Source organism: Phaseolus vulgaris, chromosome 3 (genome assembly GCF_000499845.2).
Source record: "Phaseolus vulgaris cultivar G19833 chromosome 3, P. vulgaris v2.0, whole genome shotgun sequence".
NCBI classification, from domain to species: Eukaryota; Viridiplantae; Streptophyta; class Magnoliopsida; order Fabales; family Fabaceae; genus Phaseolus; species Phaseolus vulgaris.
In genome coordinates, this window is record NC_023757.2 from 47,308,319 (window position 1) to 47,452,497 (window position 144,179).

General features: G+C 32.2%; 12 protein-coding genes across 13 annotated transcripts; 9 read left to right on the top strand and 3 right to left on the bottom strand.

Moving 5' to 3' along the window:
- The first annotated feature begins 5,188 nt into the window (after positions 1 to 5,188).
- Positions 5,189 to 7,685, top strand: LOC137808264 (pentatricopeptide repeat-containing protein ELI1, chloroplastic). Its single transcript, XM_068609293.1, has one exon. It carries the CDS (start codon positions 5,400 to 5,402, stop codon positions 7,275 to 7,277), a length of 1,878 nt encoding a protein of 625 aa, XP_068465394.1. The 5' UTR covers positions 5,189 to 5,399; the 3' UTR covers positions 7,278 to 7,685.
- A 392-nt stretch (positions 7,686 to 8,077) lies between these two features.
- LOC137808265 (WD40 repeat-containing protein HOS15-like) lies at positions 8,078 to 22,381 on the bottom strand. Its single transcript, XM_068609294.1, has 14 exons — positions 22,057 to 22,381; positions 19,725 to 19,870; positions 19,101 to 19,599; positions 18,522 to 18,616; positions 18,369 to 18,415; positions 16,680 to 16,830; positions 15,022 to 15,085; positions 14,095 to 14,253; positions 13,864 to 13,985; positions 10,226 to 10,300; positions 9,623 to 9,676; positions 9,428 to 9,501; positions 8,872 to 8,946; positions 8,078 to 8,477 (listed from the first exon to the last, which is right to left on the bottom strand). The coding sequence occupies exons 1-14, from the start codon at positions 22,115 to 22,117 to the stop codon at positions 8,258 to 8,260; spliced, it is 1,842 nt and encodes a 613-aa protein (XP_068465395.1). The 5' UTR covers positions 22,118 to 22,381; the 3' UTR covers positions 8,078 to 8,257.
- A 1,830-nt stretch (positions 22,382 to 24,211) lies between these two features.
- LOC137808257 (solanesyl diphosphate synthase 3, chloroplastic/mitochondrial) lies at positions 24,212 to 34,561 on the bottom strand. 2 transcript variants are annotated; one of them, XM_068609286.1, is made up of 12 exons: positions 34,014 to 34,561; positions 32,695 to 32,784; positions 30,950 to 31,030; positions 30,757 to 30,828; positions 29,818 to 29,952; positions 27,603 to 27,689; positions 27,397 to 27,468; positions 27,183 to 27,268; positions 26,815 to 26,947; positions 26,062 to 26,151; positions 25,126 to 25,224; positions 24,212 to 24,710 (listed from the first exon to the last, which is right to left on the bottom strand). In XM_068609286.1, the coding sequence occupies exons 1-12, from the start codon at positions 34,146 to 34,148 to the stop codon at positions 24,531 to 24,533; spliced, it is 1,260 nt and encodes a 419-aa protein (XP_068465387.1). In that variant the 5' UTR covers positions 34,149 to 34,561; the 3' UTR covers positions 24,212 to 24,530. The 2 variants fall into 2 exon arrangements, with proteins under 2 accessions (XP_068465387.1, XP_068465386.1); XM_068609285.1 differs by having other exon boundaries at positions 25,126 to 25,257; positions 34,014 to 34,447.
- Positions 34,562 to 39,237: 4,676 nt separating this feature from the next.
- Positions 39,238 to 41,559, top strand: LOC137808258 (GDSL esterase/lipase At4g01130-like). Its single transcript, XM_068609287.1, has 5 exons — positions 39,238 to 39,565; positions 40,144 to 40,353; positions 40,438 to 40,592; positions 40,683 to 40,953; positions 41,206 to 41,559. Exons 1-5 carry the CDS (start codon positions 39,328 to 39,330, stop codon positions 41,472 to 41,474), a joined length of 1,143 nt encoding a protein of 380 aa, XP_068465388.1. The 5' UTR covers positions 39,238 to 39,327; the 3' UTR covers positions 41,475 to 41,559.
- Positions 41,560 to 42,273: 714 nt separating this feature from the next.
- On the top strand, positions 42,274 to 45,186 carry LOC137808259 (probable receptor-like protein kinase At5g24010). The gene has a single exon (XM_068609288.1). It carries the CDS (start codon positions 42,498 to 42,500, stop codon positions 44,994 to 44,996), a length of 2,499 nt encoding a protein of 832 aa, XP_068465389.1. The 5' UTR covers positions 42,274 to 42,497; the 3' UTR covers positions 44,997 to 45,186.
- Positions 45,187 to 50,088: 4,902 nt separating this feature from the next.
- On the top strand, positions 50,089 to 53,099 carry LOC137808261 (probable receptor-like protein kinase At2g23200). The gene has a single exon (XM_068609289.1). The coding sequence runs from the start codon at positions 50,276 to 50,278 to the stop codon at positions 52,862 to 52,864; it is 2,589 nt and encodes an 862-aa protein (XP_068465390.1). The 5' UTR covers positions 50,089 to 50,275; the 3' UTR covers positions 52,865 to 53,099.
- Positions 53,100 to 56,216: 3,117 nt separating this feature from the next.
- On the top strand, positions 56,217 to 59,331 carry LOC137808262 (probable receptor-like protein kinase At2g23200). Its single transcript, XM_068609290.1, has one exon. It carries the CDS (start codon positions 56,447 to 56,449, stop codon positions 59,030 to 59,032), a length of 2,586 nt encoding a protein of 861 aa, XP_068465391.1. The 5' UTR covers positions 56,217 to 56,446; the 3' UTR covers positions 59,033 to 59,331.
- Positions 59,332 to 76,770: 17,439 nt separating this feature from the next.
- On the top strand, positions 76,771 to 78,500 carry LOC137805960 (UDP-glycosyltransferase 84B2-like). The gene has a single exon (XM_068605836.1). The coding sequence runs from the start codon at positions 76,842 to 76,844 to the stop codon at positions 78,273 to 78,275; it is 1,434 nt and encodes a 477-aa protein (XP_068461937.1). The 5' UTR covers positions 76,771 to 76,841; the 3' UTR covers positions 78,276 to 78,500.
- An 8,757-nt stretch (positions 78,501 to 87,257) lies between these two features.
- LOC137808263 (PAMP-induced secreted peptide 2-like) lies at positions 87,258 to 87,959 on the top strand. Its single transcript, XM_068609291.1, has one exon. It carries the CDS (start codon positions 87,356 to 87,358, stop codon positions 87,686 to 87,688), a length of 333 nt encoding a protein of 110 aa, XP_068465392.1. The 5' UTR covers positions 87,258 to 87,355; the 3' UTR covers positions 87,689 to 87,959.
- A 4,650-nt stretch (positions 87,960 to 92,609) lies between these two features.
- LOC137808266 (protein MRG1) lies at positions 92,610 to 106,641 on the top strand. The gene is made up of 11 exons (XM_068609295.1): positions 92,610 to 92,826; positions 93,417 to 93,470; positions 93,714 to 93,727; positions 94,114 to 94,259; positions 95,152 to 95,187; positions 95,537 to 95,577; positions 95,945 to 96,046; positions 104,804 to 104,883; positions 105,051 to 105,220; positions 105,835 to 105,919; positions 106,370 to 106,641. The coding sequence occupies exons 1-11, from the start codon at positions 92,689 to 92,691 to the stop codon at positions 106,458 to 106,460; spliced, it is 957 nt and encodes a 318-aa protein (XP_068465396.1). The 5' UTR covers positions 92,610 to 92,688; the 3' UTR covers positions 106,461 to 106,641.
- Positions 106,642 to 107,434: 793 nt separating this feature from the next.
- LOC137808267 (probable cadmium/zinc-transporting ATPase HMA1, chloroplastic) lies at positions 107,435 to 123,826 on the top strand. Its single transcript, XM_068609296.1, is given in 14 exon segments — positions 107,435 to 108,191; positions 108,284 to 108,434; positions 108,520 to 108,704; positions 109,437 to 109,583; positions 110,077 to 110,272; positions 111,051 to 111,163; positions 113,476 to 113,717; positions 117,236 to 117,341; positions 121,663 to 121,827; positions 122,070 to 122,286; positions 122,651 to 122,838; positions 122,919 to 123,005; positions 123,555 to 123,687; positions 123,690 to 123,826. Coding segments are annotated over 14 exon segments (2,493 nt in total). The 5' UTR covers positions 107,435 to 107,672; the 3' UTR covers positions 123,734 to 123,826.
- A 9,641-nt stretch (positions 123,827 to 133,467) lies between these two features.
- On the bottom strand, positions 133,468 to 134,763 carry LOC137808268 (transcription factor MYB73-like). Its single transcript, XM_068609297.1, has one exon. The coding sequence runs from the start codon at positions 134,637 to 134,639 to the stop codon at positions 133,770 to 133,772; it is 870 nt and encodes a 289-aa protein (XP_068465398.1). The 5' UTR covers positions 134,640 to 134,763; the 3' UTR covers positions 133,468 to 133,769.
- Between the last annotated feature and the right edge of the window lie 9,416 nt (positions 134,764 to 144,179).

Sequence of the window (144,179 nt, forward strand, 5' to 3'; positions counted from 1 at the left end):
ATAGACAGACTTTAGAGTTATGATATTGGGTGACTACATCCATGTTTGAAAGTGTTGTAGCAGAGGAACTAGAGGATGAGACAAATGAGTTGACTAACATGTCATTTTATATGTTCACTAAAAAGAGTCTTCAGTTTTATTCAACTTCTTTTTAGAGTTAGGTTGTAACTTCATATAAAACATTACAAAAAGAGGTAGAAAGCAAGTTAATAAATAACTTCTCTTTGCATCATGAACAAAGGTACAATACCCAAAAATCTCAATAAAATTTTATTTACAACAAAACAAGAGTAGAATGAGAACTTGTCTTGAAATATAGAGATATCGAGTGTGGGAGATGAAGAGATTTTAGGAGAAAAGTAGAAGCTCCTCATACTTTAGTCGCTCTAGAAATGGAGGGTAGAAAAGATTTGTATTGGGTCCTAAAAAATGATGACTTTAAGTGGTGTCTTGGTGTAGAGAAAGGAAGGAGATAAATTTTGTAAAAAGAGATGGAAGAAAAAATGAAATTTCAACTAAAAAATGAAATTTCAACTATACAAAGGGAGACCAAGGAGAGAGTGTGTTGTGCAACTCCCAAACCTCATTTGTACTTACAAATTGCCTTATCTTTCCAATTTGTTCCATATTTTTGTTCTCGCTCACCTTTTAAATGATTTGTTTTCAGTCTTGTTTCAAATATGCAATTTGGAGTTTTATTAACTAAGCGTAGCATAATGAAATCTTTTGCGAAAGATATTGAAGAAGATTTTCTCCAAATCAAGTAAAAAATGTAGAGGCTTATCTTTGTAAAAAAATTGAAGAATATCTTTGTAAAGGATATGATTGAATTTTGAAATTATTTCTTCATTTGAATGTTATCATCAAGACACAAATCTTTGCAAATAATTAGAAATAAGAAAAGTGAAAGAATATGCTTAAAATCCAAATTTTAGCTATTAATCTCAATGAAAGTCAAATTAATCCTGATACGAATGTATGAGAAAACATATATATTGTAGGATTGGACAAAATAATAGGAAGTAGTACTCGAATACTTGAGATTTAGATGCTTCGTATAGGTATCATGGTAGCTTGCTAGCTTATGATGAATTGTGGTTTTTTCTTTACCTTTCCTATGTATGTGGTTGTGTATCTTCCTACTAATGTTTTTGATGAAATACAATTAAGGTTGGATTATATAACATGGAGCAGCAGAACATTAAATCCGTTGGTAAGCTTTTTTTGCAACATATATATAAAGGTTTTCTCCACAAATGATACTTTCCTAACAATGCATTTGACAACATACAAAACAACAAGGATGTAAATATAGATTCTCTTTTAGAGACGGAGGGATTGTCACCGCTAACGGTAGAAATCCACAAAAGAGGATAAAACACGCTTTAATAATAATATTCAGTTCCTTATATATCTGATTTTTATGATGGGTTAATAGGATGCGTGTAGAGAATCTTTTCATATGAAATTTTTTCGTTGATGGTCATATACAACTATTTATGCTAAATTTTGTTACTTCAGTGATACTGAGAATGATAACTTTTTTAAGGAGGAGTGATTTTGTAAGTTGGATGATTTTGAGCCTAAAAAGATAGTATCTCTTTGGCTTAAATTTCTTTTTCTTTTTATTTAATATATTTTTTATTTGTTAATAAAAAAAATCTTAACTAAGTAAATTTTATTTAAAATAGGAAATCTATTTTCAATTCTAGTACAAGAAAATCAAACTAAATATAATTAAAAATATACTCATCAAATAATCAAATAGAGATGTGACATTTGTATGTTACTTTTAAATGATGAACTTTATCATTCATATTAATTATACCATCATTCATATTAATTATCTGATTAAGTGTGCATTACTTAACTTTTTATGAATAGAGCAATGATAATTTGACACCTCTTACTCTAAATTACACCTCTTCAAATGACAAAAATATCCTTTTACATTTCATAACTTCTATTATTTGAAAGGTGTAATTTGGAGCAATGCAAAAGTGGGTGTCAAAATAATATTTTTCTTATGAATATGATTATGTAAGGATATTGTTGTAATTTTAATACCAAAGAACTTTGTTACCACCCTTTAGTTTAATACCACAACTTTTTTTTTTCTTGTTATTGCTATTTTTCCTATTCCACCAAAGTATTGACTTTTGACCTTTTTCACCAAGTTCGATAGGCACAATATCGAAGAGACAGACTGTCACAAAACCAAGTTGAGGGTGGAGGGAACAGAGATGAGTCTTCTGGAAAAATATCAAATTTTAAAACTATTCCATCCTTTTCCCATTTTAATATATATGGAATGTAGGGTTTTCTTTCCCAGAACGGGTAAGACGTGGCAGCATATTGAAACAGTAGTGTATTCTGGTATCTAATAATGCAGGGACAACGTCCAAAGCTTCCAAAATCAAGAAAAACACAAGTGCCTCATAATTGGTGAGTTTGAAGGTAGACGTTGAAATCAGCCCTAACATCCATGCAATACCAGAACAAGAATAGATGGAAGGAAAGGTAACAGTACGCTGCATAATCTTTCCTCTTGTGGGGCATAATGCTGCTCAAAGTTGTAACACTGCACGTGATCAAAACTATAAAGCAAACGAATGTGCCTCACATGTGACAATAATAATATATATGCATCAATCTCGCACTAGCCCAGCAGGAGCTACTAGACCACTCTCCTCTCGCCATGCTCACCGCCCAAACCAAAGCATTGGCGCAGGAACTTGCTGAATAATATCTCAGTAATCATAAACAAAGATTTTGTTTTTTATCACACCTAATAAGGAGAGTGTATGTTATATGCATCTTGGGAGAAAGAGGGAAAAAAGAAAAAGATATATATGATTAGGAAAAGAAGAGTTTAAGATAGATAGACAAAAGTTAAGATTGAAAATAATAAACGACTAGTTCCAGGACTTTGCCTACTCAAATTTAACTACAGGAGTGTTCCTATTGTTCTTGACAGATAAATATGGAGAACCAAGGTTACCGTAGCATGAACTAACTTCCACATGCCATCCTTCTCTAATTGTAATGGAGTTCTCATTCCACTCCCTGTGTATCTCTGTGTTTCCCCATATCACATATCATTTTACTACCAAAATACATAGATTATGAATGAATGAATACAGAATCATATAAAGTAGTCTTGAGTTAAAATCCTAAATATGTAATTATGTTAAATATGATCATTCGTAATATAATTGTATAAGGTTTAAGAAGAATTGATTTTTTTTTTCTTTATTTGATTTTGTAGGGCTCTTTATTAGATTCTATAATTCCAAATTTAACTCAATCCAATATGACTTAATCTTTCACAGATTAGATTAAGATTTCTATTTGTTGAATTCAAAAACCAATTCAACCAAAAAAGTGTAAGTGATTATAACAATATTAAATTATTTAATTGTTTAGATATTAAATAATATAGTTTATCTTTAAAAAATATTATATATAAAAATTTATTTTGAAGTTATAAATTTGAGGGGAAAATTCAAAACTTATAACCCAGTTGTCCAAATCAATCTAACTCAATTAAGGTGAGTTAAGGTAGAATGAATCTAATTAAAAAATTGCGGAAATTCAACTAATACTATTCAAAATTCTTATATTGAATTGATTGATAGGTTTGTCGAATATGCTCATTCCCAATTTTCTCGTCTATCATAAGTCACGATGAAATATATAAAGATTAATGAGAAATCTCTCTTGTGTAAACCTTCATAAGTTGGGATTAAATATAGGAAAAAATATATAGTATAGTATTGATTTACTAGAAAAAGTTAAGATATGTATAAATAATTAAAAAAATATTGAGAGATGGAAATGTTATGGTTTCATTCCACCATGAGTAAAACTTAAAGCCAATATGACTTTTATTTTCTCTAAACAAATAACTTCGTTGAATTAAAAGGACATATTGCTTGAGCGGTAGAGATTTCACAGTACAATCCAATGATTATAGTGAACTATTTATCAGTTGAAAATATTGCATAGAGACCAACAAAAGATTTACTACAAAGAAAAATTTGAAATTATTTAATTATTTATATGCGGTGTCAATTTTTCACAAAGATTAAAATAAAAACCCTTATTTCATAGTTATTATTGCACAATAGCAACAACTTGTTATTAAACACCGCTGCCTCAATTTGGAAACGAGAGATTTCAAAATTATTTAACTTAAGTCTTTGAGACTTAAGTTAAATAATGTTGTTTCGGCAAGCCTATAACACACACACACGAGCAAGGCAAAGAAAATGGGGGTGCACAATAGAAGAAAAAGATGAAATGAGGGAGAAAGGGAAAAGAAAATTAGTTTACAAATATGTAAAATTGGTTTACATTCCACCACCTCCATAGGGGTGCGAGTTTAAAACATGGGTGCAGAATGCAACAACCATGCATATGCATGCGGGTTTCCAACTTCCATCACGGTGTTTCTTCTTACACCATATCAAAATTCATCCTACACCCATTAATTCTTAAGAAGACTTTTTTATCCTTTTTTTTAGTAACTCTTTTATGAAAACTTTCTAGAAAACATTTTTCATAAAAAAAAAAAATCAAAACAAACTTTCTGGAACGTATATGATACGTTCTAAAATGTATTTTCCAAAATTAAACAACTTCAGTATGTTTCAGAAAGAGCTCACCTATTTAATGGATGCACGAAACAGCTCTTCAATTAAATTCATATAGCCCAACTTTCTATCGGGCAAGGCAAGGAACCTGATGTTCGATTGAAATTTGGAATGCAAATCAAATTATACATGATTCTCAAAAGTCATGAGATGCTCCCATGTTTTCTTTGTGCTGTTTTCTTGTTCTTCTAACACTAAAACCCGCTAAAAATTTCAAAAAGTTGACTTTAAATATTATTGTCATTTTACATAAAAGATGAAGCTATGTTTAACATGCACAATTTATTTAATACTAGAAAAAAAATTAAAACTATTCTTTTAAAATACGATTTCAGTTAATTATAAAAAAAATAATAGTAAACTCAGTAACACTCTTTCTTTTATTTTTCAAACATGATCTATTTATTTTCTATAATTTTAAAAGAAATTCCCCATATCAATAATTTTGAGTAAGTGAGAGTTTGATTGAAAAGGTGAAATTCTACACCTTAAAGGTGGGTAGACTGCTTAAGTGTAAGAACGTTCCAAATTGAACAAACCTTTTAATTTATTAAATAATAAAATCCTTTTAGAAAAATATATTGGGATCCGAAAGTTCGATGTCATGAATAAATTTTGTGAAAGTCAATTTGGGAAAATTTTCCAAAATAATAAATTATCTAAATAATAATAGAATTTGGGCGAACAAGCAGTTAAAATGGGCACAGATGCAATGTGTGGGAGTGAAGTGGTGTATAAAGAAAGATGAGCCCAATCCAAGTGAGTGTATTCACGACGGCACCACCTTCGGCAACGTCAGCCTCTGGTCAGGTGGATAACCTCGCCCTCCTAATCGACAAATCTAAATCCATAAGCCACCTTCTCCAAATCCACGCTGCACTCCTCCGTCGCGGCCTCCACCACCACCCAATCCTCAACTTCAAGCTCCAACGCTCCTACACCTCCCTCGGCCTCCTCCACCATTCCGTCACCCTCTTCAACCTCACCCCAGCCCCTAACGTCTTCCTATGGACCTCCATCATCAACGCCCATGCCCACTCCGGTCTCTGCGACTGCGCCCTCTCTTACTACGCCCAAATGCTAGCCCACTACGTTCAACCCAACGCCTTCACCCTCTCTTCCCTCCTCAAAGGTTGCACCCTCGAACCCACCACAGTCGTTCACTCTCACGCCGTTAAGTTGGGTCTAAGTTCCGACCTTTACGTCTCCACGAGCCTCGTTGATGCCTACGCACGAGGCGGTGATGTTGTGTCCGCGCAGAAACTGTTTGACGCAATGCCTGAGAGGAGTTTGGTTTCTTTGACTGCCATGCTTACTTGCTACGCAAAACATGGGATGCTCCGAGAGGCGCGGTTGTTGTTTGAAGAGATGGGGGTGAAGGATGTGGTGTGTTGGAACGTGATGATTGATGGGTATGCTCAGCATGGGTGTCCGAATGAGGCTTTGGTGCTTTTTAGGGAAATGCTGGGTAAGAAGGTTAGGCCCAATGAGATAACTGTGTTGGCAGTTTTGTCGTCTTGTGGCCAGCTTGGTGCGTTGGAGTGTGGTAGGTGGGTGCATTCGTATGTTGAGAATAATGGTGTTGGGGTTGGGGTCAAGGTAAACTTACGTGTGGGCACTGCGTTGGTTGATATGTACTGCAAATGTGGGGGTTTGGATGATGCGCGCAAGGTGTTTGATGGGATGGAGGGAAAAGATGTGGTGGCGTGGAATTCGTTGATTATGGGGTATGGCATACATGGGTTTGGTGATGAGGCATTGCAGTTGTTTCATGAGATGCTTTGTGTTGGAGTGAGACCCTCAGATATTACTTTTGTTGCTGTTTTGACTGCATGTGCGCATGCTGGTTTGGTTGGCAAAGGATGGGAGGTTTTCGATTTGATGAGGGATAGGTATGAGATGGAACCAAAGGTTGAGCATTATGGGTGTATGGTTAATCTTCTTGGCCGTGCTGGGCGTGTGCGAGAAGCTTATGACCTTGTGAGAAGCATGGAGGTTGAGCCTGATCCTGTCCTGTGGGGGACTTTGCTTTGGGCTTGTAGAATCCATAACGATGTTTCTTTGGGAGAGGAGGTTGCGAAGTTTCTTGTGAGTAATGATTTGGCTACTTCAGGGACTTGTGTCCTTGTCTCTAACATGTATGCTGCTGCTCGTAACTGGGATGGTGTGGCTAAGGTCAGATCATTTATGAAAGGGAGTGGGGTTGAGAAGGAACCTGGTTGTAGTTCAATTGAAGTTGACAACAGGGTGCACGAGTTTCTTGCTGGTGATTTAAGACACCGGCGAAGCAAGGATATATATTCGATGCTCGAGGAAATGAATTGTTGGCTCAAGGCACGCGGTTATACCCCAAAAATAGATGTTGTATTGCATGATATAGGGGAGCAACAGAAAGAGCAATCGTTGGAAGTTCACAGTGAGAAGCTTGCCTTAGCATTTGGGCTTTTAAGTACCAGTCCAGGAACCACAATTAAGATTATAAAGAACCTTCGAGTGTGTTTGGATTGTCATGCCGTGATGAAGATGATGTCCAAGATCTCTGGCCGAAAAATAATAATGAGAGACCGGAATCGGTTCCACCACTTTGAGAACGGTTCGTGTTCATGTGGTGATTACTGGTGAACTTAATTTATTATATTTTTTTACATAAAGTTCCTTTCTTCTAAAAGAGAAGCACCAGATCTGCTGCTTTTGCTGACATTAGCTTTGGATGCAATAGCAGCTAACGTACTAAGAGATGCACAGGTTCTAAAATTCAAGATCGAATTCCTATTGTATATTAACATGTCACTTATAATCTATAAAATTATATATGTAATTGTTACTTAAATCCTTGCTATTCCTCACCATTCATAATTGTCAATAAACAACTGTCATCTAAAAAACATCAAGATACTAATCATTCCGAGTCAGCCTCAACTGTATAATGAGGTCTTAGTGGGATTGGGTTGTGTATTGGGTAACACGTTGCTCCTGGTTCAGTTCTTTACATCTCATTACTCAATAATTTAATCTATTCCTTTTCTGACCCTTGAACGTATTAGAGACGTCTTGTTATTACTTTATTACTTGACATCTAATGCTCTAGTTTATTATTACGTTCCCGTGTCATCTACAGTATCGATGAAATGGTGGTCTAGGACCCCAGAATAATTGTTTAGTGCTGCTACGCGTCCCACCAAAAATAAAGTTTATACTTCGTTGCGCCCGCGGGGAAATCTAATTCTCCTCCTTCCTTTTATCGAGCTGTTAAACACGATATTATTTACCAATAACTTTCCCTTCCGCATTTCCTTCATAAGTTACCTTAAAGGATCAAAGGGGCCTAAAATGCAAGAAAGGTAAGTAGACACAATACACAAGTCAACCGATACTTGTGCAGGATGTTCTAAATCTATACATTTTGCTTATTAAGAATACACTCCTACAAACTACATTTTACTTTAAGTTATAGCAAATTACAACAGGATCCACGAACAATGAGTTATACCTACAACTATGGTTAAAATGGGTAACCTACCCACCCACTCAAAATACACTTCCACCGATCTCATCTCAAGGGTGGAAAAGAAATAATTTAATTTACTAGTCCTTCATAGATATTACATTCTGAAATCCAAAACACAAACTGTATTATTGGCAAAACATGCAGCAATCTTATCCCCCTCCTTATTCCAACAGACCTCAAAAATGCCTCCATTGCCCGTGTATGTCTTGACAATCTTGCCTTCTTTCAATGACCATATGTGCATGGATCGGTCAAGAGACCCGCTAACTAAATACTCACCATTGGGACTAAAAGCAACAGAATATACGGGATGCCTGTAGAATCAAATAGACATATCAGGGAAACAAAACTCACGGCCTCGCTTATTGTGCGAGAATATTTGGAAGTGATTGTTCTATTAACGTTTATATTCTGGAAACAATTTTCGAAAATAGAATTTTGACGGGAAATTTATTGCTTAGTGTGGAATTGTTTTAAAAACAGTGTTCAAAACAAAAAGCGTTCAAAACAAAAAGGTGTTTATAAAGGTCTTGCATTGGTGAAACTTCAAATTGAAGGTTAGATTAAATGTTGATCAGCCTCCTCTCAGTCTACAACTTCGAAACTGAGAATGAAAAGAGGCTGATATTCACAGAATACCCTTACGTAAGAATAAACTAGAGCTCAGAAGACCCTCAAATAAATAAATTTCATCTATAAAAACGGTACCTGTGTCCATCCAAGCTGTAGATAAGTTTCCCGAGTTCTACATCCCACAGCTTTACAGTTGAGTCAAATGAAGCACTGCAAAAATGGAAGATGACTGCAATGTTTTTAAAATGAAAACTAAATTCCAAAAAGTATCCAACAAAAGAAAAAATAGCAAGCAGGCACCCATCATCATAATCAAACTGTCAAGAGGGGAATAATTTACAAAAAGTTTAAAAGAGTACTTTAACAAATTCTCTACAGCAGTCAAATATATAGAATGTAAACCTTGTTTAAGTTAAAGAATTTGAAATTTAGGGATGGTCAATCAAAGAGGCAAAACAGTATAACACTAAGTGAACACAATTATAATCAATTGGAATCAGCAACCTGCCAAAGGCAACATACAAGATAAAACATCATTACGGACTGAAGAAATGAAGTCCACATCCATCGACTAGGATTCAGGGATCCAGAAGCAGAGTAAAACAACATTCTAAGTTTGGAGAAATCATACACAGATGCATGTATGTAAATCACAACTGGAGAACCTAATTTCACCATGAAACTAACTTACCTGGCCAAAACAAGTTTATGATTAGGATTATTTGTACCAGGACCAGTGGGGCTCCATCGGATGGTATATATCTCCTACAAAGCAAATTATTTAGTTTTCCCCACAACATGCATAACACATCAAGAATTAAAATGGCAAATTACAATATGCAGACACAAACGGAAGACACAGGAAAACAGACAAAACTCAGGGTACCTTGGAATGCTCCTTTAAGTCATGAAGATATGTATCCTGCTTCATACTCCATATCTACAAAACAATCACAACACAACCAATCCAAACAAGAACATCAAACCAACATACTGTATTATCAAAGATGACTTCAAATTTCAGACAATAAGTAATTTTATAAAAATATCAAAACAATTGCCTGCAGTATCAGACAAAATAATATAATTAGTATGATAATAACATAGATCTAGGAGTGTAGATTTATGTTTAACTCAATCCTACAACATTGATTTGTGAAGTGAGAGTTATCTTCCACTTATATATATACTCTCTAGCTTTCTCTCTAGTCAATGTGAGACTTAGTTTTTTCCCAAAATACCCGCTTACACACACCATTGGACTTGCTGTTAGTTATATGGTAGGTGGTCCAATAACAAAAGTAGGATAGGTACTGATATCACCTTAGAATGTAAAATTGAGTTTAACTGAATCTCATAAAACCAGCAAGAGATGCCCTCTACTTTCATAAACTATTTCAGCCTTTTCTCTCATCAAAATGGGACATGAGTTTTCCCCAATATTAAATAATAAGATCACGAGGTTAGTTACTAAGTGGTCAACTATTACCTTTGCTGTGATGTCATCAGAACATGAGGCCAGCAATGAACCAGTCGGATCCCATTTGACACAATTAACTTCTCCCTGAAAATGCAGTAAGGTCATTAGCGGATGTAATGTAAAGAAATATCTCTAACTACTGGCTTTCCAAACACTCAACAGATAAAATTCAGATCTTTGATGATTTAATAACCTCAGTCAAAAAACTATGACGTAAAATGCAAACAAGTAAACCCTATAATCTGGTTAAGTGGATTTTACCTGATCAAGACCAAATTACAAAAAAAATACAAGTTGTTAAACTATATGGGAGAGAGAGAGAGAGAGCTGATTGTATGTTTCTGAGGAAACACATGTTTTTGTTTAAATTAAAAAAAGAAATCAAAATAATAAATAGAGATTTGACATCCTCTAATAATAAAGATATTATATGGGAATAAATCAAAACATTTTTAATATCATACATATACATATTACTACAATTGACAAATCTAATGATGTCTCAAGACTCCATTTTTCTCTTAAGAAATGACAGTGAGCCTTAAAAAGTTTGGTCCTCTCATGGAAGAGAGGATTAGAGGCAATGTGTAATAATGCCTTGTTGTCACATATAAGATGCATTCTGTAACTTTCTTCAATATTAAGCTTTTTGAAGAGTTGTTTTAGCCATATGAGGTCACAGTGACCAATGTCATTGCCATGTATTTGATATTCCTACAACATTATGTCTCTTTTTCACGATATTAAATTACCACCAACAAGAACATAGTACCCCAAAGTGGGGCGTGCTTTTGTATTTGATATTGCTACAACATTTTGTCTCTAACTTTTCCATATTAAATTACAACGAACAAGAACACAGTGCCCCAAAGTGCAGCATCTATTGGTTGGTGATCCTTCCTGGTCAATATCATAATACCTAACAATTTGAGTATTTTCCTTATCTTTATAAATGAGGTCTTTTCTTAGAGTCTTTTTAACATACATTAGGATTCACACTACTACATCCCAATGGTCTTGATAAGGAGAATTTGAAAATTGACTCATTACGCTCACCACAAAGTTAGGATGAGTCACATTGAGGTAATTTAGCTTACCAACTAACCATATAGTCAAAATTGAGAGTTAGATCGTGGAATCGTACGATTCCACAATTTTGAACCTTGTGCTTGTTTTAGTGCCTATGCATGATCAGAACAATGCAATATCAGTGGGATTGTAGCATAAAATCAAACTAACGATGCCACTGAGCTTTGTTTTAGGTCAACGATTCAAGTCAGCAGTTTTTGTTCATTTCAAGCCCAATAAAAGAATGATTTTCCCTCTTCTTCACATACAAAAAAATGGCTTCGTCTTCAACTCTACATGAGGTCTTCACCTTTTCCTATTCTGGTGTAGTGTGATGCTTGGTGCGATTTTGTTTCTTTATTTGTGTGTGGTTTTAGTTTGGTGCGACACCTAGTGTATTTCATTTTTGCTTTATCTACATGCATTTTGTTTCATTTCTTCACCCGCGTGTGGTTTCTTTTGCATCTCCTTGCTCGCCGAAAAGCAATTGTAGTCACAAGTCATGGTTAGTTTCCGCTTTCACAAAGTGATTGGTTTTGTTTGAATTATTTACGTTATTTTCAGAGGGATTGTGAGTGTATGTATGCACCATACTTTTGTAGAAAGTAAAAATCTACAATCTGTGTTAAGTTCCCACAATTTACGATTTTGTGAACCCTCCACGATCCTAACCACAATCTCAATTTAAACTACCTTGCAACTAACGTTTTGTATCTCCCTTTAGTAGAAAACGATTATCCTTTGTTGGGTAAAAGTTTGTCATCTGAATCCATTGGTGTTTCCACAGGCTTAGCAATTAACATCCATGATTCTTCTAGAATGTCTCTTAGATATGACCAATCCATCATTGGATTGTACAACTTCTATACTAAGGAAATGACTCAGGTATCCAAGATCTTTTGTAGCAAGATAATGTTTTTTGTACAATACCCTCTTGTTGTTTGTGATAACAATGTCATCCATATATACAATGAGATAGACAAATCCTTAGGGAGACTAACAATAAAATAAAGAATGATCAGCCTCACTTGTATCATTCTACAGTGTTGGATGACAATCCAAAAATGCCCAAACCATGCATGGTATGATGGCAATCCAAAAAGACCTACATAGACGACGTACCACATTATATGTCTCCCCTGAGCAACAAAACCAGAAGATTACCCCATGTAGACTTCTTCATCAAGATCACTATGTAAAAAGGCACTTTTTTATGTCAAGTTGAAACAGAGTCCAGTGGTGAATAGATGCAATGGAAAAGAGAAGTAAAATCGATGTCATTTGGTAACATGAAAGAAAGAGCCTATAATATAATCTTGGTCACCGACACCCAACAATTGATTTGTCTATTGGATGAGGAACCAACTTCCAACTACCACTACTTTGAAAGGCACACATCTCATCAATCATCACTTGTTCCCACTTTACGTGAGATAAAATTTTACTTGGAGACCTAGGAATGGGAACAAAAGATAACAAGGACAAACAAGTATAATGTATGGAGGAAATCCAATGATAACTTAGATTTTCATAATGGGGAGTAGTAAACGTCTCATAGGGATAGAAAATAGGTTTGAGTGAGCTGTAAATAGTGGAGTTAATAACATTACATAGTTAAGCATTGATCTTTATCCATTATTCAAATTCAGTAGGAATGGATTCAACCGTTGAAGTGAGATGGGATATGTAGCCCAACCCACTTAACCATAACTGGATTTTGGAAGTCCAAGTGGAATGGTTAGAGTTGTCCATCTTCTCAGTACTAACAATATGGTTAGAAAAGATTAGAGAATTTGTTTTGGATGTTGATGGGGTCTTCTAAGGCATTTTTTTAAAATATAACATAAGGAAAGGGAATAGTAGATCGGACTATCAAATGAACTTCAATAACCTTGTGTTTGGCAAAGAAAATGGTGGTCACCAAAACTTCGCCGAAGAACTAGTTGGAAGTAGAGCTAGAATAATGAATGCAAACTTGGGAGAAAGTTTTGACAAAAAGAAAAATCAACTTTTATGATTGGTTTCCATCTTGTATCATTTTAAATTGGTTTTGGAAGGGTAAAAAATACCTCTAATCCTTTAAAAACAGTTGGCCTAGTGGGATTAATACAATTTTGAAAAAGGCCCTGGATACCATGCTAAACTATAGGGAAGATCGAGACATTGAACCAAAATCGTGTTTATGAGACAATACAAATGTTTTATTCATATTGAGAAAAAGAAACCAATACAATAATAGGGGACATTTGATATCCTCTAATAATAAATATGATACGGAAATAAATAAAAGCATTTCTAATAATACATTTATAACTTAGATATTCTTGATTATATAGGATTTGCTCTTTATTTCTACAATTATAATAATGAAATAGTAGAGCAACTCAAAGTCAAGATTCATCTTGAAAGTAGCAGCACACAGTGATCAACTGAACTAATGTATTTAGTTAACTTTGTTGGATATATTTAACTAGCATAGAATGTATGGGATGAACCTTTCTTCCCAATAGGGTGTAAGTTAGCATTGAAAGATTTCCACTTATAACATAGTTCCACAAAATAAGAATTCATGTACAAACCTGATGTCCAGCAAAAGTCTTTATAGGGCGGGTTTCACCAATTTTGCAAACATATATCATATTGTCTGTGGAACTAGTGGCAAAAGACACATTGTTGCGCCAATCAACATCAAGTGTGGGACCTAAACAACATATCAATCCCAAAATTAAACAATCATTCATAAATATGGTAGAGAAAACTCTCACTAAGAGCTCTTTTTATTGAATTTTCCCTTCATTCCTCATTTGCACCTGAATGAAATTCAAATTGTTGTTTCCATTCCTCTGCTTTCACATCCCACACAATTGCAGTTTGATCACAACTTCCAGTGAGGAGATAATCGCCTTTCTTATTCCACTTAAGGGAGAATATTGGTCCCTTGTGTTTGCTTAATGTACTCTTCAGTTCACCTAGTCATAGATAGCACCAGAGTCAAAACACCTAAAGAAAATTCAAATACACCCAAAGTCCAATTAAATAAATGAAAAGTAGAAATCAATGTTTTTCCAAAGAGAATGAATGCAACTATAAAAATCAGACATTAATACCCATAGAGGATTCTCTAGAAAAGACACATTAAAAAATAAGTGCATATTCATGCATGCACAAACTACTAAGTATAAGATAAAAGTATAATATCCTTAGCACACAGATCAATCTGATTGACATTTATTAAAACAATTCTGTGAATGAATAAACATTACATACGATTCATGTTCATCCCTAATCATTTTGGATAGAGAAAATAACAATTGTGTCACAAGCAACTATATGATTAACTATTTACCAGATCAACAACCCACAATACTGGCATTACAACACTAGTGGTATTAGTTTAGAATAATCAATTTCCAGGTACTAACAAAGGGATAGAGTTCTGTGAGCTCTCAGCTTAGATTACTCTCTAATTGAATGTAATAAATAACGAGTTAATCACCAAAATAATGTAGACTTGTACCAAAAAACTAATAACTATAAATCCTCCGTCAAGCACAGGCTGCTGACTTGTACCAACTTACACCATGCAAATACTATTGAACTTCTTTTTTATCATGATTGTGGAATCAAATGCATACTTACAAAAATAAGACTCCATGGCAACTTCTAGTTCTTTTATCTCATCAATTAAAATTCCTTAAAGGCTAGTACAGAATCTAAGGATACAAAGAATGACCTACCATTAGTGGTCCAAATTCTTGCTTGCCCATCATATGAACCAGTTGCAAGAAGTGTCCCCTCCCCCTGTAAGACAGGGCCAGAGTGAACTCTCCATAAGATATAAATCATTACTAGCAAATATTACAGATAATAATCTTGAAAAAAATCTTTATATTCTCAAACAAAAAGATACATAAACATCAGTACTTTATGGAATATTTTAAAATTCTATCTATTGTCTTGATTTTTAACAAATATCTTCCCAATGTTCACATAACCTATACAAACCTGACAAGAATTATAATAACATATCCCCTATAAACCTTAATCAACTGACAAACCAAACCCATGATTGTCATGATTTTGGCAAACTTCCCCTGTTCAACGGACGTGAGTTACAAAACATAGAGGAGAAATTAAAGTAGTTAGCTCTTTCTACTGACGGGAAAGAAAATATATTGGAGAGCATACAAGTGATGGCAACACCCTTGAACTATTAGAGGTATTTTTTACCCTTCCAAAACCAATTTAAAATGATACAAGATGGAAACCAATCATACAAGTCAATAATTCCAAATTAGTTTGGTTAAAAAATCATCAAAACTGATTTTAAAATTGGATTCCCTTTAGAAATGTAAAATGTTGAGTTCAAAAAAGTTGGTATGCTATACTTGGTTCAATAAGTGGTCCCTACAACTTTAGCTTAACTAATGGCGACTCTTAGGTCTAGTTTTGAAGGATTCTTCATTTGTAAATAAATCTTATTTATGCTGTAATAAATTTTGCATAGCATCTTATAGCATATTACCCTTGCTATCACGGTTATCAAATTCAAGTTCTAACTCATGAAGATGTCCACTATCCTTTTTTTGTGTAACTCGCTTGTAGAATCCTTTGAGTGGGCTCGATAGGATCGTGGCCAAATTTGCAAGTTCAAGTGTTCTTTTTTTTTTAACTCTAAACAATGCCCCCTTTGTGTTCAAAAAATGGAAGAGAGGAGAAGACCTGTGATTAGGGTTCTATGTGGCACTCATCCATGTGCTATTTCTCTTTGCTTCGGTGATGGAGCTACTCTTCTCATAACCATCCCTTTATTTTTTGTCAGTTACTATGCCCATCTCAGTGTCAGTTACCGTAGTTGCACCCCTTCTTGGTTTATTGTTTGTTCTTCCTTAGCAAACAGCGACAATCTTATCCCCACAATATTGTGGTTTGTGAATTTCTTGAAGCTCTATCATCTTTTTATGATTTGAAGATATTTCTCTTTTTTTAGTTATTTAAATGTTAACTTGTATCTTGCATTAACTTATGTTTTAATTGGTGTTGTTTGAAGTTGATTAATAGTAATGAACTACTTGACTTGTTACCTTTTTATTAAGGTTTAATGTTTTGCATTATTGTGGAATTAATTCATTCATTATCTTATTACTTGATGTTTTAATAATTATTTTATATGAAGTAAACTCTAAGGAGTTTACAATTCAAGTCTATGGACTTTTCGCAAGTTCATGTAAACTCTCAAGTTTGATAACCTAGCTTGCTACATTTTGGGGAGGAGGGAAGGCTTCACAAGTTTACAACAGTGAACTAAAAAAACAGCTTTGGTATTTAAACATGTAAATAACAAAAATGAAAGTAGTTTTCTTAGATTTAAATCATAATATGCAACCGAACTCACATTCCAGTCAAGTGTAGTAACATCTTTACTTTTTTCATTTGTTTTACCCCTAACATGCTTCAACACCAACACGCTCAAAGGGCCATTATGTGAACCAGGCTTACATCTCCCTTCTGCTATTGTCCAAATACGAGCTGTTGAATCCCCAGATCTAAAAATTCAAGTGATCATGGTAAAGTGAAAGAATATCATTAATATCATAAAGCAAAACATTCAGACGAAAAATAACCTGTACTACTGCCTCCATCTATTGCAAAAAATTTGTTAGTTTCATAATGAATAAATTCCGAGATTCATATTACTTATATTAATCTTAATACCTGTCTGTTACAGTTTACCAAATTCTCAACCACAGACAATACATACCTTACATAACCCATATGCAAAAATTATGATTGAGAAAAGGACAGAAAATCCAGGCCTAGTTTTGTATCTATAACTTCAAAAAGAAGGGTTAAATGGCCAAAAGAACTACAGAAATAGAGATTCCATTGGCCTTTTATTTCAGTAATAGTTAAGCATGGGTACTGGATACCACTTAAAATAGTTGGAATGTAACTAATAATTGGATACCATTAAATAATTTAAACTGTTTGAATGTTCTTCAATGAAATTTATGAACAGAAATAATACCATTAATTATGTTCCCAAAAAATTGTTTGTATTATTTTCATATTTCCAAAATTTAAACAGATTTTTGAAGTCACTGTTAGTAATAATAACAAGAGGAAAACTTAGGTGGATGACGGTTTTAACAGTGTTAATTATGCATCTAACCAAATCACTTTTAAATGTAAAATTCACATGTTAAACCACCATGCACATTAGTTTTCCATCTATCCTTATAAACTAACAAGGACCTAAAAAAATTAAACTTTAAAGGGACAAAAATAATATAAAACTCTTTTGGGGATATATTTAATATATTTAAAATTTTACAAAGATGCAACACAATTTTAACTTTTTTTTATAAAGTTTATATAAAATTCTTAAAAAGGATAAAAAAATACACAAAACTATTCATTTAACAATAAAAAGTCATACATGTCTTAAACAAAACATAGAAATCAATGCTAACAAAAGTCAGATACAATTTTCCTAGATAGGAAATCACTAATAATCATCTTCTAAATGATAGTAGCCCTCCTTACTATTTTCACTAATATTACAGTTGCAGAATTCATTTTTTAATTGAAATCCCAAAAAAACTCCAATGTCTCCGTTCAAAGGGATTTTTGGAATCAAAAAGTAGTGCCAACCCATCCACTGTGTCTGCTATTCAGCCCACTATTGGGTGAGCTACCACAACTACACTAAACTGCTCTACTAAATAGGCCCCTCTACCAGCCAGGGGCTACTTTGACATGCTATTAAAATCTGATTCCATAAACCACCAGTTTTTTAAAACAGTTCATATTGATTTTACCTTCCATTTCATAAAAAAGATAAAATTTTCAATTTCAGAAATTGAAAACCAAAAACAATGTTTCCAAACAGATTTAATTAAAAAAATAATAACTCAATGCATTTAGTTTTCCTCAATCAAAAAGGAAATCAAAGAAAATTGGAAGCATTAGAAATGGAATCCAATATGCACCAACACAATAATATTATGCGCGTTATCCATCAGGTTATGCACATTTTTAATGGATATTTTTATAAAAAGAAATCATTTATTTAGATGCCTACCCTGATGCAAGAAGAGATCCTGTAGGACTCCATGCACAAGCGCACACCTAAGAACAGATTATGAGCAAGCAAGTTAACAGAGAGTTTAACAAAAATATCACTAAATGAAAAGAAAATTTAAGAAACAAAAGCAGCATTGAAGAAATACTTAACCTCTGATGTATGACCTTCCAAAATTGTCACACATGAACTAGGAATTTCACATAGCTGAGATGTTGATGTCGTAGAAATGTCCATTGGTTCTGGCCCTATTAAAGCAAACGAAAAATATGAAAGAATAATATTAATTGAAATAGACCCCGTCTGTTTTTTTGTGTACTACTGCAACATACAATGAAATACTCCTATTAACAGCATTTGGGGGCAAGGGACTCTAGTTGTGAAAACACTCGCAACTATGATAAGCAATTTCAAAGAAATGGAATTACTTATTTTAAAAGAATCATATTTCCAAGCAAACTACAATATCAGTTATTAGTAATTAAATCACTCCTCCTGCTTCATAACCTAACCATAATGTTCAAGCAAACAAATTACAAATTTTAGAAAGAGCAAGCAATGATAGAAACATGTAAAGATGAACAGAAAATAAGGGATAAAGCAAAATGAAATCATTTGGAAAAGGAATTTAGGACAGAGTTCAATAAGAAAAAGCAGACAAGTACTAAACATGCAGAAAAAACATATTCTACAAAAGACAATGTAAGCAATTTCCACTGAACAGCACATTACCTCCAACTGCTCCATTCTCTTCATGCTTTACAGGGATCCTATCTTCATGATCTATGACCATGTCTTTAACATTCTGATCTCCATGCTGTTGTTCTCGTTCTTTATCAGTTTCTACCTTCTCCCTATCCTTTTCAAGTTCTTTCTCTCTTTCACGTCTTTCCTTTTCAACTTCTTTCTCCCTTTCACGCCTTTCCTTTTCAACTTCTTTCTCCCTTTCACGTCTCTCCTTTTCAACTTCTTTCTCCCTTTCACGTCTATCTCTTTCAACTTCTTTCTCCCTTTCACGTTTATCTCTTTCAACTTCCTTCTCCCTTTCACGTCTTTCCTTTTCTCTTGCCCGTACACGTTCTCCTTCATGCTCCTTTTCAATTTCTTTCTTTCTTTCCTTCTGTAGTTTTTTCCTTCTTTCACTTATTATTTGCCTAAGTTCATGCACATCTTTTGTGATAATATCCAAAGGTTGTAAGAATGAAAAATCTTCTTCCAGGTCTGCATCACACTGGCAGGCTTAAAAGAAACATTGATCAACATGATACCTAGGGTATAAAAGCTTAAAAGGTCTACTCAAATGGATAATTGCTATGTTGATATAAATCAAGAATACAAAAAGTAGAAAATGCTAACATTACTCAAGTTGGCTTCCATCTCAAAGTACTGTAGACCCTTCTGAACAAATGTAACAAGAGCACCTTGTGGCACCAAATTTCCATCAATGGAGCATTTGTTTATACCAGCTTCATAACCAAAAGTAAAAGCAGCATGCGTGAAACCTGCAGTAGTGATGCCGCACAAGTAACCAGTAAACCAATTCAGTTGCAAGCTATATGGCAATTTCATATATATGGAAAGAATGACTTTTTATTGTCCAGTAAACAAATTATGCTATACACTCAAACATCATCCAGTTTTCCTAATTCTTATGAATGCACAACATACTGTTATCACTACAAAATAAATTCAGACTGATGTTTTGAAAGCCAAACTCTCCCGAAAGCTTTTACTAGGTATAGGTAACAACAACAATCAAGTCTTTTCCCATTAGAAGAGGGTGTCTACATGGACCAAACCAAGCAATGTCATAGCATTCTGTCATAAATCATATCTATAAAAAAAAACTATTGACCCCAAAGTTATTCTGAATGATTTCGCTGATATCTTCCTTTTGTCCCCTTTACCCCTATATTATTTACATATTCAGACCTGGAATTAAGGACCAGATCCTGAGATATTAGCTCTGGTTACAGTAGAAACAAGGAAGAAAACAATAAGAGAAACTCCCCTTAGGCACTTCAAGAGGCATAAACTCTCCCAAGGGTCCCAAATTCAACTTAGTTCCAACCTAATCCGCCTTTATCCACTTATACCAGTATTCTGTAAAACATTTCCCAATTTCCACGCAATACTGATAACCAGTTAGTACCTCTTTTCTCTCCTTTTGGGATAACTATGTTATCAGTATGGAATATCCACGGGCTTTGCCAATGACTAATCTACATTGGAAAACTCTCCTTTGATCCTTTCTCCCTTTGGGTCCTCCTTGCATACACATTTGAAATAATGAGCTTCTTTGAGCCTGTATCGGGGTTACACTCCATCTAATTTACTCTCCTTACTAGGGCTTTTATAGACAGGACCAAACCACTTAAGGTGAGAGCCATATAAGCTTCAAGCACAGACAATGCATTTCATTTATAACAAAGGGAATAACAAAGATCAAACTTCTAACCTTTGGGAAATAGAACAGAGGCTCTAATACCATGTCAAGAACAAACTTTCTCAAAAGCTTAGGCTATTAAGTGAACATTCAATAGATTAATTTACATGCACTATTAGTGTAGAGATTTTACACAGTCAACTAATTAGAAATCACCTTAGGCATGACTTTTAAAGCATAAGTCAACAATAATCTTAACATATATGACAGTTTTTTTTATTAAATGACAGTAAAAAAAACCAAAACCAAATGACAAAGCTGTTTGGTAAAAAGTCATGGAATGGTTTTATATCTAACATTATATATCGCATGTTATGCAGTTCTGTGACATTTACTCCAAAGACCAAGCAAAATTTTATTATTCAAACCACCTAAGAGTCCTTTTCAAAGTTACCTTGAGCACTCAGTTCCATATATATGAAAGCTTCATCAAGCCTCCTTTAAATCAACAATCCTACCATCTTTTTGCAATATAATTCATGATTTATAGTACCCACGATTAAAACATATTTAAGTAGGAGCAGAAAATAATCATAGCTCGTCACAGGCATCATGTTGATTCACTATACACATCTCAATCGGTACAAAATGAACTGCAACCCATACCAAACACAAGGCAGCACCATATCATTACGAACATATACTCCAGTCTCAATGTATCTTAATCAAAAACCATAGCTGATAAAACAAAACACCCCCACACCTATTTTTCTCCGTAGCAGATCTAACCATTTTCAGCCCTCTTAGATCTTCAACCCAGAAAACAAACAAAAAAGAGGCGAAGGATGATTTTTTTCCTCGTGAGTAATTTTCTTTTTCTAGCAATACGAAACCCTAATCCGCTGGAACAACATTGAAATGCCCATACAAGCTCGAAAATGTCAAATTATAAACAGAAAGGACTCAATACTCATCGAAACATTTAAAACCTTAACATCTTCCAGACCCCACACACCCAAAAGAAAAAGGGAGAAAAAAACGGAGATACAAGTATATGACATATCAATAAAAATTGAAACACAAACACAGAATGAAGACAGCGCATTCAAACCTGGTTGTTGAAGGTAAAGAGAAAAAAAAAACTAGGAAATTGACAACATCTTACACGGAGAGAGACAGACAGACAGAGACAGAGATAGAGCAAAGAGAAGAGAAATAAACAAGTATACCACATATCAATAGATTTTGAAGCACAAAAAGAAGAAAAAAAAAATAGAAGAGAAGAGAAGAAGCGGAAGGAACCTGATTCTTGAAGGTAACGAAAAACTAGAAAATTGAGTTCGGCGGCGGAGATTGAAGCCATGTTCTCCGCTACACGAGCATGAGTCCTATAGCAGTAGCTGAAGAGAGAGAATGAAGAGGAAAATTGAGCTGTGAATTGGAGATGAATGTGAAGGTGAACGGTTATGTTATGGTAAGGGGTAGCAGAGGAACGGATTATAAACTGCAGCAGTTACGCTCAGCTCACGGGGTTCAAGGCTTCGCTTCCTTCCGTCTGCCTCTGTTACTTTACACAGCTTTTCCGTTTTTTCTACTTCTCCGTGCTTATGTTTCACCTCGCTAATTCATTAATTCATTATTTTTAAACCTAAAAAAAACAATGTCATGCTCTTTCATCTTTTTTTTTTTTCATTCACACACAAATCATGCCACCTCAACTCTTAGCGGAAAATTTAGTTATTGAAATTATTTTTTTACTGTTTTATCTTTTATAAGTTAAGGATATATTTTATAGACCTTTATTTTATTGTTTTCTTAAAAACTACTTTTGATCAAGTTTTTGTTTTGTTAACGTAAATAAAGACAGCAAGTAAAGATCATGTTAACTTATAGAAAAAAGTTACCAAGTATAAAAAAAAATCAAAATCATCAGAATGAGCCTTTTTAAAATCTTTTACATGTAAGTCATATTTCACAAAACACAATTTCAGTTTGAGTTTAAAATTTTTATGAAAAGTATAGGTTGAGAAGAACAACTTTGTCTTTTTTTTTTTTACAACTTTGTTTTGATTAAAATAAGCAATAGACTAAAAATCGTACTAAATAAACATGAATAAGATTATCTCTAGATAAAGTCCTCCATTGGAAATACAATTTCTGATGTATCATCTTCACAATTTAGGTTTACAATTTAGTCCTCCAAAACCCTAAAAAATGTTTACAATGAAATCCTGTATAAAAAATGTTCATCATGTACCATTTCTATTTTTAAAAAGTAAAAAACATAAAAATAATATTTCTGATGCATTATGAATTCAACATAAACATAAACATGATACGACATTCTCGTATTTCCGATGTTTACTTAAAAATATGAACTTGTGTTTGTTGATGGAGCATTACCAATTTTACGACTTTGCTAATTAAAAGGAAAAAAAGTCATTCGGGAAACTATTTTTGATAGACTAAAGAGATTCTTAGTTCCATTTCTAATTAAACGAATCTTTCTTAAACTGAATGGAAAAAAATTGGAATTCAACTTAATGATGTTAAAAGATGGGAAATATATTTTTTAAAATAATATGTTTATTACGAATTATTCAAATTATTCAAATAATTCAAAAGTAGCCAACCCGATTTATTTGTTCGATTCATTTAAATTATTGTGCAAATTAATTTGTTTTTGTTCGAATTTATGGATGACTGAATTGTTTCTACAATAATATAATTTGATTATTCTATGTCATATACTACGGAAAAAAAAACTCTGTACTTGCGAATTATGATTTGTTATTTGATTTTACTTTTTCTATTTCAAAAACTTGTGTGGTCAAGCTCTTGTCAACCTCCTTATTAGCATAAGCTTTGAGTGTTTATTATTTCGACAATAGTCTCTAGTTTTTTTTTATTGTTTAGACAATAGTTTCTATAAAATAAGGAAAGTAAAAAAAAAGGAGGAAGGGAGAAAAAAAATTCTCCATTTTTTCAACTTTTTAAAAATGTATCATTCGTTTAAAAAAATTGTCTAATTTGTCCTTTTAAATAGAAAAATAAAACTCAAAAGCGAGTAAACCAAAAATATATCACTTGAGTAACAATTTAATATTATCCTTTATGTTCTAATTTATTACAAAATGTAGTATTAACTTTTTAAGAACTTGGTCATATATACATAATTCATGAAGATAAAAAAATGTGTAATTCTTGTGATTAAATATTTCCTCTGTACCACAATCACTGCAATCGTTTTGCTGAAATAATCATATTATTTTAATAAATATGCATTTTTTAAAATAAAAAAGAGAAAATGATTAATTTGAAAGCGTATTAGGAAGGAAAAAAGATTAATTTTATATGTAATTTTTCTTTTGTATAACTTGGAGGTAAAATCCCTCTTCCATTTTTGGGATAAAATAACATCTCCCTCCATACTCAAACTAGAGATCAAACCCTAGACTTTGGCTAAGAAACTCAGTGTCAATAAATATATGAATTATAACTATACAGCTGTTCCATGCTCCAAATACAAGAAGCAGCAAGGTATAAACTGGCAAAACTTACCAAAGGTCATTATTAAACATAGATGGGAAGAGAATTTAATCTAAACAATTAAGAAAAAAGAACAAAGTCATTATCCTAAAAACACTTTGGGCTGAGGGGAACAATTATAGAAAAATTGATGGCAACAGAGAATTGTTGGTCTTAAATTTACCAAGATCTGTTTTTCCTTTAACTACCCACAAAAAAGGGGGGGCAAACATTACTGAGTCTTGCTTTCACTTTGTTCGTGTAATGACTCTGTGAGTTAGATCTATTAGGGCTTTCCTTGATCTTCTTACTTCCTCGTCGTCACTGTCGGGTAAGGAATCAATTGCTGCTGCTGCAAGGTTAGCATGCTCCACGGCTAGCTCCCTTGTCCTCTGTATACCTCGGCTCTTCCCTAGATAGTCCAAAGCCTATGCAACCAAAATTACAAATACAAAAATATGTGAACTGCGTAATAATAAGCTACTCTGATGTGGATTTTGTGCATAACCATCATGACGTTGAGCTGCTTTAGTAACAAACATATCTGAATTCTATTTGTTCCGTTATTCTACATATTTAAAACATGAAGGGTAAAGCTTCAAATCTATTATCAAAGATGAACCTTGATAAAAGCAGGGAAAATGTATTTTGAACCACTATCAGAGAGGCCATCAATGATCATCAAACTAAAATCTCTGAGTTGAAATGACAAAACCAACTGCAACCACTTAAATGACAGATTCATGGAAATCATCTGATCTAAACGTAGTTATTTCTTTTGTTTAGAGGAATAAGAACCAATTATGTAGAATAAACGCAACCAAGAAACACAATTTAACTTACAAGCTCAATATTCGCAGGGTTTTCAAAGCCCTCGTCAACAATTGCACGCAACTGAGGGAACTCCTCCATCGCAAACAATATGGGAGCTGTAACAATTCCCTGCATTAAGTTTTTGGACACCTGGTCATTCAGCTGGTAAAACAAAACACAACAGGTCTCATGAAAAATAAAAGGCAAAGCGAACCATAAAGTAATAATAAAAAATATTTTCTTCTAAATGGCACCCAACCCAAAATAGGTTTGTTAGCATAGAAATTTAATATCAGTGTAAAAATAGATTTCTATATGCTGTCAAAACAGGATCAAGAAATAAGCACAATAAATAACACATTTGTTTACAGATATTAAATGAAATGTTTCCAGTCATATAAGGCAGTATACTGTATCGAACTTCCATTAACTTTCTGCTTAAAAGCCCTTTTAATCCCCTCAAATATTCCCTATGTGTGATTTTGTTCTCCCCGAGTTGAAAGTATGCAAATTGGATCCACCAAGTATTGCGATTACATGAATTTGATTCCTCCATCAGTTTTCCATTAAAATTTTCCCAGATCTTGTAGACCTTTTGCTAGACGTATATGCTAATATGAGTTAATTACATTAAAAATTTCTCACGATTGCAATACCAAAGAGACAAAAAATGCAACTAAGTCACAATAGCATGTGTCAAGCAACAGATCAATTGTCACATCAACAAAATTTATTAGATATTTAATGAAAGACAGATAGAGGAACAAAAAATACAATTACGATACTAGATCGATCTAATTCGTACATTTGGAAACCAAGGAATCAAAATTGCACTATTACGATATTCGGGAGACCAAACGTGAAATTAAGCCTGTTTTTTTTCTATCACATTTGATAAGATTTTTAAAAAATGAATAAAATTCAAAAGTGGGTGAAATTTAAAATAGCAATAAATTATGAAATTACATGTTGAATGTCCGTTAAAGAACCCTTTCCAAGAGAAGCAGAGGTTCCAGTGAAATCAAGAACATCATCAATCAATTGAAATGCCAACCCCTGAAAAACAGCGGAGAGGGAAATAAGTTTCCAGGAAATCATAGACCGCAACTTAAACATAACATGTACAGACAGGAACTAAGATATCAACTAAATGTTGCCAGATAAAATGGTGGATACATCCGTACCGTAACATTTAGGAGGCGTTTGGTACAAGAAATTTAGTTTTCCAATAATTCAAAATAAAAAAAGTTTGTAATCTGTGCTATGTTTAATCTTTAAAATATAACATTCTGAGGAATGAAAATGTTTTTAGCAGATTCCCACAGAATTGTTTCCAATGGTAGATATGGGAATCTAACTTTTTCGAGTTAAAAAAAGTTTCATAGCAGCGAAACAACACAATACAATAGTCTTATTAGATAATTCAATATAGTAAATAATAATTTTTTGGGTAAAAATACCATGTCACTCATTGGTTACCTGGACTCGTGTGTTTGTGTGTGAATTAAGAATATTTATGACCAACTGAACATATTTCAGTTATTCTAAGGATTCATAATTCCCAGTGGCATGAAAAAAATTTCCCTGTACCAGACGTTTCCTTAGTTCCATTATTTTTCATCATGCAAACCCTTCAATTATTAATTGTTAAACAAACTATTTACTACGTAAAACATCATACTTCAAAGTATAAATCCATGAAAAATTGAATATACAAACCAGATTTTTTCCATACTCAAAAGCAAGAATTGCAACTTCTGTTGTTTGCCCTGCAAGGATGGCTATTGCCTTGCAACTATTTGATATTAAAGATGCAGTCTTGTAGTAGGTCTTTTGCATATAATATTCCATGCTGAAAACATTAACAATTATGAGAAACCATTATAACCATAAACAGGTGCCTTACACGACCACATTCTAATGAATTAAGACTGATCTATAAACATGTGTTTATGCAAAAGGAAAATCAATGATTTTCTATAAAGAAAACAGTAATTACTGATAGGATACAAAATTGTATAAAACAAAGGTTAACCTCGTCACAAAGAAAATGCATACATACATGACAGAAAAGGACTCAAGCATACCTACACTGTTGATCAGATGTTGTAGTCATTTGCATGGTCTCCCCAGTTACAAGATGCTCTACAACTTTTGCCAATAAAGATACAACCTACAGGGATGCAATCCATACCTTAGGCAGATGGCAGAAAAATAATTGTGCCCCATCAAGGAAACTAGATACATCATACATCGTTACAGTTTTGAATGTATACACAGCATATCACCCAATTAACTTACCTCGGTGTTTTTTAAAGAGGCCAGAGCAACACAAGCCCGAGAAAGGAGAAAATCTCCAGCCAGTACTGCCAACTGCATAGAAAAAGAAAAAAAATTAAGCAACCTATGTCCACCATTGGACAGTATGTGTATAGAAAATTTAACCAAACAATACTGCACCAATGGCATATAATATGCTGGCAAACGGAACACAACTTTATTTATACCTTATTGCCCATTACAAAATTCAATGAACCAATACCACGTCTGGTATCAGCATCATCTAATACATCATCGTGAAGAAGGCTGGCCACCTGTGATAACATCATGCCAACATTATTTTGTAATAGTGATAAGAATATATTCTTACAACTGTGTAAAGAGGGACTTTGACCATATACAAAACTCATTCCTAGAACTAAAAATTTGAAGCATAAAGTTTTTAGATTTGGACATTTGCAGATGACCCAAAATTAGACTGAATACACTCATCACTATATTGGAATCGAGAATAGACTTAGCTTAACTCAACCTCAAAAACTAGCTCAAGAGAAGAAAATTGTATGGTCATTATAACAGGTACTTTGTCCGATGCTAAACTGATATAGGATCTTTAAAATAATAATAACAATAATTATAACCTTAATTGACAGAACACACAGAACAGTGTATTTGATATCACACCTGCATGACTATCACTTACATATACATAAATTTTCAGTTTGTTAACAAGACTAAGCATAAACAATAAATGGCTATCACTTCAGTGAGCAAATACAGAATAAAAAATTAATACAATTAGAATTTATGTTGTAAGATATTAACATCACGAAACTGGAGTGGTAAAAATAAAGATATAGCTCTCTCTGCTTCAAAAGAATCTTTCTCAGAGGTGCAAGAGCAGGGAAACACAACTTTGGTCAAAAATTTATTTTCCAAAAATCTGAAAGATCAAGCACAGTGGCTACAAGGGTTTATCAAAATGATATTGTTCAAACAGATAACAGGAAAACTAAACTAGGAAGCACAAACAAATAAAAAAGGAAATACAGAGACAGATGGTAAAATTTGCAATAGAATTGTTTAGTCTTTTTCCAGAGAAACAACTAAGCCTCATCTCTTTGAATGGAAAAAAAAACAAACTAAGCCTTATCTCACAAGGTGGGTAAGCTAAACACATCAAAGAACAAAACCACTAGAATCTATCAAAACCAAATTTTCAATAAATACATTTAGTGCAAGATTTTTTAAAGTTTTCATCAGTTTTCCTCTGTTGGCCTTCTTATTGGAGCATCTATATGTCTTTCCCGGCATAGCCAAGCCTAAACCCTAAACCCTAAGCAAATTTCTGTAATGTTCTTCTCAACAGTTGCCATTCCAACCTTATTCCAAATGCATTCGTTCTTGACTTTTCTTTTATCATATGGTTGCAGCAACCATAATCACAAATAGATAGAGACCATAAACACAATCATGAGCTTTCTTCAGATTTATGACAAGTAAAAGCCCTTCCAATTCTGACCACCAGTTAATAAACTGAGTAGTTCAGGTTATTCTTTTTACCCTTAGAAATTGTTATCATACAATCAAGAGCGAGAGAGACGCATAAAATATTAACAGCAAGTCTACCAGTGAATAATAGCGGTCATAAACAATAAATTGCAATATTCTATAGCAAAAGGTAAAATGGAAAGCCAAATCATCCAGTCTGACCAGGAAACCTCTGTCAACCCAAAAACAGAACCGATGGAACTGATGAAAACCAATATAAAATATTGGTTTGAATCAGTATTTTAAATCTTAATTTACTTTTAATTTAATCTAAAAAATTTAAGATAAATAAAAACGTGTTTTTTATTATATAAAACATAAGACATTTATATTCATTCACAATTTTTCTTTCATGATTTTTATAATTCTATATTACTTTGTTACTTAAAATATTAATTTAATAAATACCAATTCGACCATGGTTAAACCAATAAAATGTGAATCAGTGCTTTGCTTTCACAAGTTAAAACCCATGTGTTTATTAAACATTACAGGAGAAAACGACACATCTTTTAGCCAATGTCTACATTGCTTGAAAAGAATCAACAAAATTAGAAATAAAATAAAAAATCTAAAGCAATATTGCAACAATCTCTTTTCACACATTCATCTCTGAACTTCTTTTTGTGAAGTTATTGGCAGTCAAGCACATATCATTAAACAAAGTAAAACATCAGATATCACCTAAATCATGTATCCTAAACCTAAAATAATCAGCAGTATCAGGAAAGCACTGTTTTATTTAATAAGAGTCTAATTGGATACAAAGCTAGAAGAGTTTAAAAAGTTTCTACACTGGAAAAAGCTCTATATTTCCAATAAAGAAACTGTCAAAAGCAATGCTAATTTGTATACAAACAGACACTACGAGAAAAATTCTGAAGGACTTACGTGAATCATCTCTGTTATTTCAGCTATGCGTTGTTGTCTTGAACGTAAATCAGTTGTCAAGTCACCTCCTAGTTCAATATGAGCAGATGCTTCATTTATTGGTAGATTTAATGCTGTTGACATTAACAATAAAACCTGTAGAAACATTAAATCGTTAACCTGAATCCTGAATGTGAAAGAACAAAACAAGATTAACAATAAATAATACAGGAGAACAAAGACAAAATAATAAAATAGACATTTTATCACCTTATAACTATATGCACACTCACAGAAAAAAAGATGGAGAAACAGTAAAGTCATCAAAGTTAATTAGCACCATGAAGTGAAAAATTAAGAATGCTAGGAAGGCCTCCTGATCCAGACATCAGAACAATTAAAATAAGCTTGAGCATAAGTTGTAGCTATTGTTAAAAATATCCTTGTCCCTGACATGGGCTGTTTTAGCTTATTTCCGTAAACTCCCAAAGATAACTTGTCAAAACAGCTTACAGCCTTACAACTTAAACAGTCTAACCTTTTTTCTACTTGGTTATAAAAACAACTTAAAAACTCTTGTATGAAAAGAATTTATTCAATAAGCACTTAAGCAAGAGATTTACCCAAACACACCCTTAAAGCATGTGTCAACTGTCAACGATTGTATTTCACAGAATTGGGTAAACCTGAGCTCAGGATAGAACAGAGGAAATGAGTCAGCAAGTATGGATGTGTTAGCTAGCTTGTATTGATTTTAAAGGGGCAACTTGATAACCAAGTGATTGTAAAAAAATTCACAGCTTTACAAGCATAACTTAATGGTAGTTTAGCTCCTCCTACAACGATAATTGATATTCAAATATCAAACCACAGGAAATAATTGATACACAAGCATAGAAGATCTGCGGCAAACATTGATGCAAAAGAATGCAAGAACATGTGCATAGCATTTATGCTTACTGTTGGGCGAAATCGTTTTCCTTCCACTCCCATTTTGAAGAAGTATTCAGCAGCTGAGGCAAGCTTTGGAACCTGATACATAATAAAAAATTCTCACCATGAATTATACCTGATTTCTAGGAAGCAAATGACCCAGGACTGAGCTTTCAATTTAATGCATAAATTAGGAAGTAAATCAAGAACAATCTCATACCTCAGCAGCTACCATCGCTCGCAGCTTGTTACCAAGAAGTGACAATTCGTCAGCAACCAGTGAAAATGGATCATGTTCATCCTGAGAACAGTACATGTATCATAATGGATAATTAAGTATAGACAGATAATTGAAAAATACATATAAGAGTCTACAATGAATCTTTCTATTTTTTTTATGGATGAGTTTGATTGTATTTTCGTTTGTTAGTTCTTAAAAAGTATTTTATAAAAAAAAATTCAAAAACTATTTTTTATAGTGGTAGAAGATGTGAAAGATATTTTGTTTTTATTTAAAATATGAGTCATAATAAAAATCTGAAAATAGAAACACAACTAAAAGATATTCTGTTTTTTTATTTAAAAAACAAAAAAAAGGTATATTAGTGTTGAAAGAAGACTTCAAAACTACTGCTATCAAACAAGATTATTTTGTTATAAAAAAATTTAAAATAGAAAAACAAACAGCCTTAAATCTATCAGTATTTGTTCAAAACAAACAGGTTCAAGTTGTTTCTGAGAACAAATAAGGAATAACACAATGGACAAATAATGAAATTTGTATTACTTATAGTCATGGTTGTTAATCACACTCTATTGCATTACAGCACTGGGTTGCTACCCATTTTCAGATAAGCAGAAACAAATTACTCCGCCACAAGTTACCTCAACTATTACATCATTCAAAAACTTTTTATTAGAAAATATTATCTCAAAAATCTACTATTAAAAAGTCTTATTTTACATTTATCAAAAATTGTTTAATATTCCATTGATAAACATCAAAATCAATGTCGCATATACCTTAAATATGTTAAGTCAGAACACTTTGATCACATAATTCTTCAATTTTAATAAAATTTGACAAGAACAACCAAGGTGTTATATAGTAATAGTTCAACAGTTCAATTGATAAAATCACATTTTGTATGAAGTTGTTGATAACTTGACAGTGTATCTTACAGTGTTGTATCAAAAATTTCACAATAGCGTTCATCCTACTATAGCAGTCTTGAAATCAGGCACTGCACACTACATTCCATGATTGATAACTATGCTCATACCCTTGCATTTTTCCTTTGAATAAATATACATGTGGCACTAACATGATTAGGGAAACTCTTTGTAAATTGGGTTTTTAGTAAGAGAATCTACTAAAATTTAGACAAAGAGAATATAAAAATGTTTAGTTACATTTTTAGTCCCTCGGCTATGGCGATTGTATGATTTTGGTACCCTAAGTTTCAATTGTACCAATAACTCCCTCAAGTTTTCTCCTATTTACAATCAAGTCCCTCCATCCCAATTCCATCCATATTTTAAGCATTGATTTTCTTGGAATGGAAAGATATTCCTTTTGTTGTTCGTTGTTGTTATAAAAACTAAAATTTACCCACAAGCATCATCAATATAACAACTAATTCAATACAATCAGAACATAATTTTAGGGTTCAGATATTCTGTGTTTTTAGGCATATACACCGTATTTACTCTGTCATGTCATGTAAGTTTGCCACATCAGCAAATTCTGTTAAATATTGGATGGAATCGGAATGGTGGGACCTGGTTGCAGATGGGAGAGAACTACTCTTTTGAGAACTAGCAGACCAAAATAGTACAATTGAGATATTAAGGGACTAAAATGCAACTAGGCCATATAAAAACAGCATAGCTTATTGAAGCAGTAAGAAATGGAACCAATGAACAGAAGAATGAGAAGTTACCAAGAAAGAACACAGAACTAACCTCAACTATGGAGTTGCTTTGTTGATGGATCAGATATCTACTACTATGCAATGCTGGCAGGCCCTTTGAAAAATTTAAACTTCTCATAACCTGACACAATAATCATTTGCAAGTAAAATTAGGTGATGCACGATGTTTTTCTTCAGATAAAAGAAGACGATGTTATGAGAATGAAAGAAGATAAAAAGATGATATTATGAGGATGAAAGAAGGCTAATTAACAGAAGGAGGATAAGAAATTCTCGTTAGGCAAATTGATAGAAAAATTAACCAACGAAAGAAGCAAAACACAACCACAATTCAGTGCCTGATTGGACACTAATGCAAAAAGATGTTCAGCTAATGGAGAAAACTTCTCCTTCCCTGAATAGTCTCTAAGAAATATCGCAAAACATAATTTTACGTTAGAGAGTCTGAAATGAAGTTGCTTATATGTTGAGCAACTTGAGAATACCATTGATCGAACAAGTTTGAATGACATTCTTATAGAAGTTCCTTACATAACAACTCCCACCAAGATTACTTAAAAATTAAAAAAAAATTATAAGTTAAAATGAGGATTTGTGAAAGAGGAACAATAAAATGAGATCTACTAAAAATAAATTAAGAACTCAAGTTAAGTACTACCATTGGAATAAAAATTAATAAGTATTCTTAACTCCTATGTGACAACAAGGGGCCTGCCAAAAGAGAATTAAGAACCCAAATTTTCCAATGCTCTTAACCAATCAGACCTAAACCACTGATACAATAGAGCTCTCTTGTACCTCCAAATCTACTAAAGAGACCCCTCTCTACTTAGCAAAAATCTCCATTACTTATTAATTATATTATATGATATAAACATAACTATTAATCACTGGTAAAACATAAACTTCATGTACAAGCATGGAGGCTCAGTGACCACAAAACAGCTTACCCATTCACAATTCACAACAGATTCTACTTCCTCAAAAATGTTAAAACATTGCAACGCCAACAATCACCACACTATAAGTGCTTCACTATTTGATTCGCAACAAGACAATTCTAAATTTGAGCTCCCAAGACCAGGAAGCGCTACTAAAACTTAAAACCAAACATAAGTTCTATCGGTATAACTCCAAACAGTTACTAGGCACATCGTTGATGTTTACCAATAGAATTCAGACAGCAGTGATCCCGCATGGCGCATTGCCCAGACGATTCCAATTAACAGAAAAGGGGCGAAAGCAGAAGCAACAAAGTTTGAGACTTGAAATCGGACCACAACAAACGAGGATCCCAAAATACGCATGCTAAGTGAAACAACACAAAGCAAAAGGTGGAAAGCAGAAAACCTGATGAGTAGAGTCTCCAAGCGAATGAAAATTATGCGGGGAAAGAAAACGGTGGTTGTGGTCTCCAATGGACAGAAACCACCGACATGAGTTGAAGCTTCCTCTGAGGTTTTTCGATATCCGAGAAAATAGCATCGTATCCGACGAAAGAAGGCTTGCGAGAGAGGAGGGGGACAAAGACTTGAAGGCGGCTAAGGAAAAATGAAATTAGGAATTGGGAGCCGTCGAAAGAGAAGTAAACAAACTCCTTTGCCAAAGAAGCGAAACAACTAACATCTATGAGTTAACAATCTGGTGACGACGGCTAAACACAACCATATATATCAATTAATCCTAATTTTTCCAATATTCTTGCTCACTAATATTTTTCTTTATAATTCACTAGTAAATGTTTTTTAGGCAATTTTGGGACCTACACCCACCCCCAAAGGGTTAATTTTGGGTGCACATTTATTCTTCAACTTCTTCTATGAAAAGGTTACAAATAAACAAAAACTTTTGCAACTTTTGTCAACCTCCCATAAACAAGGAATGAAACTTTTGTTTCTTAATTCACCTTAGTTGAGTAAGAAACTGTTGGTCATATGATTTTTAAGAAATTTAGATCAAAGTTACTGTATCTATCATAATAATAGTTTATGATTGAATGATTGTGTATTTTTTTTATAGCACTGGTTTACACTATTATTCATTTAAGATGGAAATAATATGAATAATCAACAAACCAAATATTTGGTAAATATTTGAGTGAGTTTCGTGGGAAAACAAAAATAGACTATGATTTCAACGAAAAGAAAAAAAAGTTTTTTTTATATTTAAGGATAACTTGGGATTTATTTAAATAATTCTATTCAAATAAAAAAATGTTGTATGGTAGAGTTAGTTCTTCAATGCGTTTTGTGTGAACTCTATGTCTGTCAGTCCTTGATTAGATGTTCATTCTTTTCATATTAATTGACTGTGATAAGGCAAAGAGTACCTGAATTTCAATTAGTAATATAAAATCATAAGTGACCCAGATAAAAATAACAACTTACTCACAAAACAGTAAAAGAAAATAATGTTTTTAGGATCCAACTCACATATAACTAAATAGTATTAATTATTTTAGTTCATATTTAAAATCAAATACATGTCACTCAAAGTTAAAAGTTGGTCAAAGTGCAATACATGTCACTCAAAGGAATGTGCTTTATTCCACCGTATCTCATTACATCAAGGAATAAAAATTAGTATTTATCTTTATTGAGTATGGAGGATTAGTGTAGTGCATAACTCATATTTCAATACTCATGTAGGAGAATTTTAAATGTTCCAAGTTTTATGTTTTGTGATTATTCTCTCTGTAGTAGTGAATGAAACCTCTAAATAAAGATTTGTGTTAATTTAATTTTGTTTTGCAAAATTATGTTGTATCAGGTAAAAAAGTCGATACCCGAATGCGATTTTATTTTCTTGTGAACATCTTGTATAAATATTGTATAAAATCTGGAAAAACTTTGTAAGCAAAAAAGTACTTGGAAGAGTAATCTTCTTGACTATAATACTTGTGACTAATTTAGTTGTGGCTCTGAGGTCAATGGGTATGTCCCTACTAAGAAAAAAAAACGAAAAAAGAATAATCATCCTCACTTCCTCGTTTTTATATCATTCTATTCATATTAGGAAAAATCTTATGGATAAAAAAAATATTCTTAGAAAAGTTAACTGCTTCAAGGTGGTTCGGTAATTTCTTAAAAAAATAATAATAATTAATAAATTATTAGATATTTGGTGACAATGACATGATTATCTAAAATACTCTTTTACTCACTCACGATCTATGTAGCATAAACAAATATACGACACGCACATGAATACGGAGATACATCTCTAAAATGTAGGGCACGGAGACACGGATTTATATATTATATAATTATAAATTATATAAATTGACAATAAAGATTTTTGTGCACAAGTATGTTCTAAATTATTTTTTGGAGCAGAAATGTCTTTCATGACTGGTTCACAAAGATTTGTTTCTTATTTTTATAATCATAATAACAATTTATACAATAAAGTTTGAATTTTTAAAAAATTAATGTATTTTTTCTTTTTAAATTTGTGTTAGAACCGTATTAAAATTGTCATGAATCTATCAAATGCTTTTTTGAATTTGACATTTCACAAAATATCTTACAGGTGTCATACGAGTACACGTCATTTAAAAGAAGGCTCACGATTGCTCGTGTGAATCTTCTCAAAAGAAAAATAGTTTTACTTTCTCTATATTTACTTAAAAAAGAGGAAAATACTCCACTAATAAATGAGTTTATTATTATTTTTCAATAAATAATTAAATAAAATAACTTAGAACAAAACCAGAATATACAGCCTACGAATAAACAAAACCAGAATATACTACAAAAGACAGTTGACTAATTTTACAATCGGTAAAACAAATTACATATTTTGTGAGAAAAATAGAAAAACACAAATAATAAAAGGAGTTCGGATATAACTTTATTAAAAATAAATAAATAAATAAAAGAATCCATTCTGTGTCCTTAATATTCTTAGATAAAAATAAAGTTGTCAAAATTGTCATCGAATTATAATATTAAGTATGGCAAACTGGCTTAACTTGACAAGCAAGTTAAATTAATGTCTAAAAGGTATCTAACCTATTTGAGTAGAATCTCGCCCTCTTAGAATTCAAATAGTTTTTGAAAGAAAAAAATAGGCTAAATTAGTCAGGTTTGGTAATCTAATGGGCTGGCAAGATAGTAGTCATTGTGTTTCTTCTTGCAACTCCATATATTATTCTCTCACCTCCATAAATTTTCATATTTTCAAAAATACCTCTTTCTAATATTCTGGATTATATAATCTGTAAGTCTTTTTTCAAATTCGTAATTAGTTTCTGGATTACATAATTTGAAAGCTTTTTTTTAGATACATAATTAATTTCTGGATTATGTAATCCGAAAGTCTTTTTTCAAATGCGTATCCGGATTACATAATTTGGAAATTACTCTATGGTATAACACAATAAGGATAAAAAGGTATTTTCATGTTGTGTATGGAAGTGGCAGAAGCTACAGGAAGAAAGAGTCTTCAAACTTAAGTTGATCCATTTGATAGGTTTAGGAGGAAAGGCTCCTTCTTCCTTCACCCACATAAATTTTGTAACTCCAAAAATATATGTAAAAAAGTTAAAAAAATTAAGATGTTTTTATACTTTTTACCTTGGATTACACAACCGGAAGTTAATAATAAATTTGGAAAGTACTTTAGTAATCCGAAATTTATTTTTTGAAAAAAAACATTTCATATTACATAATTTATAATTTTTTTATATTTTAAAAAAATTGCATCATATAATTAGTGTTTTTTCAAAATATGAATTTCCAATTATGTAATTCGAAATATTTTATAATAGAAAAAATGTTTAAAAAAAATCAGTGCAGTGAAACCCGCAAACAAATAGTGAAATATATATTAAAAACTAAATTTTTATACCACACAACCACAATCACACTGCTCTCAAACTTTGTATACAACCACCAAAACATTTTCTATTAATGAAAATCACATTCTGAAGATGTCTTGGGGTGCTCACGTGGATGGGGTGCTTGAGATGGGTCGTGAGAAAAATCAGAAGAAGGAATAAGGTGAAATATCCAGGTGATATTTTAGAGTTTATTTATTTTTTAACAAAAGAACAAAAATGTAAATACATAATTAATATGGGGTGCCACAAGAAGAATCTATGGGGTGCAGGAAGAAGCAGCCTTTAGGAAAAATTGGGTGCGAATATATATACTGAAGGACATAAGATAGGCTGCTTCTTCCTGCACCTTCATACCTTCTTGTGCTACCCTATATGTTTTTTATATTTTAAAAATACCCTTTTTTTAATATTTTGGATTACATAATCTGAAATTCTTTTTCTAGATCAGAATTAGGTTATGGATTATGTAATCTAGAAGCCTTTTGTGATTAGTTTCCGGATTACATAATCTGAAAGTCTTTTCTATACATAAAATTAACTTCCGGATTATGTAATATGAAAGTTTTTTTTTCAAATGTATGATTAGCTTCCGGATTACATAATCCGAAAGTCTTTTCTAAATATGAGATTGACTTTCGGATTATGTAATCCAGAATATATCCGGATTACATAATCCATGGACTTATTTCAAATGCAAAAAAGAGTTATGGATTTTATAAATCTCAAGAACACTTCCGGATCCAAGAACAGCTTCCAGATTATGTATGGAGGTGGCACAAAAAAGGAGAAAATGGTATTTTTACATTTAGTATGGGGTGGCAGAAGAAGGTATGGAGGTGTAGGAAGAAAAAGTCCATAAGATAATTTGAGTTCATAAATCCCCTTGAAATGTGACACTTGCTGAAGGAAGGGAGGCCATGGTCATGATGCATTTTATGATCAAAACTTCCCCATCATTTTATCCATTCATGCATTTGTTCATACAAATTATGTTAAACAAGGAAAACATTATTAAGGGTTGCTGAATTGAGTTTTAATGAATTTTCCAAACAATATTTCTGAAAACCTTAAGGATAGATTATTTGTTTTTTATATTTGAAAAGGAAGTGACACGTAACACTTGACTTAAAGAAAAAAACGTCAAATAATGATTTGTAAAAACAAAAATTTCACAACATATTAAAATACAACTTCAAGGTTTCAGGCACTTGACAGCTTAATACATTAATATTTAATTATATTTATTTTATTTTTTAATTAAAATTATTATTATATTATTATAAAGGGTTGTGAAATGAATGTATTTTTTAGTGTTGAGAGTGTTAAACAATTTTTTTCCTTTGTTGTCATCCCAACCGTATTACATTTTGCTAAGCTGTGTTGAAATTGTTTTAGTTTATCCAATTAAATCCGTGTATTTGCCCCACCCAATTACATTTTTATACGTTAATTTGAGTTGATTTTTTTTTAGTTTAAGTAGAATTAAGATGCTTAACAATTTCATCAGTTTCAAACACAATAAATTTTAATTCAACTCAACTCAACTCAATTTCACAATAAATATATAATAAATACCATTTATCTAATAATTCTAAGGAAATAAAACGTTGTTAATTATATGAATGCAGGTGCCCATCTTCCATGTGTTAGATTTTTTTGGTAGTATTCTCCATGTGTGTGATGAACATCAATTATTGTCATACATTATTGTAAGATGAATGCAGTTAAAATTGCAAATATAAACAAAACTGGAAAAGGAGAGGTCACCCTTTCTTGTCATACAGCACTACCTCATTCCACACTGTCTTTAACCTCACAAAAATGACTTCAAAGGCATCCACCAATTTCTTTCTCATTTTTACTCTTGTATTGCTTTGCATGATCGGTTCAAGTCACACCAAGTGTGATTTCGAGGCAATTTTCAACTTCGGAGATTCAAATTCAGATACTGGTGGCTTTTGGGCAGCTTTTCCTGCCCAATCTCCTCCCTTTGGAATGACTTACTTCAACAAACCAGTAGGAAGGGCCACAGATGGGAGACTCATAATTGATTTTCTTGGTAACTAATAAACTCTCTCATCTTAGTTTGCTCTTCTAATGTTTCCACTTTAGCTATACTGAGAATTTGTTCATTTTCTTGCTTTTCTATAATATCCCTCACCTTATCAGTGTGGACATTGAAGCAAAACGAAGAAGAATGAAAATTTTAAGGAAAGATTTAAGCTTTTGGTTCTCCTCTCCTTGTTCTATCTATTTTCTCTGTAAATGCTAAATGCACAAGAGACAATTTCTTTGTTAATAGTAGTTAATAGTGTCACTTTTTAATACCTCTCTGGTGCTACCTGAATTACTTATTCACCTTCCTACCCTTCAATTATTTCAGTTTTTTTTCCTTTTAGTGGTTCTAGAAAAGAAAAATTTACAACACCAAATTTTGAAATTGACAATGAATCTCATTTATGTTGTCATTTATCTTTCATAGATTAAAGACATGCTCTAATGCTTGAGCTGTTATATGCTAGTCAATTTAGTATTTTTTTTCAATAGAATCTGCTTTATTCATTGCAATATGAGAAACCATTCTATCAGTAGCACAGTACTAATATTTGACAAGGTATACTGCATTTCATTCGGCAGCTGAAGCTCTTGGATTGCCATTTATTAGTCCATATCTGCAATCAATAGGATCTGATTATACGCATGGAGCTAATTATGCTACACTGGCATCCACTGTGCTTCTACCTAATACTTCTTTGTTTGTCACTGGGATCAGCCCCTTCTCTCTTGCCATCCAGCTCAACCAAATGAAGCAGTTCAAAACCCAAGTTAATGAAGTGCATGAACAAGGTACAAAAAGCTCAAACTTCCCAGTTCTCACTCTAGTTTTTAATTTCTGTAGCATTCTACTAGTTTCTTTTGATTGTTCCTCAGGGTCCAAGCTTCCTTCACCAGATATATTTGGAAAATCTCTTTACACATTCTATATTGGCCAAAATGACTTTACTTCCAACTTAGCTTCCATTGGCATACGTGGAGTGCAACAATACCTTCCACAAGTTGTTTCACAAATTGCTGCTACCATTAAGGTGAGATTACCATAACAGTCAAGAACAACTCAAATCTAGATTTAATGAAAAGAAAGATGTATAATTGAATTGTGCTCAATGAATTTATAGGAGTTATATAATCTTGGAGGACGTACATTTTTGGTTCTTAATCTTGCACCAGTGGGATGCTACCCTTCATTCTTGGTCCTGCTTCCTCATAATAGTTCAGACATTGATCAGTTTGGATGCTTGGTTTCTTACAACAATGCAGTAAGGGAATACAACACTATGTTGAAACAGTCGCTGAGAGAAGTTAGAGAAAGTCTTTCCGATGCTTCTGTCATTTATGTGGATACTCACACTGTTCTGCTGGAGCTCTTCCAGCATCCCACTTCTCATGGTTCAAACACAACTCCCTCTACTTGTTTAATAAGACAACACTGTCATCATGATTACCAAAAAGATACAATACATCTCAATAGGACTTTATTTGAATCCTTTACTATTTCATACCTTATTTAGAAATTGAAGACATTAGAATGATATTTCTATGACACCCTTTGGCTATACTAATTTACTCATAATAATGGATGCTAAATATACAACCAGAATTTGTTCATTATTTTTCTGACTTTTTTCCCTTTTGAAACAGGGCTTAAGTATGGTACAAAAGCTTGTTGCGGCTATGGAGGTGGTGACTACAACTTCGATCCCAAACTCTACTGTGGCAATTCCAAAGAGATACATGGAAGCAAAGTGACAGCAACTGCATGCAATGACCCTTACAACTATGTGAGTTGGGATGGAATTCATGCCACAGAAGCTGCAAACAAGCTTACTACCTTTGCCATTCTTAATGGATCCTTCTCTGATCCTCCTTTCCCATTTCAGGAACATTGTGATCTTCAACCTATAGATTGATCCATTTCTTATTTAACAAATGATGAAGGCCAAATTCTGGTTCAATTGTTGAATAATTTTTTCCAAGAAATCAAATTTCTTACCACGCAACACTTCCAAAAATGTTAGAAAAAGTTTGTATTCATAGATGCATCAGCTTATAATTCAGTCAACAGTACTAAAAGATAAATTGAAATGAAGACAGTGATGAAAATAAGGGATTTGTTGAATATTTTAGTTTGACCTTATTAGATATAAAATGAGCACGAAAACACATAATGTGAAGTTATTGAGAGGAAGGAGAGAATAATGACACATATTCCCTTATTGGGAAGAGGAGAGGAGAAAATTATTTATTGATTTAATATATTAAAACCATAATCATATTTTACATTATAATAATTAGAGTTTTAATTATCCCGTAATAAGCCAAATCAATATCTGCTTATAAAACTCGTATCAATTTATTTTTTCTAGCAAATTCACTAAATTGGACAAGTTATATTGAACACATCTAACTATAAATAACTAATATAAATAATATAATATGATATGTAACCCAAGTTAATTAATTAGAAATAGTATAAATATTATAATAGAATATACAACCCAAGTTAATTAATTAAAAATTATAAAAATCCGAACCAGGATTTGGAAAACAACTACACATACAAGAATGACCAGAAGACTATTGTATGGTGTGTACGTTCTGAGCAACCGTATTCCAATCAATCCCTTTCTTTTTTAAAAATAAAATATTAAATTAGAATATAAATTATTTGTTCGATTTTTACTAAATATTAAAATAATATATTATAAATCACACTATTAAATATCCTTTTATTATTGGAGTGAAGTTCTCAAATTTATCGGGCAAGACTTTTCCATTTTCCTTTTCATGAATGGTATAGTTTGGGAATATTTTGTGAATAAATAAAGTTTCAGAATTAAAATAAAAGAAAGAAAAAGAAAAAATAAGAAGAAAAATCAAAGGTGCCATGACATAACTTGACTGTGTTGAGGTCTTCTTTTGGTTGAAGTTCCATGCTGTTCTCATTTTACATGGCGACTCTTCAGCTCCTCAAAGCTGCCATCTTTTTTCTTCTCTTCTCATCACTGCACTTCCCTTCACTCGGCTACAACGTCCCAGATAAGTACTTTATCAATTGTGGATCAGACAAAAGTGTTACAATTGACAAGGTTTACGTTGGTGAACCAAATCCTGAAGCCAGTTTTAGCAGCAGTGAAACAGAAAGAAATCAGTCATCGGTGCCTTCTCCTCTTTACCAAACAGCAAGGATTTTTCGAAGCGAATCTTGGTACAAGTTCAACATCGATTTAAAGGGCACCTACCTGCTACGCCTCCATTTCTTCCCTTTCTCTTCCCCCAGTAATCTTTCCTCGGCCAGGTTCAACGTTTCAGTCCTTCGTTTCTGCTTGTTGCAAAATTTTAATGGTACAAATGATACCAATAGCAACTCGGCTTCAGTTAAAGAATTTTTCATGGAAATCAGTCCCCCCACCTTCAAAATAACTTTCAGACCTCTGGAACCATCGTTTGCGTTTGTGAATGCCATAGAACTGTTCGTACTACCCCTCCATCTGATATCTGATAAGGTGTCGTTTTTCAAACCTATTGGGGGTACAACTCCTTATAGCGGAGGTTTGTACTCTCGGGTGTTGGAGACCAAACATAGGCTTAATGTTGGTGGTCAACATACCAAAGATCTCTTATTGAGAAACTGGATTCCAGATGATATTTATCTAATGTATACAGAAAACGCCAGCAATCGTTCCCCTTACAATGGTGAAATCGGGTACAATCTAGATGATGACTCCGATGGTCCAAACGCAGCTAGATATACTGCGCCAACTGAGGTGTACGGAACTGCTAAGGAAACTAACCTCTCTTTCAACATAACATGGGCTCTTCCGGTGGACAACAAAACGGATCATTTCCTTCGGCTTCACTTCTGTGACTATTTGAGTTCACAAGGTGGCCTTACATACTTCGAACTTTCCATTTATGACGCCCATGTCATGCAGGTAAATAGTGACGGAAACGTGTCTAACGAGTTGCCTGCCCCTCTTTATTATGATTTCGTGGTGAACTCTGATGACTCTGGACATATTAAGGTCAGTCTAACCCCGAATGGAAGCGCTGACGTACCAAGAGCATTTTTAAACGGGATAGAACTAATGAAAGTGATTAAATCATCAAATTCTGTCCCCCCTGACTTGGAAGAAACCGATTCCAATCATCGTCTTCCTTTGTTGCTGAGTTCAGTTCTCGGTGGTTTAGTCTTGGCTTTTGTTGTGGTGCTACTTGGCCTTCTTTGGCGTTTTAAAATGAGGAAGGAAAAGCCCGTTGAGAATTCGGACTGGTTGCCAATCCCCGTTAATGCTGGAGGAAGTTCTCACAGCAGATTGACTGATATATCCAGTCACGGCTACATAAACCTAGGACTCAAAATTCCCTTGATTGATCTTCAACTTGCAACAAAGAACTTCCACGCAAATCAGCTAATTGGAAAGGGTGGTTTTGGAAACGTCTACAAGGGAGTCCTCAAGAATGGCATGACAGTGGCTGTGAAAAGAAGCCAGCCAGGGTCAGGTCAAGGCCTTCCAGAATTTCAGACAGAGATTATGGTTTTGTCCAAGATTCGCCACAGGCACCTGGTTTCCTTAATTGGGTATTGTGATGAGAGGTTGGAGATGATTCTGGTCTATGAATACATGGAAAAAGGAACCCTAAGGGACCATTTGTATAACACAAAGTTTCCAACCTTGTCCTGGAAGGCGAGGCTTCAAATTTGCATTGATTCTGCCAGGGGTCTTCATTACCTTCACAAAGGAGCAGCTGGGGGAATCATTCACCGTGATGTGAAGTCCACAAACATATTGCTTGATGAGAACCATGTCGCTAAAGTTGCTGATTTTGGTCTTTCAAGGTCAGGTCCTCTTGGTACTGAATCGTATGTCACCACTGGTGTTAAAGGCACTTTTGGGTATCTTGATCTTGAGTATTTCAGGTCGCAACAGCTGACAGAAAAATCTGATGTCTACTCATTTGGGGTAGTTCTTTTGGAAGTTTTATGTGCAAGAGCGGCGATTGACCCATCTCTTCCAAGAGATCAGATAAACTTGGCGGAATGGGGATTGCTTTGCAAAAACAAGGGGACACTCCAAGAGATCATCGATCCTTCCATCAAGGATCAAATTGATCAAAACTCACTCAGAAAATTTAGTGAGACGATAGAAAAATGCTTGCAAGAAGATGGTTCTGATAGGCCAACCATGGGTGATGTGTTGTGGGACTTGGAGTATGCGGTGCAGCTTCAGAGAGGTGCAAATGCAATACAGAGAGAGCCGTATGAGGATAGTTCTAGCAGTGTTTCTGCATCATTTCAACTGCCCAATGTTCGGCGTCTTCCTTCACTCTCCACACTGAGTGAAGCCGATGATACCATTGTGAGGAATGATGAATCCGATAGTGCTGTGGATTACGTTTTCTCCCAGTTGAAGATTGATGATGCCAGATAGATTATCGAGCACTTCAAGGCAGTCGTCTTTTTGTTTCTGTAGTTTTTGTTGTCAGACTATCACATTGTTCTGTCCTTAATTTCACCATCCTCGTCTGGTTTCCTTAATTAGTTTGAGTGAAATATGTATTCAAATATTTTCTTTGCAGTAACCTACAAACCTTCGAATCCACAAATACCATTATTTTGAATGTTTTATGTTCTCGAAAGTTTAGAGAAGGAAACTCGTGTGTTGGTATTAAGTTAGGAACAATTGGACTCATTAGACCTATGGTTAGTTCATTGTATTTTCTTTATAATTTCTATTTAAAAAATTATTGTATTTTTAATTGGTGTGGAACAGATATAAATAAAACCTAATAGTTATCGTGGATGTAAGTGGAAGTTGAAGACCGAATCACGTTAAATATTGTGTTGTTTATTTTTTACAATCGTGATTATGTGGGTTCTTGCGTGTCTTTTTCTCATCACATGTTTCACGGCTAGGGCAGAACTAATTAAAAAATCCATTAAACTCATTATATACCATCATCACATATTCAAATTAAAAATCATTTTATAATAATAATTTTTTAACTGAAGAAAATTGTTGTGATACTTTTTCTCTGACCACAATTTCTTGGAATTATAATAGAAGAAAAATCATTTGGAATTTAGACTTCTGTTGTATTCCATTCCAAGAAAACCAGGACAAAACATGTGAAGATTTTGATTCCTCTGGAAAGATATTTGTACTCTATTGCTAGCCTTCTTAATTTCTATCTTCTTTTTTTCACGGGTCTAATAGTTCCGGTAGTTGATAAATCCACTTCAATTCAAAATTAAAGAGAAGGGGGAAAGAGCACTAATACAAATAACGTATTTTATAATTATATATTAGATTGTTTTATTGAAAATTGCTAATACAAATAACGTATTATACACTGCTAATACAAATAACGTGTTATACACTGCTAGATTGCCTCCAGTGCTGATGTCGCCGCTAGATAGCTACCTCCACTACACTACTTGTTATTTATATAGAAAATTATTTTTATTATAATGTATTGGAATGAAATGTATTATGTTTTAAATTTTTTAATTATTATATGTTGAATGTTTTGGTATTGAATTTGGGGTGATCAACCTCGACAATGTCTACTATGTTTTATAATGTATTATGTTTGGATATAATGTATTATGCTTTAAATTTTGTTTGAATTGTTATTTTAATTGTTAAATGTTGAACATTTTACTATTGGGTCTTGTGTATTATGTTTTATAATACATTTATTAAAAATTGGGTGACATTGATGGATAAGTGCTTCTATTACGTAATCACGAATCGAAGTTGGATAAATGTGAGTTGTATCAGTGATGTGTATGAAAATGGCGTTGAAGAATTTCTACAATTTGCTCAACAGAATGTAGAAGTTATAAGTGGAAGATATTAGTATGATGTCTTTTAATACAAGGACTGAAGATGAAAAAGTACTATGCAGAATAACAGTGTTACCCTTGAGGCGAAGTCTATGCACTTTGCTAGTTCAAAAGATAATAATCCTATTGTGGCTACTTTAAGTTACTTTGGAGTAATTGAAGAAATTTGGGAGGTTGAATACGTCAAATTTAGAGTTCCTGTATTTAAGTGTAAAATGGGTTGATTGTAACACAAGAGTGCATGTGGATGACTTGAGTTTTACTTTGGGTGATCTTACAAAGATAGGGTGGAAGAAAAATCCTTTCATCATAACTTACCAAGCAAAACAAGGTTTTTATGTGAAAGATCCTTCTAGGTGGTCAGTTGTCGTACAGGGGAGAATTGAACATGATGTTCATCCACAGGATGACTCAAGGGTCAAATCTGTATACAAGTTTTCATTCTCTAAACAAATACCTCCTTTGAATGATGAAAATAATGTTGATGAAGTATATGCTACACGCCATGATCACAATGAAGGAATATGGGAGAACATTTTAATACTTCCACAATAGAAATTAAGTTATGTTTTTATTAGCTTTTATATTTAAAAATTAGTTTTATTTAATTTAAATATATATCTTAAACGTGTTTTTATTTTTTGTAGGTTGATCACATGGCTGACTCATCAAAGAAGACTAGGGAGCCTACACGACTAAGAAATCTTGTTATTAGACGTATGGGTAATAAGAAAGTTCCAGTTCAAACAGACCCTCAAACTCGTAGGGCATCAGACCCTAATCATGCTCAATTTGTAAGTTATTTGGGAGTCCTAGCTCGATCTAAGGTGTCTATCTTGGTACTTGACTGGGACCATGTAAGAAAAGTATAGAAGAATCTTATTTGGAAGGATATTTGTGTAAGCTATTTATTTAAAGGTTATTAAATAATTTGTGTATTTAAAACGTTATTTACATTTTAATGACTTATTCATTATAATTTTTAGACAAACTTTGAGTTTGAAACTTCCAATTTGGTTCGGAGCAAGATATTGTCTTTAGTAGCTACAAAATGGAAGCAATTCAAGATAAATTTGATAGGCTATTACATATTTGGCAAATACAAGGACAGATCTCCTTGTGAGAAATATTGTATAGATGAAGAGGCATGGTCTCATTTTGTTCAGAGTCAAATGGATCCCTCATGGTAGGTTTGTGAACATTTCATTATATATGTTATTAAATCATATCATGCAATTCATAATTTATGTGTATGATGTGCTTGCAGGAAAAGTGGAAGAAAGCTCAAATCATTTCACAAAAGAATGTTACCTCCCACAGACTGTCTCGGGGAGGTTATGATTTGTTAGAGAAAAAGATAATGGAAGAAAAGTTAAAGAGGCAAACAAAATCCGATTCTGGTGAACTTATTTATCCTCCATCACCTCCTAATCGACATGGAAAATGGAAGTTGGCCAGAACTAAAGCGGGAGTCAGATGAAATCTGAGAAATCATTAGAGATTTCCCAACGTATTATAAGTTCATAATTACATGTCTTATTTTTAGTATTGCACACTTATCATTACATATTATATTAACATATTGTATTATTCTTTACAGAGAGTGTGATCTCTTTGGTGGGTTGATGTATTTTTATTTGTTGGGTTTCTATATCTTAATCTGGTATATTATTTTGGTTATTGTAGTGTAGTGTATGTATGATCCTTTATTGGTAGGGTGCTAGGAAACTTGTTTTGGGTTTTTTGTATAAGGGTTGGGACACCCCTGAAGTGTCTCAATTTATTTTATTTATTTTTTGCTGATAAAAAAAAAGGATTTGCTAGTGGAGCAAAGCTCACAGGGAAGTTTTGTTCCTAAAGGTCGAGATGACATCTTGACTGTTGCTATTGGAACTAGGGAACACCTTGATCGTGTACGTACTACTAGTTTTGGTGTTGGGGTGAGGCAATACTTTGGATCAGCTCCTCGACCCAACTTTTCTACTGCAAATGTCAGTCAGGAGATGATGGAGCAATTAGTTGCACAATTGACAGAGAGACTGACACCACAACTAACTCATAACATAAAAGAACAAGTTGTCAAAGAGTTAAAAGCTGAATTCGAGCAGCGATATAATCCAGTTGAACCAGTAGATGTAATTCATACTCGTGGTTGAGGTAGCACAAAAGGTAGTTGTGATATCGATTCATACTCGTGGTTGAGCTAGCAATTAGTGGCCTTTTGAAGAGTGTATCCAGGACGTTTAACCATGCACATTGTTCCCATGCAGGGTGATTTCTCTAGAGTGGTAGTTGAAAAAGCTAGAGATGCATCTGCTACAGTTTCAATGTCATAACAGAGGTTAATACAGTGGGATAGACACTTGGAATATTTATTGCATGGCCTACACATTTGATAAAGGCCATTTCAAAAAATTATGAGGTATATTTTATTAAAAGCTATTAATGTCATTCATTGGGATGCCACATTATTTAGTACATAACCATGCAAGATGTCTTTGAAATCATTCAGGTTAATTAATTATTGAACATCGTAGTTATTCAACTATGGATGATGTAAGTACCCTTAATAATTACATGATACTTAATCAAACGATGTTTCATGAATCATGTCATTGATATCTATGTTAACAATGTATATAAATTAGATAATTATCAACATGAGTAATGTTGATATTTTTTATTTCCTTGAGCCGCAATCCATACAAAGGTATGATAATAAAAATATTAATTGTCAAACTTACATTCAAAGATGAATTCAGACATCCAGAAAGAGGATTTATATGGCTCCTTTTATAAATGGGTTAGTAAAACTTGTTACATTTAGATTTTACATAATTATAAAAATGACTAATGAAATGTTCTATACTAGGTCTCACCGGCATTTGATGCTTATTTGCCCCATGGATAATACACTTGTGTGGTTTTATTCATTACATAGGAAGTCAAGTCCAGATCTGGAGACTGCAGTACAAATGTATGTTTTTATTAATATGTTAATTATATAATTTATTGTCAATTACTAATATTTTTCTCTTTTTAGTGCAATTAATGTATGCAATGTCTTTGGCGGTAGACCCACTTTATCATCACAAGATCTAGTTAGATTTTTCCTAGGGTATATATTTATCTCTTTATTGAAACTATTAAGTTTTACTTCTTTTAGTTGTTCAATTAAATTAATTGTTACTTATATTTGATAATAGTGCAATAAGCAACAAAAAAAGCTTTGAATGTGGTTATTATGTAATGCATTGGATGTGAACCATATCCTTGTGAATATTATGGACTCTTGGAAGCGGGTATTATAAGATTTTAAACACTTTAACATCTCATTTTAAATTCATATTTATTATTATGAACACTAATATCCAATTACGTTTCTCAGCTTTTTGTAGAAATCGAGTCACAAAGCATACAAACTCTTAAACAAATCTGTCAAAAATGGTCCAAATATTTTCTAGAGATTAGGAATCAAAACATATCATGATTTGTAACTTTGTATATATATATACACTTTCATTAGTTTTAATTATACTATTTTTTATTAGTTTCAATTGCATGCTTTTATATTTCTCAATATAAAAATTGATCTTATTGGTTTTTGGTTTGATTTAAAAATTAAGTTGAAAAAATCACATTTTAATAATTTTGAAAATAACAAATGTAAAATGTAAAATATCATATTACAACTGAGCTATATTAATAATAGAATCGATATAATATATCTCCAAAAACTTGGGTAATATGCATTATTGCACTAGTGAAGGAAGTATGAAGAAAAATCAACGTCCATCCTTGACCTGTGCTCAAGTCTTCCTCTCTTTTCAGTCCACAGACTAATAATCTTAGTCTAAAAAGATGCAAATATCACACCCGAAACTAAGCCCAGATCATCACCTTTCCATGGATATTCCTAAGCTCCACATAATTCAACACTCTCGCTGTATTGCACTTCTTTTCCTTCTTCAGTTCTCATCACTGCACTTCCCCTCCCTCGGCTACAACGTCCCTGATAAGTACTTTATCAATTGTGGGTCAGACAACAGTGTTACCGAAAGTGGCAAGGTTTACGTTGCTGAATCAAACCATGATGCCAGTTTTAACAGCAGTAACACCGAAAGGAATCAGTCATCGGTGCCTTCTCCTCTTTACCAAACAGCAAGAATTTTTCGAAGGGTATCTTGGTACAAGTTCAACATCGATTCCAATGGCACCTACCTGCTACGCCTTCATTTCTTCCCTTTCTCTTCCCCCAGTAATCTTTCCTCGGCCAGGTTCAACGTTTCAGTCCCTGGTTTCTGGTTGTTGCAAAATTTTGATGGTACAAATGATACCAATAACAACTCTGCTTTAGTTAAAGAGTTTTTCATGGAAATTAGTGCCCCCACCTTCAAAATAACTTTCAGACCTCTGGAATCATCGTTTGCGTTTGTGAACGCCATAGAACTGTTCGTACTACCCCTCCATCTGATATCTGACAAGGTGTCGTTTTTTAAACCCATTGGGGGTACATCTATTTATAGCGGAGGTTTGTACTCTCGGGTGTTGGAGACCAAACATAGGCTTAATGTTGGTGGTCAACCTACCAAAGATCTCTTATTGAGAAACTGGATTCCAGATGATATTTATCTAATGTATACAGAAAACGCCAAGAATCGTTCCCCTTATAATGGTGAAATCGGGTACCATGTAGATGATGACTCCGATGGTCCAAACGCAGCTAGATATACTGCGCCAACTGAGGTGTACGGAACTGCTAAGGAGACTAACCTCTCTGCCAATGACACAGACTTTGGACTTGTCAACATAACATGGGCTCTTCCGGTGGACAATAAAACAGATCATTTCCTTCGGCTTCACTTCTGTGACTATTTGAGTTCACAAGGTGGCCTTACATACTTCGAACTTTCCATTTATGACGCCCATGTCATGCAGGTAAATAATGACGGAAACGTGTCTAACGAGTTGCCTGCCCCTCATTATTATGATTTCGTGGTGAACTCTGATGACTCTGGACATATTAAGGTCAGCCTAACACCTAATGAAACCGCTTTAAATCCAAGTGCATTTTTAAACGGGCTAGAAATGATGAAAGTGATTGAATCATCAAATGATGTCCCCCGTGACATGGACGAACCCGATTCCAATCATCATCCTTTTCCTGTGGTTCTGGGTTCAGTTCTCGGTGGTTTAGCCTTGGCTTTTGTTGTGGTGCTACTTGGCTTTCTTTTGCGTTTTAAAATGAGGAAGGAAAAGCCCGTTGGGAATTCGGACTGGTTGTCAGTCCTCGTTAATGCTGGAGGAAGTTCTCACAGCAGATTGACTGATATATCCAGTCACGGCTCTGCCCTTCCCAACATAAACCTAGGGCTCAAAATTCCCTTGATTGATCTTCAACTTGCAACAAAGAATTTCCACGAAAGTCAGCTGATTGGCGAGGGTGGTTTTGGCAACGTCTACAAGGGAGTCCTCAAGAATGGCATGACAGTGGCTGTGAAAAGAAGCCAGCCAGGGTCAGGTCAAGGCCTTCCAGAATTTCAGACAGAGATTATGGTTTTGTCCAAGATTCGCCACAGGCACCTGGTTTCCTTAATTGGGTATTGTGATGAGAGGTTGGAGATGATTCTGGTCTATGAATACATGGAAAAAGGAACCCTAAGGGACCATTTGTATAACACAAAGTTTCCAACCTTGTCCTGGAAGGCGAGGCTTCAAATTTGCATTGATTCTGCCAGGGGTCTTCATTACCTTCACAAAGGAGCAGCTGGGGGAATCATTCACCGTGATGTGAAGTCCACAAACATATTGCTTGATGAGAACCATGTCGCTAAAGTTGCTGATTTTGGTCTTTCAAGGTCAGGTCCTCTTGGTACTGAATCGTATGTCACCACTGGTGTTAAAGGCACTTTTGGGTATCTTGATCTTGAGTATTTCAGGTCGCAACACCTGACAGAAAAATCTGATGTCTACTCATTTGGGGTAGTTCTTTTGGAAGTTTTATGTGCAAGAGCAGCGATTGACCCATCTCTTCCAAGAGATCAGATAAACTTGGCGGAATGGGGATTGCTTTGCAAAAACAAGGGGACACTCCAAGAGATCATCGATCCTTCCATCAAGGATCAAATTGATCAAAACTCACTCAGAAAATTTAGTGAGACGATAGAAAAATGCTTGCAAGAAAATGGTTCTGATAGGCCAACCATGGGTGATGTGTTATGGAACTTGGAGTATGCGGTGCAGCTTCAGAGAGGTGCAAATTCAATGCAGAGAGACCCGTATGAGAATAGTTCTAGCAGTGTTTCTACATCACTTCAACTGCCAAATGTTCGGCGTCTTCCTTCACTCTCCACACTGAGTGAAGCCGATGATATAATTGTGAGGCATGATGAATCCGATAGTGCTGTGGATTACGTTTTCTCCCAGTTGAAGATTGATGATGCCAGTTAGAATATCGAGCACTTCAAGGCAGACTTCTATTCGGAAATGTCTTGAGTAGAGTAGTTGCTTTTAAGATAGATTTTCCAACCTTTCGTCTTTTTGTTTCTGTAGTTTTTGTTGTCAGTCTATCACAGGGTTCTGTCCTTAATTTCACCATCCTCGTCTGGTTTCCTTAATTAGTTTGAGTGAAATATGTATTCAAATATTTTCTTTGCAGTAACCAACAAGCCTTGGAAGCCATAAATACCATTATTTTGAATGCTTTATGTTCTCCAAAGTTTAGAAGAAGGAAACCTGAGAATGATGTAAGTCTCAATGTCTCAGTCAAAAAACACGTTGCTTACTTGTTCTTTCAAGTTTCATATTGATGAATTATATTGACCAAACAATAATTTCCCTTCGCAATTTTCCTTTCTAAAGTGTTTGAGCAATATGGTGCAGACTTGGAAGGGGAAACTGCTACCTATTTTCACTCCTCCAACAAAATTGAGGAAGTTTCACTACTTAAGATGAGAATGGTAAAAAAGGGAATGGGTATATAAAAACGAAGAATAAGTCAAATGCCTGAAAATGAACCTGAGACTACGCCAACTAAAGAAGCTCAAGCCAAAGGAAGAGAAGAAAAATCTCTTTCATTTTTTGAACAACCTCTGTTGGTTAAGTTAGACAAAATATATAATTACCAGTTAAAGAATGATAAGGAATATGATGAAACATTTGAAAGCATTCATTTATCTCTTCAGAGCATTAAAAAAAAACTAGAGAGATTGAATTGAGAGTAGTGGTGAATTTAGTGAAGAATAGGATTTCTTCATGCATCTTGCATCTTCTGCATTTCACTTAATTATATTTTGTACTCATTATTAAAATTTGTCATATTCAAGATAAATTTGAATAAGATTTACTTCAGTTAAGTAATTTGTGTTTGTATGACTCTTATTTCTATTTAATTTTATGCTTAAAGTATCTATTTTAATATGTTAAAATGAAAAATAATCCATTAAATTGAAAAAAATAATGAATTAAATAGTCAAATAACATATTAAATATACTTGTTTTTTTACTTTGTAATGTTTTTTAAAGTAGATAATTAATTACATAATCGATTATTTTAAAGATAGGTTTATTCTGGAACCACAACTTTTGTTCAGGATAATCAATTACCATTTATCATAATTGATTATTCCATAATTTTTTTTGTATAAATATTATCTTTTTTATTGCACATGCTATCTTTTATTATTCTTGTCATAATTTCTTTTTGATAATGTCCCACGGGGGAGAATATATGTTTGTATGTTTGAAGATGTGCATATATATTTTTGAACTTGTAGTCTTAGTTCTTTGTTGTCTTTTTGCTTGTATTTTACGTAAGGTTAGGTTTTATAATAAGGAGAAAATACTTATAAACCTATTCTTTTTCACATTAAGTATAAATAAGAAAAAAAATATATATAAGAAAGAAATACTTACAAACCTATTATTTTAAAGATTTTTTATTGAAAGTAATATACTAATCTCTTATATAAATTGATTCATGTCTCTTTGTTATAGAATATATACAAGAGTCTCAATTTTAATACTTTTTCTCATTTACTCCAACATCCAAAAGATCCAATACGATCAATAATAAACGGATCATGGTTTTGTCTCAAATTTGTGAGGGACACCTTGTTTGCTTAATTGGGGTACTGCAATGAAAGCTTTGAGATGATATTGATGAAAAATGTTATTGATTTTTTTTTTAATTTAATAAGTCAATTTATTTAATTCCTGAGTTAAATCGAATTAACAATTTTTTTATGGATTAAATATATTTTTTTTTCTTGTAACACGAAATTGATTTTTGTTTTTTTTTTAAAATTTAAACAATCCATGTTACTTATATTATGGAAATTATTTGAATAGATCTTTTGTACGTGAATGATTGTTATTTTTTTTCAAAATTCATTGTTTTAATTACATATTGGTGTCACTATAACTATTTTTAGTGGATTGATGAAGTATAATCTTAAATTAGATCAATTTCACCTACAAAAGGAAATATCTCAATCATTTTCATATTACATAAATGAGATGGATACGTATGATTTAAAATTTAAATAAAAAGAAAATTAATTCTATGTTATAGTAGAAAACTTTTTTATTTATTATAAAATTAATTGAATTAAGCTGATTCAGTTTGATGCATGAGCACTTATTCATTAACTTGTCATTCGGATAACTCGTGAACTTATGTCCGGAAAAGTTAACAAATAAAAACCGTAGCACACGTTTCCATTTGCAATTTTATTTTATTTTATTTTAATTTCTTTTACAATTGTTATTTTTTTATATCTTTATATTAACAAAAAGAAGTTAAGAAACTCATATCAGTATTTTATATACTTTTTATAACTTTTAACAAATTAATAGTAGATAATAACAAACATAAAATAAAAAGAAAATAAAATAAAACAAAAAACAAAGGAGCAACTATGATATTTTTAAACTCAACCAAAATCAGGTATTCCTGAAAGATGAATGGGCAATTTTTTTAGACTTAATTATATTTCAGTTCTTAAAATTTGTAAATCCAATTTTGACTTTTTAAAGTTAAAAACATTTTAGTCTTTTAAATCTAAAAAAAAATATTATTTCAGTCCCTCAGTTAATATTTATAGAATAAAAATATTTTTTTATATTAAAAAACTGTTTTTAATACATTTTATAGATCAAACTAAATTCACTTCCAATTTAAAAAAAATGTTATCCTGTATGAAAAAAAAAATTAACAAAATATTATTTTTCTAAAAATGCTGAACAAAACATGAAGCCGTCCAATTGGTACAAGCATGTAACTTTACTCTACAATAAGTGTATTGAATTTTATATATAATAATTTTTTGTTCTATTATTTTATGATGATTTTTTAATTTTAGTCAAAGTTTTGAACAGATTATTCGTATCATATTAACAATTAATAACACAATGTCATTAATTAATTTATTAACAGAATTGATATTTAACAATTTTACATAAAAAATTACACTGACTCATATTTTAAAAGAATGAACCAAATTGAGTGGCATAAATAAAAAATAAATGATAATAAAAAAACCCATTAAACTCATTATATACAAGTCATCACATATTCAAATCCAAAATCATTTTGTAATAATAATTTTTTAACTGAAGAAAATTGTTGTGGTACTTTTTCTCTCTCCACAACTTCTTGGAATTTTAACAGAAGAAAAATCATTTGGATTTTTGACTTCTGTTGTATTCCCTTCCAAGAAAACCAGGACAAAACATCTGAAAATTTTTGTTCTTCAGGAAAGATATTTGTACTCTACTTGCTGGCCATTTAATTATTTATTACAACAAGTCTCCATGTCTGCGCGCTTCCGCAATTGGTTAAAGACAAAAGTAATGAAAACTTTCAATCTTCTTTTTCACGGCTCTAATAGTTGCGGTAGTTGATAAATCCACTTCAGAATTAAATAAAAGGGGAAAGAGGAAATATGAACAAAAATCAACGCCGACTCCTTGACCAGTGCTCAAGTCTTCCTCTCATTTCAGTCCACAGACTAATAATCTTAGTCTAAAAAGATGCAAATATCATACCCCAGGCTAAGCCCAGATCACCCCCTTTCCATGGAGATTCCTAAGCTCCACATAATTCAACACTCTCGCTGTATAGCACTTCTTTTCCTTCTTCAGTTCTCATCACTGCACTTCCCCTCCCTCGGCTACAACGTCCCAGATAAGTACTTTATCAGTTGTGGGTCAGACAACAGTGTTAACGAAAGTGGCAAGGTTTACGCTGCTGAGTCAAAACTTGATGCCAGTTTTAGCGGCAGTAATACCGAAAGGAATCAGTCATCGGTGCCTTCTCCTCTTTACCAAACAGCAAGGATTTTTCGAAGGGAATCTTGGTACAAGTTCAACATCGATTTAAAGGGCACCTACCTGCTACGCCTCCATTTCTTCCCTTTCTCTTCCCCCAGTAATCTTTCCTCGGCCAGGTTCAACGTTTCAGTTCCTGGTTTCTGGTTGTTGCAAAATTTTAATGGTACAAATGATACCAATAGCAACTCGGCTTCAGTTAAAGAATTTTTCATGGAAATCAGTCCCCCCACCTTCAGAGTAACTTTCAGACCTCTGGAATCATCGTTTGCGTTTGTGAATGCCATAGAACTGTTCGTACTACCCCTCCATCTGATATCTGATAAGGTGTCGTTTTTCAAACCTATTGGGGGTACAACTCCTTATAGCGGAGGTTTGTACTCTCGGGTGTTGGAGACCAAACATAGGCTTAATGTTGGTGGTCAACATACCAAAGATCTCTTATTGAGAAACTGGATTCCAGATGATATTCATCTAATGTATACAGGAAACGCCAAGAATCGTTCCCCTTACAATGGTGAAATCGGGTACCATGTAGATGATGACTCCGATGGTCCAAACGCAGCTAGATATACTGCGCCAACTCAGGTGTACGGAACTGCTAAGGAAACTAACCTCTCTGTCAATGCCACAGACTTTGGACTTTTCAACATAACATGGGCTCTTCCGGTGGACAACAAAACAGATCATTTCCTTCGGCTTCACTTCTGTGACTATTTGAGTTCACAAGGTGGCCTTACATACTTCGAACTTTCCATTTATGACGCCCTTGTCATGCAGGTAAATAGTGACGGAAACGTGTCTAACGAGTTGCCTGCCCCTTATTATTATGATTTCGTGGTGAACTCTGATGACAATGGACATATTAAGGTCAGCCTAACACCTAATAGAACCGCTTTAAATCCAAGTGCATTTTTAAACGGGCTAGAAATAATGAAAGTGATTGAACCATCAAATTCTGTCCCCCCTGACTTGGAAGAAGCCGATTCCAATCATCGTCTTCCTTTGTTGCTGGGTTCAGTTCTCGGTGGTTTAGTCTTGGCTATTGTTGTAGTGCTACTTGGATTTCTTTGGCGTTTTAAAATGAGGAAGGAAAAGCCCGTTGAGAATTCGGACTGGTTGCCAATCCCCGTTAATGCTGGAGGAAGTTCTCACAGCAGATTGACTGATATAACCAGTCACGGGTCTCCCCTTCCCAACATAAACCTAGGGCTCAAAATTCCCTTGATTGATCTTCAACTTGCAACAAAGAATTTCCACGAAAGTCAGCTGATTGGCAAGGGTGGTTTTGGCAACGTCTACAAGGGAGTCCTCAAGAATGGCATGACAGTGGCTGTGAAAAGAAGCCAGCCAGGGTCAGGTCAAGGCCTTCCAGAATTTCAGACAGAGATTATGGTTTTGTCCAAGATTCGCCACAGGCACCTGGTTTCCTTAATTGGGTATTGTGATGAGAGGTTCGAGATGATTCTGGTCTATGAATACATGGAAAAAGGAACCCTAAGGGACCATTTGTATAACACAAAGTTTCCAACCTTGTCCTGGAAGGTGAGGCTTCAAATTTGCATTGATTCTGCCAGGGGTCTTCATTACCTTCATAAAGGAGCAGCTGGGGGAATCATTCACCGTGATGTAAAGTCCACAAACATATTGCTTGATGAGAACCATGTTGCTAAAGTTGCTGATTTTGGTCTTTCAAGGTCAGGTCCTCTTGATACTCAACCGTATGTCAGCACTGGTGTTAAAGGCACTTTTGGGTATCTTGATCCTGAGTATTTCAGGTCTCAACAGCTGACAGAAAAATCTGATGTGTATTCATTTGGAGTAGTTCTTTTGGAAGTGTTGTGTGCAAGAGCAGTGATTGACCCATCTCTTCCAAGAGATCAGATAAACTTGGCGGAATGGGGATTGCTTTGCAAAAACAAGGGGACACTCCAAGAGATCATCGATCCTTCCATCAAGGATCAAATTGATCAAAACTCACTCAGAAAATTTAGTGAGACGATAGAAAAATGCTTGCAAGAAGATGGTTCTGATAGGCCAACCATGGGTGATGTGTTGTGGGACTTGGAGTATGCGGTGCAGCTTCAGAGAGGTGCAAATGCAATACAGAGAGAGCCGTATGAGGATAGTTCTAGCAATGTTTCTGCATCATTTCAACTGCCCAATGTTCGGCGCCTTCCTTCACTCTCCACACTGAGTGAAGCCGATGATACCATTGTGAGGCATGATGAATCCGATAGTGCTGTGGATTACGTTTTCTCCCAGTTGAAGATTGATGATGCCAGATAGATTATTGAGCACTTCAAGGTAGTCATCTATTCGCAAATGTCTTTAGTAGAGTAGCTGCTTTTAAGATAGATTTTTCAACCTTTCGTCTTTTTGTTTCTGTAGTTTTTGTTGTGAGTCTATTGTGATTTAAATAGCGTTATGAAAGCAACTTAAAACCATTCATTATTTGTCAATTCCTATGCTAGGAATAAATTATTGAGTAATAGTTCCATTTCATACAACACTTGTTTGCACCAGTGGATGTACCATACACTGCGGCTAACCATGCTATATTAAATACATACTTTCGTTTTTCATTATCCCTTTTCGGGTTTCAATGGCATATAGATCAGCTTGTACAGGGAGAAGAGAGTGGCCCTGATGGCCTAGCAGCTAGTGAACATATCTCCCTATGCTAAAGTGAATAAAAACTGGGTAATTGTTTGTGAAAAGAAACCCTTGACGATAATTCTAGTATTAAAAAGGATTTCCTGTATGGGTTTGAAATAATGGATATTATGGCTGTTCTACCAAAAAAAAGTTACTTTATAAGTAACAGCGTTTAAAGTGAGACCTCCTAAAATGATGATGATCCCACAGATATGTCTAATTCCCTTTAGAGATACTGGTTCTTGTTGAACAAGGCATTACGTGATATTGGATCTTAACTTCTACGTTAGATTTATGGGGAGAATTCCTACTAAATACGGCGTATTTATACATTCCTAGATGTTGTGTGTATGTTGATAGTCCCTTTGGCCAAGACTCTATGATCACCTAATACTTGATGTGTCTTCCCATTAGCTAACATGTGGTTGATCATGTCTTATGCGTGAAAAACTCTATCGAAACGATGGTCATTTCTTCCTGTCCTCTAAAAAATCAAGTCACACTCCTTTTTATTCCAAAGAGGGTAATCTGTGTCCGATATCACTGTTGCACTCAATTCATACAAAGAGAGTATTTGAAGTAAAGCAAAAAAGGTGGTTCTTATTGAGTTTGAAATCCAGAAAAGCCAGCTGAAACTTTTAATTGGATGGCATTACCAATTAAAATAGTAGATGGGAAGTATCCATATCCCCATCACTAAATGTACAATCAGAAAGGGTAGTTTGGCATTGTCAATCACAGAGTTCCTATCTGAGAATGCCCAACCAAAGCACTGAGCCGCCAGGACCAGGAGAAGGCCTTCCTTAATTTCAATATGGGATCATGGTTCTGTCCATAATTTCACCATCCTGGTCTGGATTCCTTAATTAGTTTGAGTCAAATAAAATAAGCATTCAAATATTTTCTTTGCTGTAACCTACAAACCTTGGAAGCCATAGATACCATTATTTTGAATGCTTTACTATACTTAAGGTCCTTAAGTTCACGAAAGTTTAGAGAAGGAAACCGGTGTGCATATTTCACGGCTTCGGAGGGAACTAAGGAAGATGTACCTGAGTGTGAAGGAGGAACCCATAAACTAAACAGCTTGCTTCTAACATATGCAATGGGTGTTACACTTGGTTATTTCACTCTGTTATTTACAATCTAGTTCGAAATTAGCTATTTAAAAATTTGGTTAGATAGTTACTTTACTCTTTTAATAAATGTTTATTCTAATGGTCAAGCTTTAAAGTTAAATGAACTCATTGATCTTTCTAAAATGGCAAAAATTCATCACCATGTATTTGATTTTCTGGATAACTATTACAATTATTGAAAATGTTTTTCTAAAGTGAACTTTGAGGAGAATGAAAATATGTCATTGTATGGAAAATTAATGGCTGAATAATTTTTCAGTCATACGTGTATAATACATAGAAAGAGAGGGGTATTCTTTTAATAGAATTCACAATGAGTAATTTATACAACATATTTAAAGTATGAAAATGAGTAAAAGACCATTACAATTTGTGCAAACTTAAATATTTTGAACTTTTATGATCATGTGATTTATGTTTCTACGAAAGCTTATAATATTTTTCTTTGTACAAATATTATAAATTATTTTTTATCCACTCAAATAATTTTGTGGATCCGTCTCAACATGGACTTGTTGAAATTTTGGACACATTTCCAGGTAATAAAATGCCAAACTGCGAACAAATATAAATTCACACACTTGGGCAATGATTTCACATTAGGGAAATCTATTAAAATTTGCTTATAAAAAGCTGTTATATACAATTCAGGCAACTCTGAAGCACAGAAACTGGCACCAATAGTGGCCTAAAACAGGAGCTAAATATGAATAATCAAATAAAAGGATAAAAGTTAGGTCATGTCGTTTTGCACCCATTTTGCTGTTTACACATCCTAATTTTTGTTCTGTTTTCAGTTCAATAGTACTCTCTCTATTACAAACAGAGTTCATAACAATAAAAAGAGTTAAATATCGAAATTCATTTCCATTGACATACATTAAGAATTTAATTTGGAAAAATCATTCACCTCTTCCATACTTCGGAATTTAAATATTGAAAACGTGAATGAATGTTACATTTCTGAAATATAATTTCAAAAAAAAAAACATGCCTTACTCGCTTGCATTTGCTTTCAAGGAGGTTATATCGATCTTGCTTTCGACCTCCCATCAACCCTCCGGCGACGCCGAGCAAGGGGGAAAAAAGGCTTCGAAGTTGTGTTGTGCGAGTGTGGGCATATTGGAAGGGAACGCGGGCTAAGTGTTCCTCCAGAAGAAGCTTAACTATCAGGTTGTGTAAGGGTGCCAAAACAGGACTGTTTCATCTCCATACCTTCTTCTCTCACCTCCGTAAGTTTTCAAATTTCCAAAAACACCCTTTTATAATATTCTAGATTACGTAATTCGGAAGTCATTTTTTAAATTTGTAATTAGTTACCGGATTACATAATCTGGAAACCATTTTTCAGATGCATGATTATTCTCCGGATTACATAATCCGGAAGTCTTATTTAACTTCTGGATTATGTAATCTATAAGTTTTTTTTCAAATGAGTTTCCGAATTACATAATCCGGAAACTACTCTATGTGGGTGACACAAGAAAGAAAAAAATGTATTTTCATGTTGTGTATGGAGGTGGCAGGAGAAGATATGGAGGTGCAGGAAAAAACAGTCCCAAAATAGTCAATTCGGCCTATTTAGCCCAACCCATGGCTAACCCGTCAAAAGCGAATTAGATCGAACTCACCCGTTTAAGTTATATTTATATGAATTTAAATTGGGGAAGTTTCTTAATGCACCCTTACATTTTACATTTTTATTCCTGAAAATATGCTTTTACGATTTTGGATGATTCCGGAATAAGAGTTTTGTGAGAAAAATATTTTCAGAATAAGAATTCCATAAGGGTGTTTCTAAAATAAAAAATCTGAAAGACAAAAAATCATTCAGAGACACTTTTATTTTATTTTCGAATTGGTAAATCCAGAATTAATAAAATATATTCTGGAAAATATATTACGAAAATATTCTGGAAATAACAATCCAGAAGTCATTTTTAAAAGGATAAAATAGTCTTCTTTGAAAATGATAGGTGCAGGAAGAAATTTATTAAGGTGCAGAAAGAAAAGAACCTTAAATTGGTAGCACACTGATGGACCGGGGGTTGACGAACTGTCATTTTTCAGTATTTTTACTTAAATTTTCTTTTTTTAGTTTTGTTTTATTTTAGATCTATCTATTTTGTTGTAGGAATGAATATCAATTTTTGACAATAAAATGTAAACAATAACAATAAAATAAATCAAAATTTAATATTATAATTAAATAAGACTTAATGTTTAATAAAATAAAATAAAAATATTAATAATATATTTACTATATTGAAAATGCTTTCATAATTTTGAAAACAACAATGCACACATTTTATAATTTAAATTCAATTTTTATGATAAAAAATATTGTTGAAAAATCACTTAAAAAACGATAATGTTAAAAATAGATAGTGAATGATTATGTAAATAATAAATTTAAAACCATTTAATAATTTAAATAATGCACTGAAATATTCTTTTAGCAGTTTGATTTTTTTAAAAATTGAATTGAGAAAATAATTACTTAGTTTTTAATTAAATTAATTAATTTGTATTTTAATTTATATCAATTAACCAATTGCGTAGTTTAGTCTAATTTTGTTAAAACCTTAAATGTAATATTGCAATGAAGTGATTCTTGTTGAATAATGTAAAAATGAAGAAACATGCATTTGAAGTATTGATGCATAAAAGATAGGATGCCGTCCTAAGATATTGGGTGGGGCCTTTGACCCATTTATATTATTTTACCTAAAATCTCTAAATCTATATTTAGATATTGGTGAATAATGTTCACTTGAATTTGCGTTGATCACTTACTTACTTGCATCCGTTGATTTGTATTGATTTAAAGTCGTGGAAATGTAGAGAAACTTAAAAACTCAATCTTTGCAAGATGTGGAGATTTCTAAAAAAAAGTCATACGAGTGTAGTGTTTTATGTTGGAGATATTATTGAATTGAATAAAGATAAGGACATTTCAAAGTATATAAGTAGGTATAAAATTCACCTTACATGTCGTTTTATAAGGTTGACTTAGGTTTAAAGTTCATTTCTTAATATGGTATCAGAGTCTTTTAGAGTCTCTTAGCGAGTGTTTGTTAGGCTTATCAGGTCACTCGCTATTAATCCGCTATCGGACCACCCATAATAGATATCACATATCGACTAGACACAAAGACATTTCAGTTAGACTTAAAGTTCACTTCTTAATATTTTACATAGTTATCTTTGAAATTTTTTTACCGCAACCAACATGAACCTATGTTCCAAAGTACTATTCCATGCCCCAAACACTACAAAGTCGATTATATGTTTTTTTATGAAAATATAATCGATGTTGGAACACATTATAAATAATTATGTATAAAATTTAAGGGGATAATTGATATTGGTCGCATGATAATTGATTATGGCTGAAAATTTATGAGATAATCGATTATTCCTCCCCCGTAATTGAGTATGGGTTGATTTTTCAGATTTTTTATTAATAGGACATTAAATAATTTAGACATGTATTTATTTAAGATTTTGAATAATTTAAGAATTTTATTTATTTTATATTTTTATTTAAGTAAGACATTAAATAATTTAGATTTGTATTTATTTAGTATTTTTAATAATTTAGAAATTTTATTTGTTTAGTATTTTTATTTAAATATAAAATTAAATAATTTAAAAATTATATTTATTTAAGATTTTGAATAATTTAATATTTTGAATAATTTAAGATTTTTATTTATTTTATATTTTTATTTAAATAGTGCATTAAATAATTTAGATTTGTATTTATTTAGAATTTTTTTATGTATTTTGAATTTTTATTCAAATAGAGTATTAAATAAGTTAGAATTTATATTTATTTAGAATTTTAAATAATTTAATAATTTTATTTATTTCATATTTTTATTTAAATATGACATTAAATAATTTAGATTTGTAATTTATTTATAATTTTCAATAATTCATAAATTTTATTTATTATAAGAAGTGAAAAATTTCATAAAATAAGAAATAGGATTATAGTGTTTTTGGAGTCAAATATATCATTATACATAAATTTATTAGAAATGTTATATCACATTCTAATGTAACTCTTAATAGAATCAATGACAAAATGCATACTGATATTTTAATATTTGTTCTTCAAAATCCTGACTTGCATAAGAAGATATCAAAGTTTCTATCTGTAAACAAAATACCAGTTTGAGAAGATAAGTCTTATTTTCAACTTGAAAATTAGTAACATCTAGACCACCTTTCATCTTAGAAAACAAATATTAGCCTAATCCATATTGACAAAACCTTAATTAAGAATATCTCCAGTCTAAATAAAGTTTCCCATTGATCAATTTGTTTAAACAAACTAACAAGACAATTATAAACATGGAAGTTACAACAGAGAATTCACCAATAACAATATTAACTAGAGTTTTACCTTTTCAAAAAGCATGTGTAATTCTTATTTTACCCTGAAACATCCACAAAAATAGGAACATCAAGATAAACAAAAGTTATAGTCTCACCACTGCACTTAAGAATAAACTGAACTTTTCTAACAAAGCTAATAAATCACCTCTACAAAAAAAAAAGTTATTTTAAATTTTAGCTTAGTTAATATTGTATTGAATTGAACAAATGTGTAATTTATTATATCACCCAAATTATATATTGTTGTTTCTATCACATTATTCAAACATAATCTAAATTTTTTACTTATTCTCACTCATTTTCAATTCTCTCGTCTTTCCTCTTCCCTTCCCACCCAGTGCAATCCAAACAAACAAATTGACTAAGCATTAAATCGTCTTATATACTTAAAAAAAAAAATCGAAGTTAAGGCAAATGTTTATTTGGTGAAGCTGTTGAAATGTTAATTTTTAATTTATCTATCTCCACATAATTAGCCAACGATTGCTTAGTGCGGCTACAATCGTTCTTTCTTTTCTCTTTTTTATATCAGAACAATCTACTTTAGCTGGGTCAGAGGACAAGTGAAAAAGCAACTCAATTTTAGATTTGACAGAAAATACTACCAACATGTGTCTAACTTTTAGACAGTTTTAATATAACTATAGTATAGATTAGTAATATGTTGATCGTATCAGCTTGCACGCGCTTGGAACATATATTTCTTCAATTAAGTGAAAGGTAGACAATCTACACGGAGTTGAGAGATTCATGAGAATATTCTTTACAAGGACTCCAGTAATCAACACACATTATTGAAGTTTGTAATCTTAAAGCACTATATGCCAGAGTAAAGCACTTCTGCAATTTGGCATCGCAGTTAAGCAAAGTTAAGAACATAAGAGATGCAGTGATTACAAAACTAGAATATTTAATGCAATAAATGTTAGAGCTGTTGAATTTCCGGAACAAAGATGTGATGCAGGAATGGAGTTCATGCTGAATTCAAATAAAGTTAAACTGGAAAGTTTTAACTATTATTAAATTCAAAATTCTTTAGCGGGGAGAGATTGAGGGAGGAATAATAGTCCTTTATATTGTCAACTACCTTGTCATAGTTCGGTGACCAACTACGAGTGCTGTAACTTTCTTCTGGCAGTGCCAATTTCAATTAATATTACCTTAAAAGTTTATCTACTGGGGAAAATGTTAGCCCTTTGATTTCGATGGGTTTTGCGATTTGTTTAGTCTTCATGCTGATTTTATTTTACGAACCCTTGCTTGATCCATGTAATAATACCTTATTTTATGGAAATTTTCATTCAAAAAATCTTGTTACTGCTACATGATGGTACTGTATGTTTGAATCCGCGTGATGCCTCGACAGAACAATTATCGGTTGCTGTAACGTTAATTTTGTGGATGTTGTCCCAAACGTGCTGTTTTCAGGGTGAGTGTATATGTATACATAATGAAATTCGCATCTTTACTTCTTGAGTTGTAAAAGAAAAAAACCAATCCTACCAATAAGAAAAGAGTGGAGAGTCTTGAGAGCTTTAACATTCAATAAACTCTTTCCATGTATCAATCCAATACTACAAGCTTTCAAAGTGTCATACAATGTGCGAAATTCGAATTTCTTTCCTAATATACTTTTGTTCTTCTAAAAAATCAACCCATAAGTACCTTATAGACAGAAGTTACACTTTCAATATATATAGTTCATGTACAAAGATGATCATGATGTGAATCCAAGCGCAGTAAAGCAATGAAAAAGCAGTGATAGTGAATAGGTGAAGCATGGTACTAGTGACCCGAACCTCTTCTGCTTGGCCCGGAAGACATGGTTTGGAATTGGGTCTGAATCAAGACCCTGTTGGTGTTGGGCTTGTCTGGAATGACTAAAGTGATGAGAAATGGAAGCAGTTTGAGAGGGTGATGAGGGGTGTTGGAAGGTGATGGTGGAAGGGGTCTACAGTGTACAAGGGTTGGCGTAGAGGAAGCGAGAGCCGTGAGGAAGAGTAGAAGTAAAAGAGAGAGCCTCATTCTAGAGATGGGTGTGGTTTGGCATCTGAAGATGGAGAAGGGAAGGGGGTTTACATATTAAGGGGAAGCAAGAAAGAAGGGAAAAATGAACGGTGAAGGAAGGGGTTTTGGGTGTGGGACCTATTGGAGGGAGTGGTTGACTGAAAGTGTTTGATGGTAATAATAATCAGACGCAGTGATCGCTATGCAATGAAGTTGCAGGCCTAGCACTTGAGAGGGTCCAAAATTTGACTTTGGGATGTGTGAGTGACCTCCTACTGGCTTGGAAATAAGGAGGGTCCAATCGTTCCCAAGTTTCTGGTGCGATGCATAAGTGCGAGAGGAATCAACACCCTAAGGTGATTAGCAGCGGAGTTTTTGGACTCGGTTAACATCCTCACAAATTGCACTTAAAAAGGAAAGGTGGCAAGATTCTCGATTGTAAACTTTCTGTCGCTAGGAAAACAATTTATAAATTTGCGTTGTTGAAAGGCTTGGTTCTCTAGGGAATTGACCAGTATGTGTTTGTGTTTTGAAGCGTGGAAGAGTTGAAATAAAAGAAAAGTAATAACGAAAATGAGGAAAGTATAAGGGGTGGGAATTGTAGCAGAATTGACCGGTGTAAGCGTGGACAGATCAGTGGAGGGAGATGGAGGGGTGTGGGAGGTGTGTGTGCCCTGATTTATTCTTTTCTTCACTTTTCGCAATTGATGGACGACAGAATGGTGCATCAAACCTCAAGATAACCAGAATCCTCAATTCGTGGTTTCTAGTTTATTTTTTAAATATTGAAAGGGCTCGACTCTTGACGAATCTTGGTTTCTTTACCTACAAGGAAATGGAATGGAATATGTGTTTTGCCATCAACAATAATAACATTCATATTACCACCAAACCCTTTCTTTTTTCTTTTTCTCCCATCACTCACACAATTAACTAATCAATCAAATAAAAATCTCCTGTCTCACTTCTGCATTTAAAATCGGGCCACAATATCAGCAATTCTACACGTATTTTCCTGTATTCCTAACATCTCTCAAATACACAAGTTTCTATATGTATATAACCACGTTCAATCATCCAGTTTTCACAACAATATGGTAGTTTTAGTTTTATATCTAACACTGACTCTGAATATGGACCAGCTAAAATATGAAAGAACAGGGGAATCCTATCCCTATATATTTATATGATTGTATCATACAAAATCCAGCAATTGCTAGGCACCACTCAAAATAGAAACCTACCAAAATACGAGAGAATTTCAGAGCAAACATGCCAGCTTCAAGAACAATACACTAGACAGCCTCTAAATCTGAAAAAAGAGAAAAATAGGATGAGTCGTTAAAACTCCCCAAGAGTCTCGCAAGAAAACAAGAAAGATAAGTATCGCACTGAGTGTTTAGATTTAAATACGAATTTAAGGCAAAAAAACGATATAAAAAAAAAAACAATTTTCAGCATGAGACAAAACATTCGTGAATATAAAGGAAAGTCAAAACCAGCAAAAGTGAAATTTTATGTGAGTAGTTCAAATGGAGAGATATTATTGTATTGTTGAGAGTGAAATTTTTGTGTTAAGTTTATTCTATAATTGTGTTTGTATCCAAAATTTGCAACTAAAACGTTTTTTTGCAAATTAAACATTAATTAATCTTTACTCGAGATAGAAATTATTTGAGAAAATAATAATTAAACAAAAAAACATGTACACTTGATTTGAGATGGAAAAATGTCATTGCAATTAGAAAACTATGTAAACTATGTGTTGAACTACAGACCAGGAGTATAAAGAAAGACAACTAAAAATGTAAGAAAATAAAGACAAAAATTATAGAATATAAATTACTGAAAATAAAATGGTGAAAAATATTATAATAACCTGCAATTGTGAATGTCATAAAACTTTCTTAACAGGAAAAAAATTCTCGTTTAAATATTTATTTACATAATATGTCACAGAGACTAACTCGTTTCCCTTTTTAAAGACAAAAAGAAAAAAAAGAAACATATATCACGTGCAACTAACAAAAAAACAACTAAAAAGTCATAATGAGCATAATGAGTACGAAATGTAATCGTAGAGAGATCAATACCGCTTTAATTTTTACTTTATTTTTCTATCAAGTGGTAAACTAGGTAGTTCTACACAAAGAAAAAAACAGTTATATTCATACATTATTAAAACTTCATGTATAAAAATATCAGTGACGAAAAATCATTAAATTAAAGTAATGATCAATAGAATAAGACATAAATTAGGTATGTAAGTTCTAACTCTTGTGAAAAATATTACTAAGTCAACAAAAATACTTGGTTATAAATAAAATTGATAAAACCAAAAATAGATAAAACAGACACGGTACTCTAAACAAATAATAGGTTGATTGTCAAATATGTGTATTGTAACAAATATATATTAGAGTTTGATAATAAGTGTCATGAGCATATTTATTAAAAATATTTAATATGTTATTATATAGGATCAACTAACTATAATTGTTAAACTTTCAAACAAATAAAACTATATAATTTTTATAAAAAGAAAATTTCATTCGACCTATCCATTAATCATGTAATATTTCTTTCAATAATATATCTTAGTCATATTTTCCTTCTTAATCCAATATATATATATATATATATATATATATATATATATATAATTGACATAATTAGTTAGAGTCACTAGAACATGCACAATTGATACAATTAGTTAGATTTATTGATACAAGCACGTATAATGCAAGTAGTCACATTCATTAGTATAAGCACATGTGATATAATTCGTTAGATTAGTTGATATAAGGATAAATTATATCATTAGTAAGATTGAGATGATATAATTAATCAACTCACTAATATGAGTATAAATCACTAATATGAGTATAAATGATTAGTTGGACTTATAATTTTGTAATGCTAATAAAGATAAATGAGTTTAACAAAACCTACTCATTTCAATCCTCATGCTCAAACTTCAACTATATAATAAATGTTCCTATCGTGTCAATTTATACACTAATGAAATAAAATAATAAAGATAGAGACAAACATAATGTGATGTTAGGGACACTTGACTCAAAAATAATAAATGTTCCCTTACTTGGTTTTTTTTATTTATAAGATTGATGTTACACATTTTACATAACGTTATTTTACCTGATAACTTGTAATGATTACAACTATCTCCACTTGAATTTTTTGTATTATAATCCCAATTGAATTTAGACTTTAGTGGTTAGTTTGTACCTGTAGGTTATTGGTAGGAATATAGTAATTTACACATAGAGAATTTTTAATTAAGGGGATCAAGCCTCTCCTACATTAAAGTCATCATATAATAAATAATAATTTTTATTATAATTTTATTCTGAATTATATTGAATTATACGATGATATTAAACTCGTTGTTCTTTAGATGTTCAATTAAAACTTCTATAATCTTTACATGTTTTCATGTTAGTTTTCTTCTCATTTGAATTTTTTATCCTCGTCACACAAAATTATTTTTCAATCTAATTCTTTTTATCTTGCAATTTGTTCATAGTGTATGAGATAAAATTTTTGATCACTCAATAATTCATAGGAATATTATCATCTATTAATTTATTCTCAAAAAATATTAAATCATCCAACTCATTAAATGTTGAATACTTTATTATAAAATTATAATTTTGTAACTTTGTGGGATGTTGTACTACTTATATTTTTAATGACATCATATGTTAAAATAAAGTGCTTTCGTTTATCAAATAGCTTTACTTTTATTTTCTTAATAAATATATATTGAACATGCTTTCAAATTTTCATTCTTAATTAATTTGAATACACTGATTAAATATACAAAGGAGTTATACATTATATATCAACCACTTGTTGTATATACCATGATTTTATCTGGGGGCGGGTTGAATGGTTAAGTGTTCACACATTATAAGAATGGTTCCAATAATAAAGAATATTTTTTAGATCGCCTTGGGAAAACTAACCAGAATTAGCGAAATTACAGTATCATAAATGGAATTGGTCTCTAATCTAATGGTGGAAAAAAGTTGTGAAGGAAAAAAATATGTAATTTTTTTCTTACTTTTTAAATAACTATTTTATAAATTATACGATGTTTAATTAATCAATAATAGAAACAATTACATAGACTGGGTATTTACAATTAAACTCTTAATTTGGTATTAATTGATTTTATATTAAAATATTTTTATTCAAATTAAAGCTGTTTTTTTTTTCTCAGTATATATTCTCCAATTGCTTTCTAAATTTCAAATCCAAAATATAAATTTTAAAATAGGTGAATGTCAGTTACATTTACAATACTTTGAACAGTATTAGTCTTTAAATGGATTTTGTTTATGAAGAAGTCCAATTTCATGTACTTGCTAGCCTTTCCTTTTAAATGATTTTAAAGAAATATTATTGTGAGTTATTGTTGAAGTTGAAACACATACGTAGACTTTATCGAATTAGGCATTCCTAAAACCTAAATGGTACTTCTACTTTGAAAAGTTGAAGTTTAGAAAGATTTCGATTCTTTTAAGCTTTTCTAACAAAATCACCGTATTGAAAAATAATAATTGAGAATTACAATAACGTCCCAAAAAATTAATATAAAAATATAAATTCGTAAATATATATATATAAGGTAGAAATAAATTGTTAGAATAGTTCCCACACATCTCTAACAAATGGTAAAATTCTCACATCATACTTTCATTTGCACGATTCACATTATTAATAAAGTCTTCAAATCATTTTATTACTTAATACTTACGTACATATAAAATAGGAAAGCATTAAAAAATAAAGTATTTCATTCACCCCATTCATTCACTAACAAACATAATCAACAATTTCTTTAGTGAGCATGAGAATATCATTTAGGGAGGAATTACTTACTTGAATAATAAATTTTAGTAAAATAGAATTTGTACAAGACACTTTCCTCACTTGAAATTGTATATTGCTTTCATGGCTTTCAAGTTATAATGTTCTTCTCACTCAATACATACTCTTGTAAATATACCATAATATTAATAATATTAACAATATTAATAATATTAACAATAATACTAATATTAGTAATAATTTTAATGTTAATGTTAATATAATATTAATAAAAATATTTGTATTAATATTATTAATATCAATAACAATATTGTTATTAATATTACTAACATTAAAAACAATATTAATACTATTAATAATATTATAAGAATATTTATCTCCAGATCCTTTCAATTTTTCATCTTTTTATAAAGTAAAAGTTTATTTTTCGTACCATTTAATACTCTTTTTTTCAATGTACACTGAAATATCTTTTACTGTACTCTGCTATAGACTATTTTACCGATCAAACAACTCTACATCAATATCTACTGCTTCCAAAACTTTGAATCTTAGTTATTATACCCGCACAGCATGTTGCCAGCTATTAGAAAAAATCTTTACCAATAATAAATATCAAGCAAATAGGTAACTCTTAATTCTGTTCTTAAAAAAATTGACAAGGACAACCCAAATTTAAACAGTACACAAATTTTACTCCAATCTTTATTTTTTAGAATTATGCATATTGCAGTAATTTTTAAGGAATAATGTGCTTATATTTATATAGAAAGATATAACTAACATTATTCAATTTTAAAGACTAAAATTGTGATAGAAATGACAAATTTGTTGAATTCAATCCGTGCATGTACTCTTAACATTAAACAATAAAAGGGTGGCTGGTCCGTGTAATTTCAGTTCTTCCCATTTAACTTTAACAAGAAATTTCTAAAATACATTATAATTTTTTTTTAAATCACAGTTGAATAGAGTCCTTAATTTTTCTTTGAATAGAGTCTTAAATAATAATAATAATAATAATAATAATAATAATAATAATAATAATAATAATAATAATAATAATAATAATAATAATAATAATAATAATAATAATAAAAGGAAATGGCGTGACCCACCAAAGCAAAGGTTGTAGTAAGAAAATGAGTGACGGCGCGGAATGATAGAAGAAGACGTAGATGGTTGATTAGTGAGGTTGTTTTCCGTGAAAGGAATCGTGGGTGGTGAAAACTAGCCACTCTTTAAATCTTGAAGAAAATATTCGCAGCTATGAATAATGGTGCCCACTACCTATTTGTGATTTGTTTGCCCTATCAAAGTACCAACTTTAAGTTATATCTATGTTACTCACTCCCTTCCTTTTCTGCTTCCTGTGACATCTCCTTTCTTCTCCTTGATTGCCCCCAGTCAATACATTCGCTTTTCAAATTTTCATTTCCTTTCCTTACTATCTTTTGTACTACACCATCTTGTCAGAGTATCCATGAAGCAATACAAAAATTTAAACCATAGGAAGTCAGAGAGGAAACATAATAACATAAATTTCATTAAGGTTAATTATTATAATCTCCTTTTAAAATTTAGAGTTTTCACCGTTTTGTTTTTTAACTCAATTTTTAAATAATGTGGGACTCCGAAAAGTTCAATAGTTGAGGAAAAGAGTTTTTTATTCCATAAACTATAAGACAATATATATATAAAGATGATAAGAAAAATAGTAATATTTACATCATTCCATGTTATGATATATATAAGTGTGCGAAGACTTTCGCTTCAAATTATAAGTTAATTATGTGGTGTTCTACTAATAATAAAATTTTATTATTATTAAATTAGTTACGTATAATTACATTTATAAGTATTTCAAATTCATTTTTTATCTTTTTTTTAATAGAATTTTTCCGATAAACTATTTAGTATAATTTTATTTTCATAGTACGGTTAGAGCTCTATTTATACCCTAAATAATAAAATATCGTACTTATACCATTATATAAAGATACGCTCTTTTATGATAGTTTTGGTGTCATTTTTATATTACAGTATATCTTTCACAGATTAAAAAGTAATTTTAATACTTCATAATAATATATATTAATAATCATATGTTTTTTTAACTCGAGTAATTGTATAACCTCTATACTCAAAAGTAATCATAGATGTAGAAAGATTCATATGTCAAATTTCTCTCAGACTATTTGTTTTAATAAAAAATAGGATTGGTATAACTTGTTATCTTCAATTGGTTGGAAGGATTTTTTTTTCCACTCTAATTGACTGTTTCACATCACCTTTTTCTAGTCTCACTTTTTCTTTTTAGTTGAGTTTTTTTTTATTTATAGACTCTCGGTCGGGAGAACACCTACAAAATATGTTTTAATGCTGAAGTAAGTATTCGATATTCGGTGCAATTAATATGTAATAATATACATTTTTCTTGAAAATTGTGGTTATTTATATGTTTATTATAAGTCCATTATTATTGGACCAATTACGACTAAAAACGTATTATCTAGTATTTTCGTATTGTTTGTGTTTCTGTATTACTTATGCTCATTAATCTTCTTTTGATCTTAGTATATTTTAAACATGTCAGTTGACCATAATCATCGAAAACCGAAACGTATGAGTTTCGTCCCATTCCGATTAGTGCACTATCAAATATTTTCCTTTCCCTCACAATCCTTTTCAAAAAAATTATCTAATTAAAAAATACAATTGTTTTATTCTAGTATAATATAGAAATGCCGACAAATAGAAACGCATCTGATGATGGAATTATTAAGCTGATTTAAATAAGTCCACTTTAGGAAAAGTTAACGAACCTTTGATAATTGTACGAACCTTTTTTTTTTTAATATAAGTGTGTAACCTAATTTAAAAGTAATAATTATTTTGAATTTATATTTAATCTTAAATTATTCAAAACGTACACGTATACATACATCTTAAGTTGAAAATTGAGAAATAATGAGTTTAAAAAGTAAGAGGAACCTTAAGGTTAGAGTTCTGTTTTGATTCTAACAAATAGATATATAAAGCATGCGGTGAGTTTAGGAAAAGTGGGGCTGCAAATTAAAGCTTATACATTCTCCATTCTCTCTAAAGCCTGCCTCCAAATTGGTCGTAGGTGTTTTGAGAGATGTGTGGGAACTATGCTAACAATTTATTTCTAACAATTAATTTGAAATAATGTTTATATTTACAATTTTATATTTTTTATATTAATTTTTTGGGAAGTTATTGCAATTCTCATTTTCTTTTCAATACGGTAATTTTGTTAGAAAAACTTAAAAGAATCAAAATCTTTCTAAACTTCAACTTTTCAAAGGTAGAAGTACCATTTACGTTTTAGGAATGCCTAATTTAATTCCATTTTTAAAATAAAATATTAAAGTCTACGTATGTGTTTCAACTTCAACAATAACTCACAATAATATTTCTTTAAAATTATTTTTAAAAAATGCTAGCAAGTACATATGAAATTGGACTTCTTCTCATAAACAAAATATTCCTGTCACTGCCAGCTTAATGTAGTTAACTTATAAAAAAAAGTGGGTAATTAATTAAGAAAGAAAATTTGATAAGCATGTTTAATATATTTTTTAAGAAAATAAAAGTAAAACTATTTGATAAACAAAAGGACTTTATTTTAACATATGATGTCATTAAAAATATAAGTAATGTAACATTCCAAAAATAATTTAAAATTATAATTTTATAATAAAGTATTAAACATTCAATGAGTTGGAGGATTTAATATTTTGAGAATAAGCTAATTGATGATAAAAAAATTATAAAGAATTGAGTTTAATTTAGATGCAATATTTCACCTCATACACTCTGAAAAAATTGAAAGATAAAATTGAAGATAAGATTAATTACATTAAAGAAATAACTCTTGTGTGATAGAGGAGAAAAGAATCTCATTAGAAGGAAATTAACATGAAAAACGTATATGTCATAAGTTACTTTATTTAAATATCATAACATAGTAAAACTATCACAGTTTGAGTTTTATTTGAACATCAGATGGAAAGAGTTTAATATCATCATGAATAAGATATAATTCAAAATATTTATTACAAACTTCATTTATTAGGATAAGAACAAAAATTATTATTCATAATATATGATGACTTCAAAGTAAGGATAAGTTTGATTATTCTATTCCATTAAAAATCCTCTAAGTATAAATTACTTTAATTATCTTTATACCAATTACATTCAATTACAAAGTAACCACTAAAGTCTCAATTCAGATGAGACCAAAATAAAAGAACTTAAAAGTCAAATTAAAAAAAGTGTAATCACCACACAGATTAAACTGTAAACAAAATTTTATGTAAGATATGTACACTTGGATAAATACATCAATCTTAAAAAAAAAGAAATCAAATAAAAGAACAATTATTATATGTAACTATTATTAATATTAATAACAATATTAATATTGATTTTATTATTAATAATATTATTAATAATTATTATTATAATATTAATAATATCAATTATTATTATAATTATAATGAGAATAATAATAATCATTGTGATTTTTAAGTTTGTGTGATATGGTAATTAAAGGTTTTGTGTCTGAACTCCTTCAAACAGCATATTTATAATATTATTAATAATATAACATGAGCATTGATGAAGAAAACACATAATTATATTTTCCTTATAGAATTTCTCTTTAATATTACGGAAATTTTGTTCCCTAAAAGAACAACCACAGGTTCTACATATATACATATATATATATTCTTGCAATGAATTCTATGGCATAAAATATTGAAGGAATTTCTAAATATATTAAATAGTTATTAAATATTTTTTTATTTCCTTGTTATTATAGGTTTATCTATCTAAGAATTGAATGCAGTCTAGTATTGGCAAAATTTTCTTTATATGTAGTCTCTTATGTGTGATCTCTCACACACACACCAAAGCGTAGTTTCCATTTCCCTTCCCTCACATTCACTCTCGAGAAGACAATTTTGCTTCTCTTACACTGATCAAAGTCTCAAACCATGTCGGTGGATGAAAGAATGCGTGTTCTAATGGTCTCAATGTCCTTACAAGGCCACATCAATCCAATGTTTAAGCTAGCCAAGCACCTTCTCTCAAAGGGTGTTCATCATGTCACAATCGCCACCACCGAAGATGGCCGCGACCGCATGCTCAAGAACACAAAACCCTCCAATATCACAAACAACACAAACCTCAACAATTCCAACAACGATTCAGGAATAGAACTCGTGTTCTTTTCTGATGGCCTCAGCCTCGATTTCGACCGTTCCGACACGGAGTCAATGGTGAACACTATCCGAGAAAAAGGTCCCAAAAACCTGTCCACTCTCATCACCGACCTCACCAAAGTTCATAATTATTCATGTGTTATTGTCAACCCCTTCGTGCCTTGGGCTATCGATGTGGTAGTGGAGCATGGTATCCCATGTGCGCTGCTTTGGATCCAGGCTTGTGCTGCGTATTCTATTTACTATCGTTATTTGAAGAATATTAATCCTTTTCCTAATATGGATGACCTCAATGAGAAGGTGCACTTGCCAGGACTACCACCGTTTGAGGTTAGGGATAGTCCTTCTTTTATACTTCCTTCCACCCCTTGTCACTTTAGGCAAGTTATGAAGGAACTGTTCGAGGCTATGGATAAGGTGAATTGGGTTTTAGGTACTTCGTGTTATGAAATCGAGGAAGAGATTGTCAATTCAATGGCCTCATTAACCCCTATTTACCCTGTTGGACCATTGGTGTCACCTTTTCTATTGGGAGAAAAGGAAAGAAGTGATGTTAGTGTGGATATGTGGATTCCAGAGGATTCCTGCATAGAGTGGCTTGATACTATGCCAGATTCTTCAGTTATCTATGTGTCTTTCGGTAGCTTGATTGCGTTGTCACAAAAGCAAGTAGATAACATAGCTGTGGCTCTGAAGAACAGTAAGAAAGCATTTTTGTGGGTGATTAAGCCGAGTGATGGAGAGTCAAACCATGTTCCTGAATTGCCAAATGAATTTTTGGAGGAAACTAAGGAGAGGGGTTTGGTGGTGAAGTGGTGCCCTCAGGAGAAGGTGTTGATGCACCCTTCTGTGGCTTGTTTCATAACCCATTGTGGGTGGAACTCCACGCTTGAGACTTTGGTTACCGGTGTGCCTGTTATTGCTTGGCCTTTTTGGACGGATCAGGCCACCAATGCCATGCTGATGGAGAAGGTGTTTCGCAATGGCGTTAGGGCGAAGTATGGGGAAGATGGGACTGCGAACGTAGAAGAGATTGAAAGGTGCATTAAGGATGTTACAGAAGGGCCAAGAGCAGAAGAGATTAAGAAGAGAGCAATGGAAATGAAGGAGTTAGCACTGAGAACATTGCAGGAGGATGGTACTTCTAACAAGAATATCAATAAGTTCATCACTGACCTCATTGTTGGGAATTCTGCTAGGGCTTGACCATCTACATCCCAGGCTCTCTCTATAGCTCCTGCACTGTGTCTAAAGATGATGGGAAAAACAGTTAAACCCTATGTTTCTCTCTCTTACTTTAAGGTGTATTTTTTAATCAACAACAAAAATAATGAATAAATTGGAAATAATAGAGTATTCCAACCATATAAAAAGGGTCCCGTAAGTTGCAATATATGTATTGGTCCTTTAATAATAATCATATATTGTTCATTTGCATATACACGTTTCTGGTTTATTTTGTTGTTAATTAGGATTTGTTATAATTTAGAGGTACAAAGATATAGTCATGTGCATATTAATAAAGTATAATCGCTAGGAGAATGTTAGCATACATTTTGGGAATATTCAAAAATGAATTTATATGTCTATATGAGTCCACTTTAGTGCTAAATTCTTTTGTCAAATATAGAAAACAAGTTCTAAAATGTTGAAGCGTAAGCGTAAAATGGCAAAGAAAATCAGAATGTTCATAACATAGAAGGTATTTTGGGGGTTGATATATCTTACTCAATCCTTGTTATCTTGGAGAGAACATGAGTTTCTTCCTGATAGATCATCTCATTGTGTGAGGAAGTATATATGACTATTTTGCAATAAGATTTTCTTTTTAGACTTATATAAGGTTTAGAACCTAATGGTTCACATTAATTTATTATTTTTTTGTCAATAAAAAAAAATATTGTGACAACCGATAGGTTGGAAGTGAAATGTGATGATCTTTATAATATGTGATAATACTTTCTCTTTTATAAATAAGTTTGTATATGGTCCATAGTACCACTTCTATTTATAATAATTTTTATTATAGATAAAAAAAAAATACAAAAGATTCACATTATTCATCTATCTTGTTTTAACTTAGCTAATTTATACATCTTTAAAAAGAAATCATCATTATTAAAAATAAATAAATATTAGGTATTAAGATAAGCTAATTAAGAATTACAAAGACAGATACTCTATTTATTTTTCATTTGCTTGTTATTTTTTTTCCTATCCCAAATTGTTTGTTGAGAATGATTTTTGAAGTGGGTAAGTTAACTAAAAGTTAGCTGGTTAAAAATTAAGGTATAAAATTGAAAATATAGACATTTTATGACAACGTTTTGTAATTATGAAAAAAAAAAATGAGTTGTAAAACAAACAAACATAATAAGTATTTATTATGATCATCATAGTGTCATAAGTATTTGTTATTATGGTCACATTTTAATTGTCTTAGTAAATATTTTGATAGATTAAAATAAAAAACAATTTTATTGACATTAGTTCTTATTGTTCTTGTGACTTGCGGGGAGGGTGAAGTTCAGTGAAAATGACTCTCATCATCAAGAATTACATTGGACGAAGCAAACAACAGAGAACAAAGATGATGGTAAGTGTTATTGATTCTCCTTAACCTTGTTCTTCATCTTCTCATTCTCAATCCTAACATTCCAAACCCTAACTAAATTTGTTGCCTCGCTCTTCCATCCTCAAAATCCAACTTGGAGTAGTTGTGAGCAATGATGTCGTGGCTAAGATCTGATGTGAACAAAATCTTTCTCGTGCCTCAACACTTTAACTTCTTTTGCGTTTTCATTCTCATCTTTTTCCAACTTCAGTATTAAGGAAATAATAATTATCAAATTATACGCAATTATTGCATGTAATATTGTACGATATTGTTATACGCAATTAATTTAATAATGATAGAATCTCATGATGAGTGGATCCCTGCCTAATTAGATTTTAATTTGGAGAGAGAAAGTCTCCCTACACTAGTATATACCTATATACATGAAGGGATGTAGATACACACATAAGAGAATAAAAACATCTTCTTCCTTCTTACATACAATTTTCTCCTATGGTATCGGAGCACCAATCTTGGTGTGCTCTGACCGCCTCTCCATTTTTATCCACTAAATAAGAAATCATGTCTGGCAAAGAAGACACCAGTAACGAGTCCGATAGAAACCTCGTACAAGGCTTCACCGCCGAGCAAATTCAGCAATTAGCAAGGTTATTTACTCGCTCAACAATAACGGTAAAAGTAACACGTTTTGTTAGTATTGCAGGTCTACTTGCCCATAACTCGTTTATTAATTCTGCTTTTACAAAACCATGGATTTTGGATAGTGGAACAACCAATCATTTTGCATCTGATTCACAATTTTTCACACACACTTCATCATCATTTATTACAAATCTTAATCTGCCCACAGGCTCAACTGCGCCCATCTCATCTACAGGCACAATTAAATTCAATGACAATATCACTCTCAAAGATGTTCATTGCGTTCCTTCTTTTAATTTAAATCTCATGTCCGTTAGTAAGATAACCAGTTCACTAAATTGTTGTGTCGTTTTTACTCCACATGGTTGCGTTTTGCAGGACTTGGCTACGGGGAGGATGATTGGCTCGGTTAAACAACATGCAGGCTTATACTACATGTCCCCTCTTCCAAACCAAGCCCACGCATCTCAAATTTCAACTGACACTGATTTATGGCACAAGCGCCTCGGACGAAGAGCTTTCCGCCTTGCAGCTAAATCAAACATGGACCTTGACACCGTTACCCACTGAGCATAATCCCATCGGATGCAAATGGGTCTATAAAATAAAATACAACTCAGATGGCAGCGTCGAAAGATATAAGACACACCTTGTCGTAAAGGGGTACACTCAGATTGAAGGTGTCGACTATTCTGAAACTTTTCACCAACAACAAAATTAACAGCTTTGAGTGTCTCCTCACCATTGTAGCAACCAAAAATTGGTTTACTCACCAGCTAGATGTGCAAAATGCCTTCTTACAATGCACATTGCATGAAATTATTTACATGAACTTGTCAACCCAGGCATCATCGACAGAGGAGAACATTGTATGTCGACTCACAAATCTCTTTATGGTCGCAAACAACGTCTTGGACATGGTTTTCAACATTTTCTCTCGTGATTAAATCTATAGGATTTCAACAGTCCAAAACAGACTACTCTTTATTCACAAAACAAAATAACTCATCATTTACTGCTCTTTTGATTTATATGAATGATATTCTTTTGATAAGAAATGATTTGACAGAAATTCAATGCGTTAAAGAATGTCTATTACAACAATTTCGCATTAAAGATCTTGGAGACTTAAAATATTTTCTAGGGATTGAATTTTCACAGGTGCTTGTCTAGACAAATCTCCAATGGGGCAATACTTAAAACTCACACCAGACGATGGAGAGTTATTATAAGATCCAGTCAAATACAGGCGACTCGTGGGACGAATGATATATCTCATGGTTACTCGGCCTGACATAACATTTTCGGTTCGGACCCTAAGTCAATATATACAGATCCACGAAAACCTCATTGGATGCCGCAATTCGAGTCCTAAAGTACATCAAAGGATCACCGGGACAAGGATTGTTATTGCCATCCGAAAACAATCTGACATTGATAGTTTATTGCGACTCAGACTCGAGAGGGTGTTAGACAACTCAGAGATTAGTATCTGGGTATTGCATTTTTTCTTGGTTCTTCTATTATCAAGATCATCAGCGGAAGCAAAATACCGCGCGATGGAAAAACTTGTTTGGAGATAGTTTGGTTTGCAGGATTTAAAGGTACCATGTACTTGCCAGCTCAACTTTTCCGTGACAATCAAGCGGCACTACATATAGCAGCAAACTCAGTATTTCATGAACGCACAAAACACATTAAGATAGACTGGCACATTGTGCGCGAGAAAAATTACAAGCCGGATAATCAGTCTTTCATATGTACCAGCTCGCGGATATTTTTACAGAGGCAATGGGCAAGGAACAGTTTTTTGACGCTACGACACAAGTTGGAGGTTCATGATCTTCACCTATCAAGAGGGAGTATTAAGGAAATAATCATTATCAAATTATACGCAATTATTGTAGCAATATTGTACGATATTGTACCCAATTATATGCAATTAATTTAATAATGATAGAATCTCATGATGAGTTGCCTAATTAGATTTTAATTTGGAGAGAGAAAGTCCCCCTACAATAGTATATACATGATGTAAATACACACATAAGAGAATAAAAACATCTTCTTTTTCTTACATACAATTTTCTTATATTCAGAGTTATCCCTCCATATGTCTCTTCTTTCTCTTCATTTTCTAATTCATTTTCACTAGCAACTGCTTCCGATTTTCGAATCCTTCTCTCTCTTCTCATCATAGATATGAAAATCATTACGTGATTTGTGTTAGATTTTGTTTTGAGAAGTTTTGAATTGGATGCTTAAGTTTAAGCGCGAATTCACTCTTTGTTTTTATTCATAGTACAGTTTTCGGTTGTTAACTGCATTGATCCCGTTGTGTTTTTTTTTTTAATTTATTTCAGATTATTGCTAATGAACTAGTCTTTTTTTATTAACTTTTTAATTTTGTCTCTAGGTTTGATTGCTAATATTAAGTTATTGTCTCACTGTTGATTAATGTATTCGTGAATTTTCAAATTTAATTTCGATGTTTTAACCTGTTGAATCAGATGATACCTTCGAAAACAAGGCCAAGCCAGTACCGCTCCTTGGTGAAAGGGTCGTGAATCTCCGCCACATATGTCCCCACGACCTCCACTACAAGCCAAGGTACCTCCAGCTCGAGGCTGTTTGGTGCAACTCTGAAGTTGCTTGCTTTTTTTTTGTCTTCGACAATGATGACATCGTTCGCGGGTTATGTTGCCTTCCTTTTCTTCTAGTTTTCCATCTTGCTCTTCTTTTTATGAACCAATGTAGAAGAACCAATGTTAGCACGTGTCTTTTCTTTTATCTTTTGGAAGATGATCAATGAAAATCTTAATTTTAAGATGTGTTATGGATGAACTAAAGAAAAAAATAAAGAAGAAAAAAGAAAGTTAAGAAAGTAGTTGACATTATAAATAATGTAACAAGTAGAAGTGTTTAGTATACTTTCTCTAATGATTAAAAGTTATTCAATATATGTCAAGATGTAGTCTAATAATAATTAATCTGGTAAAAGATAAAGATAAATAAAAAAATTAAATGGAAGAGAAAATTAATGTGTCAAAATAACTAGTACTACTTCTTAAGGTTACAAAAAGGGAAAGACAATCTTTTCTTGCACCCTACATTTTTCTTCATGCGCCCACAATGTTGTATAAAGATGAAACATTTTCTATTCAAAACTGCCCCGCAATTGATACCTATTATTCCTCACAATACAGTTTGATAATTTTACGCAATAGAGAATCTGTATTTATTTCTTTGCATTACGAATTATGGAATACAGTTAAATTTTATATTGGTGCTTCCGATAAAATTTCAGATTGGCGCTTTCGGTAATCTCCTGGACTGGTGCTTCCGATAATACATGAATGACAATGTTAATTCAAAAAAATTGTGTCACTCCCAATTTTTAGAAAACTATGATCAAACCATGTGAGAAATTAAAAGAAAAAGAAATATAAACTAGGGTTTATGCAAAAACAGGTTAAAAGGGAAACCATTCAATGTCCTAACAAGCACAAACATGCTCCGATTTAGGGGGGGAAGTTATAAAGTCCTTCATCTCTTTGTTTGCATGTCTTTGGTTCATTATTTCTTCAATCAGGCCAGAAATAGTTGTTTCCTTTGACGAGAGACCGTTGTAGAAGCCATAAGGTACAATTGGCCTTCAACAAAACCTGATCTTGCAGCATAAGGAGGAAAAACCAGTTGAGGGAACTGAGCAGTGGAATCCAATTCTCTAACAGGGTTAGAAAACAAATAGGAAAAGGTGGTAGATTGATGAGTAATTGATATTATAATATGAGTTGTCTCTTTGATGAATGTTGAGTAAATAAAATGCAGAACATCCATAATTAAAAAACTCATTCTGGATCCGTCAATCCATAATTCAAAATATGCATTCTGGATCCAAAATTCATAATTGAAAAAAAATCATTCCGGATCCAATAATCCGTAATAGAAATTAGGCTTCCAGATTCAACAATCTGAAAATCAACAATTTATGCAAACTTTTCTTCTAGAATAGCACCCCCTCATCCAAAAAGTAACATGATTCACTTTTGGATTGATGAATTCGTAGCACACTCCCAAATCCCGATTTCAAATAAAAGGTGAAGGTTAGTTTTAGGATTTAAAAAAATATGGGGGTTGCAGGAAGAAAAACTTATGGGTGCAGGAAGAAGAAGCCCAAAGGAAAAGAGAGCAATGAAAGGACATACTGAACAGTGGGGTGATGGAAGGAATAGTGGATGTATGACACAACTGAAAGCAAGAGCAACCCAGACCCAAATGGAAGTTCTTTCATAAATGTCGATATTGAGGGTAAGAAAATAAGAAAAGGTGAAAGCTTTTTTGTTTCAAAGATCTCGCAATGGTATAGGATTTAGGATTTATGGTTTAGGTTTTAAAGTTTAGGATTTAGGGTTCATCTGATGCTCACTTCCGTCATTCTATTGTCACTGCAACTTTACCAAGGTATTTGATACATGAAGCTAGATTGTATTTTGTATTTTAAATAATTGAAGGAAAAAAATGACATTTAATATTGTTAAGATATTTTTATTTTGATTTGTAGTAAAAATCTTAGGACACTTACCAGCAAGACTCCCTGTTTTGCTATTTTAATTGAGAAAATCTTCTTGGGTCATGTTTGGATTTTTACATTAAAAACTAATTGAAATGATAACGCAAGATCATGTTTTCAATTGTGTAAATTAAAATTAATGATTTAACGGTTATTGTACAAAAAATAAATGATCAACATACAAAATAATATATGATTCTACACCCACAATAAACAGGATAAAGAGATGACGTTTAACTAGTTCAATTCAATCTGAAAAAAAAAACCATTATAGATCTCTTTCTATATTTAAAATGTATTTAAAGATAAGTGTGACATTAATACTTCATAATTAATTTATTGTCAATCATTCAATATGTATTATTAGAATCTTTTGCATCATAAGGACCTATTTCAATAATTGTTTTAAGTTGTTGGGACAACATACAACACATAACTTTGCCTTTTTTTGTGCGCTGCCCCACCTCGCATTGTCATCCCTACTCACTATGACCTTTATTTTATTTTATTTTAAAAAAATTAAATTTAATGTGAAAAAATTCATTTTAATCCTCTAATGAAATTGATATTAAAAATAAGAGTGATTTAGTTTTAAGTAAAATTTTACATTTAAAATTTGTTAATAAAAAATAATATAAATAAAATTCTTCATTAAAATATTTTGTAGCAAAACTTTGATAAGACACTCTCATATAGTTTACATACATATAGAAAGAAAATATATGGAAAACAAAAATTTAATTATTTTTAATCAAATCTTCTAACAACCCTCATACTTGAATGACTTCATATTTTTTTATCTTGATTGAATGAATTAAAACAATTATGAAATTTTATTTTTTTGGCAGCAAAAATAATTTTTTTATTTTTAATAAAATTTTAATTTAAAAAATATTCCTTATATAGACTTACTTGCACACTAGCTCTTATGCGAAAGAGACTAATGAAATGAGTATGCACTCCTTGTGCATGACGGGTCAACCCAACCTGTATTTTGCATACTCGCTCTACGTTTAACCTATGGCTCCTAATTTTTAATTTTAAAAATATTTTGAATTAATGACAAATAAGTCTGTCCCACAACTACCTTTTAAATCTTATTAAAAAGCCACAGTTATCATACATTTTTTACTGTATGGTGTGTACAAAGTAATAAAATATTGTCGATAATTAAATTAAAAATTGAACAAAGTTATGGATAATTAAAAATTGTGTAAAAAGACTTAAGAACCAAAGTTATAAAAGGACTAAAGGGATAAAAAAATACAATTAATTAAAAAATAAAGGAAAGAAGATGTTAAACGATACTAAAACATTTAAAAAAGTGCTTAATAGAAACTAAAATATAAAGTTTTTATTTATAATACTGAGATGTAAAAATCGTATAGAAATATAAAAACCTAAAACATCAAGGTCGAACACGTAATCGCCAATACAATTCTATGTTTGTTAAACGTCGCTAGAGGGATTTGACAATTCTATGTTTCCACGCCTTCTTTTCAAATCACTTATCATTCCCATTATCCCATTTATTGAGGTTACCCCCTTTCCGACAGTGTAGTCATTTATATATAAATTGCGAAATAAATTGTAATAGTTCTACATAATTTAGGCTACTTAGTTTATTCATTAAGTAAAATTATAATTATTTTAAATAAATTTTTAATTAAATCCTATTTAGCATCAGATAAAAAGGATAATGTTGTTGAGAGTGACTTTCCATTAATTAATAATTTCCATAAACACTATAGTAGTATACATCACTGCTTGACTAGTCAGTGCGACATTTGCGAACGCAGCCCTCTTCTTCTCCCCTCTTTTCCTATGCATGTTTATTTATTTTCTTTTCTTACGCTCAATTCTTTTGCTGACTCAAACCCGATTCTTTTTCCCCAAATTCAACCCTACCAAACACAATATTCTTTTTATTCAAATATAAATTAATTTTTTTTATTTTATCGTTATATAAGTTAAAAATTTAATAAATGACATTTCAGTTAAATTTAGAGTTAATATATTAATAATATATTTCAATATTGTAATCTAACGTGGTATTTTGGGGGTTGAAGGTGTTTGAATTGAAGTATTAGGCTACTATTTACTAGTCTTGGTCTTCGACTTGAAGCAGAGGGCAGCAAGGAAAACTGAGTGACGAGTTTTATTTACCAACTTACACAAGTTGGACCCGCAATTATTCCATTTTCTAATTCCTTCAATAAGTGTCCAGTGACGCGAGTGTTTCTTCAAACCTACAGTGTTCCAAATTGACTATATCATCTTTCGGAACCACGTAGGTTGCTTCCTCCGCAAGATTTTGGTCGTCTTCCATATTTGAATGTGCATGTTAGATTCACTTTGGTCGACAACTTCCCCCTCTATAAAAACCACTTCAATGCTACACAATTTTCAAACACAACTTATCCCTTCTTCTCTCACTCCCTTACATTCCCAAACAAACACACCAACACTACATTTTCTTTGCAGAAATTAAAGATGACAAGCATCACGAAAACTCGGGCCTTTGTCGTTCTCGTTTTATTGGTCATGAGCACTGGTCTGATGGGCTTAGAAGCCCGTCCACTGAGTATCTCTGGCACTGGAGAAGGGGTTGAAGTGGTGGACTTCTTTGATTGGTTAAGTCTGGGAGCGATTAAGGAGTCGGGTCCTAGTCCTGGAGGGAAGGGTCATCGGTTTACAAATAGTAACACCCTTGGTGGAATCAAGGACTCGGGTCCCAGCTCCGGAGGAGAGGGTCACAAATTTACCAACAGTGAGACCCTTGGAGGAATTAAAGAATCGGGTCCAACCCCTGGCCAAGGACACTAACATGTTCATGCTCCCCACACCCTCCAGTTTAGGGACTACTTCTCCTTATACTTGCCAAATAATTCTCGAAAGATTACTTTAGTTTGAGGTTAATTGATTCCTTCATTTCTTTAATTTGTGTTTACATAGGCTGTAATACTCCTGTTGATGTACTATAGTTCAGAATTCAGATACTTGTGTTCTGTCTTATTTTCCGTAGTGCCAATAATGGTAAAGTAAGTACAGAGTAATGCAATTCAGAATATATGAAGCTCACATACTTGTTTTTGAATAGTGTAGTAAGTACACGTATTCGTGAAGTGTAAAATTTCAAAACGGTTCTAACACAATTTTAAAAAGAAAAAATATATTAATTTTTTAAAAACTCAAATTTATTGTATAAATTTTTATTATAATTATAAAAATAAGAAACAAATCATTTTGAATCGGTCATAAAAATATTTTTCTACTCCAAAAAATAATCTGAAACATACTTATACACATAAATCTTTATTATCAATTAGTTTATATAATTCATAATTATATAATATATAAATTCGTATTCAGGTATCTTAAATTTTATATATATATATATATATATATATTATACGTATATTTCTATCCGTCTCAGTGTCCGTTTGCAAAATTGAAATGTTTCACATGTTATATCATGTTATATTATTTATTTGTCAACCATTTTGCCCATGACTAGAATCACTAATACATAAGGCCTTGATTTGATGGATGTTTGGAACTGTGTTCAAAGTTCAAACTCACTACTCACTTCCACGTGAAAACTATGGACGCTGTTCAAGGCGTAATAGACGGAAACCAAACAGCCATGCGAAAAATAAGATGAATCCAATTACACGTGAAAAAAATATTTTTAATAGATTAATATTTTATAATTATTTTTTTTTAATTTTTTTATCAATTAAACATATTAAAATTTCAATTACATCAACCACATTATTTGCAAACTTTCATAATTTTTTTTATTTCGATCTTATTTAATTTAAATCAAACTACTTTAATCTTCTTACTTTTTCTTTAAATACACTCAAATTCAATCGATCGTCCAAAGATATCTAGGTAATATTCCAAATCAAGTGTAATCTTTTGCTTACATCTTAAATCTACATATTGGTGTTGACTTCAACATATCAAATTTGAATTTAACACGTTTTGAACCCAATATACCATTATAATTTATGTGAGTTCAAAGTCATAACATAAAGCAAAACTACATAACTGGTTCAGTTATTCTTCGCCCATAAAAAAAATAACTGTTTCATGAGTAAAGGAATAAAAAAATAAGATTGCACTAAAAATAAAAAAAGAAAAAAAGATTAAAAATACTCTTTATAAGAAAAAATAAACAACATGTGATCTTGGGTTTAACTTAAAATATAGTGTGCTTTAAATCATTTACTGTATGCACTCCTTTCAGTCAAAACCACTTGTCCATGCAAATCTTTTATCTGCAGTTGCTCATGCAAGTTTAGACTATCTTTTTAGTACAACACTTAAAGCATTAATAATTCGACTTTATTACAAATAAATTTGGTTTAGAGTCCTCTTATAATGTATTGTTACTACTGTGTTAACCTTACTCAATTAAAATCAATCATCTTTATTTCTTTATATCTTGTGATTGTATAGAATGTATAAAATATGATTTTACATATTATTCACTTACTTATTCCTTTTTCACATTTTGTTCATTATGTTTTTTTCATACAATCATGAGTATGCAATATAATATCAGAGCGGTTAATCTTTTTTCTGCTTCCTATAATATTCTAATTTTCTTGATACCTAATATGAATTATACATTTACGACTCTTGGTTTTCTAACATTTTTTTGACTATTTGTATTCTCATAGTTTCTTTTGTCCTTTTTCAAAATGAGAGGGACAACGAAAATGAGTTAGAGATTTCCAATCAAACAACGAAAATGAGAATGATAAAATTATATAGCAAGATATGTGGTGCGGAGAAAAATGTGCAACTAACACTAAAGTGTTTGACTAACGAGAGGGTCAAGTTTTAGCTTACATTTACTATCACGAGAGGATTAGCTTCAAACCCTAATTCCAAACTCATAAACAAAATCATAGGTGCAACTTCAATTTATCGTGATTCCTGTCTTTTAGTTTATCAAACAATAGGACGTTGATGTCAAAGAGCCTTTATTATTGACTCTTTGAGCTTTGGAGGCGAATTTGGAGACCCATTTATATTATACATAATTGTGATATATTATTACAGTAATCCTAAAAATATAAAAACATATTTCATTATTTTTGTTTTTAGAAATTAATTCCAATTCATTTACATCATCCATTAAAATTGTATACCGCGGCTTAGATAAAAACTTCATCACATCACAATTACCTAACCATAATGGAAGATCTACAAATGAATGAACTAAAGTTAGCAAAAACAATTAAGTTAGTTGGTATATAAAAAATATGAAAAAACTTTAGGAAAAATAAAGAATGCAACTAATCCAAGGCTAATTCTCCCATAATGATATCACTTTTGAGATGTACCCAACACCTTTTGAGAAATTGATTTTTTTTTTTCTTTTAACATTTTTGATATCTATGCCCATAACACAAATAATACATTTCTAGATTTGGTTGTTCAACACTGATAAGTAACTTTCGGATATCATTATCTATAGTTTTATTAAGATACCCAACAATGACTTTTAAATGTTGAAATTTGAAAGTCTTTTTTATCTTCTGGATGCGAATATCCAAAATCTACAATGAATGCTTTCGGATATCTACATCCGTAAGCCACTTTTCGAACATCGATATCTAGAGACACCTTTGCACCATTGCCAGTGCATCCACTACTACAACAAACAGCTACACCACCACCACCTCCACTCAAAACGTCTCTACCACAACAAACGATGAGCTCCTTTGCATTTTTTTTTTAAATAAAAGTAACAGGGATAACTTGGGGTTTTAAAAAAAATGTTGGGTGCAAGTAACTTTGGTGCAGGGAGAATTAGTCTTAATCCAATTAGTTAGGGTGTTTCTTCATGCACCCTACATTTTTCTTCCTGCACCTCTGTATTTTTTAAAATACCAAAATTAGCCTTGCTATTTTTATTTGAAAATGTACCTTTATGGGGTTTATAGGTTTCCAGAATGTGGATTTTGCGAAATTTATGAATTTTGGTGGATTCAGAATGTATTTTTTTGACTTATAGATTGGTGGATCTGGAATATATTTTTTTACTTATGAATTGGTGGATATGGAATGTATTTTTTACTTTTGATATTTGATTATGGTTTTCAATAATTTGTTGGAATTTATTGATAAGATGTAAATTTGTAGAAGTATGGACAATGACAAAGGATTTGTTAAAATTCATTATTAATCAATTTTAGAACTGATTGGAAAACATAAACATAAACATTCTTATGCAATCGCCAAAACTTGGTCTTCATATGTAGTTATGAGGTTGTAATCGAATTCATAAATTAATACATAAACATACATTGTGGCTATTATAAATGCGGAAGAACAAATTCACTCATGATTGTGTAAGAACTAATTTCATCACCCTTTAAAATAATAATGTAAACAATGTGTAGCTTCATCAAATTAAAAAACAAAAATGCAACTAAAAACATAAAAAATATAAATAATTATCGTCGTTCATGTCATTGTTTGTGGACATACACACACATCATACAAATGAGCCACATGGTTTTCATAAGTTGTCAATAGACCCGTCCACTTTAATATTATAGTTCGGGTGTTTCTTTTACACCCCTTCAGTATTCTACAATCCAGTGGATTGGTCACTGTTGTCAACTTATTGATTTATGAATTCAATTACAACCTCATAACTACATACGAAGACCAAATTTTGATGATTGAATATAAATGTTTATGTTTCCCAATAAGTCTTAAAATTGATTAATAGTGAATTTATAACAAATCCTTCGGCATTGTCCATACTTTTATAAATTAACATCTTATTCTGAAATTCCAACAAATTATTGAAAACCACAACCAAACATCAAAAGTTAAAAAATGCATTATGAATTCACGAATCCATAAGTCAAAATAAGCATTATGAATCCACCAATACATAAGCCAAAAAAATACATTTTGGATCCACCAATCCATATGTCAAAAAATACATTCCGAATTCACCAATGCATAAATAAAAAAAAATGAATTATGGATCCACCAATCCATAAATATCTCGAAACCCTTTCTAGAAATCTATAAACACCATAATAGTGTTTTTTCAAATAAAAATGGCAAGGTTAGTTTTGGTACTTTAAAAAATGTAGGGGAGTAAAAAGAAAAATGTTGGGGTGCAGGATGAAACACCCAATTAGTTATTGGGAAGTCGACCTCTATGTTTGGGCTTGGGCCATCTAAATTAAAACACCCACTTAAGGCTGTTTCTTCCCGCACCCTAACAACAATTTTTTTCCTGCATCCCATCATTTTTTAAGAAGACTGTTTTACCTCTTTTAAAAATGATTTCCAGATTTCTCTTTCCGAAATATTTTTGGAACATATTTTTTGGAACACATTTTATTAATTCTGGATTTATTAATCCGGAAATAAAAAAAATGTACTGTGGAAAGGATATTCCAGAATGATTTTTGTCTTTTGAATTTCTATTTTGAAAACACTCTTTAGTTACAAAACCCCTATTCTTTAAATAAGTTTTAATTACGAAATCCATATTCCAAAATTAAATAAAACTGTAAAAGGGTAATTTCAGCATTTTAAAGAATGTAGGGGTACAAGAAGAAAAAATGTAAGGGTGCAGAAACTCCCCCACTTAATTGTGTATCTTAATGTATTATTTGTTATACATTATATTATATTATATATAATATGTAAAATAAGGGAACAACTAAAAAAATCCAAAAAGGTCCCACCTCGGTAGAGTAGGCACTTTATTTTGTTCACTCAGAGCGTGTCGTTTTCCAGTTCCCGCCCAGTTCCATTTCGCTCGCTCCAACTCCACCATGGGAAATTCGTCCAAGGACGATTCCGCCACCTCCGTCGACGCCTCCGCTGGCGACGTTCAGCCCTCCAATTCCGGCGTCTACTCCGAGGGCGAGAAAGTGCTCGCCTATCATGGTCCTCGCATCTACGAAGCCAAGGCACCTTTTACCTCTCCCCTTCCCTTCTCTTTCAATTTTCTTTTTCAACGTTTTCTTTTCTTGATTCTTTCCAGTTCTTCTTGTTCTTTTCGTTTGGAATTTTATAATTACCGTTTCCGAAACAAACGGAAAGTTTGCCGTTGCTAAATACTCAGTAACCATTCCGCACTGGGGTTTTTCTGTGTTGGGGATTTTTTATCATTTGTTTTGTCTGTAAAATTAGCCAATTCTCCTTTCTTTGACTGAATTGTGACTTAGCAGTTTTTCTTGTTATGTTAAGGATAAACTTTGAGAGGTCTTTTTACGGTTTCTCGCCATTTACCCTATTTTCTGTTGTTCATTTTAATTTATCTATAAAATTTTAATGGTGATTATATCGCGTCACTTGTAATTTTCTATCGTGTGATTGATTTCATGTTGTTGTTAGGGTTATTTCAATCAGTCTTTGTTGGGCTACGTTTGCCTAATGTAAGGTTTCGCAGTAAATAACAGTTGTGATATAATTTACTGCAGACAGAGTGCGTTTTTATACTGGTTTTTCCCTTGTCTTTTTGTAGTTGTGACCTAATCTACTGTCTCATTTATGTCAGGTGCAAAAAACTGAGATCAGAAAGAGTGAATGGAAATACTTTGTTCACTACCTTGTAAGTTCAACCATAAGATTTCTTCCCCTGCAGCCTAATTTACTTCATTCTGTAACGGCTTAGTCGTTTCTTTTGATCACTCATCTCTTGAGTGTTCCTTGATTTAACTTTTCAAATTGATTAAAGTTTTAGCCTGAAAGAATTGAAGTCCTCAATCTCACTTAAAATGTTAAACATTTGAAAATTTCAAATGATTATGGGATATGCTATTGATTTTAGTTGTTTCATTTACTATTTTTGCAGGGCTGGAGTAAAAAGTGAGTTTCTTATCTTTCACTTGTTTCATTTAATGTAACAGAGGTACAAATGGCAACCTTTCCATGACAATTCAACCTTTCAGTTCACAATGTGTTATGGAATATTATAATTGTTGTTGTGTACATGGTGTGACTCAAAATTGCTTAAGAAAAAAAACATCAAGTGAGAAACAGAGTTAGTACTTGCAAAATTTCCAAGTGAAGCTCTCATTTTAAATGGCAATGAAAGTAGAACATAAGGTACTTGTTGCAAGGCTGTGTAATAATTAATCTATAGATTTTAGAGAGAATCATCTTCATATTTTTGGCTATAATTATTTGATATTAATGATTATTTTCCAAGCAAAAGGTTACACAGAATCATTAAAATGTGTATTTCCGAACAGTTGGGACGAATGGGTAGGTGAGGACAGGTTAATGAAACATACGGAAGAGAATGTAATGAAACAGTTGGCCCTAGACAAAAAGCAAAATGTAGACAAGAATGTTAAGTCTGGGCGTTCAACACAAGCAAAGGGCAAAACTTCTACAGGTAATCAGTGCTCTCTTTCAAATGGTGATAATTTACCATGACGTTTCTTGAAGCTTTTGCTTATCTAGTTTGTTCTTAATGAATCTGAAGTCCGCTAGTTCTTGATTGGAAAGATTAAATATTTTCTTTTCATGACTCTCTTTAACATTTGGATTGTGCATTTATTGAATTTTATAATTTCAATTGTTGTGCCTATTTTTTCTTTTTGTTTTTACCTAAAGGTTATTTTGCTTGCTTATATATACATATATACATATTATACATGTCTATATAAATATATATGATATCCGTAAGTTGCAGATGTGGAATCCTTAAGGCCCGTTTTTTACTAAAGGTTATGTGCTTTACGTTCTGAATGAGTGATCAATAGTGACTAATGAGGTCTGCAAAGGGACCTTCAACAATGGACCTATGATAGTTTTGGTCAACATTTTATTTTGAAGATAGTTGGTTTTTATTGGTAAAGGGATATTTAGACTGTTCAAAGGAAAAGGAATCAAGATAATATGTCTAGACTTATCAGGTGCTTTGCATGCAAATTTCTACTGTACAAACAATGTAGTAGGTTTTGATAAATGATAATATTAATAAGTACATTTGATTTCCTTTTAACACACTACTTTTGGGAAACAAAGTGAGTGTTACCTCTGACTAAAATTAACTCTGGTCCTTCCATATAAGCACAGGCATTTTTGTGATGTCATCTCAAAATTGTTACAGTATATTCAACCATCTGTTATTGAAATCCAATTTCCCCTGTTTTAAATACTTGACAATACGTGTACACAGTTGGACAGGGACCAAATCCTTTTTTCTGTATCGTGTTGGAAAGACTATACTTTGACTAATTTTTGCTAGCTTGATATTTTTACATTTGTTTTGTATGCTGCAGATGCCAAAGCGGATAAAGAGGATGTCAAGAATAATGGTATTCATTAAATTTTATCCTTCACTTTCCTTTTTTGCATGTGCATCCTGCTTGAACACACACATGTAGATATGCATTTTTAAGTAACAAATCTTTGTACTTTTTTTGTCTTTGAAATTTTTAACTTGGCCTTCAGCCATCTCATTTTTATTTAGGCTTGACCCTGGCCCACACTAGCCCAATATTTTTACTTTTACAATAAAGCCCAACACATTACAGTACTTAAAAGTTGGACCTCTTCTCATTTGAATGTAATGGAATTGTCGATTTGTTGAGTTTAAAAATGTTATGTTTTCTTGCACAGTAGAATTTTTATGCACTAATAAGTTATACCTTAAACTCTTTGCAGTGTCTAAAGGAAAGAAACGAAAGATTGATTCTGGAGTTGAGGTTTGGTTTATTTTGTGGTTTAATTACATTCCTGGCGTTCTTTATTCTTAATTCTTAAACCCTGAAAGATTTATCATTTGCATTCAATTTCTCTTCATATAATGAATTAACTGGTGGTTTGTTTGCTTTTCATTTCATATGATAAAATCAAAATGCCATCATACATACCAGGTGTTCTAAAGGAGTAAGGATGAAACTAAAAATAATAATAAGATGAAGAGGTTCAGATTTCAATCTTTGTTTCCTTAATAAAATGAAAATACCTGAGTTTTTGTTTGATATTTGATTAAATGTTTTCGGAATTTCTAATTTTTGCCTCTACTCTCATATGAAAATATTCTGCTAAGTGTTGTTTTCTAATTTTTAGAAGGGCAGCGGGTCTGTTGAAAAGCTTGTCAAGATTCAAATACCTGCAACATTAAAGAAACAACTTGTTGATGATTGGGACTCCGTGATTCAGCAGGATAAGGTACAAGGAAAACTATTAAAGTCACTCTTTGTAGTTGTCCTCTCATATATGTTAAGTGTTAGAATAGGTAATCTTAAATAGATATTATCGAAAAGCTGCAATATGCTTGTGCTGTTCCTAGTCTTTGGATATGATCTTTCTTATTCTTTTCTCTTTCCTATCATTCATTGTATCCGAGTTTCCAATGTCATATAAAGTTCCAATATATATGAGAACCTAAGAGATGGGAATTGAACTCTCTAATTTATTCTCTATTCTTTTGTATTCATTTCAAGTTGGTACTAGAGTCTATCCTAGCAAGGTTTGCTGGGCTGGCCTATTGTGCCACCTGCTATCAGGCTACTATTGGACCATCCACAAATATTTAATCTCACGTTTAAGAAGTTTAGGTGTTGGTGTGATGGGGTCTAAGAGAAAACAAACGAGAGGAACAAAGTGAAACTCTTATTATTTCATCACACTTGAATTAAGATTACATTAAGAGCTATTGTTAATAATAGCTGACAAAGGTAAAAACTAACATCTGTAAAAACTAACTATATTTATTTATACTAGCATCCCCCCTCAAACTCAAGAAGATTTTTCACTAGAAAAACTCTTCATGTTGAGTTTGCCTCTAAGAAAAGCAAATGAGCTGAAGAGAAAGGCTTGGTCAGCACATCTGATCATTGATCAAGGGCGAGAATATGATAAATTTAGAGTTGATTTGCCATAATCTTCTCCCACACAAGGAAAACATCAATCTCCATGTGTTTATTGTGATTATGAAATACCGGATTGTGAGCAATAGACACAACACTTCGATTGTCACAAAGAAGAACAAAGAACATTAGTAAAGGAAACTTGCAATTCAATAAGCAACATAGAAATCCATGTTAATTCAGTGGAATTTTGAGCCAAACTTCTATACTCAGCCTTAGTACTAGAACAAGCAGTAACTTGCGCTTTTGAGACCACCAAGATAATAAATTGGGACTAAGGAAGATGGCTGCTCCTGAAGTAGAACATCTATCATCAATGTTTGATGCCCAATCAACATCATGAAAGGCTTTTAAAGGACAAAGGTTGAGCAAGAGATGCAGGCTGAAATTGTAATCCATGAAACAAAGTACCTTTAAGATATTGTAGTATTCGTTTTACCACAACCCAATGAGAATTCTGTGGTTTGGCCATAAAATGACAAACTTTGTTCAGAGCAAAGCTGATTTCTGGTCTTGTAAATATTTCAAAGCATCTACTACTAAGTGATATAAGGTAGGGCCTGAAAATAGATCAACCTCAAACTTGGATAACTTGCAATTAGAAAACCATAGGGGAAGAAATGGAATGAACTTATGCCATATGTGTGTTGTGAAGTAAATCTCAAATATATTTGCTTTGAGTCATGATAATAGACTTATTGGGTCAATGTTTAATTTCAAGACCAAGAAAATAATCAAGATGACCAAGTTGTTTCAGAGAAAAAGTTGCATTAAGTTTGGTTGGATTATCTTGAATCAAAGTAACAAAGATACCAATGATTATGATATCATCAACATAGACCAGAAAATATATAACTTGGGATTGCTTTCTGTATATAAAAAGAGAGGAGTCACATTTGCTAACAAATCCAAATTGTGCAGTTTGTAGTCTGTCAAACCATTGTCATGGTGCTTGTTTTAATCCATAGAGAGCTTTATTTAATTTGCAAACAAGAGATTTGTCATTCACTTCAAATCTAGGATGTTGTGTCATATAAATTGTTTCTTCAAGGAGACCATTCAAAAAGACATTATTGACATCAAGTTGAAACAATTTCCATCCATAGGAGATAGTAAAAGCAAGAACAATTCTGATTGTAAGAGGCTTCGCTACTAGAAAAAGGTTTCATGAAAATCAAAGCCATGTACTTGATGAAACCCCTTAGCTACCAATCTTGCTTTATATTTATTTATAGAACCGTCTCAATTTTCCTTGAATCTAAATACCCACTTACTGCCAGCAATCCGTCTATGAGGAGGTAGAGACACTAAGTCCCATGTCTTTTGCTGCGTAAGAGCTTCATATTCCTTAAGTGCTTGCTTAACACTTGGAGGTTCAGAATGAGAGGGAAACAATGAGAAGAAGAATTATGGATTGAAAAGAAGCATGGAATGAGTCTTCATTACTGGTGCAGTTTTAGAAACAGAGACAAAGGCAAAGGGTGATGAGTGAGCTGTATTAGGAATAGAGACAGACTCAGAAGATAGTGAGTTAGAGGTTTAGATGGTGTAGTACTAGACTCAGGTGTAACAAAAGTAATTGGTAAAGGATTTGGAATTTTGAGGTGGTGTAAGAGTGAGACTTAAGCTAAAATACAAATTTAGATCTTTGACAGAGTAGGGTGCATGAGGAAAATGATCAGCATAAGAAAACCTATGTTCATTAAACAGAACATCCTTGGAGATATATACTTTTCCACTTGATGATAGACACTCATAACCCTTGTGAATTTGAGAATATCCTAAGAACAAACCCTCCTCAGATTTAAAATCAAGTTTATGAGGACGATAAGGTTTAGTGGAAAGAAATAGATGAAATATATTTCTGAGATATCTTACAAATGTGATTACAGTCTCTATTTATAGACTGTTTTACAACCTAATTAAAGAAAGAAATAATAGACAATGAAAGCCAGAAATAATGAGTGTTTAAAGTTGTACAAATCAAATAAAATCAAATCACTACCAAATCTGTCCTAATAAATATAAAATGGAATCTGCACTTAATTATAACATAATTCTCCTGATTATGCAACACTCCCCCCTCAAGTTGGTGAATGTATATCTATCATTCCCAACTTGCAAGTAAGATCTTCGAATTGTTTTGTGGAAAGTCCCTTAGTAAACATATCTGCCAATTGGAGTCTTGAAGGGATGTACTCAGTGGCTATAAGACCATCATCCAACTTCTCTTTAATAAAGTGTCGGTCTATCTCTACGTGCTTTGTTCGATCATGTTGAACCGGATTGTGTGCAATACTGATAGCGGACTTATTATCACATGCCAAACCCATAGGAGCTTCATATTTTATTTTTAGGTCATCAAGTATAATCTTCATCCATAAGAGTTCACACACCCCTTGAGCCATGGCTCTAAATTCTGCCTCTGCACTTGATCTTGCAACTACATTTTGCTTCTTGCTCCTCCATGTCACCAGATTTCCACCCAAGAACATGCAGTACCCTGTGGTGGATCTCCTATCAACAATCGACCCTGCATAGTCAGCATCAGTATATACTTTCATGGATAAGTTTTTCCCCTTTTTGAATAGCAATCCTTTTCCTGGAGAGGCTTTTAAGTACTGAATAATTTTATCTACTGCCTGCAAGTGTCTTTCTCTTGGATCATGCATAAATTGACTAACCACACTAACCGCATAGGCTATATCTGGCCTAGTGTGTGAAAGATAAATGAGTTTTCCCACAAGTCTTTGATATTGTGTCTTCTCCACTTTTGGGTTTTCCTCATCATTCCCAATCCTATGATTTTGCTCTATTGGCACTCCAGTGGGCTTACAACCCAACTTACCAATCTCTTTGAGAAGATCAAGGATGTATTTCCTTTGAGAAATAAAGATGCCCTGTCTCGAGTAAGCAACCTCTATCCCAAGGAAGTACTTCAGCTTCCCAAGATCCTTCATTTCAAATTGAGCAGCTAGTCTCTCCCTCAAATTTTGTTTTTCAATCTCATCATCACCTGTAATAATCATATCATCTACATAGACCAAAAGTAGAGTGAGTTTACCATTCTGAGAATGTTTTATAAACAGAGTATGGTCACCTTGGCTTTGTCGGTACCCCAAAGATACCATAGCTTGAGTAAACCTTCCAAACCAAGCACGAGGTGATTGTTTAAGACCATACAGGGTCTTCTTAAGTCTGCACGCCTTATTCCCTTCATTAACAATACCATAACCAGGTGGAATCTCCATGTATACTTCTTCCTCCAAGCTTCCATGCAAGAAGGCATTTTTAACATCAAATTGATGCATTGCCCAACCAAAGTGTGCTGCCAGGGAGAGAATAATCCTGACGGTATTCATTTTTGCCACTGGAGCAAAAGTCTCTTCATAATCGATCCCATAGGTTTGAGTGTACCCTTTTGCAACCAACCTTGCTTTATACCGATCGAGTGTGCCATCAGACTTATACTTAACTGTGTATATCCACCTACAACCCACTGCTTTCTTATCTTTTGGTCTCTCTACAATCTCCCAAGTCTCATTCCTTTCTAACGTGCTCATTTCTTCATTCATGGCTCGAATCCAGTTCTCATCTTTTAAGGCTTCTTGTACCGATGAAGGGATTTTGATAGAATCAATAGCTGAAAGAAAACTCTGGTGCTGCATAGAAAGTTTTTCTGTAGACACAAATTGGGATATAGGATATTTGGCACAAGATCTTTTTTCTTTTCTCAAGGCAATAGGTAAATCATTTAGGTTAGGTTCAAAAGCAGTATTTAAGGTGTCCTCAAGAGTCTCACTGGTATGAGTTCTTACCTCCGGTTCAGACAATTGAAGTTGCTGTTCGACCAGGACGGGTTCTTGTTGCCTTCGCTGATATTGTTTTCCAAAATATTTGTCTTCATTATTCTTCTCTGGTAATGATGTTGGTGCAGGGTCTTTGTCATCCTCCCTAAGAACGAAATCCTGCAACAAAGGAAAAGGTGGCAACTCAAGGTCCTCAGCTTCTTGAATACTCTCCCCCTGAAGCTGAGAACTAGGAAAGAAAGACTCTGTTTCATGGAAGGTGACATCTTTGGAAATATACACTTTACGACTTTGAGGATGATAACATTTGTACCCCTTTTTGTTGGGGGCATAACCGATGAAGACACATTTGATGGCACGAGGATCTAACTTACCCCGATAAGGACTATGAACATGGACAAAAGCAGGACAACCAAAGACACGATTATGAAGACTATTCAACATGGGAATAGAAGGATAGAATGTGGTCATAACCTGAATAGGAGTAACACCCTCTAAAACCCGAGAGGGTAATCTATTAATCAAATAAGTGGCAGTCAGGACTGCTTCCCACCAGTAAGATCTAGGAACAGATGTTTGGAAAAGTAAAGCTCGAGTAACCTCAAGGAGATGACGATTTTTCCTTTCAGCAACCCCATTTTGTTGAGGAGTGTCCACACAGGTTAATTCATGAACAACTCCATTTTCCTCAAGGAACTTGGAAAGGTTTTGGTTCACATATTCTCTTCCATTATCAGAACGCAATCTCTTAATTGGACTTTCAAATTGTGTTTGAATCATTCTGTAAAACTTTACAAACAAGTGAAAAACTTCAGACTTATCTTTCATGAGGAATATCCAAGTAACCCGAGTACAATCATCAATAAATGAAACAAACCATTTTGCACCCGAGATATTAGGAATAGGTGAAGGTCCCCATACATCTGAATGAATAAGATCAAAAGGTTTAGAACTTTTATTACCATTGGGAGGAAAAGTTGTCCGATGGTGTTTAGCAAACTGACAAACATCATAATGAAATGACTCAGCAGACACTTTTGTAAATAAAACAGGAAATAAGGACTTTAGGGTACTAAATGGAGGATGACCAAGACGTCTGTGTTGAAGCCATATTTGAGAGGATGACCAAGATTCACGACCTTGCTGAAAATTAGAAGTGTGTGCCTGTAGTCTAGCACCCTTTTTACTTTCTTCATGTTGTAAATAATATAACCCGCCCTGCTCTTTAGCAATTCCAATAGTCTTCCCCGTGGCAAGATCCTGAAAAACACAATGGGAAGGGAAAAATACCACTGCACAATTTAAATCTTGGGTAATCTTTTGAATAGACAAGAGGTTATTGGATAGTTTGGGAACATGAAGCACATTTTTTAAAGGAAATGAAGGTTGAAGGTGAATGTTACCACAACCATTAATGGGGGTAGTGGAACCATTAGCAACAGTAATATATGGCTTACCGGATAAAGTAGTGTAGGATGGAAAAAAAGAGGAATGAGGTGTCATATGATCAGTAGCACCAGAGTCTATAATCCAGATATTTTCAGTACTAGAAGCATTAAAGGATAAAAAACTAGAACTCTTACCACTCATAGTAAAGGAACAATAGCTAGATGGCTTACTAAGGGAGTCCATGAGAGTTCAAAACCAACTTTTTTCAGATTGGCAAAATTTGATCCTGTTCACGCACAAAAAAAAATCCGCCGGAAAAATTTTCCGGTGGCGGTTTCCGGCGAGCAGTGGCAGTTCTGGCGAGCGACGGAAGTGGTGGTCGGTGGTGGTGGTCGGCGGTGGTCAATGGCGGTGGCAGTAACGGTCAATGGTGCAAGGTGGTGGTGGTGATCAATGGAGAAAGGATAAGGAAAATAAAAAGTTGCAGCAATGAAGGCTGTCCAACAAAAAAAATAATTGCAGCAATGAAGGCTGTCAAGAAAAATGATTACAGCAATGAAGGCTGTCAAGGAAAATGATTACAGCAATGAAGGCTAAAAAAAAATAAATTGCGGAAGCAGAGTAGGTATCAGAGCCATTTTGAGCCTATCCTAGCGAGTATTTGTTGGGCCTATCGTGCCACCCGCTATCGGACCACCCAAAATATATAGTTCCACGCACGAGCTTCTATCTATCACTCTCGGCGTGAGGGGAGTGTGTTGGAGATCCCACATCGACTAGAGATAAGGACATTTCATAATATATAAATGGGTGCAAACCTCACCTTATTGAACCGGTTTTATGGGGCTGAGTTAGGCTTAAAGTCCACTCTGTAATAGGTTTTAATAAAGGAAAGTAAGCACAACCAAAAAGCTTTGAGAAAAAAAATAAAAATCTTAATCTTTATTAAAGAGAACAAAATAAGGTATTGCAAAGTTTAGAGAGGCTGTAGGAAGCCTATTTATAAGATGTACAACAGGGGTAAAGGCATAGTCCCAACATTGTAAAGGAAGAGAAGCATGATGCAATAAAGTGAGACCCAAATCAACAATGTCTCTTTTTTTTCCCTTTCAACAGCATCATTTTGATGATGTGTATGAGGACAAATGAAATGAGTCTGTGATTAATACCATGATGGGCTTAAAAGTTAGTAAAATGTTGATATTGTCCACTGTAATCAAATTGAATATTTTTTAATTTTTGAATTAACCTTTAACTCAACCATTGATTTGAAGGTTTGAAAAAAATCAATGTTCTAGCTTTAGATTTTATTGGAAAAATCCAAGTGAACCTTAAATAGGTATCAATAAAGGGCACATAATATTTATATCCTACATGAGGTAAGGTGAACAGGTCCCCAAAGATCAATGAACTTAGTTCTAAAGGAGAATAGACAAATTTAACATGAGTCATTACAATTTGCATTACATGATTGTTTGGATGACCAAGTCTCTTGTGCCACAAGCGGACATTGTTTTGTACAGAAGACAAATTGACAATATTTGCTTTATTTGTATCAGCTTTAGCACTACTAAACAAAGAGCTAGTTGTGGCCGACCAACTGCGAAATTTAGTGGTTGATTGCAATTGAGGGGGATGAAATCAATTGTCATTTTATTTGAGAAAAGTTCTTGCCTAAAGAAATATGTACTGAGTTTGTTGGATCCAGTGATCAACTTGCATGTGTTAACAAAATCCTTGAGATTGTCATTTATTTGTTCTAAGTTTGGCACATATAATTTGTATGCTCCAACCTGAGAGAGACTATAATAGGTCTTCTTAAATGGACTTTATTGAAAAGCTGATGTGCTTTGTGCTGTACCTAATTTGTAGATATGACATGTCTTATTCTTTTGTCTTTCCTCTCATTCATTGTATCTGAACTTCCAATGTCATTATAAATACGAGAACCTGAGAAGGGGGAGTCAAGCTCTCTAATTTATTCTCTATTCTTTTGTATTCATTTCAAGTCTAAGAATATGCACATTTATAGAGTAAGATTTTATCCATGTTTATGGTAAAGGTGATCATAGCCCCCTGAAACCTCGAGCCAAGTTTTAACGTAACAGCAATTTGAAGCCATCTGACTGTGGTTTAGAGGGGCAGTTAGTGTTAGTTAGGGCTGTCATTCTGACTTTTATAATTTACGAGAAACCAATGCTTCTTGGTGGTCCTTTCACAAGGATAAACCCTTGGAAGAGAAAAGGAGAATTCTTTCACTCATTTTCTGTAGTCTGTTCCATTTCATTCTGCAATAATCAGTTTTTTTTAGGTTCCTAAACAGGATAGACAGACCACAATAGTTCAGTGAAACCTGTCTTAGTAAATTGTTGATAATATCATTCATTATAACTAAAGGTTTTGGCTCTTCTGAAGTGAGAAATGTACTGTAGAGGAGGATTAAGTGTAGGGTGACGAGAGTTGATCTGGAAATTAACAGTGAGATTTAAACTGAACTGCAACTCAACTCATGAATAGCACGTGTGTGTCTTCTCAAAATTTCCCGTATTTGTTTGGCCTTACTTTCCCCCAGAAGGCAATCTTCTTGGTTCTTCAGATTTCAGATATAATTCTTTATTAATTTTCTGAGCAAGTTAAAGAGAATTATGGCACTCAAGTTCCATGGTTGAATTATATGATACAATACATTTTTGAGTTTTTCTTTTTTGGCTTAGAGTTTGTTGATGATGGTGTTGTTTTGGTATTGATGCTATGATGGACTTTTTAATACTGTCTTATTTAATCATCACTTTAAAAAGTTATAGTCCATTTTAATGTGTGAATCATTCCATAATGTTTTCTTTTGTTGTTCCCTGTAGCTCGTAAAACTTCCTCGTTCACCAACTGTTGATGAAATTCTGACAAAGTACCTTGATCACAAATCAAAGAAGGATGGCATGTAAGAATTGATGGATAGTTAAAAATTCTTATCCTTCCTCCCTTTCTATTCTGGCTTGATAGTTTTATTATTTATTCATCTCGTACATTTAATTGTTTCTATTAGATGCAAGCTTGGGACACCTTATACTAACGAGGAAACCATGCACTATTTCTGTGTGATAACAGGGCTCCTGATTCAATAGGAGAAATTTTGAAAGGAATAAGGTGTTATTTTGATAAAGCATTGCCTATGATGCTCTTATACAAAAAAGAACGCAAACAATACAATGATGCAATTGTGGATAATGTATCTCCCTCAACCATTTATGGAGCTGAGCATTTATTGCGCCTCTTTGGTATGATTATTACTCTTTGCTGATCCTAAGTGTATTTGAAAAAAGGATATTGTGCTCGTGAACACCCTGTGTTTGCATTGTCTTGGTGGTACACGCTTACTCTTTATCCTCACTTTTGATTTTTTCCCTTAATTTGAGTGGTTCTAATAGTTCACTCTTTATCTGCTAAATTAAAAGACATTACTCTTCATCCCTTCTCTCATGTTTTTCTTTCTTTCTTTTGAGGGTGATTTTGAGTTAGTATTAAGAGAAGGTTCTGTCAGCTTTGCTTGATGAAAGTTGAAATTTTCACATTTTTTGTCATTTAATGTTTCATTGCTAGTTGCAAGAATATGATTTTAAGTTTCGATCCCATCAAAGTTTTAAGTTACCTAATTTTTTATCTGCCTGTAAAATGTAGACATCTCTGCTCATTTAATGTTTCCTGGCTAGTTGCAAGAGTTTAGTTGAGTTTCAATTCCATTAATGTATATTTGTGTTTCTAGTCTTTACGATGATGGAATATAGTTATTAGGAGCATAGCATTTGAATGTTACCCTGGATCAACATATCTTATTGGATTTTATACTATGTTTTGCAAAACGATCATGTATTTTTCTCTCTTGTTCTTGCAGTAAAGTTACCTGAGCTTTTGACTTATGTAACTATTGAGGAGGAAACATTGAATCGCTTGCAGCAGAAATTGCTCGACTTTCTCAAGTAAAAACCGAAACCCAGTTCATTCATTATATTTAGAAAATTAGACACTACTATTACTATGGAAATCCCATTACTTTTCAAAGTGTTCCAATACATACTGCACTATATAATCTGAAATAATGACACCATTGTCAAACTATTCGTTAATATATCTCCTCTTCGTAACCTTGATTACAATTTCATTTTGTAGCAACACATTGAAGTTAATTTCCATCTAGAAATCAAAAGAAATTCAGTTTTTAATAACTGTTCACTTACTGATATATGTTTTCGGTGATTAAGTGAATAAAGTAAAAGAAATGTGTACTTTCCCGGCATAGTTCACTTGTATCACTTTTCCGTTGGGGAATGTATTTCTTTTCCTGTCAGGCTAAATAGGGTAATTTTTTAAAAATTGTTATGGTTAAGGTTTTGCTGCTGATGGTTTTTGTTAAAATAAAATTTTTGTAGGTTTTTGCAGAAAAATCAAAGTACTTTCTTTCTCTCGGCATACGAGGGCACCAAAGTCTCCGAAGGAAAAGGAAAGGGGAATGATGAATGAGAGGAAACGTTGAATCCTTGGTCTTCATCCTGTTGTACTCTTAATTGTTATAGACAGTATCTTCTTTCCCTTGAAAAATTAAGGGAAGAAACTCAATTGTTGTTGTAAGAATATTGACTAATTCATTCTTTAATTTTTAAAGTTTATACAAATACAATGAAAATGTTTGGTGGCTGAGGTATATATTATTTTTATATGTTACCTCTTAAGGTCTGGGAGGGATGAGCCGAAAAGGATCTCATGCTTGCATGTATCTAGCCTATAAGTTGGTTGGGCTATCCCCGAGTCTTTTTTTATTCATGTCAAACAAAGTAAAGTTATGCTCTGACATCGGAAAATAGTTTACCCCGTTCATTCATGAATTATAATGTCATGTCCATTAAGTCTTTTGGTTTTAGCCTAAATATTTAGAAAGCTTAAATTCGAATTCAGGATTCAGAGTGTATTTTCCGATTTAGAAAATATCTTTTAAATTTTAGAATTCAAAATACAATTTGTTATTATGAATTTTAGAGTTAAAAAATCTACTGATTATACAATTTACAAATAAAAAAAAATCCAACACTTTTTGGTTAAGAGTGATTTTGGATTTGGAAAGATTTATAAAGGTGCATAATGAAGTGAATATGGAGGTGGAGGAAGAAATTGCTTACCATTGAAATAAAGTATTATTTGAATTTGAGTTGGTTAGCCCACGCACAAATTTATCAATGAATGAAAATTGCTTTTAAGGATAAAATATTTTTGGTTTTTCATGATTTGGTATTTGGTTAGAATTTATTTCAGTGATTAGTAATTTTTTTTTTAAATGACGATATTTCTGTTCAAATCAAAATAAAATATAAAATTGATGATGAAATTTGTCACATTAAAAAAAGTAAGAGGATCAAAATTATAATTTAACTAAATGTAAAGGATGAATAAAACACATATTGTCTTTTTCTTTAACATAGAAGAAGAATATGAATTAGATTAACTAATAAAAAAACTAGTGAATCTGTTTAGCAATTAAGAGGACCCTACTGAGTGTACCCAAACTCTGGGAATGAGCACATTATGTGGTGGGGATGGCATAACGACGAACTGAATGATTCATTTTAATTTCTCTCTAAAGTGAGGCTGAGTGAAGAAGGAGAATCATTAACCTCTACGAAACAAAGCCATAGACTGTTATGATGGTCGGAAGCTTCTCTTAGAATTTCCTATCTCAAGATGGAAACGCTTCCTTACACGATCCCTTCTACTAAATTACACTCCCTTCGTATTTACACCCGTGCTACACCGATTCCATTTTCCACCCTCCCTTTTCGCCCTCCTGGAATTTCAATCAAACCTTTGTATTCCCCCAAATTTCTCATTCTCCCTCCTCGCAGGTATCGCTGCGTCGCTGACTCCTCCAATAATCACCACCATCACGACCATCAAGGTCACCACCACCATCACGACCATCAAGACCATCAAGGTCACCACCACCACCACCACCATCACCATCATCACCACTCGCACGGCATCGATGGTGCTAATCTCACTGGGCCCCAAAAGGCGGTTATCGCGTTCGCCAAAGCCACCAGATGGATGGACTTGGCAGATATCCTTAGAGAGCACTTGCATCTCTGCTGTTTCTCCACCGTTTTATTTGTGGCTGCTGCCATTTGCCCTCATACCTTACCCAAGCCACTCGTCAGGCCTTTTCAAAACTCTCTCATTTTCATCGCATTCCCTTTGGTTGGGGTACGAAACAATCTCCCCCCTCGCCCCCCTCCTTTCTCATTTTCGCTCTATTCGTAGACTGTTTTTACACTCTGCATGTGTGTTCGTATCAGGTTTCTGCATCACTTGATGCTCTTATTGAGATCAGTAGTGGAAAGGTGAACATCCATGTGTTAATGGCAATGGCTGCCTTTGCATCAATATTTATGGGAAACTCTTTGGAAGGAGGCTTGCTTCTTGCCATGTTTAATCTGGCGCATATAGGTGAGCTAAATTTTGTTTCACAAACCGAGGTTCAAGTTTCATGTTCTGCAAGAAGTTTGATTAGCTTGTGTGATGGATCCTGCAGCCGAAGAGCATTTCACCAGCCGATCGATGGTTGATGTCAGAGAGTTGAAAGAAAATAATCCAGATTTTGCCCTTGTTCTGGATACCAAGGATGATAAACTCCCCAATACATTTGACTTGGCATACAAGAGGATTCCCGTGCATGATGTAACTGTAGGATCATATATTCTGGTTGGAGCCGGCGAGGTAATTTTTTTAAAAATTTGTTGCCTCGTCATAATTTTGAAGTTTGAATGGGTTCAGTGTAACTTTGATTTTCTTCAGATTTTAGAAGAAGGTTAAACAGTGACTGATGTCTTGTGATTGATTTTTATGTTTTCAACTGGATAACCAGTTTTTACTGTAATCGTTAACTGATGTTCATAGTAATTCTGGTGATTTGGATATAGTTAACCTTTGCATTATGGTTTGTTACCTTGCTGCATAATGAATTAATATTTATGGCAATTAAATCATGATTCCAATTCTTTTTATTGCCCTTAAAATAATTACTAATAGTATGAGAAATATTTATACGACCAAACTTATTTTGCAGCTTAGTTTGATCCAGAGTACACCCAACTCTTCTGTAACAAAGTATGTCACCGGGTGATGAAAATGTTACGGATCAAATATTTGAATTCCCTTACAATATTACTTTGTATTAAAAGATTCAAAATGCCTCTTTATCTTTCGTCTTTTAAAGAGCATTCCTGGTCCTCATTTTCTATATCACCTTTTAATAAATGATGATTTTTCATGTTTCCCCTCCCCTCCCCCTGAAAGAGCAAAATGAAAAATAATTAGTTTCAGACAAACCTTACGTATCTTCTAATAAACAACACAAACTCATACAAACTCATACATGCACGATTTGGAATTTCAAGTTTTATACAGCAGATTATTGTTGAAGTATAATGGGGATGGTGTTGTGATTAGTCGGTACCAGTGGATTGTGAAGTATTCCAAGGCAATGCCACAATTACCATCGAGCACTTGACAGGGGAAGTGAAACCTTTGGAAGCCAAAGTTGGAGATAGAATTCCTGGCGGTGCAAGGAACTTAGATGGGAGGATAATTGTGAAGGTATGTTGAACTGTACATCAATCTCTAGGGATTTCAGCAATATTTGTATATTCTTCAAAATTTCAAAGTCTTGTGTTTATACTTACAATGGAAAAGGTGGTAATAATATTGGTAGTCTTGGAAAAAAATCCATGTCCCGTATTGGCTATAGATAAAGCAAATAAAGTGTATATGTGGGGGATAACCTGCATCTTTGTTGGTTTTGTGGGGATGATTTAGGGCCAAATCTACATTCTGAAAGTAATTAATTGCAAGTATTACATGTCATTAACCATACCTAGTTTTGAGAATATATTTTCATTGATGAAGATTGAAAATTAGGGAGTCATGCTCACAGATATGTATGGACAAGTTACTAGAGATTGTGGTACTAGTGTTTCTGTAATAGTTTGTCATGTTCAACACTTAAACTTATTTCTAAGTGGGTTTGGGTCTTGTTTAAAGTGTTTTTTTTTTCTTGGAAACTAATATATACAAAATTAATTGATTGCAGGTAACAAAAACCTGGAAGGAATCAACTCTCAGCAAAATTGTTCAGTTGACTGAAGAAGCACAGTCAAATAAACCTAAACTTCAAAGGTGGCTGGATGAATTTGGTGAACGATATAGCCAAGTTGTTGTGGTGCTATCCATTGCAATTGCTGTTATTGGACCACTTCTATTTAAGTGGCCGTTCATTAGTACATCTGGTAATTTTTGAATATTTTTACTCTAGTAGTACTGTAGTAATTATGTTTTTATCCTGTTATCATTTTTGTTTTTTTGTGTGGGTCAGATATGCCATTCACTCCTTTCCTTTAATAATCATAGCATAGAAACTCGGAATTAAAGTAGTAATGATCAAGCAAGCTACTTAAAATTACAGGCAAAGGTAGCCCTTGCTTACTAAAATCACAAAGGAAGAGCAGGAAAAAAAAATTACTATAGAGATTCTGCAAATGCACAAAATACCTCACTGCTTCCCAAAACCCTCACCATTTTTCAATTCATACACCTTCTCACTCTTCTTCCTCAGATTTATCCCACCTTAGTTAATGCCTTAATTACTCCCCTTATTCCTTCCAATTGATATTGTGCTTGCTATTTAGGTTGTTGACAACCTCTTTTGTCTCATTCTCTATTGTGAGGATAGGCACTCCAATTACCTTTCCGACTTTGTTCCTCATTTCATACACATGCAATCCTCCCTTCAACTTCAGAACCAGCTTTATTATGGGCATAACCTTTGTTTCTTTGTCTTTGATGGATTTGGGCAAGGCATGTATCGTGGTTTAACAAGTGGTACTAAAGTCTCCTATTTATTAATGTTATGCTACAGTAATTATAACCAATTTATAAAGTTCTCAATTCCCATGATTTCTGCAATCCTTTTGTTTAAAGGGTCTAGTATCCTAAAAGTATGTTGTTGCATATCTATATATGATGTAACTTCCACATTTCATCTTATTTAGTGTCTGATTGATGTAGCTTGCAGAGGTTCAATTTACAGAGCGTTAGGGCTTATGGTGGCAGCATCACCTTGTGCCTTGGCTGTGGCCCCATTGGCGTATGCTATAGCAATCAGTTCCTGTGCCAAAAAGGTACCAATTATCAACTCGATTATATAATTAATGTAAAAATATATCTAAAAATTTAACATCATATATGAAATTAGAGGTGTAAGCATGTCTTGATCCACCTGTGAATCCAATCAACTCAATCGAATTCAGTTTACATTTCAGTGGGTTGGGTTGGGTCATTGGTTGATCCAATAAAATTATAATTGGGGTATGTGTTGGGTTAATGAGTTTGAAACCCAATTAACTCAACTTAACTCAATATACATATAAGAAGAGTGCTAGGAATTCATTCCTTCTCGAACTCACTTTTAATGATTACAATTTATTGAAAGCTACTCAGAAGTGAAAATCATTGAATTGGACGTGGGTCTCAATTTTTTTGTAATTTCCAATAAATTTTAATCAATGAAAGATAGTGAGTCCAAAAGAAGAGTGTGTTTCTAGTATTTGTGTACTTACAATATTAATAATATTTTAATTCTATTAGTATGTTATGTTTTCATAACCCCAATCTACACACTTATTGACCAGTTTTGTCAAGTTGTCCAAAATTTGAAGTATCAAACTGTCCATATTCATCTTTATTATGTAAATCAAGTAATTGTTAAGGTTATTTGGGACAAGTATTACGCCATTTGCTACATGTATTTTGAATATATTTTGCTTGTGATAGTATTGGATTTGGAGAGTTAGACTTGTATTTTAATTTAGAATGTGCAATGTTTTGATTTTGAATAAGTTTAACTAATTAGACTTTTTTTATTTTAGAATATATTGTTATTATTATTATTATTATTATTTTAATAAGTCGATCTATTTACCCAACTCAAACCGCTTGACTAAGTTTAAGTTGCTTAACAAAAAACAGAAATCAAAAGACCCAACCCAACCCAACTATGTTTCATTGGATTTAGTCTTGTATTAGACCAAACTCAATTCAAGTCAGGCCACTTGCACCCTTTATGAAATTGCTCTTCAATTGTGAAGTATTTGCACTGCCATTATGATTTCATGTTTTTCATTTTTGTATTCACCAATATATTTTGAAGATTTATAATCCTGCAGTTTTTTGACAATCTTATACTCAATATTTATAATTTCCTAAATTAGTGGGATCCTTGAGTTTGTGCCCTAAGCCAAAAATCAAAGATGTTATTAGGAGTTAGTCCATTGGTGGGTTACCTGTATTGCCCATTCCATGCACATAGCCTTGAGCGTGATATGTGTTGGAAAGAACTTTAATTGTAGTTACCCCCAACTTGCCATAATTGTTGTCTTAGTGGGGTGTATTGAAACCTACATCACCTACAGATAAACATATAATGCTTTGACATTTCATAAGCAGGAGAGGATATTGGTTAAATCGGTGTATCGAAGGAAATGTTGAGGTAGAGGAAAATATGGTGATGGATTTTGAGGAAACTGAAAAGATTTGGAATGAAAAGGGAAAATATATGTCACGACTGATGGATATTTTTTTTTGGTTTGTAAATAAAAAATTGTATACCCCTTTTGGCCATGTGGATACCCCATGAAGACACAAATAGATGCACAAGGGTGTTGACGTGACATATGTGTTGGAAACTCATCTTAATTGTGGTCACCCTTGACTTGCTTTAGTTGTAGACTCTTTGGACACTTCTACTGTGCTAAGTTTGAGGTTGCTGTTTACTTCCACATTAACAAAAAATATGATATGGCCATTGTAATCCTTGTAAAGCTTAAGCAATCCTTATCGTACATGTCAATTTTATGGGGTCGAGTTATATCCTAAGCCAAATTTTAAGACCTTGTGACTACTGTTGTGAAATCCTAATCATCTAGACTGATATTAGCATCGAAATTTCTATTTACCCATTTTGAGAAAGATGAAAGAGCTTTCATTAATTGTCATGCAAAGAACTAGCTTCTAAACCTTTGTATGTCAATTATTGTACATGGAGCAGAGTGTTTTTGTTTCTAGTGCTAATCTCCACAGCCACATTATTCTAAGTAATCATGTAAGCACATATATGAACTTAAAACTTGATCCGACTTGTGAATTGTGATTGAAGAAAAACTAAGCCACAAACAAATTTGATTTGTTCTATAATAAGGGAAAAAGTATTGTCTTTAAGATCATGAAACTAACTTTTACTTCTTGACTAAAGACTCTCGATTAGGTCTGTCAATAATAAGGTGTATTGAATGGAATAATTTCATTACACAATTTAAGTCCTTTAGATGGTATATTTGTTGGTTTGAGTGAAGTAGAAAGTTTATAAAATTATTCCAAAATTTTAAGGATGGGATACTTTTTTTATGGTGGGTGTGACAGTTACCTCAATTTGCAGGGGATATTACTCAAAGGTGGGCATGTTCTCGATGCTCTAGCTTCTTGTCGTACTATTGCATTTGACAAAACAGGGACATTGACAACTGGTGGACTTGTATTCAAGGCAATTGAGCCCATTTACGGTCACCATGTTAGAAACAATGTATCAAAATTTTCTTCCTGTTGCATTCCCACTTGTGAAAAAGAAGCTCTTGCGGTTGCTGCAGCTATGGAAAAGGGTACTACACACCCTATTGGAAGGTAACACTTTGAATGTACTTTATTTTTTTATTTAAATTATAAACTCTCCTTTTACTAGCTTCAATTGTGGTTCTTGTGAGTTCTCTAAGAATTGAATTTTATTTGGCTAATGAAAATAGGAGATTTGGAATATATTATGAAACATAAACTAATGGGTTTATGGCCCAAATACCACTATAGTACACTAACACCCCTCTCAAGCTAGAGCATGTAGATTATATGCCTCAAGCTTGTTACACAAACATAATTCAGGAAATATTAGCTTGTTGTTCAATAGAACTAGTGTACATTACAAGAAAAAAGAACCTTTTTTCTCTAATAAATGACAATCTACCTCAATATGTTTGCTCCTCATGAAAAATCGGATTATGATAGAAAATTTCTATCAAATTCAGTATATTATGCAGTAAAAGGCAATAGAAAAAGAAAAGGACTAAACTACCAACCAAAGAAACCCTTTGAGCTCCAATTACAATTAAAATAAAACCCTTTCTCCAATATTCCTTTATTTTCCTATATAATAGATTCCACTATCTTTTCTCTCCTGTAGCTAACTCCTCCTTCCCATCTAATGTGAGAATGAAGATCCTGGGTATTTGGGTCATTGGATATACTCCTTAAAGGTTTCTCCATATTACTGCTTGAGATCCGTAGTACTTGGATTACAATCAGATTGGATTACAAAGGGCAATATTATTATCACAAAACTTCATTTGAGGGACCTCTACAAATTTTAATTCAGGAATAAATTGCTTGATCCAAATAAGTTCATAGGTGACCAAGGCCATAGCCCGATAGTTAACATTAACACTAGATCTAGCTACAATCTCTTGCTTCTTTTCCAATATACAATATTACGTACTACATGAACACATTATGTTGGGGTAGATGATGAATATCTATTCTGATCAGCATCTGAGTGGTTGACAGGACATTTATTTTCATAAAATGAACCTTGACCAAGAGATCATTTGAATAGTTGTATGAGTAGTTGCGTCCTAATGATCTTAGAGAGATTGAAGAAATTCCACTGAAACAACACAAGAAGTATCTGGACTTGTTATAGTAGTATAACTTAGCCTACAAACTATCCTATGAATCTTCCCAAATTAGTGAACGGCTTCCCCTAACCAAAATGAAGTTTAATATTGGTTATGTGCAATAGTTTGTGGGTTTTAGTAGTAACACAAGTGTATTGACATCACATTGTGGAGCAAGAAGAAATGCCATTGTGACCGCCTTGCATATCACTGGTCTTGTGCCATAGATTGGGCATAAAATAGGTGGCAAGGTTTCAACTATTCGCAAAGGCAGAGTCCATCACGGATCAGGTGGGCATCTATGGTTTGCCCTTTTGATGAATCAAAATAACAAAAAAGGTCTATTTGGGTTTGTAGGTCTCCCTAAAGAGACAATTGGGCTTTGTGGGTCTCCACTGTCGATCATGTTTGAATTGATAAACACTTAAAATCTCACATGACCATTTAAAAATAATTCAGGAGTAAGTGTTTTCCAAGTGTTGGTTTTCTCCTGTTTATTTATTTTATTCTTTTGTTTTTTACTTGGGTTTCCTTAGTTTAATTGGCCCAACACTGGTGAAAATTATTAAGTGGTTTTGGATTACCACCTGTCTATGGTCCCAATCAATGTTTATATAGCACATTCAAAATTCTCAATTTATGAGAAATAATTAATAACACTTGATTATGTACTAATACTATACAAAGAATTGTAGGACTACGGTGATCCAGGACCACTTAAGTAAATTTTCAACTCTAGTCTTTCTTTCCATGCCCGCCCAACCTTTTAGCAATCAATATGGCTTAAATTTCTTCCCTCCAAATCTTAATCATCACAAGTTCCTCACACTCAAAACAAAAGCTACTCCACTCCACCATTTTCAGCAACACCTCTAATTTCATAACAATTATTTCTTTAATTTTTTAGCCCTCTCATCTCAACCATTATGTGGCTTTTGGTATTTCCCCGCGATGCTATATGCTGTATGATAGTGGCTTTTGAGCTTTTAGAATATTAACAATGCTGTTTGTAGTCTGACATGCAAGAGAAATTCAAGGATCTTCAATACCCTCTTCCTTTGAGAAACAACACTTCAATATTGGACCAATTCAATTTTCAAAAGTATTGAAGTAAGCTCTTGGTCTAAAGTTGACGGAACAAATGTTTCTTCAACTTTTCAGAACAATTCTGATAACGTCTTGTTATGATAATATCACCAACATAAATTACTAGATAGAGATGTTATGTATATAAAAGATTGTAGGACTAGAATCAGAACAAGACATGCCAAATTTTTTAACATAGCTAAACTTTCAAACCAAGCATGAGGCAACCATAAAAAAATGAAATTTACAAACAATAGTAATTTCCCTTGAGCAACAAAGCTAGTTGGATACTTCGTGTAAATGTCCTTATGAAGTTCATTGTGAAGAAATGCATTCCTGATATCAAACTAAAAAACATAGGTCAATAATAGATTATAACCATGGGAAGAAGAGACATCAAAGGACATATTAGCTGTAGGAAAGAAAATATAATTATAGCCTTATTGTTGGCCATTAACTTGTGTGTATCTTTTAGCAACATGACACGCCTTAAGCTGATCAACAGGATTGACTTTAACAATGTAAATCCAAGGGCATGCAACAAGAGTTTTACGAAGAGGAAGGGGTACCAACCCTATGCGGCATTAGCACGAAGAATAGTCTTCTAGTTGACCATGGCCTAAAATCCATTTGGGATGTAAAAGAGCCTCTTTGAACTTTTAGTACTAGGGGACAAGAAGGAGAAAAAGCACAAGATGCCATAGTAGACAAGCTATGATGACTAATAAATTTTTAAATAGGATTAGGGTTATAAGTAGAACGAGTACTTTTTCTAATGATATGGAAATATCATCACTAGGAGATGGGTCGTCAATAAGAGTAGACGTTGGAGCAACAAGAAGTGAGAGTGGGAATAGCTTGGGGGGCTGTGTGATCTCTGCAGTGATAAACCTGTAAGGTTTGGGAGACTATAAAAGATGTTGTGTTGAGTGATATGAAAAGAAAGTGTTTTCAAGGGTAAGGTACAAGTAAAGGGTTGACATGGTTTGCTTGTACCTCTGTAGATTGACAAACGAGGTTTCTTGAATGGAATCATTAGCTTTGACTCTTGTTGAATCTAATATTTTGAGCAAAGAGGATTAGAAAGAAATCCTCTTCGCTACTTAAGAATGCATAATTTATGTAATGTAGGCTGAAGTTTACCTTTACTATAGGAAGTGAAAAAAAAGGAAAATATGAGTAAACTACTTATAACCTACAATAGCTAGGGATTCGAATATCTATTACTAACTCATTGAATGCTAATCCCTTCCAATGAGATTCTCCACAAAACAATTCAATTCTTTGAATGTTCAGTTATGCCATCTTAAATGTAACAATAAAAGCATGATATTAAACTGATTATCTCTTTTCAGTCCTTATGCATTTCTTTTTCTGTAAAATGAATTGCAGGGCTGTAGTTGACCATAGTGAAGGCAAAGACCTCCCATCTATTTCCGTTGAAAGTTTTGAATACTTTCCTGGTAGAGGCCTTACTGCTACTGTTAACAACATTGAGGTATGTTGTTATTGTATGTGTTGCTTAACCTGCTATCTATCTTGTTATTAAACTGCTACTTAAATATTCATTTTGCATGACATGAACATGTATTGTTTGTATCTCAAGCTCTTGTTGCATACATTTGTCATAGAGACCTCCATTTGTGTTTCATTATTTTGCATTGATTTGCCTTTATATATATTAGTGGAAACGTAGGTGTTGCTCGCCTGTACGTCTGCATTATGATCATGCTATCTTCTTTTATTTTATTGAGTTAAAAATTTAATGTTTATATTAATGTTTGTTTTATGTGTAACAGACAAAAAAAAATTGGAAAGGATTTAGATTGGGAGGAAGAGAAACATTCTGGTGTCCTTACATGAATGAAAAATGAAAAGTTAAAATAGTAAAAGACAGATGAAAGGTTGAAGAAAAGGCAGAGAAGTGAAGTCTTATAGTGTGTGGTTACGTTTAAAAAAGTTATCATCTAAGATTAGTTAAAAATGTGGACAACAATACTGAAGTCTTTATGGGATGAGAGGATGTTACTTTTAAGGCAGTTTTGTGGATGTGACAGTTTCTTAGAGCATCCAAAGATAAATATGTGTAATATTAGGGTAAACCAGGAAAATAAAATGTATTCTATACACTAAATGAAATATCCTATTTTATATATATATATATATATATATATATATATAATATTATGGATGCTAGGGCAAGTGCTCTGTTCTGTATATATTATAATGGGACCCATTTTAGATATTTCCAAATATCAACAGTTAGTCACAAACAAGTTAGTTATAGTAGAGTATGAATAGTTATAATTAGTTAGAACAATTGGTGACTAAGTACCCATTATCCGCGAACATGTTTTTTTTTTTTATAATTTATTTACATGTATACTGAACGGGTGGGGATGGATATTATGGTACCCGCACTATTGGGTCCCACTACCCATAAAATAATAGAAATACTCTTAGATTGAGGTAACTAAATTAATCTTTTCAATTAGAAATTTATTACTAAGATAGTTTTAACAAACTTGTTTTCTCTTTTAGGCTCTTTCAAAATTAAAGGTGGTCAGTGTGAAGTTATTGAAGAAGAAAATATCAATTGAAAATTTTCTAATTTTTATTTATTTGATGTAATTTACTTGTTAGTTTATTTTACTCATATTTTACTGAGAAATTTTTATTTAAATTTGTTTTATTGGAATTTAATAGACTAATTTGTATTTAAGTTTATGTTTTTGGACATATGTTTTATTTTTTGTTGCTAAAAAGTAGTACTTTTTGAATTTCTTTGAATGACCATAAATATCTGCAAGTATTTTTTAAACTCGTAGATAGTTGTCAAAGAGGGTACCCTGAGGTTCTTGGGAGTGCTTGAGTGGGTTGTCTACATGCAGAGCTGGTAGGGACTAGCTACTACCCGGTAGTTAGCTAGCTATTTAGAGAGGGTAGGACATAAGTTTAGCTTTGGAGGAGGAGCAGAAATAGGGATCACAATTGGATTCATCCATGATTATTACCTACAAAATTATGCACAATGGAGAGATGAATTAGTTGCTAAAACTAGTGCGGGTTTGGGTATTTAGTACACAGCTCACAATGTGCCCACATATTTAATTATTTGATATATAATAAATTTAAGTAAAAATATAGTGATTATAAATTAAGACAGTTGGAAAGTACATATATTAAAGAGTAAAGTAAATAGGGTAATTATGGTCTTCAAAACTTTTTTGCAGTCTCTACAAGTTCTTATATGTTCTTAAACAAGATTTGTAGTGTTAGCACTGTTGTTTGATAATTTAATATGACTCAAGGTGAAGTAAACTGCCAAATTTTAAATTTCCACCTTTCTATAGGATGCATTTACTTCATTATGTATGCACTTCATTATGTATGCACGTTGACAACATTGTTATTATAGGTATTCATCACCGTGGCTTCACTCCAATCAAGCATGATTTTGTTACCCCTTATAGATAAAAGATCTTAGGTTAACTCCAATGCTTCATGAAGTAGTATAATCCAATAATGGTAATGTGATTTCTTGAAGGAAGTATGCAATGGATATTTTAGATAAAACAAGCTTAATGAGCACTACATTGTTGGAACTTTTGCTTAGTTAGCACAATCCAAGAATGGTAATGTGATTTCTTGTAGGAAGTATGCAATGGATATTTTAGATAAAACAAGCTTAATGAGCACTTTTGTTTAGTTAGTGAGAGTCTATCTTCAACCCAAAGATATAGGAAAGATTGATTGAGAAACTGAATTATCTCACAAGTCTTCCTTTATGATACTTGGATGCAAATAATCCACATTCTGAAGTATATTAAGGGGGCTCCAAGGAAGATTTCTTATATGAAGGCCAAGGTTGTACTTATTATCCATAAGGTATATTCTAATGCAGATTAGGTAGGCTCTCCTACTAACAGGAGGCTTGCTTTCTATTATTGCATTTTTATTGGTGATAACATGGATGCAAACAATGGGTTTAGATATTAGCATATGATTTATCTAATAGGCACCCAATAAATCATGTAATTCATCCTTAAAAGCTATGGAGGGAGAATAAAAAACAAAGATGATCCACTAAACATCCCGTACTACTCAATGTGGGATGCAGACACCCCATATTATTGAAGTCCCTATCACAGCATCATTCCTAACAGTTGAGTATCAGTTACTAACACTAAACAACATTTCATTCGATGATATTTCACTGAATCCTTTACCATTTAAAACTCTCTCTTAGTAACATTGTTCGAAACATTGACAACTAGTTTTGATACCTAATAACTTAATAAGCACTTGAGAAACCCTGCCTGGGTACTTCCATGACCCCGTAAAGTTGCTATCCACTTAAGTTTGGGTTTGAAATCAAGGCATTTTCTTTTATATGCAGGTATGTGGACAATTAGTGTAGTATCCTATCTAAACACTTTTCATTGTCATCCCTGGGTAGAAAGAAGCATCGTTCTTATCAACTAAGAACTAATCATCTGCTCTTGTAAAAAGAGGGAACTCTCGGAGAGATCTTTCTCCTTTTGTTTATTTTCAAGAAGAAGTAAACTTATTATTTCTTTTGAGTTTCTTGAACAAGGTAAGCTAACTAACAATCAAGGATTTCAGCCTCGTTATTGGGAGGGAATCCAGCATTTCTAAGCCTTAGCACATGCTACATCAGTTTATGCAAAATGCAGGAAATTCTTGAGGATGGAGGGGCAAATGGGAAAGTCCTTTGAGAAAATATTTAATGCAGCTTGGGGCTAAATGGGTGGAGGAAACTCATTGCAATCTATGGAACCAGAAAATGGCTGTATAGAGTGTTCGAAAATAAAAAACCAGACCCATTGAGTCTTCTGTATGCTATATAGAACTAATTTCTGTAATTAAGAAACCCATGAGAAGGAGAATAAACCATTTTTTAAAGTCTTGTTGACCAATAAATATTGAAGTTGCATAGATTATTTGAACTGACCAGTTAGCATTAACTAGGGGGGAAATATAAAATGAGCGCAAGACGATAATTCCATATTTATTTGTTGAACCAACCAGTCTTCTCCATTTTATGTAAGATTTCGGCTAAAACCATACAAGAGTTGTAATATGCCTCTTTACGAGTGTCTAGTAACCATGTAAGCAGTATAATTGGTGATTTGACAGCAAAAACAATAATAAATTCCATATGGAATATTATTTCCAATTCCACAGGATCCAGTAGCTTAGGTAATGATTAAATTTTCGGTCCAATTTAGATAAGCTTTTTCATAAACAGTTATAGGAGAAGAAAATAAAGAAAAATGAAATGATTTTTGCCATATGCTAAAATTAGCTTGTATATCAAACTAATTTGTTGAAGTTTTTTTCGTTCGTTTTAATTTATCAAAAAGTTGATTTTAAATGCATGGAAGGTGTAATTTTAGCTTACGAGAGAAACTTATTTCACTTGTTTTTTTTTACTTGTAAGTTTTGTGGAGAAGCTTATTGAAACAAAATCTTAATGTTGGTTTATTAGAAATATATTAATTCATACTTAGAATTCTCATTCCTGTAGATAAAAAGATAGAACTTCCTTTAGCTTACATAATAAACTTTATAGCTGAACTACAAACATTTCTTTCCACCCAACATGGATAAAAGTAGAAAACGAGGAATTGATTATAGTTCCCATTTTATGAAAAAATGTAAATGTCTTGAGAAAAAATTGGTCCCTTGGACAACTAACATCGAAAAGTAAAATAATTGGAATATTTTTCTTCTCATATAGTTTATTTGTGAAATGACAAGTAAAATGACTCATTTTTTGTTTTGTTTTATTATAGTCAGGAAGGGAAAGTGCCAAACTATTAAAAGCATCACTTGGGTCTATAGATTTCATCACTTCTTTTTGTCAATCTGAAGATGAGTCAGAAAAGATCAAGGAAGCGGTTAATACATCTTCTTATGGAAGTGAATATGTTCATGCTGCCCTTTCAGTTAATCAGAAGGTGGTACAGTGTAATCTACTCATCTTTTTTTTTTTTCTGGGAAAGAAGGGATGATGCTTTAAGCTTTTTCATAGATCTGTCTAGCTGGAGAAGCTAACATCATACCCAAATCTTCGAACTTCTTTGGCCTGTTTACACCCCATCCATTAAGTAAAACGCATTGAGCCTTTCACATTTGATATGTTACCGTCTCACTCTCAGCAGTCTCCATCTGAACCTAACTTACTGATCTCTTGATGCAGGTAACATTGATTCATCTAGAGGATAGGCCTCGTCCTGGGGTTTTTAATGTTATTCAAGAATTGCAAGATGAAGCAAAGTTTCGTGTGATGATGTTAACCGGAGATCATGAGTCTAGTGCAAGGAGAGTTGCAAGTGCTGTGGGCATCAATGAGTTTCATTGCAACCTGAAGCCTGAAGATAAGCTGAGTCATGTGAAGGATACCTCAAGAGATATGGGTAAGTTCCTTGATAAACGTTTCTTTTTATGGATTGTCTTGTGAAATGCATACTTATGTTTATTAAATTTTTTTGGTACTTGCACACTAATGGTTCCTCACCGATAAGTTATTTTGGTCCCCGCTTGTAGCTTCAACTATGCAAGTAATTTGTGCAGAACTGAAGCTTAAAATATTACCTTTACATGCTTCACTTTCAAGTCTCGTTTTGTGGTACCTTTGTTGATAAGTTATGAGATTCATCATTTTTTTATGATGAGTATTTTCTTAACTAGGTTCCTAGATAATATTTTGACTATATTGCATGGATGTCTTTTCCACGTATGTTCTGTCCTATTAAGCCATTTTGTTTGTACCTCTGACAGGGGGAGGCCTAATTATGGTGGGTGAAGGCATCAATGATGCCCCAGCACTAGCTGCGGCAACTGTTGGGATAGTTCTTGCTCACCGTGCTAGTGCAACAGCCATAGCTGTTGCAGATATATTGTTGCTTAGAGAAAACATTTCTGCAGTGCCATTTTGTATTGCCAAGTCTCGCCAGACAACTTCACTGGTAGTTTAATAGCAGTAGTTACAATACATTATTTCGTCAGCTCTTGGATGCTGCTGACTTATATCTGAATGAACGTGCAGATTAAACAAAATGTTGCTTTGGCATTGACGTCCATAGTTATGGCTTCCCTTCCATCAGTTTTGGGATTTCTGCCATTGTGGTTAACGGTATGAAAATTCAATTTAAATTATCTTTCTGCTATTCTGCTGTAGAACGTTTGTATGCCTTTGGTGGCACTATGTCCTAAAGTTGCGAATGGCTTGAATAAGCATATTTTTGTCTGGTTGCGATAACAAATCTCTGAAATCACGATCATTTTAGTAAAGATTGTCACTGGCTGTGGCCTTACCAATATCACTTAGTTGAGGCTACTCCCCACCCTTGGCGTAAAAAAAGAGTAAATCGAATTTAATAGGTGCTACCTCTATAATTAAAGTATACTCGGCTTAACTTATTTGCTGTAGTGATTGTTTAGATTGTCGTTCCCGGCCAGGTAATGTATGTTGGTTGTCCATTGAGACGAGCATCTCAATTGTATCTTTTGATCTAAAATAGTTTTGGAGTTTCCAAACGGTAAGACAGACATTGCCTTAACTACTTTGAATTATTACATCTCTCAGAATTGGTACCTTAATTGCATGATTTTCTTCTGTTCAACTTGTTTTCCTTGGTTTCTCTATAATCATGCCTCTTATTTATCCTTTACATGCATGCAGGTTCTTTTACATGAAGGTGGAACCTTGCTTGTCTGTCTGAATTCCGTACGTGCTCTGAATGAGCCATCTTGGTCCTGGAAGCATGATATCTTACATTTGATTAGCCAGATTAAATCTAGTCTTCTGTCTCTCAAGCAGATATCACGGGCTCAAACAGTATCATAACGCCGAATTTGTAATGTTTGTAGAATATTGCACATTTTTAGTGTATTAAAAAAATGTCATAAAGGCATCTTTTCATCTCAGAAAATTGAACTATGCCTTCTGTTTGAGGTTGGTTTCGCTGTCTTTAGTCCTCTATTTCCCATTCAAATGGAATAAGAAAAAGGGAATTTAAGGGAAAAAAAAATGTGCATATACATTTCGCAGTCATAAAATAATATTTGACATGAAGAAATATCGACGAAAAAAGAGTTTACTACTAATCGACCTTTGAAATTACATCTAAGCATTTACTTTGCGATGAAAGGCTTTTCTTTCGTGACCTGGATAATCGCCTAAACAGTAAAATACTACGGTTTTTCTAACATGTGTGCAAGTAATTTTTTAATTAGAATTGTGTTGATGTAAAAATCCACAAGTCATTTTGATGCATTTCTTTCCATATTAATTAAGACATATTTAAGTTTTTATTGAAGTTGTTGATCGATTTCTTATCATATTTCATTGATTAACTTTCTTTACATTTATTCTTTTCTCTTTTTAGTTTGATGACAAATGTATTAAATAATTAAAGGCTGATCTAAGTAAATGGCAAGTTGTTTTATTCTAGGTATAAATGCATTCTTTGTCCCATGTAAGTAAATTATTTATTTTTCTCAAATTGATAATAACATTGAATCTATGGTATGACATGTACACTACATTTTGTGATGTGACAATGTCATATGAAATGATAGTCCATTGGAAGTATATATTAATCCAATGAGCTAATGATAATGGCAATTTGTGATGTTGCAACAATTTCATTTGTCCACTTTATGGCATGTTATGCCATTTCAAAATAATATCTCACAAAATGCAATATGTCAATTTAAAAATTAATAACGGACAAACTATTAGTTGTTGAATTAGATTTTGTTGATTTGAAAAGGGTAAAGACCTAATCATTAAAGTCACCATTGTGTAAGACTATCAGATTAAAAAGCAATAATCTCTTAGTAGTGAAGTATCTTGCACAATCCCTCACCAATTTTCCACAATTTGTTGTAGTGGCCTGAGAAGGAAAGAAAAACCGACAACGAAAACGTAAAAAGTGAAACGAAAGGGCTTGTTGGTTCATTTTGTTTACCTCCTTCTGCTAGAACTCCAATTTGTGCTTCGTATAAAATCACAAATTTAAATGTATTTCTCGATATAAGAAGAAGTTAAAGTGTAGATTTTCTCGATAGTTCTTTTAAGTCTCGTCTCCGTATAAAAAAAATTGTGTCGAAGTAAATGAATGCATCAAATACCAAATACATAAAAGCCAATTATTTTGAATCACCTAAGCAATTATAGTTTGAAAGTTTAGATATGACAGTGCTTTAAATCTATATGCCTCCAAAAAAAACTGGTATTGGCAATTACATGTATGTAAGTCTTTAATTGAAGGTTTCATAACACGGCAGAACCTTGCGTTACGTTACAGTTAATTTGACTGCTACCTCTGAAAGCAATTATAGCCCAAAATTTATGGTCGTTGACCATTCAGAGGTTGAAGCAGAGAGATCCACTGTTGGTTGTAGCTGCTTTTATACTACCCTGCTACTTCATCTCAAACTAATTAATTATACCTCAAATATTATGGTTGTTCACCACATCAATCTCAGATAAATTGCTTTCTTCTAAACTTCTACCTGCTGTTTTATTGTCTATTAGGGAAATAATATCATTTTATATCATTTTAAAAAATTAAAAAATAAATTATTGTTTAACTTTTATACTAAGTGGTGATAGCAATGTACAATGATTATATAATGTTTTAGGAGAAAATGCAATTTCATAGATGCATTTCGTATTGTTTTTATAATTGAAATTGAAGTTTTATTGAAAATTTACGGTGACATTTAATGTAACCATTATTTTACCTAAAAATGAAATAAAAAATATAACAAAACTGTACTGATTAATTTTTTTAAAATGTATAATATGTATTTGAATTAGTTCTTGTAGTCCTAACAATATTAATTTGAATTAACTATTTTAAACAGGTTGATCCACTTATAAATAATTTTTTATAAAGTTCATTGTTTTATAAAAAAATTCAAACAAACTTAAATAATAATTTTTTGTAATTATTAAATAGAATATAAGTATTAAGTCTTTGTCTATCAACACTAAAAAATATTAAAAAATAGAAGAAGAAAAAACTTCATTGTCTTTTTTCATTAATATTAAACAATATTGAAATCTTGACCGTATAAGTCTATCAAAGTTTCATCACTTTTAGTATTTATTTTATCCGCAATAAAAATTTAAAAACATTTTTAACTAACCACAATGATTTTTGAAGTGATATAAAAATTAAAAATAAAGTTGTAATGACAAGTTAAATAAATAATTTGGCTCTTCAAAACAATACAGGTAATTTTGAGTTAAAATAGTAGTTAAAGGTTATTAGAAAATGATAATTACTTATCATAAGAAAACTAAGATAAAAGTACATTAATGAACGGTTATAATTATAGTTATCGAGACACTCAACACTCAAAAATCATCTCAAAAATAGTTAGATAACAATAATTTTGATCGAGGTTCGCTTCTTCCAAATAAGTTTTTTTCTAATTAGTATAGAGTATATCTACGTCGGATTCAAGGTGATTGAATCCACTTTTTAATGTTCTCTCCTTTACAAATTAAATAAGGGAGGTTTAAATTTGAATTTTAAAATTAGATGAACGAAAACGTAAGACAAAGTACAAAATAGACCGTCTAATGAGACAATTGTCTAATAGGTAAGCATTAATGAGAATTTTTCGTTAAATTGAGAAAGGAAAAAATATTGTATGTTAAATATATTATTTCTCACTATGTATGCACTAACAATCTCTTTAATACACATTGATGCTTCATTTTACCAAAATTCCTACCTTAGTCTAAGAAGTCATGACTTCAGTGAACATTCGACTCAAGCTATGAGAGAGAAGATAGATGCATTAGAAAGAAACTCAACATGTGAGATTATTAACAAATGAAAAGACAAAAAGATTGTAGGATGCATATGGGTTTGTTGACTCGTATAAAACTATATTGGTTGCAAAGGTGCATAGTTAAACGTATGACATTGACTATGTGAGATTTTTTCTCATATGGCAAACATGAATACAATTCGAGTTGTTCTCGGTCTAGTAGCTCATTTTAGATGGGACTTACATCAACTAGATACGAATAATTTTTTCTTCATGAAGATTTAGAAGAAGAAGTGTACATGAATATTCTACCCAGATTTGAAGTTCATATTGCAAAGAATAAGGTTTGCCTCCTAATGAAGGAATTATATGGACTTAAACAATCCCCAAGAATATAGTTTGAGAGATTATCAAAAGCAATGGTTTCTTTAGGATATAAACAAAGCCAAGAAGATCATATTTTGTTCATAAAACACTCTAATAGCCTTAAACTTACATTATTGTTTATTAATATTGATGACATGATTATTGCATGAGATTATGAAACAGAGAAATGGAACTTAAAGGAAAATTAACAGCCCAAATTTAGATGAAAGACTTGGAAAAACTTATGTATTTTCTTAAAATAGAGATTGCTTATTAAAAAAAATGATTTTCAATTTCCAAAAAAAATATAATTTTGATATTCTCAAAGAAATAGGTAATCTGTGACGTAGACCCTAAAGAGTCTCTATTTAACGAAATCATGAAATTGGAAGTGAAGAGAGTTCTCCTATAGAAAAATCTCAATATCAAGTATTGGTAGTAAAACCCATTTATTTATCACATATGATACCAAACATGGTTTACTAGTTAGTTTATGCATGATCAGACTACTATTCTTCAATACTTGAAGTCAAGTCCAGGAAATGGACTACTATTATGTAGGTTCTATTATTGACGAAAAATTTACCTCTAGGTATTGTATGTTTATGGGAGAAAGTTTGGTCACCAAGTGAATAAAAAATAAGATAGAGTATCTTCAAGTGCATAAGCTGAATTTTGAGTCCTTGATTGGATGTGTGTGAAGAAATTTGGATAAAGATCATATTGGATGACCTTAAAATAAAAGTTAAATAGGGATTAAGTTTCATCTTTCTCATTCTCATGTATTTTGATTAGCATGTTAACATTAAATTCTTTGATTAAAATTGATGCCTGTATAAAATTCATTTATATCGATTTTTCGCATATAAAATTATTAAAAATGTTTACTAATTATCGATTTCTCGCATACTTATAAAAATAACTTAGAGTCACGCTCAAACGTTAATAGCAATTAACATTTCAAGTCTATTTTTTAGCACTCAAATATGTTTAAGTACTATTGTTTAGGTTAGAACCCTAAAAATACTTTTCAGTCATATTTAAGATTCTATACAAAATAACAATACCAATAATCAATTAAGAACAAAATATTATATCATATTTAAATATCATCTCAATACATAAGAGTTCGAACAGATTACTCTTGATCCCAAAGGTAGAATTAGCCACACATCTTCTAACACATTTTATTCTCCTAATTTGGGTTACAATTCACTCAACGATGTTCTCCTCTGAATCTGGTCCACTAGGGTTGAGCCTATAGCCCCCTATTTAACCTAATTTACTAGGGTTAGGTGACTTCATGGGTCGCGCTAATGGGCTTAATGATAAAAACATAAAATGATCCAATTTGTGTGACGCATTCTCGCTCAAGCGAGAAAGGTGTTGATTTCCAAAAATTTCACCGGAGTATTTTGCTCAAGCGAGAATGAGCTCGCTTGAGTGAGAAACTCCATTGCTAAGTTGGACTTTTTTCTCTTTTTGTGCTTTTCGGACCTTCCAACTTTCTTCTTTTAGCTTATCTTATTCTCTTTAGCCTATTCATCTGAATTTTTCCCTGAAAACCTGAAATTAACACCAAATTTGTGAATAAAATGCTCTTATTCAAATAAAAATAATAAAATATGTAAAACGTTATAAATTCATAAATTATGGATTATTTTATATTTAAATTAATAACTAGTACTCATAAGTTCCTATATTTTAATATGAAATATTACAGAAATTAGACACTTATTAGACATCCATATACAATTATATTGTAATAGTAAGTTAGCTACGTCCATTACTTATAAATCGATACAATATAATAGGACCAAACATATTGAAATTCATAGACAATTCATCAAAGATAATCTTCATAGAGGTTTAGTTAGCAAACATCTTCACCAAGGGACTTTTTCATAACAAATTTCAAAATCTTGTAGGCAAGTTGAAAATGATTGATAATTATTTATCAACTTGAAGGAATATGGTAAACAAAAGATTATTCAAATAAAAATATCCTGATATCTCTATGGTTAGAAGACAAAATATCCTTAAATTATACCTATTCATTTCAAATAATTTTATTTAATTGTTTAGAAGAATGTCATAGTTACACATACAAGAGTTGAAAATACAATTATTAAGAGAGTAATTAATAAAATAGTTTGTTCTCTCTTTCTCTTTTTAAATATAAGTATCTACGTTACATTCCTAATTTTTACCCATAGTAAAATAAAAGTAAAACAATCAATATATAATTTACATATGAACATATTCTATTATCTAATATTGCATCTCAAAATATATCCCTTTTCTTAGGGATTTTAATTTATACACAAAAGATTACGAACAAAACATTCAGAATAAAGACAGTTGTTCCTCTGGCTGCTCATTAAAGAGCTCTATCACTTACAACTTCATCAGCTCCAGTATAAATTAACACGATCATCACATATTAAATAAAACAAACACAAAACAAAGCAAAGGATAAGTTAACTATATATAAAAATTTCTATATAATTTCAATTTCAAAATAATAAACATAATTCATCAAATCTCATACAATTTCTCAAACCATCAAGTGTCTATTAAAATTCATAATTCATCTTTCACATGTCAGACTTCTACTAACTCACAACACATAGACACTTGACTATACTTCCGGAAGACTCGTGCATTAACTTAGACTCAGAGATATGCACATGTCATACTATATCACTTAAAATCCACACAATTATGTGCATAAATAATCTCAATATCATCTCTCTCCTAGTATGATAGGGTTAACTCATATAACAGGTCAAAGTAGTTATCTTTCAAACAACTTGCCCATTCATATGAACCTCCTTCGACTTTCACCACCTTAATAACTTCACATATATGATTTCATTATCTCGGGAGAGTCAAGATATCTCATTCTAGACGATTCTGTAGTCAATTCATATCCTAAAAAATCTTAACACGGTATTTTATTTCCTGAAAATATTATGACTTGATTTAAATTCATATTTTGAATCTCACAATATCCAACATCAAACAATCAAATCATACCAAAGTTTAAAATTTTCAAAACACACAACAATTCATTTACTAATCATATAAATATTCAATTAAAGAAAAGTTCAATTAAATATACATAAAATAAAAGTTTACATAATTTATAGGTAAAACTATACAAAAATAAATAAACCAACATTTTAAAAACAAATATAAAAAAATTAGTTATCATGATTTTAACTCTTGATATTTAATTATTGATATATTTAACGACAATCTCCTTATATAACGTTGTTGCTATATATTTCTTTGCACTCGTCACCATCTTTATCACTTGGATAATTTTAAATTTTACAATTTTAAACTTAAATAAATTTAATATATTTTAAATTTTTAAGTTATTATTATTATTATTATTATTAAATTTTTAATAATACAATAAAATATCAAATTTATGTCTTTTTACTTAAATAACATATACTAATAGACGCAAATTACTCAATGAAGTTAGACTAATTAGTAATTTATGACTTATTTAACCTAAACTAATTTTAAAGTAAAAAAACCGATCTCTTTATTTTAAAACAAAGACATTTGATATCCTCTTTTTTTTCAATCACAACTTTGGTTATAATAATTTAATAAAATGTAATATCAATATAGGCTAACTATATAATATAGTATAATACTATTTTTTAAACAACATAATATTTTTTTAAATCCTTCTTTATTTAAAATATAAAAAATATCAGCAATAGTAGTAAATAAAATACTAAATAAGTAAAATTATTAATTGTTTAGAATCTTGTTACAATAGTAGATTAATTCAATAATATCATTTTGATTTTCCTGGATTGTACTATATTTTTTTTATAATGTTAAAAAATTTAACATAATTAATTTTAATTCTCAAAATTTGAACATTTTTAACTTTTTATTAAAAAAGTTCATTCTATTAAGTATTCATCTGAAAACAAAATCAAACAACAAAAATTCATTAACATGAAAATCTTTTTAATAAGAACTTATTTGAAAATAAAATTGATGGAAAAAATTTAAATTTAACTATGCCGTTTTTTATTTTTTATGTGATGACATTGAACAATAATATTTTTTTATCAACAAAATTGAAGAATAATAATATAAGATAATGTCACATCAATTCAATTAACAATAAAATTAAATAATAGAGTCTTAATTAAAATTTTAAATACTCAAAAAATTAAATTTAAAAAAAAAACTTAATTAAAAATAATCAAATTTATAAAAAATCAGAAACTTGATTTTTTTAAAACTCCATTACAGCTCCAAGACAACAAATACTGTTAACTTAGATACTCGTTAACATCACGTCATGTGACTTTTAACGAAAAATTTAAAGATGAATATGTTGACATCTCTTTTATTAAATTTAACATCTTTCAAGTTTTATCTTTGTGATCGACAAATTGAATTTTTATTCGTCGAAATTTGTGGTAGCGTTTTTTTTCTTTTATTAAGTTTGAATCTCCTTTTCAAGAGCTATTTGATCCAACTTTTCTATATTTGATATGTATGCATAAGTAATTTTCTGTAAAACATTGAAACGATATGTAATATTCCATTCACACGAATCATAATCGAATCAACTTTAGTAATTTTGGTGTCAATAATGAAAAATTTTCGACCTCATGGTTTTTTTTTTAGCCTTTTTAGTTGAAAACACTCTAAAGTGCACGTAAAATGAAATAATGAAAATTTCGTTGCAAAAACAAGTCTTGATTTGGTTTGTATTTAATCAAGTTTCACGATAGCTTGTCGAATTTTAATTTTAAAAGTAATGAAATTTTAACTTTATAGTTTTTTTAGTTCTTTTGGTTAGCCCACAAATACATCTAAAATGAAATGAAAAGAAGTTAAACTTAAAAATTTGATGTTTTTGCTAGGTTTTTTGCTAGGTCCGTTTAAAAAAAATTACAAATTTAGGCAAGTCGTGCCAATTCAGCACGACTTCATATGCAGAAATCGTTCCAATTAGGCACGACTTCTGCCACGTCATATATTTTTTTTAATTTTATTGTTTATATATTGGGTAGTAAGTTATGTAATGTTAAAAATTAATTTGATACATAATTTTCGAAGAGTGTTAGTTTTAAGGAACAAAAAATTGGATAATCGTGTATGGATATGTTTGACGGTAATGTAATACAATAACTTGATTATTTGATTAATTAAAAAAATGAAAAAAATTGTTATTGAATTTGGAAATAAATAGATAAATGACAAATTATTGTATTTGGAAAATAAATAGAGAATTATTGTTGTGAATTTGCAAAATAAATAGCTTGAGAAGTAATGATTTTACATAACATGTAATGATGAGAAGAAATTAATTTTTAACATTACATAACTTACTACCCAATATATAAACAATAAAATTAAAAATTAAATAAAAAATTATGACGTGGTCGTATCAAGTTTGCACGACTTCAGTATGACAGACCAGAAGTCGTGTCAAGTTGGCACGACTTTAGTATGACATGACAGAAGTTGTGCCTGATTGGGACGACTTCTGCATATGAAGTCGTCCCAATTAGGCACGACTTGCCTAAATTTGTAATTTTTTTTAAACAGACCCCATTTTGGTAAAAATCAAAAATAATAATCCCATTATGATAAAAAAAAACCGTTTTTCTACCTCACTTATGATATTAATTTATTATGATATTATTATAAGTTTAGAAATGATAAGGGAATAATATGTAAAAACTAGATGAGCTTAAAACATAGTCACATGTTCAAGTAAGATTGAGATAATTTGAAAAACATTTCACCAATAATGACGATGATATGATCTAAAAAGAATTGCATGCATTAAAACAAACCTTAGAAGACGTGAGTATAATTTACCTTTCTAAAAGATAATTAAAACTTTAAATTGTTTTTATATAAAAAAAAACGGCGGCAAATGCATTGATGACTAGGTAAACCAGATCAACAATAAATGGTTTAAACTTAAAATTATAAATATATTATAATGATGTTTATGTCATTATTACTAATTTTTATTTCAAAAAATATAAATAAATTACAATAATGAAAAATCATAACTGTTTTGAATCGTTCTATGTGCTAATTATTTAGGCATATTAAAAAAGGACTAAATTAAAATTTAGGAAGGACTAAAAAGCAATTTAACCTGAATTTTAAAGGCCTCGTTAAATAAAGTCAAATGAGGTTGGAATGATAGATAAACGGTTAGAAAAGAAAATGAGGTGCAAGATTATATAGTAAACTGATTAACTAACATTTTTTCAGATATATAAAAGAATAACAGACAAAAACTACTTTCAAACTAAGTACCGGTTCCCTTTCTGTTGTTGAGCGATTTGCTAATTTTGGATTTGAACCAAAACAAATATTTAATATTTACATTATGCTTCTGCAGATAAGAAAATAAATTGAACTTAATATTGAAAATTTGAGGATATTCCATTCATTTTTTAAAATCCTACACCGTCTTTCTCTCTCTAACTCCCCTTGTTTTATCTTTTTGGAAACAAAACCTGAAGCACAAGGAGGTTCAAAGAAATTTCAGATTTGCCATGAAATTTCAATTTTCATCGTTCCATGCTACTTTTGTCTTCCTCTCCTCTCCTTCCAACTGTACACTAACCAATATTATTCCCTAAAATAAAAAGGAAAACAGCTTCCTTTTTTTTTTTTCCTTCATCGTAACTAAAACCTCGTTTTCTGAACACTAATTACGTCATAATTAGGAATCAACCCTGCTAATCCCAATTCGCTTCACCGACGCATTCCTAAACCCGTCCACGCCCTGAAAACACATCCCACTCTGCTGCTCCATGTAACTCCGAACCTCCTTCTTTATCATCTCATGCATCACCGCCATAAACTCCGCACTCAAATTCAAGGCTCCCATCCCAACCTCCGCCGCCGGAATGGCAACGTTCGTCACCGGCCCTATCGCGAAGGGATTAGCTTGCATCGCCGTCGCCCGATTCGAGGCTTCCGATGACTCCACTCCGGGAAGAGACAGCGACAGTGAAGTAGTAGGGCCGTCGTCTTCGCACGACGACGCCGTTTCGACCACAGGTCGAACCGGCACGGGCCGGAACACGTGCGATGGGGAGACTACGCCTGGGGCGCTGGTCTCGCTCACATCGGATCCTGAGGGGCTTCCCGGGGGAAGGGCTGCGCCGGCGCTGACGGAGCGCTTGAGCGGTTGCGGGCTGTAACCGGCAGCGGCAGCGGCGGGATCTTCTGCGTTCATGATGGAGGAGCACTTGCGCTTTAGGGTTGAGTTCCAGTGGTTTTTGATGGCGTTATCGGTGCGACCCGAGAGAAGGCGGGCTATGGTGGCCCACTTGTTACCGAAGCGAGCATGAGCCCGGATTATGGTGTCGTCCTCCTCGGGCGTGAAAGCCCGGTGCTCGACCTGTGGTGACAGCTGGTTGCACCACCGGAGCCTGCACGATTTTCCAGAGCGGCCCGGGATTGACCTGCTTATGAGCGACCAGTTTCTGGGCCCGTGCCTCTCCACCAGTTTCTGCAAAGCCTCATCCTCTTCAGGGCTCCATGGACCCTTGATCCGGTCCATGTCCTTTCGGCTTACGGCCATCATGATATTACTATGCTGTTGCTTGATGAAGGGATTGAGTAAGGGTTTCTCTGGCTGAGTTATTGTGGTGGAGCATTGGGTCGTTAGAGCATGCTTGCGTCTTCTTATATCTCTGAGAGATAGGGGCTGGGGCAACCGGTTTAGGGGGTTCCACTTTTACGGGTTTCAGCGTCGGTTGTAGTACTCATGATACCGGTTGTACCAGGGAAGCGGTTGCATCTTAAGTTGGGATACAGCTGTAATTGGACACGCGTCGTTTCTTAGGTTGTTCCCTTTACACAAGTCATCTCTACTTCCCCTACTCATTTATCCTTTCAAATTCTCCTTTTTATTATTTTAACTAAAAAATATATTATGTATCCTGTTTATCTTCTCCATCCAAAAAAAAAATAGGAAATATATAAATAAATAATATAACCATTAATATATTAAAAGTTGGAAAATATTTTTTGTTTGTTTTTAGTAATTTTTAACTCCTCTCTTCCTGTGCATAATGCCTCTTCATGCAAAACAGCGCGTCCACTGCACAGGCAACGCTCCACTCAATTATAGCCTCCAATCTTGAAACTCACTTTTGACTTTTATTTTTTTTTCCTGTACCAGTTTTTCTCATTAAAGATGAACAGAATTTGGATGAATTTTTAAATAATAGTTTCTTTAGTGTTTTTGACAGCTTTTTTGTTTATTAAGTTAAAGTTTGGTTTCAGTTAATTTGTTAATATTTAATGTAAAGTTTGAACTTAAATCAGGAAATCAAAGTACCAGAAAGACATTAAAAAATATATTATGAAGGATTGTTTTGGGTTGGGATGAGAGATGAGTTTAGGAGAAAAGAAACGTGTTTGAGGTGTTTTGGAGCGAGGCTAGATGTGGACGTGAATAGAATAGAACAGTTGTGGAAGTTAATTAATGTGGACAAAGAAAACGCCAAGAACCAGAAATCTGAAAATTAAAATAATAAAGAATAAATAAAAATATTTGAAAAAAAGAAAGGAAAAGATAGAAGAAGAAACGGAAAAGAGGAAAAAAAAGAGAGATAACGATGATAACGGTTGGGTGATGATGGCTGAGGTTCCTTGCTTGCTTGAGTTTGACTGAGGACTATTCCAGGCTGTAGAGCATTTGGTGTGGGATATTTTTTTTTTTCAAGTTTGGTCCTTTTCGTAGGAAAAAAAATAGGGAAAGGGCCCATAGCATGGTGAGGTGGCAGAAAACGACAAGATCGATCGCCGAATCGGAACGCGAATCATTACTGCTTTCCTGTCAGTCCAGCCTGTATTCTTTACCTGCCTCTATCGTCTTCCTCCACATACACCTGTCGGTCACTTCCTCTCATCTTCCTCCTCATCAATAATAATCCTTATTAGGGTTAGTAATATATCTTATTGTGCAGCTCTTATTTACAGTTAATGTGTCATGTGTTTTGTCAGTTATATAAAAAAATGATATTATTTAAGGTAAAATAATATAATTAATAAGCAGAAAGTGGGGATTAGGGGATGTATAATTAAAGCAAGGTATAGGGAAAGGGCGAGAGAGAAAGTTGTCGGGTAGGATGGGGGTATGGTACTCACTATTCAAATGCCAAAGATATGATCCAACAGATCCGTATCCAACCCTTTCTGTTACTTGTACCTCCTACCCACTGCCCCTGTCTCCATGCACTATATAATATTTATTATTTTCCCATCTCCTTTATCTTTATCAAAATACTACATTATACTATTCTACTATAAGCATACCATATCATGAACAACTGTGATCTTGTTATAATCTCATTCTAAAAAATCACAGATATTTAGTAGAGAGAGGAGTGGACAGCAAAATGAAAGTGATGTGAATAATAATTACTACAGTAAGCATAAGTTTGAAATGGGCATTTGGCAGCTGTATTGAGTGAAGAAGGGAACCGTGAGAAAAGTAATGCTTGATGAGAGGGGTTTTCAAAAAGAAGTTTATGGCTGGCGTAGCATTTCCCATAACAAGAAAAAATACGGAGGATTGTACTTTTACACTATCCAAACGGTTGGGCCGAGACAGCTGTAATATAATTATTAAGAGAGAGGACATTGTGATTCACCTTTTCAACAAAACAAATACTAACTCTACTTATTAACTAACACCTGCTTATCAAGGCTTCAAGTACAGTTAAGCCACTCAATTTTTGTCTTCATCATTTCTAAAATTAGTAAGCTAAAAATTCAATGTATTTAAAATTATTTTTTTCTCTGTCCAAATTAAATGATGAAAACTCAGAAAATAAAATAGGACTACAAAATAAAATATATTTTTTTATTAAAAAATGTAAATAAAAAATAGAAAATTAAACTTATATTTATTATGAATATTTTTTAATTTATTATTTTAACCATTATAAATATATATTAACATTTATGATATGTACCATTATATTATTCATAATTATTAAAAAAACATTTGATTATATATAAAAATATATAAACACATATTCTCTACTAAAAATATAATGTAAAGAATTTTCTTACTTTATATTTGTTGATTTTTAGTTTTTATTTATTTATGTGTATGTTACAATTTTTCGCTTTTTATCGTCTAGAAGAAAATAGGGTATTTGGCTAAAATATTTAGTGCATTTTACTTTGAAATTATTTTAAATTATTTAATATATTTTAAAAAGATTCAAATCTCATCTATAATATATATATGTATATTACTAATAAACTGATTAAAAGATTATTGAAACAATAAACTAGTAACTTTGTTGTCAGATTTCAAGTTAAAGGACATACTGATATATTGTTACAATTTATAAAGGTAAAAGAGACTTAATAGTATAAAATGACAATGTAAATATTTTTAGATTTTAAAACAAATTTGTAGTATGTTTTTCTTTAGTTTAAAAAACTATTTATATTATTTGAATTGTTCCGTAGTGTTCAAGATGACGTCATTAACAAATGTTAGAAAAAAATATGAGCAGTACATCACGTGAGGGAGTGGATTGGTCACGTGAGCAGAGGTGGCGTGCAAAGTAGACACACGTGGCTTTTGCTCCCCTGAAAGCGGCAGAAAAACTTAAGGTTGAGTTGTAAATTACAAAGGTGCCCCAGAGGCGGTGCATTTTAATAAAATAAATAGAGTCGAAAACCGTTGAATCTGGCTATGTGTTGTCTATTCATGGGTGTCTTGGTTTTAGTGGAAAACAAAACGGTCTAATACCGGACGATGATGAGGTACGGAAGGTGAATAATTTCATTTCATCTCTTCTCTTCCCACATCACGTGATGCATCTTCAATTTCTTTCTTTACAAGTATTTATTTATTTTGATTATATACCTATATATCTATATTTATGATTATTATTATTTTGATTTTATCAGGTGAAACTTAAAAGGTTCATGTTTTAAAATTAAAATAATTTCATTTTTTAAATATCCATTTCTTTTCACCATCTTTTCAACGTACATGAGATAATATTTCTTTTATATGATTTTCTTATTTAAATGCACGTGTATGCCATTTTCATTTTTAGTAAGTAGGAAGAGAACTAAACACAGAAGGGGAAAAAGAATTTTTCTTCCACCGTGTGGTGTGTCGAGTCTACATAAACACAAACACGGAAAACTGAAAACAATATTATATTACTTTTATGATTCAACCACACCATAAATTAGCTTTTGAATGAAAATGTATTATAAATACATTTTTAGTACTTTAAAAATATATCAATTATACTTTAAATTTATATTAAATAACTATATTTTAATGAATTAGTCAAAAATTAATTTTGAGACAGAAATAGAGAGAATAGAAGGACATGTTTGAGGAAAAAAATAAGGGTCTACCTGAAAATCTTCTTAATAAGAAGAAAATATTTGGGAAAAAATTATTAGTTTATTTTTTAAAGTTAAAATTTATTTTTTAAATAAGCTGAATATATCTGTTATAAATTGATTTATTCATAAGTTAATATGTTAATTTTAACTTATTTTATTTATTTTTTCCTTGTAATATTAATTGAAAAGTTTACTAATGAAGGTCTTATTAATTAAGTAATGATATTTAAGTTTCTTTTACGCTTAAAGAAAAAAATGGTTAAACTATTATTATTTGACGGGTTAAGTATTGATTAAATTGCTTCATAGGTCTTTCAACTAACTAATGTTTTTTAATAAGTATTCTTAGCTTTCTCTAATTAGATGCTTAAATTTGTATTCTTTTCAACTTAGTCCCTCTATCTAATAATTAATATGGAAAGTAATTGTTGAGTCAATGGTTCGAATTTACTGCAATGTCATAGTTTAAAGAAATTTGTAAAATAATACTTGAAGAAAAATGGCAGTGGATCTACAAAAGTAAGAATCCAAGTTAAAGAACTTGATTCAAAGTATTGGATTCAAAACTTGTAGAGATAAAAAAATGGCAGTGTTCTAGGATAATATTCAATGTAAACTTATAAAGGTGATATTAGATTCAGGGACTAAATTAAGTCTGTATGGTTAATTAATTAAATTTTCTTAATCACGGTTAGCAGACAAACAATGTTTTCAAAATTGTATTGTCACAGGTCTAGTTAAGACATTGGTTCAAAATGTAGTCATAGTTGAAATTGGAAGTGAACCAATATTAATAAAATTATAAAATAGTTTTGAGTAACCTAAAAAGACTCTACTGCTTTGTTTGGATTAGAGAGTGGAAAAGAGATAGTGGATTTTAGATGATTTGAGGGGAAAGTGTAAAGAAAGTTAGAGTGTTTGGATTAAAGTAAATAGAGGGGAAAGTCCGGAGAAAGTTTATAAAAGTTTGTGAATGATGTGATGAATGTGACTGAAATCATATATTTTTTAATTGATAAAAATGTAAGTTTACATATTTATCCTTATATTTAAAAATGGTTAAAAATTAATGTGAAATATTTATTTATAAATTATAATTATTTTTAATTAAAATCATTTAAATATTTATAATTATAAATATTTGATAAAAAATTATTTTTATATTAAATAATGTTATTATTTTTATCTTTCCTTTTCTTAATTAATATAATTATTATATAAATTTATTTTTTAATTATTAAATTTTTTTTTTTTTTATTATTATTTATATTTATAATTTATTATATATAATATGATTAATTATGTTTTTATAATAATTATTTTTTATAATTTTGATTATATTTTTTATATTTGAATTTGAATTATATATTAAATAAAATAATAATAATTTAAGTTTAAAATAAAAAGGGTAAAAAGGTAAATTAAGGTTAATTAATTAAAATATATATAAATATACAACTTTCTTCGCACATTTGTGAAGAAAGTTTTGGTAGGAAATTTTTTTTCGATTCGTGTGCATCTTTGTTTTTTTTACGTAGATTCATTCTTATTTCACTCTAAACAGTGTTTTTGCGCCTTTTTGCGCTTTGAAACAAACGCACCCTACGAGAACGCCTATTGGATAAAGTCGTCTTCTTACAACAAAGCGCTCCGTGTAATTTTTTCCTTTTTTTTAAGAAAATGTTCTTACAAAACTCGCATTTTCTAAGTTGGTTGTATATTAACATGCAATATGAAAGTTAAAGGATTGAAAAATTTACGTAAAGTATTTCAATACTGGTTTGTTGAAATAAATAAATTGCGTTCATTCTTGACCAATTTGATCAAATTTAACTAAGATAGACTACACAATATATAAGTATTATTTGGACCTAGTTATTTATAGATAAACTACAAGAATGCTTTAGATACAACCACTTCTAACTAAATTACAAATATTATTTAAACATAATCACTCCTGATTAAAATATAACCATTGTTTGGACACAATTATTTTCATCTAAACATGAATATTCTTTGCAACTTGTTGCTAAAACACTTTGATTACAAAGTATGTGATCTACAATATCACAAATTTCGCTTGCTAAAAGAGTTTAACATCCTTAGAAGAACACATAGAGTTTAACATCTTTCTAGTTGATTATGATCACAAACTATGTTTTTCATAACACATAAAAGGCTTAGGATTGTTTTGAAAACTTGAAGGTGTTTTCGCACCGAGTTCGTAAGATTTTGTCTACATGCCAACCTTTCTTTTTCAAAGTGAACTTTCTACATAGTTTGAAAGAAAATATTCGTTGCAAATCATTTTGAGTCAATATAAGTTTTATGAGTCTTTCATCTTCGTTGACTACTAAATGATCATGTTCAAGTACATAGACTCGGTAAATATTCTCCATGCAACATTAAATGCATGTGACTTCTTTTATTAACTTGCCTAATACATGACATGACTCATATATATAATCTTATTTATGTAAATTGTTATTTTTTATAATATAAATTTAAAAATAATTATGTTAACAATATATATTTCCAATATTTTTTAATTTAGAGTTATATTTAAATTATGTTTTTTTTAATATTGTGTTTGAATATTATGAATGTTATCTTTTGAGAAATTTAACAATAAAATGTAAATTCCTTTGACTTTTTAATCTCCAAATTAAGGAAAAAGGTATCATTACAAAACAATAATAATTGTACATATATAATATTTATTCTTTGCCTTTTATATAAAATATAATGTTTCAATTTATGTGTGAGCATGATAATGAATTTTCTTTCCTTTCAGTTTTTAGTTATTTGTTATGCAACTTCTAAAAAATGAGCATATATAATGAACTTTTAATATGATTGATCTATTGTTATTTTATAAACTTCTTTTGATCTTAGAACAAAAGGAAAAAAATATTCTATTGTTTAAATGGGGTGTATCTTATCCCGAATGGTAAATAAATAAATAAATAAAATGATGAAATCTTTTTGTCAAAGAAAAAGAGTAAAACATTTTGTATCTATATCTACAAATTTTGCATAGCATAAATGTCTTTATAAAATATTGGAGATCCCACATCGACTAGAGATATGAGAATATTTTATTATATATAAGTGAGTGCAAATCTCACCCCATAAGCCGGTTTTATGGGGTTGAGTTAGACTTAAAGTTCATTTCTTAATATTGTATCAAAGTTTTAATCATATCCTGACGAATGTTTGTTGGGCCTATCGTGTCACCCGCTATTGGGCCGTTATCAGACCAAAATAATTAGTTGCAATAGTAACTAAATTAGAAACAATTTTAGAAACTAAACAAAATTTTGGAAACTAAATAATTGGTAGTTAAAACCTTGGTTGCTAATTAAATACCAATTTAGAAACTATTTAACAAAAATAGAAACTAATTTAGAAACCAATTTTTTTTTAGTTTTTAAAATGGTTTCTAATTTAGTTACTATTGCAACTAATTATTTTGGTTTCTAAAAATTGGTTTCTATTTCATGATTTTCTTGTAGTGTATGAGGTTGATTAAGGTTTAAAGTTCACTTCTTAATAGTACTTCTCCACAAATAATTATATTATATAATTGAAATGTAAAAATGATTATGATTTGAATTTTATTTAGCTATTTACTGTGTTTGAATGACTCAAAGTTCTGTGTAATTGTTTGGAAATTTTTTATGTTATATTTGAATACTTTTAATTTTAATGTTATACTTAGGTAAATTTGGAGTGAAATTTTAATTTTTGTAAAAGTAAAATAAGTTTTATAAAATAGTATCACATTAAATAGAATGTATGGTCAATAATGTACAAAAACAATACATAAACTAACATTAGGAAAATGTCTCGTAAAAAAGAATCGCATGTTGAATTTTATCTAAATATTAACATAAAAGTTTTCGCTGTAGTTAAATAAACATGTGTTACATGATAAAATAGAAAGATAAGTATATTAAATAAAATAAATAAATTATCGTGTATAACATTAAAGAAATATATTTTGGATAAATTTGTAAACATGCACAATATAAAAAAAAAACTGGTTAAATTTAAGTTTAAACGTAATCTAAATAAGGATTAAAGTTGTTACCATGTATTTTTTTAAATGTAGGGTGCAAGGATGAGTATATTAGTACCTTTCCCTATGCTATCGTTAGTTTCCAACTTAATGCATACTCGTGATAAATTGCAAACTTATCGTGTTTAAATAGTAGTCGAGTTAAGTGTGAAAGTTTTTAAAGACCAAACATAGCTGAATTAGGTTGAGTTTTACTATTTATTGTTAAATAACCCTTCTCAAGCTTAATCAGGTTAGGTTTAGTGATTAAGTGAATTTATTTTGGAAATGAAAAAAATAATAAAATAATAGAAAAGTAAAAAATATCATCTTCCTAAATGATTTAAGAAGACTTAAAATTTTACATCATCCATAAACATAACATCTCATCTAAGATTAATTTTTTTTAGCAAAAAAAAATAAATACAAATCACTTCAGGAGTGATCTAACCCTTTTACAAAACAATTTTAAAAGAAAAACACCACAAAACTAACCTACTCAAAACTATTAATGGCTCTTGATAAAAAATAAATAAGTCACCGGATTAAGATACTAATTAAAAAAAAAATAATAATTGTAATTCAGGATCAAACCTTTAGTTGAACCAAAGAAAAAAATTCAGAATGATCAATCACTCTACCTTTTAAGATGTGTTTATTCTTATGCCTCCAAATCTCACCAATAAGTGTAATTCAAATATTTCTCTAAACGACATTTACATAGGTTGAGACGTTGCACAATTTAAAATACAAGAAATATTTCTAAGATAATTAAGTTTTAGTGTTATAATAAGTAGCAAAAGAATCTAATTTTGCTAATAGAAATCAAGTGGACACATAACAACATGAATATTAATGTATAAAAGTCAGTGTTTGACCTAATGAGTCGATGATGTGAAGTGATGCAAATTATATTATTAATATTGATATATAATACAATAGACAAAGTTTAATTCGTAGTTAAAATGAGTGAGATTAGTGTATTTGGACTAAATATTGATTATAATTATTAATATAGATGGAGGTTATTGGTTTAAAACTTATGAGTTAAGAGTGGAGTTGAGATTTAAATTCAACCTAACCTGATCAATTAACTCAACCTATTGAAATACAGATGGGTTTGATTAATGAAGCTTGCATGACCTAGCTACACGCATAAGACTCATTCATGCTCATAAATACATGACAGTAACATTATATTTTATGTTAGATGATTCTGTGTATAAAATATAATTAGTCAAGAGATTTTTTTTGCTGTAAAATATTATATGTGAAACAACAATTATTTTATACATAAGTCCTACAATCATTTAATACATAAGATAAAAGTAATTTTACTTTGACACACATAAAAAAATACAATTTACCACCTACTCTTTAAAACATGCATATGTTAAAAAATTATAACATGAGTATGAGCTGCAAATTTACTATATTGTGTCAATAGAAATTTAATATTTTAAAAAATTTAAAATACTTAAAATTTGAATTGTTTCATATAAATTTTCTTTATTTTTAAATAATTTTTTTTAATACAACAATTCAAATTTTAAGAATTTAAATTCTCAATTTGGATAAAACAATTCAATTTCCACTATATCTGAAATTCCATTTTTAAGTATATTTTAAAATTTTGTAATTTCAACAATAAAATTTAATAAAAAATAT

What these genes read in the sequence shown, in the direction of transcription:
- LOC137808264 (XM_068609293.1), top strand. Translation starts at nt 5,400, where the DNA reads ATGAGCCCAATCCAAGTGAGTGTATTCACGACGGCACCACCTTCGGCA.
- LOC137808265 (XM_068609294.1), bottom strand. Translation starts at nt 22,117, where the DNA reads ATGGCTTCAATCTCCGCCGCCGAACTCAATTTTCTAGTTTTTCGTTAC. An exon ending in TGGAAGCCAACTTGAGTAAT is followed by an intron (nt 19,600 to 19,724) that starts GTTAGCATTTTC and finishes TAAGCCTGCCAG; the next exon opens with TGTGATGCAGACCTGGAAGA. An exon ending in TTACTACACTTGACTGGAAT is followed by an intron (nt 15,086 to 16,679) that starts GTGAGTTCGGTT and finishes CCTGTCTTACAG; the next exon opens with GGGGAGGGGACACTTCTTGC.
- LOC137808257 (XM_068609285.1), bottom strand. Translation starts at nt 34,148, where the DNA reads ATGCTATTTTCTCGGATATCGAAAAACCTCAGAGGAAGCTTCAACTCA. An exon ending in TTGGAGACTCTACTCATCAG is followed by an intron (nt 32,785 to 34,013) that starts GTTTTCTGCTTT and finishes TTATTGTGTCAG; the next exon opens with GTTATGAGAAGTTTAAATTT. An exon ending in CCTCTTTAAAAAACACCGAG is followed by an intron (nt 27,269 to 27,396) that starts GTAAGTTAATTG and finishes GCATCCCTGTAG; the next exon opens with GTTGTATCTTTATTGGCAAA.
- LOC137808258 (XM_068609287.1), top strand. Translation starts at nt 39,328, where the DNA reads ATGACTTCAAAGGCATCCACCAATTTCTTTCTCATTTTTACTCTTGTA. An exon ending in ACTCATAATTGATTTTCTTG is followed by an intron (nt 39,566 to 40,143) that starts GTAACTAATAAA and finishes TTCATTCGGCAG; the next exon opens with CTGAAGCTCTTGGATTGCCA. An exon ending in CCAGCATCCCACTTCTCATG is followed by an intron (nt 40,954 to 41,205) that starts GTTCAAACACAA and finishes CTTTTGAAACAG; the next exon opens with GGCTTAAGTATGGTACAAAA.
- LOC137808259 (XM_068609288.1), top strand. Translation starts at nt 42,498, where the DNA reads ATGCTGTTCTCATTTTACATGGCGACTCTTCAGCTCCTCAAAGCTGCC.
- LOC137808261 (XM_068609289.1), top strand. Translation starts at nt 50,276, where the DNA reads ATGCAAATATCACACCCGAAACTAAGCCCAGATCATCACCTTTCCATG.
- LOC137808262 (XM_068609290.1), top strand. Translation starts at nt 56,447, where the DNA reads ATGCAAATATCATACCCCAGGCTAAGCCCAGATCACCCCCTTTCCATG.
- LOC137805960 (XM_068605836.1), top strand. Translation starts at nt 76,842, where the DNA reads ATGTCGGTGGATGAAAGAATGCGTGTTCTAATGGTCTCAATGTCCTTA.
- LOC137808263 (XM_068609291.1), top strand. Translation starts at nt 87,356, where the DNA reads ATGACAAGCATCACGAAAACTCGGGCCTTTGTCGTTCTCGTTTTATTG.
- LOC137808266 (XM_068609295.1), top strand. Translation starts at nt 92,689, where the DNA reads ATGGGAAATTCGTCCAAGGACGATTCCGCCACCTCCGTCGACGCCTCC. An exon ending in AGAGGATGTCAAGAATAATG is followed by an intron (nt 95,188 to 95,536) that starts GTATTCATTAAA and finishes AACTCTTTGCAG; the next exon opens with TGTCTAAAGGAAAGAAACGA. An exon ending in AAATTGCTCGACTTTCTCAA is followed by an intron (nt 105,920 to 106,369) that starts GTAAAAACCGAA and finishes AAATTTTTGTAG; the next exon opens with GTTTTTGCAGAAAAATCAAA.
- LOC137808268 (XM_068609297.1), bottom strand. Translation starts at nt 134,639, where the DNA reads ATGATGGCCGTAAGCCGAAAGGACATGGACCGGATCAAGGGTCCATGG.